The sequence below is a fragment of the Phyllobates terribilis genome, unplaced genomic scaffold, assembly GCF_046119375.1.
Source record: "Phyllobates terribilis strain yellow unplaced genomic scaffold, ASM4611937v1 Scaffold_3__8_contigs__length_932513732, whole genome shotgun sequence".
NCBI classification, from domain to species: Eukaryota; Metazoa; Chordata; class Amphibia; order Anura; family Dendrobatidae; genus Phyllobates; species Phyllobates terribilis.
Window position 1 is genome coordinate 434,516,801 of NW_027362763.1, and position 144,179 is coordinate 434,660,979.

Sequence of the window (144,179 nt, forward strand, 5' to 3'; positions counted from 1 at the left end):
TCCTAATGAGCATGAACCTTGTGAACCATGCAGGACAGACTAATTTACATGGCATAGGAAACCATGATGTAATTATATTAAAAGCAACATGACCTTTTTAGTCAAAAAACGGTGTTCCGGAAAAAGGATTAAGAAAAAAATGCATCTATAAAACTAATATAATTTTTGTAATGTCAAATGAGAACTAAATGTCATCATAACAACTAAATGATTTGATGCTAAGTACTTTATTACAGTAATTTCTAATCCTTCTGTAGTTGTTATGACTTATGAGTAGGGAGTTCACTTTATATGGACGTCTAACAATATGCGCTAATTAATTTTAGAATCAGAGTGAAATATAAAGAAAAGGCTGATGGAGGTTGGTTTCACAAACGTAGGACCTATACAATTCATAAGTTCTGTAATGAGGTATTATGAAAAATTAGGTCCGTTATCTGCCTATGTGGCAGATAGCCTCTTATTGCATTTTATTGCAATATTGCGGAGGCCAAAAAACAAATTCTGGTATTACGATTTTCTTTTTTCATTACGTTGTTTATTTGATATTTTAATAGATCAGACTTTTCTGAAAGCAGCGATACCAACTAAGTTTTTTTTTATTTACCTTATTTAGCAGTCCCCTATCCCAGGAGGATCGTCATGACAGCACAGAGGTCTTCACCAGATCTCCGACTGTAATAGCAACCCATCGGCACCCCAGGATCATGTCACATGCACGCGGAATGACACGTTCCCTGCTGGCCTGTGCTAAATGGCACGGTCAGGGAATGACAGCGGCATTTAACATGTTAGCAGCCGCAGGCGGAACACAATTTTTGACGTACATGTATGTCAAAGGTCGTGAAGAGGTTAATGCTATATAGACTATCTTGTAAATTTGAGTTTCTTCAAGCACATTCTGATCAAATTATGTGATGCCATTTGCTAATGAAGAGGTGAACTTTTCAGAAGAGACTCCACTCTAAAAACATGTCCTCCCCTGGCCTTAGGTCGACAATATATATATATAAAAAAAAAAGTAAGATCCAGCTATACCGTGCTCCAATAACAAAAAAATCTTGGATAGTTGGAGGGTAAGGATGAGTGGACCCGTGGATGTTTGAGTCCAACCGAACTTTAGTCCAAAGTTTGGTTCTGGTACCAGAACTATACTCGAACTCGAACCCCATTAAAGTCAATGGGGACCCAACCGCTCTCTCAACACTAAAACAGACTTCCGTCCGTGTTTGGCGTTCAGCACCGGACACAGAGTTTGCTCATCTCTAATGGAGAGCAGTGTATCACCAAGATGGAGGCAGCCACAGCCAGAAAGTAAAGGGCAAACAAAATAGATCATATCGTAGCAGAATTAAATAAATGTTCAGGTGTTGCTGCTGTAATGTAGTACCATACAAAACATTATTTCTTAGAGCGTCAGGGCGCCATTGATTGCTAAAGGGAGCACAGCATGGGTGACAACGGCACTGAACACGTGCCGGCATGGGGGATCGTCATGTCATGCGCCCATGATGTGATCGCGGGTGGCCGATGGGTTGCTATAACAACCAGGGGTCTATTGAAGACCTGTGTTTGTCATTACGGAGCGCCTCTGAAACCCAGCGTGTGGCCAGGTTTCAAAGGAGACCGCGATTTCTGCTATATACAGCGAACGCCAAAACAGTTTTTTTTTTTTGGTCGCTGCAATTCCACAAAAAAAAACAAAAAACTTATGACAAGCAATCAAAATGTCATATTATCCCAAAATGGTATCAATAAAAACGTTGTCTCGTCCCGAAAAAAATTAAGCCATCGCACAGCTCCATCAAACGAAAACATTACGGGTCTTGGAAAATGGTTTCACAACCCCCCTAAATTTTTTTTCAAACATCTGATTTTTTTTCCCCACCACTAAAATAATAAAAAAAAGACCAGAGATGTTTTGCATCGTCAGAATTGTACTGATGATCAGAATCATATTACAAAGTCATTTTTAGCACAAATTGTACACCGTAAAAATTCCCAAAACAGTCAGAACTGCATTTTTTTTTTCACAATTTCTCCCCACTTAGATTTTTTTTCCCCATTTTCCAGTACAGTATGTGGTAAAATGAATGGAGTCATTCAAAAGAGCAACTAGTGCTGCAAAAAACAAGACCTCGTACTTCTACGTGGACAGAAAAATAAGAGTTATGGCTCTGGGAAGAAGGGGAGGAAAAAAATGAAAATGCAAAAACGGAAATTGGCCCCGTCGTGAAGGGGTTAAAGGGAACCTGTCACCAGGTTTTCCCAAAGTAAGAAAAAGCCTCCACCTTTAACTGTTCCATCACTGCAGTCCATCGCCCTGTATCTAAGACCCATCTCTCCCTGCATATCATACAACGTACCTTTTACTAAAGGGCAGCGCAAAGTCTTGTAATGAGCGTACGTCGACTTCACTTCCAGTCAATAGGCGCTGGCGCATTACGGGGCTTTGCTCTGCCCTTAGTAGCGCTTGCAATTTAACTATGAAGGTGCAAGATTCACAGACATCTGGGACTGAAGTAGGTAGTGTAATCCATATCAACCAAGCCAGGAGTGAGGATGACAGCTCCAGAGATTAAAGAGGCACAGAGAAAAGAAAAGAAAAAAAAAGGATGCCCATTGGACCAAGACCGCATGCCAGAAATATAAAAGGTATTTTTTGGCATATGCAAGGTAAGTTCCTGGCTTAGCTAAAGGTCAATGGACTGAAGTAATAGAGCAGTTAATAGTAGTGGCTTTAGTTTATATTAGGAAAACCTAGTGATCGGTTGGTTCCCTTTAAGAACTGAACTTTTACTTGTTATCTAATATATCCCACCCCTTGTCTTTGTAGAGACCTTATTCACATTATCTGACAATGGTTTTCATTTCATGGATGATTGGGGCATGGTCCTTTAAAATATCCTAAAATTTAGACTCTAACCTTCCTAAGTATTTAAGATGTCCATATTTCTAGTGCCAATACAAATTTGTTCAATATTTTACATTTTAGTTATTTCCCGCTTAAGCAATTGCTTCTTGACCGCTGTATGGTTTTTTTTCACATCTGGAGCATTGGAGGCTTCATTTTCTACTATTGCCTATTTATGGAGACTTGAAGGTCTGATTTTTATGGTGATCTACCAGTTGTTGCTCTCATTTTGTTGTTAGAAATAACATTTTTCTCTTCAAATACTTTCTTTGCCTTCTAGTTTTGGTATGGAGACGTTTGGAGAGACCTGGGTGGGACCCTAGAGTCTCCTGGCCTTGTTCCTCGATGGACTGTCAGCTTCCTAAGCTTGCCGCTACCTTTTCTCTGTGGGGGCCCGCCAAAAGCAGGGGCCACTGGATGAGGTAGTTGGCCCTGGAAGTCCAAAAGTCGCAGCTATTCTATCCCAGGCGGGCCAGTGGAAGGGTGAGACTGTATAATTTTGCACCATCTCGTGTATTTGCTGGGACTGTTCTATAAATTTATTGTCTGTTGGTGGTTCAATAAACTATTGCCACGCTGTTTTACCCGCACCGTGTTGTCCGAGTAGTATTACGTCCACGAAAGACTCCGTGTCTTCACTGTTCTGTTTACCGCTTTCTTTTAACTTTATCCCGCTTATTGGCTGATGCAGTCATGACGTGTAAAGAAAGTCCAGGACTAATGCAGGAGGGAGCGCACCAGATCGCACCCCTTTAAATCTTAGAAAAATATTCCTATTCCATTTTATTCACACATGAAAAGAATTTGTCACTTTGACAAGTAACAATGTCAATCACACTAGTGAAAAGACACAATTGTCATAACTACCTAAGTGAAGGAAACAGAAAAATCTGCATTTAATTTGTTTTCCATACTTTAAGCAAATGATCCTCCAAATACATTACAACTACCACTCTTTCCAAAGGATAAGCGATAAATGCATGATCAATGAGGGCCCGACTGCTGGATCTCCCACGAATTATGCAAAGTGGTGCCACGTTTCCTTGTGTGAAGAGAGCGATGATCATGTATGAGCACTTCCATTCCAAAGGGGGTAGACTCGGGACCCAAAATTCTCGTAATTTGGTTGGGGTTTTGGCAGTAAGACACATTCTGATCATGTCTATAGGGAATATAAATGGCTCTTTTTCCACCCTGTGTCCTGTCCCTGCATTGCTTTCTACAGTCATGGCCAAAAGTATTGAGAATGAGACAAATAGTAATTTTTCCAAAGTTTACTGCTTCATTTTTTGTAATAGCAATTTGCATATACTCCTGAATGTCAGAGTGATCAGCTTAACAGCAATTACTGTACTTGCAAAGTCAATATTTGCCCAGAAAATGAACTTTAACCCCCAAAACACATTTCAACATCATTGCAGTCCTGCCTTAAAAGGAGCAGCTAACATCGTTTTAGTGATTGATCCATTAACACAGGTGTGGGTGTTGATGAGGACAGGGCTGGCGATCAATCAGTCATGATTAAGTAAGAATGACATCACTGGACACTTTAAAAGGAGGCTGGTTCTTGGTATCATTGTTTCTCTTCAGTTAACCATGGTTATCTCTAAAGAAACACGTGCAGCCATCATTGCACTGCACAAAAATGGCCTAACAGGGAAGAGTATCGCAGCTACAAAGACTGCACCTCAGTCAACAATCTATCGCATCATCAAGAACTTCAAGGAGAGAGCTTCCATTGTTGTCAAAAAGGCTCCAGGGCGCCCAAGAAAGACCAGCAAGCGGCAGGACCGTATCTTAAAACTGTTTCAGCTGCGGGATCGGACTACCAGCAGTGCCGAGCTTGCTCAGGAATGGCAGCAGGCTGGTGTGAGTGCTTCTGCACGCACTGTGAGGCGGAGACTCTTTGAGCAAGGGCTGGTTTCAAAGAGGGCAGCAAAGAAGCCACTTCTCTCCAGAAAAAACATCAGGGACCGACTGATATTCTGCAAAAGGTACAGGTAGTGGACTGCTGAGGACTGGGGCAAAGTCATTTTCTCTGATGAATCCCCTTTTCGATTGTTTGGGACATCTGGAAAACAGCTTATTTGGAGAAGAAGAGGTGAGCGCTACCACCAGTCTTGTCTCATGCCAACTGTAAAGCATCCTGAAACCATTCATGTGTGGGGTTGCTTCTCAGCCAAGGGAATCGGCTCACTCACAGTCTTGCCTAAAAACACAGCCATGAATAAAGAATGGTACCAGAATGTCCTCCAAGAGCAACTTCTCCCAACCATCCAAGAGCAGTTTTGCGCCCAACAATGCATTTTCCAGCATGATGGAGCACCTTGCCATAAAGCAAAGGTGATAACTAAATGGCTCATGGAACAAAACAGAGATTTTGGGTCCATGGCCTGGAAACTCCCCAGATCTTAATCCCATTGAGAACTTGTGGTCAATCATCAAGAGACGGGTGGACAAACAAAAACCAACAAATTCTGGCAAAATGCAAGCATTGATTATGCAAGAATGAACTGCTATCAGTCAGGATTTGGTCCAAAAGTTGATTGAGAGCATGCCAGGGAGAATTACAGAGGTCTTGAAGAAGAAGGGGCAACACTGCAAATATTGACTTGCTGCATTAACTCATTCTAACTGTCAATATAACCTATTGGTACTCATAATATGATTGCAATTATATTTCTGTATGCGATATAAACATCAGACAAACACTAATAAAAACCAGAGGCCAGCAGATCATGTGAAAATATAATTTTGGTGTCATTCCCAAAACTTTTGGCCATGACTGTACTAGTCTGAGGTCCCTCTATACTCTGGTGAGTTCAGCATAAAATGATTTTTGGGACTATCTTACCCATTTGTGAGTTATGATTGATTATGTTTTGATATAGCCGTCTCCCGATTTTAACACCAACAGGTGCTTCTGATTGTTGGGGTGAACCCCTATTGTGACCAAACTATATGCAATATGTGGGACCTAATGTCTGCTTGTCTTAATTATGTGCTAATGTTACTATAGTGACGTACTGTCTTTTTAATGATTTGTAATAAAGTTTTCTATGCCATTCTACTCAGCTGTCCTCCTGAATATCATGTATGAATTTGAGTAGGCCATGTGGGAACGGTGATCTGACTCAGAGTAGAGACCCCCTACCCACATGATTTATTATGCGGGCCGCAATCTATTAATATAAATGTTATTTGTGTATAACCCATTTAAACACTAATATGTTAGTTAATTAAGATGTACAAAAATGTTTTTCATGATTACCGCCCAAATGTCTGTGAATAATGGCATTTATTACTAGATGAGTAATCAGCTCACACAGGCCTTTGTTCCAGAAAGGGATGTTGACCTTGAATTTTAATACTTAGTGGGGCCGTGGCCTGTCAGTATTCTTTCTCAGGAGTGGGAGCCAAAACCAGGTGAGGAACAATCAAAGAAAAAGGTATAATAGAAACAAGTCACCAATTCTGCATTTATCACCCACTGCTGGTTTTGGCTCCCACTCCTGAGAAAAAATACTGACTGAATACTGACCAAATACTGATAGTGGGCCGTGGCCTTAAAGAAGTTGACCACTACTTGGACAACCCCTTCTCATATGCCATGCTTGGCCCCGATAAATAAAAAACAGCTTATACTCGCCTCTTCCCCATCCCGTGCCAGCGCTGTTCCAAGTATGTCAACACTCACATTCCTGGGGCCAATCAGAGCTGGAGTCACTGTCCCTGCCTTTGGACAAATCGAACATCAAGAGGAAGTCAGGGATGTGGCTGCTCTCTCATTTCCTCTTGATGTTCGATTTTTCTGAAGACTGAGACAGTGATGCCAGCGCTGATTGGGCACCAGGCTTACATGTCATAACAACCGCACGAGAGCCCCAGGAAATCGAGTGCTGACACCGCTGGAACGACACTGGCATGGGAGGTGAGTATAAGCTTTTTTTATTTTATCGGCGCCAAACATTTAGATTAAGAAGGGGTTGTCCTAGTAGTGGACAGCACCTTTAACTTGTTTTCACTGGACAACCCCTTTACCACCTATACTGTGGATAGGTGATAACTTACCCATCGGTACAGGCCCCCACTGGTAGGATACCGACTGACCAATCAACCAAGCAGTGCTGGCAATTTTTATCCCTAATAGAAAATGGAGCGGCAGGTTGAACGCCCTACTTCTGCTCCATTCATTCTCGATGGGATTGCCGGAAGAAGCCGAGTCTAACGCTCAGCAGCCCCATGGGGGAATGAGTGTAGTAGTGGTGGATCTTGCACACTGTTGCTCCATTCTAATGCGGATAAAAATTTCCTGTTCTATCAATTGGTGCAGGTCCCAGAGGACAGACCCACACCAATCATGATAGTTGGTAGGTGATAACATGTTTTCACTGAAAAACCCCTTTAATTAAAAAAAAAAAAAAAAAAAAGATCTCCTGTGACCCAATAAAAGGGGAAAATTATCTTACAGTGAACTGGTCACCAGATTTTCCCAATATAAACTAAGGCCACAAGATTTAACGCCTCATTTACAGAAGTCTAGCAACCTCTATAAGTCCCCTCTACATATCCCAAAATATCATATCATTCACACTGTGTCCCCAATCTTGCTCCTGTGCAGGAATACTTCGCTCTGCCGTACTGAGGGCCAAGAAGGTTGCTATACGGCAGTAAAACAACCATTAAAGCTGGTGTCCTTGGTTTATATTGGAAAAACCTAGTGACAGGTTCCCTTTAACTGAATGATGTTTCTTTAATGTACTTTTAGCTCAAATTGAAGCGGGAACCCAAAAGTCATTCTTCGACAATTTACTTTTTTTTTTTGTTTTTTTTGTAAACAAACCTTTTATTTCATTGTTCACCACCCCCACATTTCTTTTCTCTGCACACTGATAGTAAAACATAAATTACTGAACTAAAGGAATACAATGAGAATAGAATATGTGAAACATCATGAAAAAGGACAACTGGTGGAACCGGAAGTTGTATTAGCGAGCGGACTAAAATGCATTTTGTTACCAAAAAATAAATTCTTTTGAAAGCAGGATCTTTGACATTCTTTAAGAAGCAAAGGTCAGCATTACATATAACAGAAGATTAATCAAACTATTCATATATAAAGTATTAGGACCTTCCACAGGCATGAAACATGCATACACCAATAGTTCACATCAATCCCTTAAAGGCTGTATTTTATCCAGCAGCTTCACGAGCTGATCCAATGAATAGATCCATTTTCATGCTCAAAGTAACAAAGGAAAGTTTGCAAATTGTCTTTCATTGCAAAGTAGCGAGAGGTCATCTGGTAACGGATCCAAATCATGACGTTCCTTGCCGTTTCTGTTGCTGGCTTCGTATGACATCCAGCTGTTTCTTACATTGCTGATAATATGTTGAAAGGCTTTTGTTTTCATCTAAAAGCTTTTTGTGCTCCTGTACCAGACGAGATGTATTTTGTTGGTCTTTTTCATCCTGGTCGAGTTCTGCTATTAGTTCTTGCCTGCAACGAAATGGTAAAATAAATTAAATTTTGTATAGAAAAACAAAACGAAATGTTTGCACGACCAAGAACCCCAACACTATGTCAGTAAATGGCTTCACATTTATTAATAATTGTGGGTAAATCCTTATTTTACAGAATATCATAACCATAGACTTATTGGAAACCCTTCTCATCCCCAAACCGGACACGAGTACTTACTTTCGTTGCAGTAATAATGCAATCTCTGTTTGCACCTTCATATATTCCTGTGCCATTTTGCAGTGCTGTTCAAACACAGCCATAGATTCTTTGGAGTTTGGACATGGTGCTAGAGGCTAAACGTAACATAGAAACAAAAATAGAATAGGGTTTTCACTATTAATATGGGCACTTCACATGTAATATGAGAACATAAATGTCAGATTATATGTACAGAATCATCTACCATGGTTTTACATCAGAGAAATACAGTAGTTAAAAAAGGTAACTGTGCTTTCAAGTAACTTTTCAGAATCACGAGGATCAATACTATTTCTGGCCATTACATGACTTGTATAATGCTTTTCTAACCAGTTTTCCATTCCACAGCCAGCATCTTTAATTTGCAATCCACTCTGAGCGGATGGGAGGAAACGAACGACTATGATGCAACCCTGCACTTCATTGCTTTATTAGCGTACACAGACAAGCAACAGCATAATGGAGAGAAATATGAAGCAACCCTGAGATGTGTATCCAGCTCTGGGGTGAGGTAAAAGACTTGTTAGAAAACTCAGCACAATCTTTCAATGCACCCTACTGTGCGCTCTGTTGCCAACATCTAGATTTACACAATCTTTCTGTCTCCCTCAGCCTGTTTCCTCTCCCTGCTCCTCATTTCCCCTCTCCCCATAGAGCGTAATAGGTTGTGCAACATGACACCACCCTGAACCGACAGGCCATCTTGTCTGAGCATGATGTATACGAGTTGTTTTTTTTATTTAAGTGCAGGCGGCAGATGAGAGGGTGTCTGATAAGTTGGGAAAGAAGCAGCTTTCTCTAATAATATATATTACAATGTGCCTTATATTTGCTTGTACTATTGATAGATGCAAAGTTTGTTGAAAGTACAGTTCAATTTTAGCAATGTGTTAAAGGTTAATATAAAGAGGATCATTAATAGTGTTGAATGATAAATATAACTTGAGAATCCTTATACTAACCTGTAACTGGTGATCCAGCGTAAGATATGCCATTGGTATTGAGTTATCTGAACCATTGGTATCTGAAATATAAATATGGATAATATGGCTTATATCTATACAATGAAGAAAATACACTTCAATATAAACATCATAGCAACAATGAGCTAAAGGTGAGCTGCCATAGGTGTCTATAGACTCATTGGCTCTGATTCCTGAAGGCGTTTACAGCCAGTTTTCTGGTGTAACTGAGCCCCATTTGTTGCAAAACTTTTGCGACGTTTGGCATTTTCATACCAGTCTCTGTCAGCTTTGCCAAAATGGGAGACCAGATGTGGCTAAGCCCATCAATCAATTTAAATGAAAATTTATGCCACTTTAAAGATGTCAATTTCTCCAGGAATGTACCCCTGGCTTGAGTACACTTCTGGTGGCATGCACCTCTTAATGAATTAGATGCATCGTACTCCACCAGTCGGGTTCATTAAGACTTGTGTGCACAATGACGATCTTAATGAATTGAGCCCAATATATAAATGAGAATATAGCATTTAAGAATGGAGCATGTGATTTTACAATAATCCACAGAAGAGGCAGCCACAGTAACTATTGCTTTCCAGCCAGATTTAGAATATACATATTACAATTAATCTTTCACTAGGATTTTGGTACCACATCTGAGAGCAGTATAATGTAAGGGCAGAGATCTAGATTCCAGTGATGTATCGCTTACTGGACTGTTGCTGCAGTTTTGATAAAATCAGTTTTGTCTGCTACAGATCTAGCAGTTCTCTGAATGCTGAGCCACGTATAACCGAGCCCACATCACTGATTGGCAGCTTTCTGTGTACACTGTGCATAAACAGAAAGCTGCAAATCAGTGGTGGGGGCTTGGTTGAACTACATGGCAGCAGGTGTACTAGTTCACTAATGATTAGCGTTGAGAGAGTATGTTCTGTTAACCCTTTCCCCGAGTATGCTCGGGCCGAGCTCCGAGTATTTACAGCTGCTCGGTGATATGGTTGAATCGCTCCCGTGTGCATGATTTGTAACTGTTTGACAGCTTTATTACATGGGAGGAATGTGTAAGAAATAGACATTCCTCACATGTAATAAAGCTGTCTAACAGTCGCAAATCATGCACACGGGAGCGATTCAACCATATTACCGAGCAGATGTAAATACTTGGAGCTCAGCCCGAGCATACTCGGGGAAAGGGTTAATAGAACATACTCGCTCAACACTACTAATGATACTTATTTCCCCTATACATAGGGGAAATGATTATTTGATCCCTCAGTCTATAATTTTAAGGGTAGGTTAATTTTAACATTGAGAGATAGAATATCCAAAAAACAATCAAGAAAATCACATTGTATAAATTAGATACATTTATTTGCAGTGAGAAATAAGTATTTGATCCCCCTACAAACCATTATTAATAATTTTAATCAATATCTCACTGAACACATGAAAGTAAGGTAATAATATACCTAATAAAATCTTCAGTTTTACTCAAATTAGTTGATGTAAAAATGATTACACCCAACATTAAAAATAACTACATCTAGTATTTTGTTTGACCACCATTATTTTTAAAGGACAGCACCAAGTCTTCTAGGCATGGAATGAACAATTTTACGACATAGTGGAACATCTATCTTTTTCCATTGTTGTTGCAGTATGTCTTGTTCATTCCATGCCTAGAAGACTTGGTGCCGTCCTTAAAAATCATAGCGGTCATACAAAATACTAGATTAGTTGATATGGGGAGTATTCATTCTTGCATCAACTAATTTGGGTAAAACTCATTTCAATTTCTCAAGTTCTGTAATATAATTTTGGCTTCAAACTGGATCTTTAAAGGAATTGTCCAAGTCAAGTGAAACCCACAAAGTACATTTTAATAAATAGATATTGGAATAATAACAAGTTTCACAATTTGATGTGTTAAAAAATGTTCCCGTGCTGAGATAATCTTATTACACAGTACATAGCAGGGGCACATTTATGCCTGTGTCTTACCGTGATGGGTCATGGTCTGATCATATCACAGCTCTTGGGCAAGGAAAGGAAGCAAAAGAATATACAGACAGGACAGTATGGGATCGCAGATGACTCTTTTTGTGAGATAAAGCATTTCACTGCCTGTTTTTAAAAATTGTTTTAACTCTCAGAATGAATGAGCTGCGATCCCATGTTGTCCTGTCTGTATTCTCTTTTTCTTCCTCCCCTGCCAAAGACATATTTTATGTGGTGAGACACAGCCATTACACAGTACATAGCAGGGGCACATTTATAAGATTATCTCAGCACAGGAACATTTTATTTAACACATCCAATTGTGGAACCTCGTTATTCCAAGATCTATTGATTAAAATGAACATTGTTCATGGGAAACCCGCTTTAAATACTTACTCAGCAGCCAATCACTGGTCTCAGGCCATATACTGCTGAGGGCAGTGATTGGCTGCAGACATTACGTGGGGTAAAAGGGCTGTGATGTCTGCAGCCAGTGTAAATAGTTTATTGACAGATAATGGGGCGTAGTACTGGAATGGAGGGCGACTAAGTATTATTTCATTGTTTTAGCAGTAAAGTGCCATCTCTACAGTATTGCTCATAACTTGGACAACCCCGTCTAACTTAGAATATCTGCAGAAACCGTTACAATGGGTGTTTTTAGTTCATTCATTTTTCTTGAGCAAATTTAGTAAAAACTTAATGCTACCTGAATCATCAGGAACCCATGGAATCCCACGTGCCGGCTTGTCAGGGGTTGGTCCTGAGGTAGTAATCATCCTTACACTAGGGCTGGAGGATCTGCTGCTACTTCTACTTTCCTGAACAGTTTAGGAAAGATACAAAGTCAAACACTATTTGGTGAAGAATTAGCGCTTACAAACAGGTTATCAAACTGTTTATTAGAAAGCATTATCAAAATAATTTTGGTGTAAAGTGATGTTCACCATTAAACAATATTTTCTTTTCAGGTCCAAAATGTTCTGTTTTAAGGGTTGTTCCCCCTAACCATTGGATAGGGTACAGCTTACTAATGGCAGGGGTCCGACCACCGAAGAACGCCCTGCTACCCTGTACTGAATGGGAGTCAAAAATCCCCTGCTTCCCTTCCCAAGGATTTAGTGATAAAATTCAGTAAGGCCGCATAAACAATTATTATAGGAGATGTATAAATCTGCAAGCAGTGAGCTCCCCCAGGGGTGGCCGCAGGCGACAGAATTTTATCATGTAATACTTAGGCCGAGCGATACATAGAATATGTTTTATTAAGGAGACTGTTTTTTTTTGGTTAGAATAAACTATGAAAAGAACAAAGTAGAATCATTTTACAAGTGAAATCTTATCTCACCGTAGGCAACCTTTTTAATATGAAGAACGACCATTGATATCTACCCTGTTACACCCTTAGGAAACAGCCAAATTTACTGGGGGACTCTTAAGGTCAGACATTAATGCAGTGGCTGCAGATGATTACATGGTTTGCAGATCATCTCTCCATTTTGTCTCTTAGAAGGAGGTTCTGATAGGGAAACTCCCCTTCATGGCATCCATATGATTTAATAGGGAACATATAGGGATTATAAAGAGGGTTCTAAATGTTATACACAGGACCCATATAACGACGAATGCACATTTTACTACCCAAATTGCCTCTTCAGAGAAAAAGAGGACTTGAACTCTATAGCGCCACCTATTGGAAGCAGCAATCCTACACTTTACTACCGTAATTATTATAATGCCCTGATTAATATTTTAGACACCACTTAGTGGCTTAGTTTTCCTATAAGGTCTAGGAAAGTGAAAAGACAGAACAGGACATAATGTTGCCATGTGATAAAAGTAAAATATTAGCTCTTGGTTAAGCCATCCTAACTACCCACAATCATTTTTGTTTTACAGGATATACAATGATTTTCACAAGTTGACAAAATCAAGCATCATAAAAAGACTTTTTTCCACTACAAGACATAAGCGGAGACCTATTTTAGTGCCAAGTTCTGAGAAAGACACTAATTTTGTTTTTCACAAAGTTTGCGACTTCAGTGTTTTTTAGATCTGTCAGATGTTTCCATGGTTACTGAAGTATAATTACAAGCATCTAATAAGGTCTTTACACTTTTATTGACAAATCATCAAACTCACGTAAGACTCAATATTTACAATGTTGACCCTTAGGCTATGTTCACACATCATGGTTTTTTCATGCAAATTTTCAGCTGCGTTTTGCAGTACCAGCAAAGTCTATGAGATTCCAGAAATCTCATGCACACATGGTTTTTTTTTTGTTCAGGATTTTGCGCTTTGCATGTTTTTTTTTTGCAGAATAGAGCACGTCACTTCTTTCAGCGTTTTTTCACCCATTGAAACTAGTGGGTGGTGAAAAAAACGATGAAATAACACACCAAAAACAAAGGTGTTAAGTTTTTAGTGTTTTTTTTTTTTGTGCCTAAACCAGAATGAGATTTTTTTTTTTTCACTGAACTTTATGTACATGCATAACAAAGACAAAAGGACAGTGAACAAAAACGCTGAAAAAACGGACCAAAAAACAAAAAGAAAACCCCAAGAAAACAGCAACAAAAATCCTGAACAACCTCCTGGCAAGAGATCAGGTTTTACTGCAGAAAAGAAATGTAGAAAATACCATGATGTGTGAACATAGTCTTATTTTTCAGGACTTCTGCAATTCGCCCTGGCATGCTGGATATCAGCTTCTGGACCAAATCCTGACCGATGATAGCCCATTCTTGCCTACTTGGCACTTGAAGTTTAATCCCAATATTTGTGTGTTTATTTCTCCACCCTTTTTTTTTAATGAGGATTGACCAGAGGCTCTCAATAATATTGGGATCTGGGAAGTTGTTCAGAGCCACTTCGTCATGACTTATGCCGTGTGACATGGTGCTCTATCATGCTGGAAAAAGCATTGATCATCACCATAAGAAAAATAACTGCAGGAAGTACCAGGGATTGGACTGCTGTGGACTGATATAAACGTAATTTTTTTCTGATTAAGCACCCTTCAGACTGTTTGGGGCAACTGGAGAGAGGATTATCCTGAGAAGAAAAGGTGTTTACCACCATAAGTCTTGTGTCATGCTAACAGTAAAGCATCCCGAGACCATTCATGTGTGTGTGTGTGTGGGGGGCTTTCGATCCAGTGGAGTGGGCGCTCACAATTTTGCCTAAGAAAACGGCCATGAATAAAGAATGGGATCTAAACATCCTCCAAGAGCAACCAACTTCTCCAATTGATCCAGGGACAATTTGGTGATGAACAATGCTTTTTCCGGCATGATGGAGCACCAGGTCACAAGGCAAAAATGATAACCAATTGGCTCAGTGAGCAAAACATTGAAATTTTGGGTCCATGGCTAGGAAACTCATTGGGAGCCCATGGTCAATCCTCAAAAAGTGCATGGACAAACAAAAACACAGAAAATGTGAAAAACCAAGCACTGATTAGACAAGAATGGGCTGTCATCAGTCAGGATTTGACCCAGAAGCTGATATTCTGCATCACAGGGAGAACAGCAGAATTCTTGAAAAATAAGGGTCAACACTGTAAATATTGAGTCTTTACATAAACTTGATTTGTATATAACATTGTAAAAATGTATAAAAAATGGTTATAAAATTGTAATTCCGTAATCTCTGACTGACTGCAAGATCTAAAATCACTGAAGCAAACTTTGTAAAATAACAAAATTTGTGTCAGTCTAAAAACCTTTGGCCAATACTGTAATTCCCCAGCAATCAGCCATTCAAGCACTCCGGCAGAACGAACACTCCACAACGCACCACACCCACTTATATCGCACGCTCCTTACCTGATTGGATTCTGTCCCGACAATACTGAGGTCCTGCACAGATCTGCGTCTTGTCTGCCCGTTTCCTGCTGGATATCAAACAAGAATGAATTTATCAAACTCCGCTCCCATATGTAACTGAAGGGACACAACTGTGGAAGCTTGGCATTTTTACAAGTCCATAGGCAGAAAAGAAGGAAAGGATCCACAGGGAATGAGAGACAGCTGCAATCTGAACTGGCCAACACAAAGTATATACCAAGACAATGACCACTCCTATCACACAAAGTTCTGTCCTCCACCATGTTTTAATGTTTGCTGTCCAAGGCTGATGACGGCATCTATTTCCAGGGCATGACATGATACTCTTTCTACAAAAGGAATGCTGACCTAATAAGCCATCTGGGCACTTCAGCAACTCTGTTCTAATTTGCAATGCCCACCTTCATGGGTGCATGACAGAAACATGTCTCACTTCTCAAGGTCTCAGAAATAAAAAGCCAAGCATTAATTCAGGTCTTTAACCTGTTCTCTCTGTCGCTCCCATCATAAATTCCACAAATGTAATGTTATATTAGACAGCATTGTCCTAATTCTCTCCTGCTAGTAACATTCACGAGACTTGTAACCATGCCTTGTGCAAAGAATCAGAATGCACACACAGAAATCGTGTCAATTACCAAGGTCACTTACAAGTATTTCTTGACTAAGGAATACGTAATATTTGTATTTTGAATTAACATAAAAGATCAGCTCACCACAAGGAAATCCTGAGATTGCCTGAAGCAACAGCTGAGAAAATACTTGAAATTCTTAAGCCGCCATACTAAATGACATAACGTTTCATAGGGGCCGTTCATTACTGGATGCAAAGGAACAGTTGCTAAAAGAGCCAAGCCATCGTGCCAGCAGTGTGTGTAGTCATGTTTACTCCATATGCTTCATTAAAGAAAATATCTGCAAAACTCAATCTAATTCTCCAAAGTGAAAGGCTACATACAGGCAAGGAATTAGTCCTGACTTTGGGAAAGAGATCTATGGACAGCTTTACTAAACTTGAGCAGGCCATGATCTAGTGTTTTCATGTATTACATGAGAGATGAAATGCAAACACACCCAAATACTAAAATTCACCTCCACCATCACGTCACAAACCCCAGTGTCCACTACCATCACGTCACACAGCTCATCTGTCTCCACTACCACCAACGAATCAAAAACCCCAACTGTGTCCACCACCAAGTCACAAAACTCAAGAGTATCACCACCACCACCACCACCACCGAGTCACAAAATCCAACAGTGCCCACCACCACCACCCATCATGCTTAAGAGCAGGTCAGCATACGGGGCTCCATTCCTCTCATGTATATAGAAATTCGGACCTGTCCGAACATTCTGGTATCTTCCAATATAAACTTAACTAGAAGGTTTAGCTATTGATTATAGCTGCAGATTTTGCTGTCAAAAAGATGTGGACTTTCCGCATGTTTCACCTTTTGCCTTGTAAAGCAAATTTCATTGCGATATCCACAGTATAAAATTGACATGCTGCATATTTTTTGCGAGTGAATGATCTTTTCAGAAGTCTAATTTAGAATTCTGGTTCTGTAATAAAGTTAATTTTCCACACGAAAATCTGCAGGTGAGAAACCACTTTGTATTTGCACCATGGAAATATATCTTCATGGTACCTCAAACTTGATGTATACATAAAAGGCTTATCCAGTGGCTCTAACTTCCGCAACGGGAGAGGCACTGCTGACATGGCAACCGCCGGGCATTTGCCAGATCTCGTGCACCTGTCCCTAGAATTACAATATGACGTGTGCACGATATCTACTGATCGCTGTCATAAGGCCGATGGATGCCACATCATCATTACTCTCACCTGCCGATGTGTGGACATAGGTACAGGATAACCCTTATACAGAAATTCTCTGGTTACATGACTAGCCAATGATGTTACATAAATGTAAAAAGTCTTTAATATGACATCATGCAATCTGATTAATATGAAAAATCAAACACTCTGGATTAATTACAAAGATCACGTATTATGAATGAGATCGTTGTTAAGATTTCTGCTTTTGGGCACTCAAAATTCCAAATGATTGGTTAGAGGTTATTATTATGCCCAGTTCAAATAAAACATGTCCACCCATTTCAAGTGCCCATTTTTCATCATCCTTTATGATTGTGGCAGGCCCCATCTTTAGTCTTATGGTGTGAACTGGGCCTCCCAATTATAGGATTCATGGAATGTCAAGTGCCAGAGTAAATTACCATCATTTTAGGGTAGATTAATTTAACTTCCACCTTTACATTTCATTGGCATCTAAGGATATTGTCATTCTAACAAATCGCAGCAATTAAAACATCATGGCCTCTAGTGATCTAGCAAAAGTGCCTCATTCAGCAACAGCACTGCTCTAAAATTCTCCAGAATTAGACGTGGTGACAGAAATATTTAGCATTCTCCGCTCGATACAGCAGCACTTGTGCACTTGCTGCAATGGTATGAGAAATGAAGTCATAACTGTTCGGGAGGGAGAAGAATAAAAACAAGTGACAACATGAAGTGCGGACCATGGAAGAGAAGGCGAGGACAATTAATTAGCGCGGTTAGTAGAAAAAGGTTATTTTGGAAGAGGCATGCGTGTTATTTTAAACACTCCTAAATTCCACTAATAGTAGAAGCTTAAAGAATCAACATCAAATGCGCCTCACTCCAATTACGCTTCAGTCACAAGTGGCACCATAATAGATACAGAGGCAAGACTAAACATTTCAATGTGGTGTTCGGAGTAGGTAAGGGTTTTTTTTTTTTTTTTATAAACATGGTCTTTTCAAAATGTGAATAGTACCAGAAAAAGTACTAAATATTACATGGAGTCATCTGAATGGAATGAGCCTTGTAGGTCAGAAGCAAGACTGTTGTACTACGACACCAGAATGCGCAAAGATGAATGACCAAACCCAACGCTACCAAGCTTTGAACTCCATAAAAAAATAATACAGAAGCTCATCAAAAATGCCAATGATTATCTCTGTCCTCTAGGCGACCCTGGTATGAGGAGGGGATTGAGGTTTTACACATATGGATTACTGATCAGATGTTTATGGGAGGCAGGAGACATGCTGGTTGTGTATCTTCTGCTTACTAATATGTACTTGTATGTAAAAGTTTAAAAAAACAAAATAAAATGATCCCACATTCTGGTTGTCATTCAGGTCAATATATACAAGGTGAGGGGTGTGTCATCATGTGACCACTAGTCAGTGGCTGCAGGGGACATGAGCTGTAGTACCAAAGAGCCATGATGCCAGTAGGTCATGTGACCACTTAGGTCCTGGTGGCTTGAAAAAAGACATTAAAGGGGTTTTCCCATGAAGAAAGTTATTTTTAATCAACATTTTAATCAATAGATCTTGGAATAATAACAACTTCCACAACTGAATGTATTTAAATAAAATGTCCCTGTGCTGAGACAATCTTATAAATGTGTCGCTGCTGTGTACTGTGTAATGGCTGTGTCTGACCGTGCAGGAACATGGTCTGATCATACCACAGCTCCTGGGCAGGGGGAGGAAGCAAAGAGTATACAGACATTACAGCATGGGATCACAGCTGATGCTTTCTGTGAGGTAAAACATTGCTTAAAAAACAGGCAGCGAAATGTTTTGCCTTACAAAAAAAAAAAAAAAAAAAAAAAAAATCAGCTGTGATCCCATGCTGTGTACTCTTCTTTTGCTTCCTCCCCTGTCCAGGAGCTGTGGTATGATCAGACCATGTTCCTGCACGGTCAGACACAGCCATTACACAGTACACAGCAGGGGCACATGTATAAGATTATCTCAGCACAGGAGCATATTTTTCAGCACATCCAATTTTAGAACTTATTTTCAATTCCAAGATATATTGATTATAATGTACTTAGTGAAATGAGGAGTATGAAATGGCGAGTCCTGGAATAAAGATACATACAGTCATGGCCGAAAGTGTTGGCACCCTTGAAATTGTTCCTGAAAATTAAGTATTTTTCTCTCAAGAAAATTATTGCAATTACATGTTTATTTCCTTTGTGTGTATTGGAACAACACAAAGAGAAAAAAAAAGACAAATTGGACATAATTTCACACTAAACCCCAAAAATGGGCTGGACAAAATTTTTGGCACCCTCAACTTAATATTTGGTTGCACACCCTTTGATATAGATAACTGCAATCAATCGCTTCCTGTCACCATCTACAAGATTCTTGCACCTCTCATCTGGAATTGTTAACCACTCTTTTGCAAACTGCTCCAGGTCTCTCATATTTGAAGGGTGCCTTCTCCCAACAGCAATTTTAAGATCTCTCGATAGGAAGCGATTGATTGTAGATATTTATTCCAATGGGTGTGCAACCAAATATTAAGTTGAGGGTGGCAACAATATTGACCGGCCCACTTTTGTGGTTGTGTGAAGTTATGTCCAATTTGCCTTTTTTCCCCGTTGTTCCAATACACACAAAGGAAATAAACATGTGTATAACAAAACGTGCAATTGCATTAATTTTCTGGGGGAAATACTTCACTTTCTGAAACATTTTAAAGGGTGCCAACACTTTAAAGCAGTGTGTAATATATTATATACATACATATACACACACACAGATATCTATCTATCCATCTATCGTATCATAAAAATTGCAGGACTCGCCACTTCATACTCCTTGTAATCATTGAATACAAGACCTTTGCAACGTGAGCACACCATTTCCAAGTGGATTCCAAATGATATTGGAATGTGTGTAGCTCCGGCATGATAGGTTTTATTTTTTCCCAACTTTTTCCTCACCAGTTCAATCAAGTAGATGGATTTTTTTTTTTTTTTTTAAGTTTGAAAAAAATTAAGGAAATCTGAGATTGTCTATGGTTATTGTGTGCCTAAAACTATACATACTACATTAAATTCTGATGGTAAATAGTTGAAACTACCCAGACAACAAAATTGGAGCGAGAAGCATTTGTCTGATTTTCTGTCATTAATCGTTGGCTTACAAAAAGGACATTATCATCCAGTAGTACCTGTTATGATGATCTCAGGGACATCCAGAATATTGCCAAATGAAGCAGTTTTACGATGGCCTCGTTTAGGCTTGGTACAGGCTGCAAAAACACATATACAATACACATGCAAACGACTACAAGTGGTACAGGGCACAATTCACAAAAGCATGAAAGTGTACGGCACAATGTTACACAATGGAAGTGCATGCGGAAAAACAACCATGCATGTAAAATGAGAAGGGAAGCAAATATGAACATGCAGAAAAAAACAAAACAAGTAGTTGGAGGCGAGAAGACTATTGGAAACCATGTAATGTCTATCTGGAAGGGGTTAAATGGTTACTAACTGCATGCTGCTTACTGAAAAAGTATCTCTGAGGGTTACAGCTGAATTGGCTAGGATTATTAAGAATCTTTTTTTTGGGTGGAACTTTAAAAAAGTTGATATCCATGTATCAGTTTTTAATGACAACACATTAATGGTGGTTTCACAGACAGCATGTTCTGCAGCAAAAAAACGATGGGCAAATGTCTGGTAATCAATAAAGAAATATTAAATGTGCTACAATGTTTGAAAAAAACAAAAACAACAAAAAAAAAAACAACAAAAAAGCCCTCAAACAGCATGGTCTGGGCATATGTTTTTATCGTGCACTTTCCGGTAAGGTTCAATATGGTAAATAAAAATGCACAAAAAACGATGATGTGCATTAAATTATATATATATATATATATATAGGCATATAATACAGTTCAGAAAAATGCCAGAAAAGGTGCCTTACTCTGACCTTATGAAAGAGGAATGGACACAAGAAGGAGAACTGATGGCATTCTTGACCAGACTTGTCTCTGCACAGAACTGTGTGCCATTTCCTCCTGCGCTTCCTCCTGGAAATGTACGAGTCCATTGACAAAAGTATAACTCCAGTCCCCATTGTCAATGGTGCTCTGTATGACATTGTCCAATAAGTGATCATAGAGTTGGAGAATTTAGAGAAAATACATTGTAACGGCTCTGAGTAAAAAGTGAGCCAAACCTGCTGATAACAGTGGCATCGTTCAACAGTGTAATGTGTATGGGGGCCTCCTGATTCTTCCACGATGGAGGATGTCGGGGGAAGAGAAAGATCTGGAACGTTGGATTTCCCTCATCTGATCTTTTTGTTCTCTGGGAGATAAGCTGCCACCATACTGTCATTAAATACCTCTCATAAAAAACAGAGGCTGAGCTAAGCATTTGTGTATGGAGGAGCTGGGGGACTTAGCGGTCGGATCGTGAAAGCCAAGCTCACACAACCGGTGCGAGGGTTGAAAAAAAACAAAAATCCTGACATCACATGGATAGCACTAGGACTTGTGTTTTTTTTAGTATGGATCCAATCTGCACAAGAACAAAAAAAACAAAACAAAAAAACGCAGCATGCGTCTAGTTTCTTATGCATTTCAGATCACATGCGCCTATTCAAGTCTATGAGTGCGCAAAATAACCCCCAAAAAACAGATCACAATATTTATCACCTGTATAGCATTCAATTTTTATGGATACTTTGCAATTCTTAACATAGGAAACGTTTTTTAGGGTCTAATACATGATAAAACACAACTCCAGCATTTTTGTATTTCACTGCCAGAGTGGCATCACTAATGCATGTTCCCTACCCCTAGTAATATACTTACCAGCAGCCGTCTCTTCGGTCCTAATGAGCCATCTTATGTCAGAGCTAAAGTACGCAGGCGTTCAGTGTAAGTCTATGAGATCCTGGTTCTGGCTCTCATAGACTTACATTGAGTAGTGGCCTCTGGCTCGCCCAGCAAGCACTGGAGAGATCCGACAGGTCACAATCTGCAGAAGACGACCGGAGCTGTGCCGAGGACAGAAGATGGCGGCTGGTAAGTTTATTACTAGGCGCAACGCATAGAATATAAATCAATGAAACAACTCCGGCGGAGAAATTAAAAAACATACTGGCGTGGTGCCTTAACTGCTAGTGTAAAAAACAGATTCCAAATGGATTGCAAATAGACCACCATATGGATGAAATATGCTTTTTTTTCTAGAATAAACTAGACTTTTTTTATATGCTTGTGTGAGTTTAACCTAATATGTATGGAGGGGGGCTTTATAAAGAGGAATGCTAACACCCAGTTGACAATTTATTCATACATTTCCATGAGGAGTAACAAAGGAATCGCACAAAGCAGGAGTCTAAGGCAGTGTGCTCCAGGATATTTAATGGAAAATACATGATAAAAACAGGCTAAAATAGACATGACAAGAGAGCCGACAGGTTCTCTCTATGGAAGAACGAAGAGCATCAGACGGATCAGCATAGCAGCCTCATGTCAAAAATCACAAAACTGGATGGATTTCATGGCTGTGAACATGCATAGGAGGTTAAATCGTTAATCCTATCCTTATTGGAAGAAGTGGTGAAAGTAGCGCACCCAAGTCGCAATAGAAGGGTATATTTAGCACTATATTGCAAAATGCTTTAAAAACATCAAAACTAATAAAATGCTTCTAGAATAAAATAATGGGACCTATTTACATCGTGTACATTCTTGCGGGATCTCAGAGTCTGGTTTATGGCATTACACCCTAGAAAACCTTGTCAGCCGCTTCCTATTTTAAGCGGTGCACTCTTGCCATTTTCACCTTTCATTGAACTTTGCAGAATTTATATTATAATATTATGCTGCTATTACGCTCAATGTTTCTCTCTGTGGGTTTATCTTTTATGGCAAATTAATGGCACTTAAGTGATACTCGTTTGCCCTAACAGCTCCTCTGTGTGTCAGATAGGCTTCTTTTTATTCTTCTGTTATGGGATGAGGGTGTTTTTTTTCATTAGATGTGTGTATGTGCTCCGCTGCACCACCCTCCTGCCAGTGCCGATGGGTATATTACACTGCAATGTTGTGGGGAGACGAAGCAAATTGTGAATGATAAAAATTAATAGCTTGGTAAAGTTAACTACAAGTAATAAAATAATAGGCATTAACTCCTTCCTGCTGCAGCCAATTTTCATTCTTGCGCTTTCATCTTTCTTCCCCTTTTTCCAAGAGCCATACCTTTTTCTTTATTTTTCTGTCGCCATATTTTTTTTCATTTACTTTATTTCGGGGGTGAAGGGGAGAAGATCAAGTTATAGTATTGAATAACACCATCCATTTTACCATTCTATGTAATGGAGAAAGGGACAACAATTACAAGTGTGGTTAAATGGTGGAGTCGCATTTGCGCTGTTGCTTTTGAGTTTTCTTTTTAAATCGTTCATGGTGTGGTAAAAATGACCTGGAAACATAATCCTACAGGTTGGTAGGACTATGGCAATACTGGACTTGTGTAGGGTCTTTTATTTAAGTGGCGTTTCCAAATATGCCTTTTTTTTATTTTTAAAGTGGAAAATGCAAATTTACTTTGTCCTTTAGGGCACTTGGACCTGCAATTTGTCCTGCAATATATAGAGATAATGCCCTGGAAGGCCAAGATGGCAGCTCTCGGGGTCGTCGCAAGCTCCGGGCTGCCTTGACAGACTGTCGGTACTCCGAAATCTTATCATTGGGGGGGGTGGACGGCAGCCAATGTGCACATGCAGAAGTAATCGTGTCTTTTAAATGCCACTGTCAGTGATAAATATCGGCATTTAAATGGCTAAACTGCGGAGATCAGAGCAGGCGCTTATTGCTGGTGTTACAGGCAGATGCCAGCTATAGTGCAGACAGAAGCCAGATTACATGTATTGTTGGGATATATATATTTTATGAATATCAGAATCTAAATTTCTCTAATCAATTACTGATCTAGATTAGTTACTATATTACGATGGTTTGCCCTCGACTTCTACCTCATAGCCAGCCAATTATGCTGCCAGCAAAGTTAGATGTAGGTTTAAATGTTCTCTTGGACCATCAATAAAGTTTGGGCTGTCCAGACTTTTTACCTGTACTGGCAGAAATCCTTGCTTCCAATTCAGACATATCTGCGCTCATTCGCTTGTTCTCTGATGTGCCCAGTATTGATGAGGGCTTCCCTCGCGTATCCGACAGGCTTTCTACGCTGCTACCTCGGGAAGGTGGCAAGCTCAAACGGCCTGGTTCGCCCTGCAGAGATAGTGGACAACCGAGGCTTAATAAATATTACGAAATAGGTAAAAGATGGAAACCAGGGACTTTTCAGTTACATTCACTACTGTTTGTAACAGAATAAGTGCACATATAGGATTCCCAATATACTTTGGCCCGATTCATCATCATTTGCATTTTTTTTTTATTTTAAAGTTAAATTTTTCTTTCGGGATCGGCTGACTCTTATTGAGCCAAATTCAAAGGGGTGCATAGTAAAAAAACAAAATCAAAGATATTTCTCTCGTCATTCAACATTTTGAGCAAAAGACGCATCTTTTCCAAAATGTTGCGAAAGATGCAACTTTGAAAAACGTATATAAAACTACACCAGAAAGGTAGGGGGAGAAAGTGGAGTAAAGCTGCGCCAAATTTAGCGATTTTCAAAAAAGTCGCAATTGAGGAATCAGGCGAAAACATCTGGAATCACTAAACTCCACTCAGTGGAAAACAAAACAAAAACAGGTGGGCGCATATAAAAAAAAGACTTAAAAAAAAGAAATACCGTAATAAATTGGGTGCAAACAAACAAAAGGCACAAAACCAAGTGCAAGAGCGAATAGTGGCCTTTGTGTCCCAATTTCCAACCATGTACTGGATCTCTGCTCCCAGGCAGTGAATGGAAAGACAAGCAGGGTCGGAAAACCTATACTGATGATTTTATGATATCACACAGCACGGCTTAGGTGTTTGGACGTAATCTACAAGGGCTCTGACAGCAAGCATACAGCTTGGAAATTGTGAGGAATTGGCAGAGAAAATAGGAAAGTTTCAGAACTTTACATATAAAAAGGTCCCCGTCCCCCCACATAAAACATTTTAGTGTCCAGGTCCAAAAACACGTTACTGTGTCACAATTACTTACTCCCTGCTTGGACTGATTTTTCAAATGTGCCAATTTGGACTCTATTCGTTTAATGGTATCGTCAGCGCTGGCTTGGATATCATCACTCTTATTGCTGGTATTTGTAGAGGTGATATCAATGCAAGATCCTTTAAGAAACAAAATACAATGAAGTCATTTATTCGGCTGTAGCAATTGCTTTTAATCATGGAATAGCAAATCTTTAAGTAATGCGATCTTATTAATACCTCCTATGAACGATTGACAACACTATTGGTAACTAGATACAGGGGAAGAGGTCTCCGCAAAACCCTACATTAGCCGGAACTATGGAAATGTCTACGCTGTGGAGATGTATTGACTTCTACCTCTTGCAGATGTCAATAGTGTACAGTTCATGCTGCTGGCATCCATAGGGCCATGACATGACCTGGCAGATTAACAGTGACAATATATTTTGCATATCAAATTCTGGCCCCTTCAAAACAGGTTAGGCGACTATACAGTGAACGCTTTACCGCTCCAGTAGTGGACGGAAAGAATAAAAATAGTAAGGGGAAGGGAGCTGAACAGCACAGTACGAATAAGTGTCTAGGTGGCCACTGCCGAGAACGGCAGCTCAGCTCTTATTCATTTTAATAGGAACTGAGCCGACTTAGATGCTCCGTGTTGGATAGACACAGATATCATATTGATGATCTAACCTTAGAATAGCTCATCAATATGATAAACCTGCACAACCCACTTAAAGAAGCACACCCATCAAAGTTTTTATCCTCTTAATATATTGCAATCATATTGTGGCACTGTGTACTTACAAATTGCTCATTTTGCCTTTCTATCCAGCTGATTCTTCTCTTTTCTCTGCTCTATTTAGAAACAGGAAGTTTCTTGTCCCTGGATAAATCATTCCCCTCTTTAACTCCTGATCCAGCAACTCCGCTCCTCCCCCCTGCCAGGGACTTTTGCAGTGATTGAGGAGTCATATAGGGAGAATTGACCTCCTGTTTCTACATAGAGCTTAGAAGGATTCATCTAGTCTGTTTTTAATCATGTGATGTCATAGACCTAATGGAAAACAGAAGAATCAGCTCGGAAGAAGGGAAAATGAGCAATTGTTAGTACACAGTGCTATATAAGAGAAGTGCTTCTTTAATTTACATACTGAGTGCCTATATGATGACAAGTTGCACCCAACATTTCCAAAAACAACAAAAAACAAACTATGGAGTGCTTACTAGCTCTTCATAGTGCCTATTAAACAGGTTAGGGACAGTGTCAAGTTGAAGGGAGCCGGTCAACTGCTTCATGCTGCGCCATGCTTTATTTCACTTATTGTGACTCTCATGGTACTTAACATTTGCTGTTGGTCCCCTTAAGTATAGCTAATTGCTTGGGTGGTCTAGGGTCCTAGCTGTGGGACAACATTTTATATGATCTGGGATGCAGCTAATGTTTTTTTTTTTTTTTAGTTTTCATTGGGGCAGTTTCTTCTCCCATCCATTATTGTGAGTCTTAGAATTGGAGTGGGAGGAAGGAGATGCTTGTAAAAAAATAAATAACACACCATAGAACATATAGGCCCCAATTGATCAAAGTGTTTATAGAATGCTTTCAAAAGTCGTAATATGCAATATTTTGCATGACATGGGAACAGAAATCAGCAAGGTAAAAATCGTGCACACTCCTAATAGTAACAATGAAGTTTATTGAAAAATATAACACAGAAGACAAACACTTAAAAACATAATATATCATCTTATGGGGGTTGATATAATCCAAGAAAGTATTACCCCATCATCAGGCTAGTGCTGATGGAGCAGTAAGATCACCCTGGCTAGGCCATTCAAAAGGAAAACTGCACATCAAAGATCTTTGTATTAGGCCCATACAAGGGGTTTGAACCAGTAATGTACATACAGTCATAGCTGAAAGTGTTGGCACCCTTGAAATTGTTCCAGGAAATTTTTTATTTCTCCCAGAAATTTATTGCAATTACATGTTTATCTCCTTTGTGTATTGGAAAACTACAAGAAAATACTAAAAAACCCGCCAAAAAACAGGCCAGACAAAATTATTGGCACCTTTACAAAATTGTGGGTAAACAATTTTGTTTCAAGCATGTGATGCTCATTCAAACTCACCTGTAGCAAGTAACAGGTGTGGGCAATTATAAAATCACACCTGAAACCAGATAAAAAGGGGAGAAGTTGACTCAATCTTTGCATTGTGTCTGTGTGTGCAACACTAAGCATGGAAAACAGAAAGAGAAGATAACTGTTTGGGGACTTGAGAACCAAAATTGTTGAAAAATAACAACAATCGCAAGATTACAAGTCCATCTCTAAAGATCTTGAGGTTCCTTTGTCCACGGTCCACAACATAAGCAATAAGTTTACAATCCATGGAACTGTAGCTAATCACCCTGGACGTGGACGGCAGAGAAAAATTGATGAAAGGTTGCAAAGTAGGATAGTGGTAAGCAGACCCAATCAAATTCCAAAGAAATTAAAGCTGTCCTGCAGGCACAGGGTGCATCAGTGTCACCGCAAACTGTCAACATTTGAGGAGGACCCCACTGCTGATAGACATAAAGCTACACTGCATTTTGCCAAAATGTACGCAAGCCAAAATCCTTCTGGACAAATCCTTGTGGACAGATGAAACCAAGATAGAGTTGTTTGATAAAGCGTATCATTTTAATGTTTACCAAAGAAAAGAACACAGAACCTACAGTCAAATATGGTGGAGGTTCAAAGTTGTTTTGGGGTTGTTTTGCTGCCTCTGGCACTGGGTGCCTTGACTGTGTGCAAGGAATCATGAAAGCTGAATATTACCAAAGGGTCACAATGTAGCGCCCAGTGTCAGACAGATGGGTTTACGTCCTAGGTCATGGGACTTCCAGCAGAACAATGACTCCAAACATACTTCAAGAAGGAACAAGAAATGGATGGAAACAAAGCGTTGGAGAATTCTGAAGTGGCCAGCAATGAGTCTGGATCTAAATCCCATTGAACATCTGTGGAGAGATCTTAAAATTTCTGTTGGGAGAAGGCACCCTTCAAATATGAGAGACCTGGAGAAGTTTGCAAAAGAAGAGTGGTTAACAATTCCAGCTGAGAGGTGTAAGAAGCTTGTTGATGGTTATAGGAAGCAATTCATTGCAGTTATTTATTCCAAAGTGTGTGTAACCAAATATTAAGTTGAGGGTGCCAACAATTTTGTCCGGCCCATTTTGGGGGTTTTGTGAGAAATTACGTCCAATTTGCCTTTTTTTCTCTTGCTTTTTTTGTGTTGTTCCAATACACACAAAGGAAATAAACATGTGTATAACAAAACGTGTAATTGCAATAATTTTCAGGGAGAAGTACTACATTTTCTGGAACAATTTCAAGGATGCCAACACTTTCAGCCATGAACGTATGCAGAAATAAATAGAAAATATGAATAGATATATAAATAAAGATGGGTTAACAAGAGTAGATAAAAGGAAAAAAATAAAAGAAATAAATACCAGGGAGAAAGATAATACCTGAAGCTGAAGATCCCCATGCATATCGCTGCTATCTAGCAGCTTTGTCAGGGATCATATTTTTTCAGGGGCAATATTTTTGTGCAACACCAGTTTTGGGCAGGTCCACTAAAATGTGTGGCGTTAGAGAGGAGTCGGGGTGTGGCAACACACGCCCGTCAAATTCATCAATAGTAAGGGCATTTTTTTATACCAGTTTGCTACATTGTACGCCACAACAACCTTTCATTAAAACTGGTAAGTGCAATGCTAGTCTTAATGAATCGGGCTCAAACTTTTTATTTTTTTATCCATTAGCTTACACCTTGAAATGGAGCAGGATCTGAGAAAATGTGGATAAAATAAAGCGAACATTACTTTGTCTTTTATAACTTATGTTCCTTACAAATGTCTGAAAAGCCTTTGTTGATTCAAAGCTCATACTATAATCCAGCATATACACTACAGTTCAAAAGTTTGGGGCCACCCAGACAATTTTGTGTTTTTCATGAAAACTCATACTTTTATTTATTAAAATGAGTTGCAAAATGAATAGAAAATATAGTCCAGACATTGACAAGGTTAGAAATAATGATTTTTATTAGAAAGAATAATTTTCTCCTTCAAACTTTGCTTTCGTCAAAGAATGCTCCCTTTGCAGCAATTCCAGCATTGCAGACCTTTGGCATTCTAGCTGTTAATTTACTGAGGTAATCTTGAGAAATTTCCCCCCATGCTTCCTGAAGCCCCTACCACAAGTTGGATTGGCATGATGGGCACTTTTTGCGTACCATACGGTCAAGCTGCTCCCACAACAGCTCAATGGGGTTGAGATCTGGTGACTGCACTGGTCACTCCATTACAGATAGAATACCAGCTGCCTGCTTCTTCCCTAAATAGTTCATGCATAATTTGGAGGTGTGCTTTGGGTCATTGTCCTGATGTAGGATATAATTGGCTCCAATCAAGCGCTGTCCACAGGGTATGGCATGGCGTTGCAAAATGGGAGTGATAGCCATCCTTATTCAAAAACCCATTTACCTTGTACAAATCTCCCACTTTACCAGCACCAAAGCAACCCCAGACCATCACATTACCTCCACCATGCTTGACAGATGGCGTCCGGCACTCTTCCAGCATCTTTTCAGTTGTTCTGCGTCTCACAAATGTACTTCAGTGTGATCCAAACACCTCAAACTTTGATTTGTCTGTCCATAAAACTTTTTTCCAATCTTCCTCTGTCCAATGTCAGTGTTCTTTTGCCCATATTAATCTTTTCCTTTTACTAGCCAGTCTCAGATATGGCTTTTTCTTTGCCACTTTGCCCTGAAGGCCAGCATCCAGGAGTCGCCTCTTCACTGTACACATTGACACTGGCATTTTGCGTGTACTATTTAATGAAGATGCCAGTTCAGGAGCTGTGAGGCATCGATTTCTCAAACTAGAGACTCTAATGTACTTGTCTTGTTGCTCAGTTGTGCAGCGGGGCCTCTCTCTTCTCTTTCTACTCTGGTTAGAGCCAGTTTGTGCTCTCCTCTGAAGGGAGTAGTACACACCGTTGTAGGAAACCTTCAGTTTCTTGGCAATTTCTCGCATGGAATAGCCTTCATTTCTAACAATAAGAATAGACTGTCGAGTTTCACATGAAAATTCTCTTTTTCTGGCCATTTTGAGAGTTTCATAGAACAAACAAATGTAATGCTCCAGATTCTCAACTAGCAAAAAGGAAGGTCAATTTTATAGCTTCTTAAAGCAGCCAAACCGTTTTCAGCTGGGCTAACATACTGTGCAAGGGTTTTCTAGGGTTTTCTAAACATCCATTAGCCTTCTTACACAGTTAGCAAACACAATGTACCATTAAAACACTGGAGTGGTGGTTGTTGGAAATGGGCCTCTATACACCTATGTAGATATTGCAATAAACACAAGACGTTTGCAGCTAGAATAGTCATCTACCACATTAACAATGTATAGAGTGTATTTCTGATTCATTTAATGTTTGCTTCATTGAAAAAAAAAAATGCTTTTCTTTCAAAAATAATGACATTTCTAAATGACCCCAAACTTTTGAATGGTAGTGTATCATCCATCAATATCTAAGGAATTGTCTGTTTTGTAACAAATCATCTCGAAATATGCAGTCACTTGCCGCGTGGCCATTTCTTAAGAAAGCAGAGTTACTAACCTGTACTCGTGGCAGAATTGCTTTGTCCCCCATCAGAGTACTGGCATGGATACTGCAAAGATTCATCTGCCCCGGGAAAATACTGCAGAAAAATTTCAAGTGATATAACAGCACTCAAAGCACTGAAGATGGATGAAGAAAAGGGAGTCTGAGCAGGTAATTAATTCATGCTGATGGATAATCTAATTTCCACTAATAATTGTTAGAGGGTATGTGTCCTCAGAAAATGACGTATTGTTGTAAATAGGATTGTGTGTTAAATGTAATAAATATATATTTTTTTAATAATCACAATCTTTCTCAAAAAAAAAAAGTAAACCTTGCAATTTTCACTCGAGCCACTGGGGTGTTTTTCAGACTTCCACTTGCTGTTTCAGGAAACAGCACATGTACATTAGCCACAATGGTCAGATCCTGACCCTATCTTTTGCACTGAAGCATCTAATGAGAGTGTGCAAAGGTCATTGTGAAGGGAGGGGTAGCAGGGTCAGCTGTGATGTTGCCTACTGCGATTGGTGGATTCTTATCAACTGTGTACAGAGGCGTTACTTGCCATTGTAATACTGCCTCTGATCAAGAAGAGTTTTCAGCAGTTTCCTTAACCGACAGGAAGCATGAGTAAAAATTGCCAGATTATTGTTTTTGTTTTAAATTTACTTTATATTTTGGTAGATCGGACATTTGACCGCAGTGATACCAAATGAGTATTTTTTTTTTATTTTCAATGGGGCAAAAGAGGGTGATTGGAACTAGTGTTTTTTATGTTCATATTTAAAAAAAATATTTTTACTTTATTAAATAGACCCTTTGGGAGACCTGAAGCTGCGGTCATCTGATTGCCTATGCTATATATAGCACGACTTCAGCACTGCTGTGTATAGCAGAAATGACGATCTATGAACGGCAGCCACAAGCCGGCATCCACAAGAGTATTGTAATGACAGGCACAGGGTCATCAGCAGACCCCCGGCTGTCATGACAACCCATCGGCGCACCCCAAGATAACATGACAAGGGTGTCGATGGGTGGGATGAATTAGGTGCTTCCGGTGGGCTTGTGTTAAATCCCGCTGTCAGTGATTGACAGTGGGGTTTAAACAGGTTAACAGCCACTGGCGGAGCTCCGATCCACCAGCGGCTGTCAAAGGCACACGATGACTGATTAAATAAGTTATCATGTGCGGGCAAAAAACGCAAGCTCAGCGACACAATATATGACGTAAATATACTTCATATGTCGTTAAGGGGTTAAAATAGATGTTATTCTGTCTGCGCATATGTAAAGAGCAGTTTAAATTTATAATTTCACTGAAATTTACAGATTTTCTCCAGACTTCATTCTTCTAAATACATAGGTGAAATCAGGGGCAAATTGTTGTATATTTTGTGTGGACACACGCTAAAGCCGCTTTCACATGTGCCGTTTTTATAGCCCAAACAAATACCTTCACAGACCACGTAAAAAATGCAATAATACGGCACATGGGAAAGCCCTCAAATATGAAGCTTTGCTCACGTTTACCCTAGATTTGGCCAAATGAACAGTGTATAGGACACCACAAACACATTAGGGAGTATAACAACAATTTACAAGATGAAAAGAAAAAAAACACCTTGCCTGCATAAGATGTGTCATTATCTTGACAATCTCTTCCATTGAAGGTCGTTGAGGTGGATCTTTTGACCAGCAGCGGGTCATTAAGCTTTCAATAGGCTTAGGTAAATTTTTAATTAGAGGAGGCCGAGTACCTGGGAATTCATAAGAGAAGGTAATTAAGTGAATGGATTAAACAACTGGTGAATGCATTGGGTTCACCATTCTAAGAAAACAGAAAATAGTTTTATTTTCAACAAAGGAAATTGTACAAACTTATGTAAAAAAAAAAAACGAACAAGACTATAGGGAGCACCACAAGGAAAGGGACTTCTACTGGCATCAGTTCTTATGTCAAAAATACGCTTAAGGATTATTTCTAAAGTGTTAATTTGTTAGTGACATTGTTAGAGCTTTAGATCTTAATTAGGGTACACAAAAGGAGAATGCAAAGACAGAGATAGAAATCAACCTAATCCATCAAACAGTGATAAGTTTAAAGGGGTTGGCCATTTTATACATAATGTGTACAAAAGAATTTGTATGGGGGAGATATACAACGGACTAAAATTAAAGAGGTATGCTCATGTTATTGAATTTAATTTTGCTTTAGTTAGTTGGTCAGCAAGAAAATAATCAAGATTACAATTAATTTGCTTTTGCCATCTGCTGTAGTTCTACTGACATGATAGCTTTCATCATTCATAATGTACAGCTGGTTTCCATGGAGCTCGGCCACAAGTGCCTACCCAAACCCTGGTGAGGAGTGCGCAGCAGTTACATTCCAGGTAAGAGGTTAACTTAATATCCCAGTCACCTCTCTCCAGCCCACTGATTTCTAAATAGCAGTTATCTGCTCACCTCTCAGCTATTATAAATCTTGCAAAATTACCAGCCCCAGCATTGGCTTCTCCCAGATCCTGCATCCAAATCACGACACTCACTGTCCAATGCGATGTGCTTGTTCCTGTGCACTGTTATCTCTGTATGTAAATACAGTGATAGCATTGTAGAAAAACCAGTGAGAGCTTAATGTGTTACAGAAGAAGTTGGGCTGAGTTTTATAGTTCTACTAATACTACAGTTCTGTTACTCACCAGAACCGTCACTCCAGGGAGGAGAGCCTGCCCTGCCAGAAACCAGGAACTAAAAGAGACTGGAAAGTTCTGTGCTGCTCAAGAGACGAATTGATAATATCCCTTTAAGGGGCAGATTCACTATTGTGTTTGTTTCTTTGTCAAGTTTGTTAGGGTTTTTCCTGCACCATATTTATCTTTCCATTTGCACTTTTTTTTTTTTTTTTATTTCAAAGTCTATGGGCCCAATTCATCAACACTGGAGTTCTTCACGTCGATCATGATGAAGAAATTTGCTGGAGTCAGACACTCCTGATTCAAGAAGGGGTGTACGCCTCTTCACGAATCAGTAGCGTTGGACGAGTGGCGTGCACCTCTCTGTGTAACTTGCCACAAATCCTACTCCAGTAAGATTTGTGGCAGAGCGATTTTCACCTCTCATCATGAATTTAAAGAGTGGCGGTTGTCACGCTCCAGTCCCAGCGCCATCCACTTTGTCGGAGTTGGGCGAAAAATTGCAGCACAGCCTCAAGTTGCGGCAAAACTATGCAATTTTTCAAAGCTTTTTATACCAGGTCACTGGCATAAAAGCTTTGATAAATCGGGCCCAATATGTCCTCGCCTATTTTTTTTTTACATTCGCCATTGTGAGTGGAGTTTAGGGTTTTCACATCTTTTCACCCAATACATCACATGCATTTTTTTTCTTTTTGAAAATGTTATTGGAAATGTACTACAGTACCACTCTAGAGCGATTTTATGTACACCAGATATTTTTGGCACAATTTGAGTTATTTTTTCCAAATGTGAGACTTTTTGAACTAAAAAGGATCAAGGCAAAACGAAAGATTGTTTTATTAATTTTGCGCAAAGTCAAAAACACACGCCATTTTGAAGAATAGAAAACAGGTTTTATGTCATGTAGTTTGTTGTTGAAAAAGAGCTTGGTGCGAGCGTGAAACACGTAAAAAAAAAAAAAAACTACGAAATTGCTATTCCATTCTGGAACGGCTTCCTTCATACAGCAGCGCGGTCTACTCTGAAACGTCAATCTTCTTTCTCTACTAATCGATATGCAAACAAGGTTTTACCTTCATCTGCAGACAGGACTGCAGCAGCTGTAATATTCATGGGCGTTATTGGAGTTTTTGACAATCCAACCCTTTCAGGTGAGCAACTCCATAGCTTCCTTCTCATCTGTACCTTTCAATATCACCGCATGTGCGCTTGTCCCCCAGTCCCTCCCAATTTTTTTTATTTTGAAGAATTTGGCATAAAAATAGCAACTAATACCACAATAAAAAAAATTAAAATGATGAATTGGGGAGGGGGGGGGGTGCAGATTTTTTTTTTTTAGCACTGAAGTGAAGCCTACTTATAATCCAGGTTATACCCAAGTATGGCCCTATAGCGATCATACAGGAAATGTCTGCTGATATGACATCGTCCATAAGTGCCTCCCACTATTGTCCTGGTGTACAACCCCAGCTTGGTATTTTAGGCTCATCTGCAGCATTGTACATAATGAAGCTGGTATGTCTTCATCTATTTGAACAGGACATCCTAATCTTATCTACAATTTGCCTTCAGCATTAGCCCAGGATCAGCAATATAACAGACAGAACAATACACTCAGATGTGTGCCCTCACCATTATGGACAGCCCACATTATACGAAAAGCAGGACCTCCAATTTCATCGAACGGCTTCCGCCTGGTAATTACTTCCCAAAGAATGATTCCCCAGCTAAATACATCACATTTTTCACTGTAGTTGCTACCTGAAAATGCAAAAACATTACACATATCTTGTATCTATAATACATAATGATTTTTTTAGTAAAAAGATGTACCACATTAAAAGGAGGTTTTCCACTACTTTTTCATTGATGACCAATCCTTAGGGTAGGTCATCAGTATCTGGTTGGTGTCCGACACCTGGCACCCACGCCGATCAGCTGTTATCTGTGTCGGCAGCCGGAATAACTCTCTTGCAGAGCTGGTCGTCTCCTATACCGCAGGGTACTACACATCCGTCTCCAATACAAATCAATAGGAGGCGGATACCTAGTACCCTGCCACATCCACTATCAGAAGATGGCCAGCTCCGCAAGTTAGGACCTCCGGTCGGCGGACACTGCCGCCAACGCCGGTGAAAGCTGATTGGCGGGGGTGTCGGGCCCCGGCCGGCCAGACATTGAGGACCTACCTCAAGGATAGGTCATCAATGACAAAAGTAGGGGAACTTGGACAACCTCTTTAAGTCTCCGAATAGAGTAGAGTTCCAGCCTAAAATGTATAGGGATGAAATGACTACTTCTACAAATCTAAAAAAAATAATGATAATAATCTATTAAGCAATGTTAATAGAAACAGGTTTTCCAGAAGTTTTAGGCTAGGTTTCCATGATTAGCATTTGCCAAGTTTTTGAGGTTTGATTTTTCTGCACCTATTAGTTTACTTGCATTTTCAACACTAGTTTTTGCTCTTTTTGGAATGTCATGCTTTGTTTTGGATACTAACATACTAGCATATGGCTTTCACAAAACATTATTCTTAGTTACAATTGAAACCAGAAGTTTACATACACATGTTTTTCTCAATATCTGACATTAAATCAGAATAAACCTTTCCCTTTTAGTTCAATTAGGATTACCATAATTTTTATTACTTACTGCAAAGTCAAACGTTTACATAGATTTCATTAGTATTTGGTACCATTGTCCTTAAACTGAAGGACTTGGGTCAAACGTTTGAGATATCCTTCCACAAGCTTCTCACAATAGTTGGTTGGAATTTGGGCCCATTCCTCCTGATAAAACTGATGTAACTGATCCAGGTTTGTAGGTTGCCTTGCTCGCACCTGCCTTTTCAGCTTTGCCCATAAATTTCCAATAGGATTGAGATCAGGGCTTTGTGATGGCCACTCCAAATCATTGACTTTGTTATCCTTAAGCCACTTTGTTACCATTTTGGCAGAATGCTTTGGGTCATTGTCCATTTGGAAGACCCATTTCCACTTAAGCTTTAACATCCTGGTTGATGTCTTGAGATGTTGCTACAGTATTGCCACATAATCTTCTTTTCTCATGATGCCATTTATTTTGTTTAGTGCACCAGTCCCTCCTGCAGTTAAACAACTCCACAACATGATGCTGTCACCCCCGTGTTTCACAGTTGGTATGGTGTTCTTAGGCTTCCAAGCTTCTCCCTCCAAACGCAACGATGGTCATTATACCCAAAAAGTTCAATTATAGTTTCATCAGACCACAGGACATGTCTCCAAAAATTAAGGTCTTTGTTCCTGTGTGCATTTGCAAACATTAATCTGGCTTTATATTTCTTTTGGAGTAATGGCTTCTTCCTGGCAGAGTGGCCTTTCAGCCCATGTTGATACAGTACTCGTTTCACTGTGGATATTGACACAATCTTACCAGCGTCCATCATCATCTTCACAAGGTCTTTTGCTTTTGTCCTTGGGTTAATATGCACATGTTGGACCAAAGCACGTTCATCTCTGGGACACAGAACCCGTGTCCTTCCTGAGCGGTATGGTGGCTTGAAATTCCCATTTTGTTTGTACTTGCGTATAATTGTTTGTACAGATGAACGAGGCACCTTCAGGTATCTTGAAATTGTACCCAAGGATGAGCCAGACTTGTGAACGTCCACAATTCTCTTCCTGATATATTGGCTGATTTCTTTAGACTTTCCCATGATGCTACACAAAGAACCAGTGTGTTTCAGGTGTGCATTAGACACACACTTGTGAATGTATTTTAACTCAGATGTTGCCAAAAAACCTATCAGAAGCTTCCAAACACATGACATCATATGGGCAGTCCAGAATTGTTTAAAGGCATAGTAATCTTAGTGTATGTAAACTTTTGACTTTTCAGCAAGTAATAAAAATGCATTAAAACATTGTATCTCTCTCATAATTCTGGCATTTGGCAAATATAAACAATTATGGTAATCCTAATTGACCTAAAACAGGAAAGATTTATTCAGATTTTTATGTTAGATATTGAGAAAAACATGCATATGTGTATTTTTATATAGTGTATGTAAACTTCTGGTTTCAACTGTATGTGCGAATTACATGCATCTTTAGAGTGTTTCCACAGCGGAAATGCACTAAAACACACATATGCGATTTTTTACCTGTGGATTTTCCATATCTGATGCAATTCTATGGGAAAATCTGCACAACACTCAACGTTCCCGCAAGAGAAATTGACATATTGTGCATTTCAAACACGCACACCGCAGCTCAGTTTACACAGCGTTAAAAAAAAAAAAAAAAGGCATGAGATTTCTATATGTCTACTTTGCTGAAACTGTGAAACACCGCATTTTTTGCCCAGCAAAAATATTTAGCATTAAGAAAATAGGTAAAAAAAAAAAAAAAAAAAAAAAGAAGTAAATCAATTCCGATTGCTGGGTGGTCCATCTCAATTTTTATCTACGTTACAAAATGGCACGGCAGGCCAGACTCCAGACTGCCGCTCCATTCGTCTCCATGAAGCTACTGGAAAAGCAGAGCATAGCGCTAGGCAGCCCCATGGGGAATGAATGGAGTGGTGGTCGAGCATGCACACTGCCGCTCCATACTAATGGGAGAAAAGCTCCCCATTCTGCCGATAGGTGCGGGTCTCAGTGGTCAGACCTTCACAGATCAATAGGTTGTCACCTGTACTACAGAAAGGTGCCAATTTGATTTAGCCCCTTGAATACTAAGGTTAGGACAATGTATGAAAGGTGGGGGGGGGGGGTCTATGCCATGGGGCCTCCCACTATCAGCAGAATAAGGGGGCTGCAGTAGTTGCTGTTCTTTCTGCACTGAAGGTGTCAATGTTCACATGTTAAAATAATTTGTTCCTTAAGCTTATCCTACCTTCAAAAACTTCAGGAGCCATCCAGGCAGCGCTCCCTTTGTTGTTCGTCATATGAGTCTGAATATCACAGGCGGTACCAAAGTCGCATATCTTCAGAACAGTGCCCCCCGCTACCAGGAGCAGGCTGCAAGGCAAAGGAATTGCACAACCTGTGAGATATACTATACTTCTTCTCTAAAATGAGATAAGCATTGCATAGTTATCACCCATAAGAACAAAAAACTTTGGATACCACACGATGTCAAACTACTTAGCTTGCAAGAAAGGCTTTTTAATGATTCTTGTTGCACCTTTTCTATGGACTGTTGACCCATCACAGGAGTCTTTAGGGGGTCTTTTTTACTTAAATGGATATTTGGGGCTAAAGAAAATCACTTTCAATTTGGTGTTATTAAACATTTTGCATCGCTTGGCTTTTACAGGCTGGGTGTGTATTCAATTTTCACATAGTGTGGGCTCATAAGAGTATGTTCACAAGTGGAGCTTTTCCATGTGTTTTTTGAGTGGGGAAAAAAGTAGCATTTTACAGTAGCAGCAAAATAAATGAGATTTCTAAAAACATTAAAAATGCGTCAAAAACACAGGTAATGAACACTGCATTTTTCCTGCAGACACCTGCTTTTTGGTGCAGAATAATTTGCTGCAAATACTCAACATGTGAACATACGCTAAATTAGCTCAGAAGAGCTCAGAAAAACAGTTACAAACTTTCCTGCCAGACCAAGCTCACTGATGGATTCTCATGTAACTCATTCTGAGGAGAGCAAAGAGGCTATAGAAGGCAAAAAGGTGACATTTTTAATTAAACCTTATAGCAAAAATGATTTTTAACTCTAAATACATGCATTTAAGTAAAAAGAAAAAAATGTCCCCAAGAGTGGACAACCCCTTTATATCTGGTTTATTTCCACAAAAATATTTAGCCAAAAAGCCAGAAATACAGAAAGAATATTCACTTACTTTGGCGGTTTAAGGTCCCTGTGAATAAGAGCCTTTGGTTTCATGCTGTGCAAATACGCTACCCCTTGGGCACATTGTAAACACCAACTCATGGCATGAGCAGCTGTGTAGTAAGGCAAGGGCTCGGCACCGTGCAGCACTGCAAAACACAAGCGACATCTACAGGGTGGGCCATATATATGGATACCACTAAATTAAATGGGAATGGTTGGTGATATCAACTTCCTGTTTGTGCCACATTAGTATATGGGAGGGGAAAAACTTTTCCAGATGGGTGGTGACCATGGCGGCCATTTTGAAGTCGGCCATTTTGTATCCAACTTTATTTTTTTCAATGGGAAGAGGGTCATGTGACATATCAAACTTATTGAGAATTTCATAAGTAAAACAATGGTGTGCTTGGCTTTAACGTAACTTTATTCTTTCATGAGTATTTTACAAGTTTATGACCACTTATAAAATGTGTTTAAAGTGCTTCCCATTGTGTTGGATTGTAAATGCAACCCTCTTCTCCCACACCCTGATAGCAACACCGCAGAAGACATGCTAGCACAGGCTTCCAGTATCCGTTGTTTCAGATGCTGCACATCTCGTATCTTGATGGTATGGTGTGGTATATGGGGTACAAAGATAGTCGGGCCATTCTTCATCAATGGAAACCTCAATGCCACTGGATATCTGAAATTGCTACATGATGATGTGTTGCCCTCTTTATGCACTGAGGATGGCACGTTCCCCGAGTTTTTCCAACAAGATGGTGGATCTGACCCCCTTAGACTTTTATCTTTGGGGTCATCCAAAGGCAATTGTCTATGCTGTGAAGATACGAGATATGCAGCATCTGAAACAACGGATACTAGAAGCCTGTGCTAGCATTTCTTCTGCGGTGTTGCCATCAGTGTGTATGATATATAGAAAAATAAAAATAAAAGTTCATGCAATTACCATTATACAAGGAGCCTCCTTCCGCATATTCCATAACTAGACATACCTAAAAATAAAAAGTACGAATAAGGTGTATAAATACAGAGACAGGAAAATAAGGGTTAATAAGACAGCTTTTTATTGCATGGAGGGGTTAGCATATGGGTAAGATCAGGAAGCTTGTCTGACTCGCTGTAGATTAGTCTATTGTGGGCGCTGTACAGTATATAAAGCGATGAGAAGTTCTAAGTACTGAAATTAGGTAAACGGTGTTATAAAATCTTATCTTCCCATGAAGCTCCATTTATAGGGAAAGAAAGCAAGTAAAAATAAAAACAGTGATCAAACGACAAGTCTTATTTCCCTTTCTTTCTTTAGTATACGTATATGGGAAGCAAACTTACCGGATTTAGGCAAGCTCCGTACAGCTTTACAATATTTGGGTGATTCACACGTGATAACTGGCGGAGCTGAAAGGGAAAAAAAAAAGAAGCCAATTACAGTGGGCTGAAAGAAAATCCCTTACCAGTGCTCACTGGTAGGAGTGTAGCCTTGTATATACAGGAAAAAAGACAAGATTAACATTATAGAACTCATTTAGTATAAAAAGTTTAAATCACTTTAAAAAAGAAAAAAAGAAATGTTAGAAGCCAGGGAAACTAGAAAATATTCTCAGAAGATCGGGGTTGACACCATGTAATACCACATGCATATTAGCCTATTCTGGGTAGTAGTTTCCAGTGGAGATCTCACAATCATGGCTCAGTGGTTAGCACTGTTGGAGCTCTGGAGTCCTGGGTTTGTATGTTCGCCCTGTGTTGTGTGGGTTTCCTCCGGGTTCTCCGGTTTCCTTCCACACCCCAAAGACATACTGATAGGGAATTTATAGTGTGAGCCCCAATGGGGACAGTTCTGATGCTTTCTGTAAAGTGCTGTGGAATATAATGTCACTATATAAGTAAATATGTTACGTGTTGGGCTACTTTACACATTGCGGTGTTCTGCTGTAATGCATTCAATATTAATAAATATGAATGGGCAGCCTGCTCCCCAATAGTGCAGTGCTCTATACCAGGGTTCCCCAACTCCAGTCCTCAAGGCCCACCAACAGGTCATGTTTTCAGGATTTCCTTAGTATTGCACAGGTGATGGAATTATTGCCTGTGCAGGTGATGGAATTATCACCTGTGTAATACTAAGGAAATCCTGAAAACATGGCCTGTTGGTGGGCCTTGAGGACTGGAGTTGGGGAACCCTGCTCTATACTACCGGCGTAGCGTGTGACTGTCATCAAGATGACATCTGTATTTGGAAGCCAAAACCAGGAGTGAAACTTACAGAGAAAAAACAATAAGGCCGGGTACACACGAGCATACCTCATGGTCCATACACCAACCGCAAGGGCACGTCTGGCAGACAGTTTCTCAACCTGAACTTACAGCCTGTTATGGGTCTATGGCGCTGTAAGTTTGGGTCAGGAGCCCGTAGTCAGTCTGTGCATTGCAGTCCATATGTGGACCATGAAATATATGTTCGTGTGTGTACCCCGCCTTGTGGAGAGATTCACACCTCTTCTGGTTTTGGCATACAAATACTGGTGAAAGAGGCCGAAGGTAAATTGCAGGAAACCCCGATCCTGCTGTGGTCCTCCTGCTGCACTGATCTGTTAGGAAAGCTCTGGGTGGTCCCACGGCACAGGACATGGACACCTGCAGATAAATAACAGTGCTGAAGGAGGCTACTGCCCACATGTCCACTTGTCTATGAAGTTATTATTCTCGTTTCTGCAGAGGTTCTTATTCATTGGGCCACAATTAGCATTAGCAAAAGCATTAGTGGGGTTTGATCTGATGTAAAATAAGGCCTGGGTAACACAACGTGAATGAAGGGGTTGAGGTCATGGTGTTATGCAGATCACCAAACACAGGAAAGCAGTGATTGCACTTCCCATTATGATCTAAACCGGCCAATATCACGCCATGTCACAGGTGGCACAATGAAAGATGGCTGGTCACAAGTAATAAGATTTGTCTTTAGTATTTCATATACCCTTTAGTAATGGCATTATGACTGGTACCTCTACTATAAAGGCTTTCCTCTCAGATTCACTTTCAATTTGCTTGATAGCCACATCTTTTCCACGCCATTTTGCTTTGCAGACAACACCAAATGTGCCTCTTCCTACAACCTGTTAATAAAGGAGACACATTAATGTCATTTATACGGTAACAGCGCGATCAATAAATGATTACCTGGAAAGCCAACCCCCAGAGTAAGAAAAAAGGCCATGTTCAAAAACACATAGACCGTAACAGTAGGATGGAGGTGTACTAGGGAACACTTCCGCCAAGTTCAGGCGTCGCTGATGGGTCACCCGGATTCCACAACACCAAGCCGCAGTAATCCACGGAAATGGGGGATCTGAAAATCTCCATCACATGATACGGAAAAAAAAAAAAAATCTGCACAAAATTAAAACCAGGTGCAGGTTTCAAACCTGCAGCATGCTCTTTGTGTGAATTTCATCCTATTCAAGGCTTTGTGATGAAATCCGCAATAAAATTTGCAAGTAACACATGCGGAGTCTGCCTGCAATGGCTGAACGTAGCTTTATAATTCTGGAAATTTGCAATAAAATGACGGATGTTGTTATATCCCTATGACCACTGCATTTCACACACCCTATATAATAGGGCTCTAAATCTGGGATATGTCCCTAAAGGAAATCAGGGGTTCACATAAATCATCATGCAACAAAAAATGATGATTGCGTGATTCCCCAACATGACACTGCTGAATTACACGTAAGCTGAAGCTTCCCGGTGCCCCAGAGCATGGTTTGGCATTTCCTATTGATTAGTATGGTACACCATGGTGATTGTATGTTGTATGCAAGATTACAGGACACCGTAAGCTTGGAAATATGTAGTAGGCCACCATCTTCCATACATACCAGACAGACAGCAGAGAATAGAAAGCTCTAAAGGCCCCTATCTTGTTATAGGCCCTAGTATAGACACACAAATCTGTCTTGTGAAGGGGCCTTAAAAAAAAAAAAAAAAGAAAGCAAACAAAAAAACCCCCACAGAGTGGTAAACAGGACCTTCATAAATATAGTATGTTTAAGGACTGCTGAGAACTGGCAAAATTGAACTGACCCACTGGTATGATACGGATTGGTACGGGAACCGATGAAATTGAACTGAACCACCAGTATAACTTCCAAACAGTTAAGACAAGATGCAGCAGCTCTATTCTGTGAATTCATGGCAAAAATCTGATATACATATTTTTTTTCACATGCAAACTCAAAGACTGTGGCTACCCAAGCTGTAAATTGTGACATGGTCAAATGTCATCCTCTAGAACATTGATGGCGAACCTTTTAGAGACAGAGTGCCCAAACTGCAATCCAAAACCCACTTATATATCGGCAAGTGCCAACACGGCAATTTAACCTGAATATTGAAGTTTTACTGATACAAACAACTGATACAAAGAGCAGGCAAGGGCAGTATAGAGCAGCCATAGGAAGGAGCAGGGGTAAGACTGCAGAAAGAAAGAATGTGCTCACCCCCATCTTGGTATATGCCCCCATCCTTTTATATATGCTGCCCTCCCCCTCATCCTTGTATATATGCTCCCCCCCTGTCCATGTATACAGTTATATGAAAAAGTTTGGGCACCCCTATTAATCTTAAGCTTATTGTTTTATAAAAATTGGTGTTTTTGCAACAGCTATTTCAGTTTGATATATGTAATAACTGTTGGACACAGTAATGTTTCTGCCTTGAAATGAGGTTTATTGTACTAACAGAAAATGTGCAATCTGCATTCAAACAAAATTTGACAGGTGCATAAGTATGGGCACCTCACCAGAAAAGTGACATTAATATTTAGTAGATTCTCCTTTTGCAAAAATAACAGCCTCTAGTCGCTTCCTGTAGCTTTTAATGAGTTCCTGGATCCTGGATGAAGGTATTTTTGACCATTCCTCTTTACAAAACAATTCCAGTTCAGTTAAGTTTGACGGTCGCCTCGCATTGACAGCCCTCTTCGAATGATCCCACAGATGTTCAACGATATTCAGGTCTGGGGACTGGGATGGCCATTCCAGAACATTGTAATTGTTCCTCTGCATGAATGCCTGAGTAGATTTGGAGCGGGGTTTTGGATCATTGTCTTGCTGAAAAATCCATCCCCTGTGTAACTTCAACTTTGTCACTGATTCTTGAACATTATTGTCAAGAATCTGCTGATACTGAGTGGAATCCATGCGTCCCTCAACTTTAACAAGATTCCCGGTGCCGGCATTGGCCACACAGCCCCAAAGCATGATGGGAACCTCCACCAAATTTTACTGTGGGTAGCAAGTGTTTTTCTTGGAATGCTGTGTTTTTTTGCCGCCATGCATAACGCCTTTTTGTATGACCAAACAACTCAATCTTGGTTTCATCAGTCCACAGGACCTTCTTCCAAAAAGAAATTGGCTTCTCCAAATGTGCTTTTGCATACCTCAGCCGACTCTGTTTGTGGCATGCTTGCAGAAACGGCTTCTTTCGCATCACTCTCCCATACAGCTTCTCCTTGTGCAAAGTGCGTTGTATAGTTGACCAATGCACAGTGACACCATCTGCAGCAAGTTGATGCTGCAGCTCTCTGGAGGTGGTCTGAGGATTGTCCTTGACTGATCTCACCATTCTTCTTCTCTGCCTTTCTGATGTTTTTCTTGGCCTGCCACTTCTGGCCTTAACAAGAACTGTCCCTGTGTTCTTCCATTTCCTTACTATGTTCCTCACAGTGGAAATTGACTGGTTAAATCTCTGAGACAGCTTTTTGTATCCTTCCCCTGAACAACTATGTTGAATAATCTTTGTTTTCAGATCATTTGACAGTTGTTTTGAGGAGCCCATGATGCCACTGTTCAGAGGAGATTCAAACAGGAGAACAACTTGCAAGTGGCCACTTTAAGTAGCTTTTCTCATGATTGCATACACCTGGCTATGAAGTTCAAAGCTCAATGAGGTTACAAAACAAAAAAAAGTGCTTTAGTTAAGTCAGTAAAAAGTAGGTAGGAGTATTTAAAACAAGAAAATGATAAGTGTGCCCATACTTATGCACCTGTCAAATTTTGTTTGAATGCAGATTGCACATTTTCTGTTAGTACAATAAACCTCATTTCAAGGCAGAAACATTACTGTGTCCAACAGTTATTACATATATCAATCTGAAATAGCTGTTGCAAAAACACCAATTTTTATAAAATATTAAGCTTAAGATTAATAGGGGTGCCTAAACTTTTTCATATAACTGTATATTGCTCCCTCTCCCCCTGTCCATGTATATATGCTCCCTCTCCCCCTGTCCATGTATATATGCTCCCCCCCCCCCCACCCTGCTGGCGCCACTGTGCATCGCATATTAAAAAAAAAAAAAAACACAAACATAATAAACACTCCTACTCACCTTCCTTCTTCTCCCGCGCAGCATCTTCTCCTGTAGCCGGCAGCTGACTCCAGCGTCCTAGCGAAGGGGGCGCATGACGTCACTGCCATGCGCCCAGTCGCTTGTACGCTGACGTCAGCTGCTAACCTCTGATTGGCCAGCAGCGTGTATTGCAGCGCACGGGCCTGGCAAGTTCGTGCGCTGCAATACACTTCTGCTAGATGGGCGTCCGAGAACGCACATCTAGTTGAAGTAGCGGGGCTGGCGTTGGCACTCGGCGGGCTCAGAGTTCTCACCCGCCGGGCCCGATCCAGTAGCGCTAGTGCTGCGGCGATGGCGCGCGTGCCCATCGGGAGGGCTCTGCGTGCCCCCTCTGGCACGCGTGCCATAGGTTTGCCAGCACTGCTCTAGAACAAAACAATAAAGGCTCCAACCAATATAAATCTTGAAAATAATGAGTAATTAAAACAAAGTTTATTACAAAGCAGCACACCAAGTGACGTAAACCGATGCCATAGTCATGTCGTTACTAAATCTAATGTACATAAAAAGGAATGACATAATGAAGTGTGCCACATTAGTGTGTAAAGTGAACCGGTCATCAGGCTGAGGCAGCAGTAATCCGGAGCCCGGCTGAGGCAGCAGTAATCCGGAGCCCGGCTGAGGCAGCAGTAATCCGGAGCCCGGCTGAGGCAGCAGTAATCCGGAGCCCGGCTGCACCATTTACTCTGAAAAGACAACTTATCGCTCAGTATCGGATTCACGCTAGTCCTAGGCTACCAAACAGCAAGCATCCTGAGATGGTTTTTGCTCTAATTTCCTTGCTTCTCCTTGCAATATTTATTATCAGGGTAAAAAGTAGTCTCACATCTCACCACTACAGAAATAATTTTTTTATTTTTTACACAATTATGGTAGATTAAATAATTACTGTACTGTCGGACAATTAGATACATCATGGAACAAACTGAATCTACAATCAGTTTATTTAAATATGTTTTATCCCTGGAAAAAAACAAAGGCACGTCGCTCTGACTAACTTGCCGTCTACTGCCTGTGGTCAAGTGTAATCAGTCTCCAGCAGGAGTGACACAGAGATGGCTTACAGAAAGTGGTGGCGTAGGTGTTTGACTCTCTGCTCCTGCTCTCCTGTCTGTCAAGATGCATACAGGCATAAAAGTAAGACAGGCAAACCATTGGAAAAGAAGGAACAACACCCATAGTGCTGGTAGAATACTTCTGAAGAGAAACCTCTCACTGAAAACAAGTGGCTGTCAAGTTACAGAATATGAGAATTCCTGAACATATTGGACTGGTATGTGCACCAAAGGAAGTTTTTAAAGGGAATCTGTGTAATCCGAGAGCAGCATGATGTAGGGGCTAAGACCCAGATTCCATCAATGTATCACTTACTGGTCTACATGCTGTCACTTTGATACAATCCCCATTTTCTGTGCTGCAGATCTAGAAGATCTCTGAATGCTGAGCCTTGTATAACCCAGCCCACACCACTGATTAGCAGCTTTAGGCCACGGCCCCACTATCAGTATTCGGTCAGTATTTTTCCTCAGGAGTGGGAGCCAAAACCAGGTGAGGAACAATCAGAGAAAAGGTATAATAGAAACAAGTCACCAATTCTGTATTTATCACCCACTCCTGGTTTTGGCTCCCACTCCTGAGAAAAACTGACCATACATAGAGTGGGGCCGTGGCCTTATATCAATGTACACAAAATGTTGCCAATCAGTGCTGGAGGGGGTGTTACACAGAGCAGTTGACAAGGAGGCAGGAGACACATAGTATCCTGCTGATAAAACATAGATTTTATTGAAAAGGCAACACATAACCTAGAAAGTGATACATTGCTGGAATCAGGCTCTCTGCCCCTATATCATGCTGCTCTCAGATTACACACACAAATCTGCTGAATGATTCCCTTTAATGTACTCAAGGGGATGATGGTAGCAAGGTTAACAATTTAAAGCATACCCATAGTTTCAGGTGACTGTTTAGAGAAAGCTATCACATTTCTGCATATGTTGCATAACACTGTGTCTGGGCATTATATGAGGTGTATGCTGCATTGTTCACCAGTTTTCCCCATGACAGGCAAGTGGATGGAGAACAGATGCTGTGATGTTTTCCATACACGGTCCAAAGAAAGATGAGGGAATCCTGCTCCCCTGTATATATGTAGCACGCTCAGAAGCAGTAGCATGGAGGACCTTCTACAACAGTACTGTAGAGTGTAACTATAAAACCAACAATGGGATGAAATATAGACATAATATAGTTTGTGCCTTTCTTTCACTATCCTTCTCCTACAAAGACTTCAATAGGCAGCTGTAATCCGATACCTCAGTTATCTGGCAGTACATCTTATTTTCATCAAGATAGATTTTCCAAGTGATTGAGGCGTTGAGGAGGTGGGGGTGGTGGTGAGAGGAAGAAGTGGCTCATAAGAGGAGTAAGAAGTATAGTTTATGGATTAAAAAAAAAAAATAAATAAAAAAAAAAAAAAATGTAAAAAGCTTCTTATATTTGATTGTACTATTGATTTATACAAATCAAGCTGCCACAAACCATGGGCCTGACTTGTGCTGCACTGATAGAAGCATAGTATGACTGGAATTTTGACAGCACGGTGGCTCAGTTGTTCGCACTACAGCCTTGTAGCGCTGAGGTCCTGGGTTCAAATCCCACCAAGGACAACATCTGCAAGGAGTTTGTATGTTCTCCCGTGTTTGTGTGGGTTTCCTCCGGGTTCTCCGGTTTCCTCCCACACTCCAAAGACATCCTGATAGGGAATTAGATTGTGAGCCCCAATGGGGACAGTGCCGATAATGTCTGTAAAGAGATGTGGAATTAATACCACTATATAAGTGAGTAAAATAAATAAATACATTTAATCAGCAAATCTGTTAATAGCTGAAAGTAGCTACAAAAGGTAAACTAAACTTAATTTAAGAAAGCACAGGAAAAAAAAACCCTCTAAGAACTCAACTAGAGTGAATAAGTGATTAAATAATCAAGAGGATATGGGACACCCCAAAAATAACTCATGGAGAATGAGGCATAATAAAAAAAATCATCATCTGTCAGTGTAGTTTTAAGGGTCAGAGTCGGACATCATGTATTTTTGCACACAAGGAGGTAAAGCAGAGGATACGCTCTTACACCCCCAATGGTGATTTGCCCAAAGTTCCCCATTTGTCATCCCCCAGATTGTTGTAGGATGCAGTCCCTAGGTGCATAGTCTGTCGCTGCTGTTCTGAAAAGGAAATCTAGCAGATTTATCGCACCTCCCCAGTGAACTGTTCTGGTAACCCTGTCACAGAAGTCTGACATTTGTCTGACGTGATCACTCCGCAGGGATACACTGTTGTCTTGTTTTATGTAGATTACGGGTTACGAGATAATAAATGATTCCCTCCCTGTGCTGCATTTCCATTAGTCCATTACTAACACAGTGGTTGTAGCCGAACACAGAAGACATCAGTCATTTATCAGCTCACAGGACAGGAATATTCTATTCTACACATCTTCTATATCCAGACAGATACAGGTAGAGACAGCCTCAGCTCCGTCACAGGCCATGCAGGAGATTCTTAGGTCCCATACTGAACACTTGCTGAAAAATCTCTTCTTACGCCATGCTCCCATGTAGCAGAATTGCTGAGGTTTTTCAGCTGCATTTTAGTATGTGCAGTAAATCTGCTACGTTTCCCTGTCCAAACAAAGTGCATTTTTGGTTCATGCTTTCTTCTAAAACAATAAAAACTTCTATAATCATCAAAGATTGTTATTGTACAATATGATGTGGACAACTGCAGAAAACATGCGGATAACAAGCAGCAGGAAAAAAATGCAGTATTTATGGTACGAAGGGCAAGGGAGGACTGGGACTGAAAATGGAGGCAGATCCTATATACTGTAATGTCTACACTTGCAGATTCCTCCTTCTGAAGTAGAGCTCATTTGCATACAAAAGCATTACGCATTGGAATATATATTAAATATATATATATATATATATATATATATATATATATATAATGACAGCTGGATTAGTATAAAAGAGAAATAGTACTTTCTAAAAGCTTCAGCCTTTATCACCAGTCTGTGGTCATACTTTTTGTTTAGAGAAACAGTGGGCAGACTGACTGATGATTTTACTAAATATAACTTTGCAAAAATGTCCAGAACACTCCTTTTCTAGCAAAAGTTGGGTCTGACATTCCTGGTAGTGAGATCCTGGCGTGCTGAACGCAATCACACGACCCTCCGTATTGTCAAATTATGAGAACTCACACTTACTAATACACCAGCCACATCCTTTACTAAGCAGTTACCGATTAACAATATCATTAGAGTGATTACTGATCGGTAACTGCTGAGGAAATGATGACTGGTTTAGTACCAAGTGCGAGTTCTCGGGATCCTGCAATATGTTCTAGAATTCCTCAACCTAAATGTCGAGTCCCTAAATGCTGGGTCCTTTACCCTGGCATTAGAGACATTTCTGGCCATATTTACTAATAAATTATATTTAGTAAAACCATCTGCCGCTGGCTGCCGACTGGTTTCCTAACTAAAAAAGGCAGCTACTGGACAGGTGATAAGTCCTCTTTAAGGACACCTGTAAACAGTCTCTGCTCCCTTCTTCAGGACCTCTGAAGAAGCTTTCTTAGAGGCGAAACAATATGCAATTATCCTAGAAGCAGCACAAACAGCGGGGCTCATATCTTCCTGCTGGGACTAGGAGAGTTTTCATGACTGATCGTCCCTACAAGAGAATATACCCTGCAGGACAATGTATTAAAACCACTGGCACTGAAGTAGGTTTGCTATGAGTAAATTAGAACGGATGGAAATGTCACCAAGTCACATTCAGAGCAATCACAGATTTACTGCTGTGGGCTCCCTTGAATAATCATTCACGTTCATATATACTTGAATAGATTATCTAAGCTCCAAGAATATTAGTAGTCCTGTCCCATACCCAAGTGCCAACACTTTCTAAGTAACGAGATCCATTCGGCATTAGGTAGAAAAAGCACCTGTTCAGTAGGCACACTGATGGTAGACCGCACACACAGCTACGACATGGTGGGCTTACAGGGATACTTAGGCTAAGTTCACACACACTAGTATTAAAAAAAGAAAGTCTAATTTTCATCAAGTAAAAAAACAAACGATTGTTATCAGTATGACATCTGTTTCTATATATTAGCACCCAAAGGAGAGTTTCATCCAAAGTAGAGAAGACTAGTGCATGCTGCAATTTTTTTCATGTGGACACCAAGTCCGTGTGAAAAAAAAAACCAAACAACAATCTGAACAGCCTTAGGCCACGTACATGTTCAGTATTTGGTCAGTTTTTTTTTTACATCAGTATTTGTAAGCCAAAACCAGGAGAGGAACAATTAGAGGAAAAGTATAAAGGCTCATACTCATCTGCGAGAAAAACGGACGAGTGCAATCTGATAAAAAAATCGGATTGCACTCGGACCAATGTTAATCAAGGATGTACATCTCATATGCGATTGTTTTCTCACCTGAAATCGGACTGAGAAAAAAAATCGTAGCATGAACACAAGTATCCAAATCCCACTAAATTGATCAGGACAACCCAGGAAGCTCATTAATTCACACAAGTGATGACATATATAGGAAGTCTTCACACAGTCTTGCCTCCACGGAAGCCGAGACAAAAAATGAATGTTAGCAGCCTTATTTCCTTAGTGCAGCAGCGGCCCTAGTTATGGGACACTAGACATGTTGGCTACCAGGATATGGGCCAGCAAAATGCAGCCTGGTGCGACATAAGTGGGATTCTGTACCCCAACTTCCATAAGATGTCTAAAAAAGATCAGGAAGGCATAAGTAAGTGTGGAATTTTTTTGCTTTTACTTTGTAACGTACTTGTCTGAATCATAAAAGTCCTAAAGAGGTTATGTTTTTCCAGTGCAAAAATGGTGGAGAAGCTGCCGGGATCAATTTAGGTGGGAGAGAGATGCACTCTCAGAGGGATCCAACCATTTTCAAGAAGCAGGAGTATCTTTATTTTGAAAAGCTGCAATTTTTGTCACCCGTGATTGATCTGAGACCGTAAGTTTGGAACATTATGCTATTTGTAATGTAAGTAAATAGTCATGTTATATAGCCTTCATTGTTATTTGTTTGCTTTTACACACAGATCCAAAAAGGGAAAACCTTCAGCTTCAGAGTTTGGTGTCGCAGGTGGCCCTTCCAACCAGATTGTGTCAAGTGGACTGGAGGCTGAGGAGCAGTCCCTTGGAACAAGCAGCACCAGTGTCTCTCAGGACAGCCCCACCCCAGCCACCCATGAGCTGACCTGATGTCAACAGACGAAGGAGGGGCCACAAGATCCCAAAAACCACCAGCCGCGAGGAAGTTGTGATTGAAGAAGGTGAGGAGGGGTTCTGAAGGAGTCTGGCCCAATATTTGGAGAAGGTTCCTTTCCAGTTGAAATTGAGGACCGTGACTGCTATACAAATTTTAATTTCTGCTGCCATCCCCCAAACACGCCAATTGTTCTATTTGATTTGCTGGAAAGGTGGCAGCTTTCTAATGCAAATCAAATGTATCAACACAACGCCAGCCAGCCATGCAAACCGCCCTACCTCAGCCTCTTGCTCCTGGGTGGCAGACCCTACAGGCCCAGCCTCGTTACATCCACCTTCCTCATTCGGCTACGCAACACCCTCCTCCAAGGCTCCACACGTTTCTTTCCCCTACAGCCTCCTCCAAGACCGGCAACATTTTTTTGGTTCCCCTTCATCCTCCTCCAACTGCTGGTTCCTGCTCTCCTCCGCCACCATCTCCTCCAACTGCTGGTTCCTGCTCTCCTCCGCCACCACCTCCTCAAACTGCTGGTCCCTGCTCTCCTCTGCCACAACCTCCTCCAACTGCTGGTTCCTGCTCTCCTCCGCCACAGCCTCATACAAGTTATGGTCAATTATTTTTTCAAAACCCCAAATCCAATGCCATATCAACATCTCCTTTTCCAAATGATCCATCTTATGATTCTCCTGTGGCAAATGTAACCCAGCAATGTTGTGTAAATCCCGGAACACTTGACCCGTCTACTCCGGACCCATTGTTGCTCCCACCCTTTACTCCCCCACCGTCTGGACCCCCCTATGTGTCAACTGCCATATGTGCCCCCCCCCCACGTTTCCCAACCCCAGGTACCAATTTTTATATAGCTCTCAAATATCATAATTTATAGGTTTGAGTTTGTCCTGTTAGTTTTTATTGATTTTATCACCTGCCGCATTTGTAAAATATGTTTATTGAAAAACAATGGCAAGTGTATTATGAACTATAAAATTTTATTTTTGTTTAAAAATGTTATTTTATTTATTAAAGGCGACTTTTTTTTGGGGGGGGGGGGGGTTTGAGGCCTACAAATAAAGGCTTTTTAAAAAAAAAATTGGCGTGGGGTCCCCCGTAACTTCATATTCTAGCAGAGGTTAAGCAGACAGCTGGGGCAGATGTTTGAAGCCTGAGAAGGGTATAATAACCACGGAGCTTCCCAGGCTACTGAAAATGGAACCCAGAAGTATATAAAAAAAAAAAGTGACGTGGGCTCCCCCTATTTTAACAGCTAGCAAAGGCTAGGCAGACAGCTGGGATTGATATTAATAGCTTAGGAATACCATGAATATTGGCCCCCTCCGAGGCTAAAAACAGGAGCCCTCAGCCACCCCAGAAATGGCGCATCCATAGGATGCGCCAATTCTGGCACTTAGCCTCGCTCTGCCCACTCCCCTGTGGTGGTGGCAAGTGGGGTTATAGGCAGGGCTGTGGAGTCGGAGTCCATTTTGGTGGAGTCGGTGTCCATTTTGGTGGAATCGGTGTCCATTTTGGTGGAGTCGGTATAAGATGGACCGACTCCTAAAAATAGAATCAGACTTACCCGTAATTCGGTTTCTAAGACCCTCCACGACAGCACACCTGGAGGTAGCCTCCCCATCCTAATTAGGGACAGGAAAACAAGAGGTTAAATAGCCCCTTCCTGCTACCATCCCCAGTGTTTTCAAAGGACCACACAGTATGAATGCTCTAAATATTTTATTAACACTAAGGATTTTTCCATCAATAAGGAAAGGGTGGGAATTACCCGTGCTGTCGTGGAGGGTCTTAGAAACCGAATTACCGGTAAGTCTAATTCTATTTTCTCCAATCCCCTCCAAGACAGCACACCTGGAGTAATACCAAAGAATGAATCTTAGGGAGGGACAACAGCCTGAAGGACTTTCCTTCCAAATGCTAAATCTCTATGTGACATTACATCTAGTCTATAATGTTTAGCAAAGGTATGGATAGACGACCATGTAGCTGCCCTGCAAATCTGCTCGATGGCTGTACTAGCCTTTTCAGCCCAAGAGACCGACATAGCTCTAGTAGAATGAGCTTTCAAGGATTCTGGAGGAGGCAAATCTTGAACTATGTATGTTTCACAAATTGCTTTCTTAACCCTCCGCCACATACAATATCGGTTCTAACGAGTTCACATACAATGTGACTGTCAGGCGCAGGCTAGAAAAATACCTATAATATCTAATGTTTGCAATTTCAGTGCTCTAAAAGTGATCAGTGACCTTCATAGGGATGTAATAAAAGAGACTACACATAATCAGGTGCAAAAAAACCCATTTACTTAACATAAAACTAATAACTCTGAAATACAAACATTTCAAAACTCCCGCCAAATAGTCCCCAGTTCGACTCTGTCAAAAAAACTCTACAAAGAAAATTTATGGAAACAAACTTAATTTTAAGGTACCTTAAGTACTATTAAACACATATTCAATCTTAATTAGATCCTGAAGTTTCTCCGGAAAAATTACACATCATTTTTGCATGTGTCAGGCAGATTGCATTATGACATTTGTGACATTCATAATTAGAAAGCCTTCTGATTCCGCTTTCCGTGGTGCAGGTGGTGCCTCTCCTTCTTTTGGGAGGTGGTGCAGGTGGTGAATTTTCACTATCATCTTCTGGGCGGAATCTTTTGAGCTGAACTTGAAGGCGAGAGGGGATACCAATTGTTTTCATACTTCTCCTGCATAGCTCTCCAAGCACTAGTTCATGGGCCAATTTTTTCAGATAGAATTGTCTACGGAGTGGTTCAAGCTTGTTTTCAAAGTAAATGACTTGTGAATTTATACCACCCAAATTCAACATAGCAAAAAATATGACCATTGGCCAGCGTTTGGTGTTTCTGCTGACGTTGAAAGTTGAGCACATCTGATCAGCTGTATCAACACCCCCTTTGGTTGCATTATAAAATGTAATTATCTCCGGGTTTTTTTGTGCCTCAGTCCCAGGATTGATGGCATCATCATCATGAAGTGTTGATAGAAGAAGTACAATTTTTTTTGCTTGTGGTACATAGGAAACCAAAACCTTTCCATTATGGAATGCAAACATACTGCTGTACTGTTGTCTCCCTTTCACACTTACAAACTGTGTAGGCAATTCTTTTTTATTTTTTCTTACAGTTCCGACATATGAAAGTTTCTGCATTTTCAGATAATCAATCAGATCACAATTTGAAAACCAATTGTCAGCTGTTATATTGCGACCCGATCCAAATAAGGGCTCAGCCAGTCTTTTTACATCACTGGGTTTGTTGCGGACACAGTAAGGACCTTCTGGTTGTTTTCCTGCATAAACTTCCAGGTTGTAAGTGTAGGTCTTACTGGCATCAACAAGGGCATACATTTTTTATTCCACATTTGTTAGGCTTTTATGGAATATATTGACGAAAGGCACATTTACCACGAAAACCAGGAAGCATTTCGTCAATAGTGAGATTCTCCCCAGGGCAATAGCTTTTTTTTTTTTACAGTTTTCAACTAATTTTTGGAATATATCACGAATTGGAGCAAGTCAGTCATGTGTTTTACGTTCGGTTCGGGTAGTTCTGTCGTTAAACCGAAGGCAACGAATTAGAAGCTTGAATCTGTTTATGGACATAAGGCCAAATTTTTCAACTCCATCCCCATCTTTACTCCAAAGTTCCTCCAAACTTTGTCTATTTGCCCTATAAGCTCCTGCAAGGTAAAATAATCCAAAAAAAGCACGCAGTTCTATTTCATCTGTGGCCTTGATGGTTCTGTTGCAGATGAACTTGTCCTTTTTAATGTCTATATATTGGTTGGTATATGTGACAATAAAGTCCAGAATGTCATCTGTGAATAAACTATTCCAGCATTCAACTGCAGTTTTTGCATTACTTGCAGTTCCTATAACTGCAGGAAGGTGAGTAATAATGTTTTGAGGTTGCCTACGTTTTTTCTGGAGTGGCTTCTTGTTCCATTGGTTTTTTTTTTCTTTTCCCATATAATAAGAATCTACATCTTCATCCTCATCCTCATCATTGTCACCATCTTGCTCTGTTTCAGAATTCACTTCACATACTTCCGCCTCATCATGAGAATCAATCTCACTTTCCTCTCCTAAATCCTAATTCAGTGTGGGGTCTGCATCATCTAACAGCATGTTTGTTACTTCCTCAACAAAGGTTTTTTGATAAATTGTACATTTTCCTCTCCATTTCAGCAGATAATCCGAAGCAAGAGAAGGAATGCGTTAGGGAACTAATGTATATGCCTGAGCAGCACACTTTCTTTTTTAATCTGCCTTATTTCTATGAAATATCCTCACACTTTGTGCTATACATTCATAAAACAAGCTAAATAAACAATTGTGATGAATAAAAACATAAAATACCAACCTTATTGAGTGTGACGTGTTCACATACAATGAGCCTGAGAGATTAGCGCAGTTATATCTGTCCTCCTGAAGCTCTGCAATCCAACTGTGGTATGAGGTTTCACAGAACTGCTAGAGACAGGAGACTACCTGGAAGGAGGGGATTTCCTCACAATCTGGTGAGGAAGGAGAAATGAAAGTAAAAGAGATGCGCCTGTCAGGCCTATTGTATGTGACGGAGGGTTAATCCAAATTTGCTAGCGTATTTTTAGCAATTTTCTTCCCTTTATTGGGGCCTCCATATTGAACAAATAAGTTCTGATCCTTCCTCCAAGTTTCAGTCTCACTCAAGTAGAGGATTATAGTCCTTCTTACGTCCAATGCATGGAATTCTTCTTCCTTGCTATTTGATGGATTTTGACAGAATGACGGAAGAATTATGGGCTGAGACATATGAAAATCAGACGACACCTTGCGAAGAAAAGAAGGTTCCAACTGGAGGATGATCCTGTCCTCCAAAATATGACAATAAGGTTCTCTGATAGACAGGGCTTGGATTTCACCCACTTTCCTGGCTGTAGTCAGAGATATAAGAAATGCCGCTTTCCAAGACAATGTCTTTATGTGCCTCAGCTATTGGCTCGAAAGGATGCATAGTTAGGCCTCTAAGAACTATGTTGAGATCCCAAGGTGGAACTATTTTAGCTCTTGTTGGATTTATCCGAGAAGCAGCTATCATGAACCTCTTAATCCATCTGTTCTGGGCCAAATCAGTATCAAAATAAGAGCTTAAAGCCAAGACTTGGACCTTCAGTGTGCTTGGTCTCAATCCTTTAGACAGACCGTTCTGTAGAAAATCCAAGATTCTGGCCACGTCAGGCCAAAAGGGATCTAATGGACGAGGTTCATACCACCGTTTGAAAGCTTTCCAGATTTTTTTCATAGATGGAATTCGTGACCTGTTTTCTGCTTTTCTGCAGTGTATGGATCACATCTACTGAGAAGCCTCTGGCTCTTAAGAGGGCGGTCTCAGAAGCCAAGCCGATAGAGACACATTTTGAGGGGCCGGATGGTAGATCGGGCCCTGATGCAGCAGATTGTGGATTTGAGGAAGCATCAACGGATCCTCCATTTTTAGACTGCTCAATGTTCCGAACCATGCTCTTTTTGGCCACATTGGAGGTATTAGGATCGTCTTGACTCCTTCCGACCTGACTTTTTGTAAGGTCCTTGGTATTAACGGAATGGGGGGGAAAAGCATAAGCGAGCCCGACTTCCCAAGGGTGAAAAAATGCATCTATTGCTGAATCTTCGGGGTTCAAGGAGAAAAAGGCTCTTACTTTTGCGTTTTTTTGGTTCGCAAACAGATCCACATCTGTGTATCCCCACTTTTGTACAATCATTTGAAATATCTTCGAGTGCAGACTCCACTCCCCTGGATGAATGTTTTTCCTGCTCAACAAGTCTCCCTGATAGCTGTCGGAGCCCCTCAGGTGCAGAGCCGACAAGGATAGTAGATGATGCTCTGCCCAGTAGAAGATCCTTTCTGAGATCATTGGCAATCTCCTGTTTCTTGTACTTCCCTGATGTCTCAAGTGGGCTACAGTTATCATATTGTCCGAGTAGACGCTGACATGTGACCCCTGAAGCAGAGAATTGGCTGCCCATAGGGTTTCCTCCACCGCTTTCAGTTGTCTTAGGTTCGAGGATTGCTCTGCTATTTCTTGTGACCAGACTCCTTGAAAGGCCACGTAGGAGACTACTGCTCCCCATCCGCTTTTGCTTGCGTCTGTCTTGACCGATAACAAGGGAAGTTGAATCCATGCTGAACCTTTCTCCAGATTTTCTGGACAGAGCCACCACCTTAAAGATGCTTTCACCTTCTCTGGCAGATGAATCCTGCTGGTGAGGGAACTTGGAGATCTGTCCCAACAGGAAAGGATGTAGCTTTGAAGGACCCTTGAATGCGCTTGAGCCCAAGGTACCGCTTGAATAGATGAGGTCATGGACCCGAGGACTGACATGGCGAATCTTATTGACACTCTGCTCCGGTTCTTCAGTGCATAAACTTTCGACCTTAACTGAATCCGTTTCTCTTTTGGCAGAAAAGAGGCTTGCTGCTGAGAATCCAGGAGAATTCCCAAGAAAATCTTCCTGGTGGAGGGAATCAGATCTGACTTCTTTTAGTTTTAGTTTATCAACCATCCTAATGATTCCAGAATCTGGAGGGTCATCTGAATGTCTCTTTCCAAACTTGAAACTGAGGGAGCCATCACTAAAAAATTATCTAAATAGGGGACGATGCTGATATTCCGTTTTCTTAGACAAGCTACCACCTCTGCCATGATCTTTGTAAACAGACGGAGTGGCGACGAAATTCCGAAGGGTACCTCTCGGTTCTGATTTACGGCAAATCTGAGAAATTTCCTGTAGGCCGGGTGAATTGGCACATGGCAGTATGCCTCTTGCAGGTCTATTGTTGCCATGACAAATCCTTTCCCAATCAACGGAGTCGATAAGGTCCACAATTCCATCTTGAACCTTCTGTATTTCACATATTGGTTGAGATGTTTTAGATTGAGGATTATGCTGTAAGAACCTGAAACCTTTTTTTAACAGAAACACCTGAGAATAATGACCTTCTCCTTGTTCCACGCGAGGCACTGGTGAAATAACTCCCGAGGTTTGAAGATTCTGAAGACCTGTCATTAGGAACTTGTGTAATCTTGTCGATGGTAAAGACTTTACTTCTACCCTTCTTGGAGGGTAGGTAGCAAAGTCTATTTCGGCTCCTACCGCCAGCATGTCCCGGGATCTTCCTGTCTGAAGATATTAGCTGCCATTGAGGAAGGAAGCTTGCAATCCTGCCTCCTACCTTCTTGGCGTCAATGTCTATCTTGCCTAGAACCTTGAAAGATATTCCTTCCTCTTCCCCCTTTTGGGTAACTCCAGAGACCGGTTTTACCCTTGCCTCTATACTGAAATGCTTGCTGCTGTTGCTGCTGAAGGGGAAGAAATTCTCTCTTTCTGAAGTTTCTTGGATTCTTCGGCGAGACTTCTTCTTGTCGGATGCTTTCTCCAACAACTCGTCCAAGACTGCTCCTTTAAACGGGATGGAACAAAGCTTAGATTTTGATGCGTTGTCCCCACTCCACATCTTCAACCATAGAGCTCTTCTTGTAGAATTAGATAAGGCTGCCGATCTTGCCGCAATCTTGACAGACTCCGCTGAGGCATCAGCTAGGAATCCAGTGGCCTTTTGCAGCAAAGGAAGAGATGCCAGGAGGTCCTCCCGAGGAGTACCTTTCCTGAGATGTTCCTCTAGTTGTTGGGAGCCAGAGAAACATGGAACGAGCTACACAAGTAGAAGCGATATTCGTCTTCAGTGAAGCCGCCGATGTTTCCCATGTCTTCCTTAGCAGACTGTTCATTTTCCTATCCATAGGAACCTTCAGCTGGGACGAGTCTTCAAAGGGAAGGGTTGTTTTCTTCGCTACCTTGCCACTTGCACATCCACTTTTGGAACTCCCGTCCATAGCTTAGCCGTATTTTCATCCAGAGGGAATCTATCCTTCACTTCTCCTGCAACACTAAGCCTTTTTTCAGGTGACTCCCATTCATCCAAAATTAGACTCCGAATGTTGTCATGCACCGGGAACACTAACTTCTTCTTGGATTTCAGACCCCCAAACATCTCGTCCTGAACTGTACGGGTTTTCTTCTCCTCTTCCACCTGCATAGTGTCTCTCCTGAATCAGAGGCATACCTAACCGTATACTTTCTCCTTTTTGGTGGAGATGGACCCTCAGCTCTGGCTTGCGAGAATGACTGTGAAAAGGAGGCTAGGGAGGATTGTATTTCCTGCCGAACCATTCCCCTGACTTCTTCCATAAGGGAAGACTGTTCTTCCTTCACAATGCTGTTAGTGCATTTCTGGCATAGGGGTTTCTTATGCCCTGAAGCAAGCTTTTTCCTACAAATGGCACATTTGCGAACTGTAGTATTTTCTACAACTCTCGGTGCAGGATCTTTGTCTCCCTAAAATTAAAAAGGGGAGATTTAAAATACATTTTTGGATCCAGCTCAAAAGAGAGTCGGGAACAACCTTGCCCCTAAGTACTTACTGGGGCCGGGTTAGCGCTGGGCTCTGCAAATGCAGGCTTTGAAACAACACCCTCCATAGTAGCAGAATATTCTGTCCTACCTTAATGGTGTCTTGTTATCTGGGTCCTTTATAGAGGAGACTGAGATCCAGCACCAAATTTCCCCCTATCCGGTGAAAGATCCTCCATTTCTGGGCAAAACCGCGGCTTTTCAGTTTGAATTTCCCGCCACGGTCCCATGCATTCCACGGTGGAACGCAACCGGAAGTGACGTCCCGCAGGCCGAATACCTGACTTCCGGCGCATCCTGCATGCGCGCCGGAACGCTGCCATGGAGACTATGGCCGGGGAGCTACAGGAGGCCCCCTGCCCCCAAACCCCACTCAGCTTTACCCTTAGGCGCAGGCAAGTGAGGGGGTCCCGCTCCAGAGGGAAACGTGAGCTGCCAGTGAAGGAAGGCCGGAGGCGATCGCTCCCTGCAGCCCAGCACATGTAAGTTTAATAGGGCCCTGCTTGCCGGCCGCAGCCACTCTAGGCAACCTCTTCATCCCATAGGGACAGGAAAACACTGGGGATGGTAGCGGGGAGGGGCTATTTAACCTCTTGTTTTCCTGTCCCTAATTAGGATGGGGAGGCTACCTCCAGGTGTGCTGTCGTGGAGGGGATTGGAGAAATATATAATAAATTGGGTACAGTAGTTCAATGCAGTTTGTGGGGAATATTTTTTTTAAAAGAATTTGGGAAAGTTATGAAATGTCTTTCCTATTCCTGATCTAAGGGTGTAGACTTTTAGCTGAGATTAATCTGTGCTACAGTAAATTTATCACTTAAATTGAGGAATTGGAGGTTTGGCTTACCGACTCCACAGCCCTGTTTATAGGGCAAGGGGTTGATGTCAGCTTATAATGCCAGCTGACATCAAGCCCAAGTTAGTAATGGAGAGGCATCTATAAGATGCCCCCATTACTAACCCCATAGTGGAAGTCAAATGTAATATAAAGATAACCACACCGTGAATAAAATATTTTTTTTGAAATAAAGACAGACATCTTTTAATGTTCTAAATTAAACTCTACTTACCATCACGCCCATTCCACAGGCAATAAAAGTAAAATAGTAAAGCAACCTTATCATCACCTTTTCGACGTGAGGAAAATCCATGTGTCCCGCGACGGTTCCAGCTCTGCTACATCCAGCTGGACGCAACAATGCAGCCTGCCATCATGTAGAGACACTGAGGAGTGCATGTGTGCGCTCCTCAGTGACTCGCTGTGACGAATCCAGATGAGCTGAGCTCATTTAACATGAACTCAGTTCACCTCAGTGACGTCACTTGCGAGCATGGGATAATAATATTTAGCTGGGGACAGATATATTAGTAGCCTGGGAAGCTCCATGGGTATTACCCCCTTCCCAGGCTTCAAAAATCTGCCCTAGCTGTCTGCTTAACCTCTGCTAGACTATAAAATTACGGGGGACCTCATGGCAATTTTTTTTTTTTTTTTTTTATAAAATTCTTTAATTTAACAATAAATTGCATGCAAAGAATATATATCTTTTTATTTATATAGTGCCAACATATTAAGCAGTGCTTTACAATTCAGAGAATTTACATACATTATCATCACTGTCTCCATCGGGGCTCACAATCTAGATTCCCTATCAGTGTGTCTTTGGAGTGTGGGAGGAAACCAGAGAACCCAGAGGAAACCCAGGCAAACACGGGGAGAACATACAAACTCCTTGCAGATGTTGTCCTTGGTGGTATTTGAATCCAGGACCCCAGCGCTGCAGTGCTAATCACTAAGCCACCATGCTATATAGATAGATATATAAAAATATGCATACACATTTATATGTGTAGTGAAGAATATTGCCATAGAAAACTGTGTAAAAGCCCTAGACAATTCCCCTATGTAAAAGCCCATGTTAAAATCGCATTGCATACAGATGTCATGCGGATGCTAGGTGAGAAAATCGCATAGCAATCGCATGGCACTTGTCCGTTTTTTCGGTCCAGAATACGTTTTTTTTTTTTCACACATATGGGTATGAGCCCTAATAAAAACATGTCACCACTCCTGGTTTTGGCTTACAAATACTGATATAAAATACTGACCACATACTGAACGTGTGCACATGGCCTTATTAAATAACATTGGTCCTAGTGCTATCAGTTATTTTCACAGATAGCACTCAGACCGAAAATACAGTCATGTGAATGTAGTCTCATAGAAACACTGACATACATATACAGCACAGTTTATAAGCCGCTTTGGCTACAAAAGCAAAAGCCTGGAGGCTGTGTGGGAAAAGTCAGGCAATGTTAGATCTCATCTATATAATCGTCTAATTCTGTTTGTCTGTAACGGAAATCCCGCGTCGCTGATTAATTGGTCGCGCCTGCCGCGCGTGACCAATCAGCGAAGCGTGGTTCAAATCCCGCGCCAATTCGCGGCCGGACTGCGCCTGTCGCTAAATGGTCGCACCTGCCGCCCGCGACCAGCGACAGGCGCAGTCCGGCCGCAAATTGGCGCGGGATTTGAAACACGCTGCGCTGATTGGTCGCACCCGACTGGGCGCAACCAAACAGATATTGGCGCGGCTACTTTAAAATGACCCCCCAAAGTATCCCCCCCGGGGCCCCTAATGAATTTCGTATATACCTCATGTTGCCAATAGAGCCTGTGCGCGGGGCTATCGCTGACCGCGCACAGGCAGCACGTGACCCCCGGCTGCAGCCGGCTCTTGCTTCCGCTTACGTCACGACTATTTGCGGATGCAGCCAGAGATCTCCTGTTCCGCGGTGAGTGACGGGTTGTGGGCGGGGTTATCCCCCATCGCATCACACACGGCATCCACCGCGCGCTCTCTCAATGAATGGGAGCGCGGTGGATGCCGGGTGTGACGCGATGGGGAATAATCCCGCCCACAACACGACGTAGTTCAGTCACGTTTACTGAACGCGTTCTGTCAGTCACAGTGCCACGTAGTTCAGTCACGTTTACTGAACGCCTTCTGTCACAGTGCCACGTAGTTCAGTCACGTTTACTGAACGCCTTCTGTCACAGTGCCACGTACTTCAGTCACGTTTACTGAACGCCTTCTGTCACAGTGCCACGTACTTCAGTCACGTTTACTGAACGCGTTCTGTCACAGTGCCACGTACTTCAGTCACGTTTACTGAACGCGTTGTCACAGTGCCACGTAGTTCAGTCACGTTTACTGAATGCGTTCTGTCAGTCACAGTGCGACATAGTTCAGTCACGTTTACTGAACGCGTTCTGTCACAGTGCCACGTAGTTCAGTCACGTTTACTGAACGCGTTCTGTCACAGTGCCACGTAGTTCAGTCACGTTTACTGAACGCGTTCTGTCACAGTGCCACGTAGTTCAGTCACGTTTACTGAACGCGTTCTGTCACAGTGCCACGTAGTTCAGTCACGTTTACTGAATGCGTTCTGTCACAGTGCCACGTAGTTCAGTTACGTTTACTGAATGCGTTCTGTCACAGTGCCACGTAGTTCAGTCACGTTTACTGAACGCGTTCTGTCAGTCACAGTGCCACGTAGTTCAGTCACGTTTACTGAACGCGTTCTGTCAGTCACAGTGCCACGTAGTTCAGTCACGTTTACTGAACGCGTTCTGTCAGTCACAGTGCCACGTAGTTCAGTCACGTTTACTGAACGCGTTCTGCTAGTCACAGTGCCACGTAGTTCAGTCACGTTTACTGAACAAGTTCTGCTAGTCACAGTGCCACGTAGTTCAGTCACGTTTACTGAACAAGTTCTGCTAGTCACAGTGCCACATAGTGATGGGCAGTCCAGCTCTTTTTGGTGATCTGGCTCTTCTGGCTCCACTCACCAAAAAGAGCCGGCTCTTTTTGGATCCTTATTAAATATGTGTTCACCATAGGTGAAAACATTTTAGATTACACGGATGCGCCGGAACTCCGCCCACCCACTCACGATTAGCCAATTAACTTGAAGAAAGGGAGGAGTTTGGTCTGGGGGGCGGAGTTATGGACGCCAAACACCGCAATTTTACACCCAGTGAGAGTCATTTAGAGAAGTTAGTGGCTCTCACTGGGGTGCCGGCTCCCATCAGTCACAGCAGGGAGCCGGTTCTTTGTGTCGGATCGCTCGCGACCGACACATCACTAGTGTCACATAGTTCACTCACGTTTACTGAACACGTTCTGTCAGTCACAGTATGATCTTGTTCAGTAAACGTGACTGAACTACTTCTGTCAGTCACAGTGTGATGTAGTTCACTCACGTTTACTGCAGGGCTGTGGAGTCGGTAAGCCACAGTTGCGACTCCGACTCCTGGATTTTATCAGGTTCCGACTCCGACTCCTTCATAAATGGCCAATTCGTAACAATAAATTTACTGTTGTAAAATATTAACATCGTGCTTATTCAGTTTCTCACCATCATATAAGTAATCAGACCACTTAGAGCAAAAACTATATTTATTAGAATACAATTAGAATATAGCAAATAACTTTTATAAACTTTTCTAAACTCTTGTAAGTAAATATGCAATAAACACTGTTATGCAGTTAATAAGAAGAAATCTATAAATTTGTCCTCAGAAAAAGTATTGTCTCTGTCAGATCCTCCTTCATGGGTGCCCTCAAATCTGATCTAATTATTTTGAGAGCAGAGAACAACCTCTCTACACTAACTTGGGTTGGTGGCAAAGCAGTAACCACTCAGGCAACATCTCTGACAATGTCAGGATACAGAGGAATCGCTTGTTGCACTGTTATTTTTGATGAACGGTCAAATTTCTCAATTTCTTTTAGTGCACATGAAAAATTCTGCTGAAATGTACTGGCTGTGTTCTTTGATGGGGATGACTCTTCTTCTATGCAGGAACGCTTTGCATGGTCCTTGTGATCCAAATATTTTTCGAAATTAAATTCTTCATCAGTTGTTGATGAGGGTGAAGATGTGGCAGGACGACCAAATTCTTCTTGTTCCTCCTGCAACCCTTTCATCCTTACTGCTATTTCAAACAGAGCTTCTTTTCCTTTAGTTAGCTGTTGATCATCTAGAAGAATCCGATGCATTGGGTCTACATAAACAGCTGCCAAAAGAATGTTATTTTGTAATAGTAGCTCCTCTCTCCGTTTCATTGATGTAGCAATGCCACTTGCAATTAACCCTCCTCTTTGGGATAGGCGAAGCATCCGGTTCTTCCACTCCTTTAAGAAAATACCTGGAGTTAAGTCCTCTGCGTGTAATTTTTTAGTCACTGTAAATGGGTGCTCTAGCAATTTTTCCAGCTCAGTCACCTGATTCCACTGACTTTCATTTAGCATCAGTTGAGGGTTAGCCATGTCTACAAGAAAGGTTTTCAGTTCAACCAAGCGCTGAATCATTAAGTACTGCCCCATCGTGTGGCTTGATCAATAATTGCCCCTTTTCCAGCACGTCTCTTCAAAATTGAGTCAACTTTAGGGGTTCTGGCAACAGTAGCCAATTTTCTCACCTTGCCAATCAGTGCAGCAGCATGTCCTTCTTGCAGACTGTCTCTTATAGCCAGCTGTAGCGTATGCACAACACAGCGCATGTGATGAATGAAAGAACGTATTGACACAGTTTCAACAAGATCATCTAAACTATCATGTTGCTGTTCATCTGAAGCAACTTCAGTTTGCTCCTCAGTTACAATACTGTGTTCCTCTATTTCAAACATTTCTGTGTCTGTGGACCCAGAATGTTCTTCTAGCTGCTGGTCACCATCATTACTCTCATTCATTAGCTTAATTGTACTTATCATATTTGAAGCATTGTCGGTTACGACAGAAAGAACTTGCTCTTTTTTAAGTTCATAGTCTTGCAGAACCTTTTCCACCAAGACCTGGAGAAACTCACTGGTGTGATGAGCTTTGGTGTCTTTTACTGCCAATGTCTTGGTAACTATTTCATTTTTGTCACAAACAAATCGGACATTGATGGCAAAATAGTTCACTCTGTGACGTGTGCAGGCATCCATTTTAAGAAACAGAAAGCGTCCCTTGAGAGTTTTTTTAAGTTCTTCCTTTTGTTTAAAAGCTTCTTCGATTACTAATTTTCTAATACTCTCTCTCTCCAGAGAAACACCAAGCTTGCGGGCCATTTCCCCATTCAGACACATAAAAGCTGGTCGTGAAAATAATGAAATAGGCACACTATCCTTTACAACAAGCTCTATGATCTGTTTTTTAAATGTATCTACTGTCATTGTCACAGTAACTTTGTCACTGACAAAATATCTTGCAACTGATGGCTGCAAAGTTCTCTGCTCCTTTGTTTGGCTGGAAGAGCTGGGCACTGGTTCATTGGTTTGGATGCAGTCTTTCTCATCCACTGCTTTCAGAACTTCTGGATGAAAGCGCTGTAAATGTCTCTTTAGATTAGAAGCTCTGGCAGGAGCATTTTTATCTTTGCCTGAATATGCACTGATCTTGGCTTCACAGCATTTGTTTTCGTCTGGATCATTTGTCATACACTGACAGACATAATGTTTTCTATCTTGAGTGATGGTGAAATGTTCAAATACAGCTGATTTAATGTGACGCTTCTTTGACATTCTCAGGTTTTTAATTCTGCATTCACAATCCAAATGACAATTGTTTTTCCTAAAAACAATTGTACAAAATTATTGCCAGTTCGTACAACTGATATAGTGGTCAGTAATACTGTTATTCCTCATGTACTCACAGTTAACTGTTGCAAAGTTTGTTGAAAGGATAATACTTCTTACAGTCTTCCTCTTCTGAGTAGCAGCTGTGAGATGCTTGGAAGACGCACACCTAGTAAACATCTAGTCTAGAGGAGGAGCTTTACTACTAAGAATTTGCAACACATTTTCAGTTTCATACATTGTAAGTAGGGGGGTTGGGGCAGCATGAGGTTAACCAAGTATAAGATTAGATAAGGGCAGCGGAGAACAGGGACACACAAGAAGTAAGAAATGTCTCTTATCTCCAGCAGAACTGCTTATCACTGTTGTTCATAGTTTGATACTCAAATATATATGTTCTAACATTTATAAAATTCATATGAAAGTTCAATTATGAAATATTAATACATTTTTTTTTTTTAAAGCTGGAGTCGGAGTCGGTACATTTCTACCGACTCAGACTCCAACCAAAACTAACTCCAACTCCGACTCTACAGCCCTGGTTTACTGAACACGTTTTGTCAGTCACAGTGTGATGTAGCTCGCTCACGTTTACTGAACACGTTCTGTCAGTCACAGCGAACTGAACAGATACTTCTTTACTGTACGCTATCACGATTTACGCTTCCTGTCTTCCAATGGGTCAATGGGTTGTAAGCAAAAATAAGCCAATGAGGATGACAGAATAAACTACATACATAATCTAGAATACCCGATGCGTCAGAATCGGGCCACCATCAAGTCTATAATATAATCGTACAAGCTTCCCTCTGTCTGAAGCCTCTATAGACTGCGCAAGCGCGACACGCCTGCGCGGTCTGGCTCCAGACAGAAGCATGCATGGAGCCGTTACAGGTAAGAGGAGTGTATGGCGCTGAAGATCACGGTATGCGTAGACACTGAATGCATACGGCGATCTCTGGTGCCATACTTACCTGACTGGGAGGAGCGTTGCCGCGGCGCCTCTCTTCTCGCCGGAGAAGGAGTGAAAGCGTCGGAATCAGCTCCATTGGCACGCGTGTACTCCAGCGCCACACTCCTCCCCCACCTCCAGCAGAACAGGACACCGCAGCGCTGGAGCACAGGAAAGAAAGGTGAGTATAAGTGTTTATTTTTTTTGGAAGTGTGCAACGTGAAAGGGATGAGGCGTGCCACGCGTACCAGGATTGGGGGGGGGGGGTGAGGCGTGCCACACGTACCAGGATTGGGGGGGGGGGGGTGAGGCGTGCCACACGTACCAGGATTGGGGGGGGGGGGGTGAGGCGTGCCACACGTACCAGGATTGGGGGGGGGGGGGTGAGGCGTGCCACACTTACCAGGATTGGGGGGGGGGGGGGTGAGGCGTGCCACACTTACCAGGATTGGGGGGGGGGGGGTGAGGCGTGCCACACTTACCAGGATTGGGGGGGGGGGGGTGAGGCGTGCCACACGTACCAGGATTGGGGGGGGGGGGGTGAGGCGTGCCACACGTACCAGGATTGGGGGGGGGGGGGTGAGGCGTGCCACACGTACCAGGATTGGGGGGGGGGGGGGGTGAGGCGTGCCACGCATACCAGGATCAGGGGGGGGGGTAAGGCGTGCCACGCGTACCAGGAATGGGGGGGGGGTGCTACACGTACCTGGAATGGGGGGGGGGGGGGGGGGAGGCGTGCCACACGTACCAGGATTGGGGGGGGCGTGCCACACGTACCAGGATTGGGGGGGGGGGGGGGGGGGTGAGGCGTACCAGGATCAGGGGGGGGGGGGGAGAGGCGTGCCACGCGTACCAGGATCAGGGGGGGGTGAGGCGTGCCACGCGTACCAGGATCAGGGGGGGGGGTGAGGCGTGCCACGCGTACCAGGATTGGGGGGGGGTGTGGAGTGCCATCCACACCAGGATTGGGGGGGGTGAGGAGTGCCATCCACACCAGGATTGGGGGGGGGGGTGAGGTGTGCCATGCGTACCAGGATTGGAGGGGGAAGGGTGAGGCGTGCCATGCGTACCAGGATTGGAGGGGGGGGGGTGAGGCGTGCCATGCATACCAGGATTGGGATAAGGGCAGCACATAACAGGATGGAGAAACAGGACGGGGGCAGCACAAATACCAGGACGGGGGCAGCACAAATACCAGCATGGGAGACCATATACCAATAAAAATGCTCGCCATCCAGGCGTAGAACGGGCTCAATAGTTTTTCTATGAAGCTGGATTCCCTCATGAACTGGTATCACACATATGATTTAATAAACAAGGCAACAAAACAGATGAGCAGCCATGCTTTACCAACTTAGAAGTTTGCTCCTTGACTCTCAATTTGAGGTGTCGTTGGGGTACCATTGTGGACAAGCTCCCAATATTCATGAGTAACGATTTTACTTTGTAACACCAGTAACAACTAAAAACCATGTGTATGCAAGGTAGATTTCCCCTCAAGAGCCCCCATGATCAACTAAAGAAGTTGGCCACAACTTTTTATTATGCCCCTAATGTATTCCCCCGGGCCCATAAGTGTCTTTGTAATTGCCTTCTGTTGCAGTTTCTGCCTGTGAGCGGCGCTATCGCGGGCCGCTCACAGGCATCATGCGACCAGCCACTGATGTCACGACAAGTGAGGCATGACATCAGTGACGCAATGCCCGCGGTGGATGCTGGGTTGTGGGCGGAGTTTCCCCACGGTTCACACCCAGCATCCATCGTGCGCTTTCACCATTTGGAAAACCTTTTCTTAAATGCCCGAGTCCCCTGAGTAAAATAAAAAAAAGCGTGTTCTCGTCCTATGGTGCTCACGAGGCATAGTTATGGCGCACGTAAGCACTGCGGCACCTGAATGATTGCAGGGATCACGTTGACATAATGTCATGCGAGCGCCAGGAGATCCGATGGCAGTGGGGGAGGAGAATATACGATTATTTTAGTCAGGCATTTAAAAAGGTGTTCAATTAGTGAATAACCCCTTAAATAATAATGTATATGTTTCGGATGTATTGAAACAATGTTTAACCAAGGGACTACAAAATCCCTAAACTTCAGGAATAATAAATTTCATCAGGTAAGAGATGAACTTAAAGAGAACTTGTCACTTGCTTAAAAAAAAAATAAAAATAAAATATTGTTAAAACATTGTAAAAATCTCTTGGCTCCCCTGATTTTGCAGTGTTTCAAATATTGCGCTGTCTCACTCTATTGCAGAGATTAACATTTGATGCTTTTTAAGAGCAATATGTGAAATCTCTGCTTGTAGTGCAACTGGAAGTTTCTTCAGAATCTTCTCTGGGGGCGTGTGCTTACACCTCTCCCTGCCATTCACAGCTCAGCAGCTGATCTAGCAGTCTCAGATCCTGGCAACTTGTGACTGGAAACGTCTGGGAGGGAGGAGTGAAAGTGAACGCCCCCAAAGACTACTCTGGAGAAACACTCAGCTGCATTACATGCAAAGATTTCACATTTGTTGCTTTTGAAGCACACTGTCTCTGTAACGGAGTGACGCAGCACAAAACGATAGAGAATCAGGTGAGCTCATGGATTTTTGCAAGGTATTTACGGTATTTTTCAGATTATAAGACGCACTTCTCCCCTCAAATTTGGGAGGAAAATGTGGGTGCGTTTTATAATCCAAATGTAGCTTACCAGCTGCAGTGGAGCAGGGTCCCAGCTACAGGAAGCTCCTGGTGGCGGCAGCAGTGGGGCGATGCTGCGGGTCCCAGGTTGTTAGGAGGGGGGTGTTCGGCGGTGCGGGGGCTCCGCCGACATTTTGTGAAAAACCGGAGCCCCTGCACTTTCCATGCTTTTGAATGAGGTGGACTCCGGATTTTCACAAAATGTCCGAGGGGGCCCCGCAGCATCGCCCCACTCCAAATTGGGAAAATGTCTTAAAAAAATAAAAGTACATAAAGGAAATGGGACACTTTTATAAGTATCCTGAAATAGGACCTGTATGGGAATAAACAAGATAGAAATAGGAGGAAACCACTATGGCTAAATAGAGCTGTAAGGGGTGCAATAAATAACAGAGAAAGCGTTTCGAGAATTAAAGCAAGAGGGTAGCGACGAGGCATTAAATAATCATAGAATAAAATAAGTTGTGTAAAAAACAAATCAAGGTGGCAAGATTGAGACAGACTCATTGCCATAGAAAGTAAAAATAATCCAAATATTCAACTACATACGGTAAATAGTAAGAAACTGAAACAGTATAGTGTTGGCCCCCTCAAAAATAGTCTGGGTGAAATGGTGGAAAAGGATGAGAGAAAGGCCAATTTGCTATATGTCACCTGCTTAGCCCAGCATGAAGTACAGAGCTACTTCAATAACGCTTATAATGACAGATCACCCGGATGGCGCCCACCCCACAATACTGCAGGGAATAAGTACAGTGATAGACTGTCACTTTTAATATTCACAAATTCCATAATAACAGGGTCTGTTCCACAGGACTGACACATAGCAAATGTGGTGCCAATATTCAAAAAGGGGACAATATCTGAGCTTGGACATTATAGGCCGGAAAGTTTAACCTCTTCTGTGGGTGATATCCTTGAGGGTTTCCTAAGAAATGCTATCCTGGAGTATCTCAAAAAGAATAACCTCATGACTCAGCATCAACATGGGTTTATGAGGGATCGGTCCTGTCAAACAAATCGGATCAGGCAGAAAAAAAAAAATGTGCTTTTGTTATATGTTTTTTTTCCCCCAGTTATTAGAATGGGAGGAAAACGCTGAAAGAGTTGACATGTTGCAGATGTGAAACTGCTTCATATCAGCAAGGAAAAAATAGATAGGCAGTGTGTGCATGAGATGTCAGATATGTCATTCACTTTGGTAGTACTGTAATAAGCTACATTTTTTCCAAGAGAAAAAACAAGCGTGAAAAAGAGCAGAAAAATGTAACGTGTGCACATAGCCTTAATAGTTTTGGAAAAAAAAAATTCCAAGTAGGATAAAGTGGGGGAAAAAAAAATTCCAACATGGCTTTTTGGGATTTGTTTTTACTGTGTTCGTTGTGCAGTAAAAATGGCAATATCATACTTCAGGGCAATACAAATATGAAGATGCTAAAATTATTATTTTTGCTGCCATTTGGAAGACGCCCAAAGAATAGACATGTCACTTAACTGCTTTAGGCTACGTTCCCATGATGAGCGTTTGGTGAGGTTTTTACGCTGTGTATTTTCAAAAAAACACAAGTAACCAATTTTACTTAATGGATACAGAAATGGTTCAGAAAATCTGCAACATCAAAAACTCACCAAAAGCTCATTGTGGGAAAGTAGCCTAAGGTTTCCGAATCCTGAAGCGATTGAAAGTAGTAACTAAAGACTGAACAAGTGCAAGGAATGGTGTCTTGACATTGCTGGAATTATGTTGATTTTTTTCTGCAGTTTGTCAGTGCTTTTGTCAGGCGGAATCAGCTTGAAGACGACGTTGGTGTACGGATCCTGATCTTGATGCTAAAAATACATTTATTGCACATAATATGGTTAATTGCAAGAAAGTTTACTCAGGTTAGTAAATCTACTGACTAGGATTATGGGTGGAGTGGAATATATTATAAAAAAAAAAAAAAAAAAAAATGAAAAGGCCCGACCTAAAAAGCCAAGTGTAGAGTATACGTCTTCATTGTGCTAAACAATGATTATACCCAAAAAGTCCAGCACAGGAGGCTTAACAAAAATAAAAGGCAATATAGTCATCAGGCTTCACCCGTGGAGCAGCGTCCCTTAACTAATACTTTAGGTCTAAGCCTGTTATAAATCTGGGTAATCCCCGAAATGCAGCACACACCAATCCTCTTAAGAATAGATACATTACATTCAAATTTGCCAAGAATAGGGCGATCACAGCAGAATGAGTTCAGTATGGGTTATTCTCACCCCCACATCTAACCTTCATCCCAACAGCAACCTACTGGATGCCTATACTGTTATTTCTGCCAGGTCTTCTGCCTACATCTACGTGCACCCAACACATTGAGCCACGCACAGCAGGTCAGGATAGTGTTGGTCTCGTGCCCGGGGGGGGGGGGGGTGTCCTTTGTCTATATTAAAGGAGTAGTCCACTACTCTGACAACTCCTTCTGAATCCTGTTTCCCCCTAGTAATATAATAACACTTATACTCATCTCCGATGAGGACGCCGTACCAGGCGTGTCGGCACTCACACTCCCAGGGATCGTGTGACTTTGTTATCCCTGCAGCCAATCAGCGCTGGCTTCACTCTTCCTGCCTTTGAACGAATCAGACATCAAGAAGACATGAGAGCTGCAGCTGGCCGCTCACTTCCTCTTGATGTCTGATTTGTCCAAAGGCAGGAAGAATGAAGCCAGTGCTGATTGGCTGCAGGGATGGCGCGACATAACGTCACGTGATCCCTGGGAGAGCAAGTGCTGGAACGACGTCTGCATCGGAGGTGACTATAAATGTTATACTTTTACTGGGGGGGAAACATGCTGATTGAGATGGGGTTGTCAGAGTAGTGGACAATCCCTTTAAATAACTCAGGTGTGAACATGCGCTAAAAGTACTCGGCACCTGTACTGGGGCTCCTGCCCAAGTGTAGCATCTGCTACAGGTATGAATTTTTGAACCCTTCATAAAACAGATTATTTTCAATTTTAATTTGATTCTCCCCCTCTTTCAAGAGCCAAAACCTTTTTGCGTCAAAATAGTTGTATGAGGCCTTGTTTTATATGGGACCTTTCATTTAACTGTATAATGTACTGAAAATTGGGAAACAATTTCCAAGTTGGGTAAAATGGTGAAAAAAACTCAGCAATTACATCATTGTTTTTTTGGGTATTGTTTTTACACCATCCATTGTATAGTAAAAATGACCTAACAGTGTGATTGTTCAAGTCAGTACAATCTGATTTTTATTTTATTGGTTATGAGACATTCAAAACCTTAGAAAAAAAAAAAGAAAGAAATTGGTCTCTGTCACCATTTTCCGAGACCCAAAACTTTATAACTTTTCTATTGATGGAGCTCTGGGGAAAGTGCATGGACCAAAAAAATGGAAGTCATGGAATTTCAATTTTTATTTCCCATGTTTACAGTATGCTTTACATAATTTTATTCTTTGATAGATTGGACTTTCACGGACAAGAAAATACTAAATAGGTTTATTTTTTAATTTCTTTACTTTTGAACTGGGAAAAGATGGGCCATTTAAACTTTTTTTTTTTCCGCTAGAATGGTTGCCCATGAAGCTCTGATCTAGTCCATGTTCGCGCCTCCGGCATTTGTGAAGAGCAGTAAAGTGACCGCTTTTCACAGGTGCCGGGTAGTGACTACAACGCTCATCAGAGCCACCGGGTCTCACTGATCTTAGCGAGACTCAGCGACGATGATGAACGTTGATGTCAGTACCCGTGGGCCTGTATACAGCGGTAACTTCACTGCTATTTACAAAAGCCGGATGCGGGAACATGGACTAGATCGGAGTTTCGTGGGAACATTTTTGGTAATAAATTGGTGAACAAGGGATTATCTATAGTGTTTATTTCTCTCTTTTGATGTTTTATAGGTATCCATTTCTGGACTACATCAGATTCGATAGATTACTGCAGACCTGCATGGGATTTTCTATTTTTTTCAATAAATTGGTGAACAATGGATAGTGTAGGGGAGTTTTTATTCAAATAAAGTATTTTTATTTTTTATTACTGGGTTAGTAACGGGGGTGTCTGATAGGATGTTATCAACCCCAACTACCATTACCCCGGTTGCCGCTGCACCAGTGCAATTGGGAAGAGCCTGGCAAAGCGCTAATGTGATGCGCCACTTCTGGGGGTGGCTGCGAGATGGTATTTTTAGGCTGGGAAGGGCCCAATAACCATGGACCTTCCCAGCCTAATAATTTAAGCCAGCAGCTGTCTGCTTTATCTTGTCTGGTTATTGAAAATAGGCGGGGACCACACATCATTTTTTTCATGTAGTTAATTAGATAAATACATGTACAGTAAACTACACACGCAGAGCACTAATTATATATCTCACAGATATCTATTTATCTATCACTATCTGTATCTTTGCACATCTAATCCAACATACCATAGAGACAAAAATGCATGAGGCAAAAATGCAAGTAAGCTGAGGTGCGGGATTCATGTGGAAATTCAGCTGAGTAAAAGCCTGAACAATCACTGATTGTGGGAACGTAACCTTTAGTCTCCGTATGGAACTTGAACCTGTAATTGTTAGATTATTGTAGTGTACAATAAAAGCAATCCATATATCTATCCTCTATATAAATAAAAATGTAAATGTTCGTATGTTCAAAATGTTAAATCTCCAAAAGTTCTTCACTGATTGCTTTGAAATTTTGACACGACGTTTGCATTCGAATACACGCATGTTTTTATATACCAGCTGTTGGATGTAAAAGAAACAGCGAGGGGGGGCACCAGGCATTCTCCCCACTTAGTGACATCTCATTCATAAACCCTTCTCCCTCTGCTTCATTCGCCCCAACCGTGCTGCCGATAACGTTAGTGCAGCGTCAGAGCCATTCGTTGGTCAGGTGACTGGCAGGCTTACCAGTACAGTGGGCTTTTGCGTGTCACTTTGGGGGCACTGTCATTTCTCTGGATCTTGAGCTTAACCTCGATGTCTGTAGAATGCTGCTGCCCATCACATAATAAGTTACATAGGGAGGCAGAAATGTAAGAGAACGGTCCAGTGCGACCCCTACTCTCCCTGCGGAGACAACCAGCTGGCGGAAAGAAACCCACTGCTCCCTAATCCTGGTGTGAACGAGCCCAGCTCCATACAGGTAAGAACTGGAGGGATAAGTGCCCAATAGGGAGCACCACAGGGAGATTACAGCCACTGGGCAGCTGCATGCAGTGATCAGCCCATACAGCAGCAGTGTGGGACAGGTAGTGACACCACTGCACTCCATCTGTGACTGCCAGCAGCGGTCACCTGACAGCTCATCCCCTGCACATGCACTCCGCCCCACTGCTCACCTCTTCCACCTCGATCTCCTTGAAGTCGATCTCCTCAAAGTTGAGCACTGGAGGGGTTTCAATCATGTCAGCGGAAGAGGCAGACATGCTAAATCCTAGTACGCTGAAGGACCTCCGCTGACGTCATGCCCATGTGACCAGACTCCTGTGTGGGAGGAGCTCTTACACAGTTTGCAGGAGGGCCCGTGTTCTCCCCGCCAGGCACCGGGAACATGCAGGAGAAGACGGGTAGATGCTGGAGTGCATGGGCTCCGTGGGTATGACGTCACTCGGTAAAGCGTCTCTGCGATCACGTGATCTCGTTCGGACGTCTTCCGGTTTCTTCAGAGCGCACAGGAGGCGGTCTGTGCTGTGAACTCCAGCGTAAAGCGCAAGCTGGACGACGTGCGCGCTCACTGGTGACAGCGAGGAGCTGCACATGCGCCGTCTGCGCTACACGTACGTAGATAGGACTATGTAGTGGAATGGTCGGGGTCTGTGGGGGTGGATAGCACTGATTATAGTATGGGCGGGGGAGTGAGTGGTCTAGTCACTGTAGTGTGGGTCTGCAGAGTGTGTGAAGTGGGTAGTGTCTGTCTGGCAATATGTGGAGGGATTGTAGTGGGGGTCTGCTGAGTGTATTAAAGGACGTGTGCAGGGCTGGTGCTGAAGCTTGTCTGCATTGATAGGGCTCTGCAGTGAGGAAGAGTTCTGTTCTGGGGTCTGTACCCTGATATATGATTAGTATTGAGGATGCGGGGGTCTCTAGTGAGTAGGATGTGTGCCTCTGTTCTGAGAAGGGCCGACATTAGGACCTCTGCTGAGAGGGGCCGATGTTAAAGTAGTCCAAACTTTTGGCTAAAAGTCTGGTGACTACAGTCAGCTAAATCATGGCAGTGTGCAATGTGTACACTATCACGATCGCCCATATTACCGGTGCCAGTACTCCTGTGACTATATGTATGCAGTTTCCATACTTGCTGTCCTTTGCTGACTAGACTTGTCCGAATTCACTTCTATTGAAAGGACCTAATGAGTGTAATCGGCAAGTGATCGCAGGTATGCAAATCGCACGTGTGCAGTCACATGACCGCCCGCTGGTACAGAGAGTTGTGACAGTGTTATTATTACACGCTGTGTCGCATACGTTTTCTGCAGACTTCTGTCCTAAACCTGGACTGCTTGAACTTGTCAGGTCCGATAACGCTATTATCCTGCAAATGTGCAGCTAATCTGCAGTTTAAAAGGGTTATTGAGGGGATCGCCTGCAGTACTGAAATTGCGACACCTTGGAGAAAATGGACTTTATTTCTCCCGGGACCTGAAGGCTTTCGGTCATGCGGGCTTGTCTGGAGCAATTCCAGTAACCACTCACATCACTGTAAGCACACCCCAGCAATGTCTGACAACTGTGTTTTTAATAGAGGTGTTACATATGATGCACAAAGTTAGTATGTGGGATAGAGGGTGTACACATGGGTTTGAAGACTGATAGAAGGGGGACACATGGCGGAGCAAGCTGTATGTTATTGAAGCGGGAGCAGGCTATATGTTGTAGAAGGGGGAGCAGGCTGTATGTTATAGTTGAGGGAGCAGGCTGTATGTTATAGAAGGGGGAACAGGCTGTATGGTATAGAAGCGGGAGCAGGCTGTATGTTCTACAGTAGAAGGGGGGAGCAGGCTGTATGGTATAGAAGGGGGGAGCAGGCTGTATGGTATAGAAGGGGGGGAGCAGGCTGTATGGTATAGAAGGGGGGGAGCAGGCTGTATGGTATAGAAGGGGGGGAGCAGGCTGTATGGTATAGAAGGGGGGGAGCAGGCTGTATGGTATAGAAGGGGGGGAGCAGGCTGTATGGTATAGAAGGGGGGGAGCAGGCTGTATGGTATAGAAGGGGGGGAGCAGGCTGTATGGTATAGAAGGGGGGGAGCAGGCTGTATGGTATAGAAGGGGGGGAGCAGGCTGTATGGTATAGAAGGGGGGGAGCAGGCTGTATGGTATAGAAGGGGGGGAGCAGGCTGTATGGTATAGAAGGGGGGAGCAGGCTGTATGGTATAGAAGCAAGAACACATGGGGAGCAGCCTCCCCTAAAACATTGGCAAGCATATGCAGCAACTAAAATTATCCCTGGACAACAGGAAAAAGAAAAAATAGTGCACAAAATGAAAGATTAATTAAAGAAGTTCACTACTTTCACATTGATGCCCTATCCATAGGATAGGGCATTAATGTATGATTGTCCAGGGTCCTGCACGCGGCACCCCCACCTATCAGCTGCTATCGGTGCCGGCAGCCGGAAGTCCTTAACTGCGGTGCTTGGCCGTACATCTGTAGTGGCCACTGCAGGGTACTGCTCATCCTCCTCCCATTCAATTGAATAGGAGGTGGCTGTGCAGTAACTAGCGCCGGCCACTACAACTTGGCGGCCAAGCACCGCAGGTAAGGACTTCCGGCTGTCGGCACCGATGACATCTGATCTACGGGGGGGGGGGGGGGGGGGGCGTTTGCGGGACCCTGGCCGATCAAACATTGATGCCCTATTCTATGGATAGGCTATCAATGTGAAAGTAGTAGATAACCCCTTTAATAACTCAAAAACAGATTTCACAAAGATGAATGATATCCTGTAAGAAAAATGTCTGCATATTGTGACAGAGTCACTGGTATGGTATATGAGGGGAGGTATGTGTCACGCTGGTTGCCAGCCTGTGTGAAGTAGAACCAGTAAACTTTCAGCCAGTATGTTATATGCTGGGGAGTCAACTCTTTAAAAGGGCATGGTTTTATGGGAATGACATACAGATGGGAGGGACGTCATTCCCCATGCCTCCACCTCAGGGTGTGGCTGAGCAACATTTAAATGTTCAGTCCTGTTTTTTTTTTCTGTTGTTGAGTTTGGAGTGGCAAAGACTCCAGACTGGAAGGCCACAGCTCAGAGAGGAGCTGAAAGCTGGGACTACAACCTGTGTGGCTAATCCCACACTGCAATAGACTGTGCTATCGTTCTTCTTTTGTTTTGTTGTTTTGCCAGTAAGGCTGTGTTTATTTTTGCTGGAACTGCAGGGCTTTATGCCACTAAATAAAGCTTGCAGAGAAAATACGGTTCCAGAGTCTACTTCCGGAAGCGGCCGAGTGAGGCGTCTTACCAAGGTTGGTGTGAGAGTGCAAGCAAGATTCCATGAACAAGTGTACCTGCTACAGAGACCGGTGGATGTCTTGGGTGAAGGCTGCCAGCCAGCAGGAGACTTCCGGCGGCATGGAAGAGCTAATTAAGCACCTGGTGCAGAGCCAGCAGGGCATGCAGTAACAGCACTTGCAGAGCATGCAGCAGCAGCACCGTGAGCAGCTACAGCAGCAACAAGAGACCACTAAGCTGCTGATACAACAGGTTCAGCTCCAGAAACAGCAGCAACAGGATCAGTATCGCCAACAGCAACATCAGATCGAGTTACAGAGGCGATCTGTGGCAAGGCGACGGCTCTGACAAGTCCAGGTGATGACGCATACGTCAGGAAGACGGTAAGGAGATCGTTACAGAAGATGACCCCGGGGGATGATGTTGAGGTGTTCCTGACTGAGAGGGTGGCAGAACCGGAGAAATTGCCGCTGGAGCAGTGGGAGGAGGTTCTGGCCCCATATTTGATTGGGGAGCCGCAGAAGGCTTATTACGATCTGACTTTACAGGACACAAAGGAATACGCCAAATTAAAAAACAAAATATTGGCACGCTCAGGAGTGACTATGTCTGTCAGCACAAAGGGTCTACCACTGCGTATGCTGGCGACAGACCTCCACGCTCACAGATGTTTGACTTGTTACATCTTGTACAGAAATGGCTGCAGCCAGAGTCTTCCTCTCCTGCCCAGATGGTTGAGCGTGTGGTGATGGACAGCTTCATCCATTCCCTACCCAGGCCAGTGCAGACCTGCGTTGCCCAGGGCGACCTCTCGGAAAGCAGACAACCTCATAGGTCTGGTAGAGAGATACCAAGTGGTTGAAAAATCCCTGCGGAAACCTGACATAGCCACCTGCCCTTACTGGAGTGCCTAAAAGGGGGTGGGTTCACCACAGAAGGGGTTCAGAGCCACAACTGGGGGGCGTTCCACTTCCACTGAAGGAGCTGCAAGGTCTGTTGTGAAGGATTTGATCTGTTGGCGATGTCGCAATCCGGGACACGTAGCCGCCCAGTGTCATATGTCTGCTGAGCCAATGGACTGCAGTCTAGGCAGACGATGTTCATACTATGCTTACCCAGCCTGCAGTGTGGACTGTCAACCCGGCGAGGGGCTGCCGGTGTGCGCCGTGTCCGTTAATGGAGTGATGGTCCTGGGCTGTTGGACTCCAAGAGTCTGGTGACCTTGATCAGTGCCACCTTTTCCCACCAGCTGATCCCCGCCAAACTTGTGGGTGTCTGCTGCATATATGGGGACACCAAGAACTACCCGGTGGCCAGAGTGACAGTCGGAACAGATTGTGGCGCCCAATCCCACGAAGTCGGGGTGGTCAAGGACCTGATACAACCCGTCATATTGGGGCGCAATTTTCCCTTGTTCTGGGATTTGTGGGGGAAGGGATCCAGACTCAGTCATGGGGACAAAAGCCAGGACCCTAGAGCAATATCCAGGTCGACATGGGAAGTGGATGGGTTTCCACTGTGTGTCATTGTCAGTGACGAGGACGAGACTGTGACCTCCCTGAGTTAGAGGTGCCCGGAGAGAACTTTGGGGCAGCTCAAGTTCGGGACTTGACCTTGAAAGGGGCATGGGACAATGTTACGGTTTGTAATGGTGTTGCCCAAGAGCCAGGGGTGGACACCAGGTATCCACACTTTGCTGTTCAGGGGGAGCTGTTTTACCGGGTAACCAAACTGAAAGGTGAAGAGTTAGTGGAACAGCTGTTAGTTCCAGGCCGTACCATCGGAGGATATTAGACATGGCCCACTCACATATTCTGGGGGGACACCTAGGGGTTGAAAAAACTCAGGAGCGAATAGTGAGGAGGTTTTATTGGCCAGGATGTTACCGGGAAATCTTAAACTATTGTAGGTCCTGCCCCACCTGTCAGATAACCGTGCCCACCTCCCACTTCTGTAGTCCCTTAGTTCCACTACCTGTGATAGAAGTTCCCTTTGAGAGGATTGCCATTGACCTCATGGATCCCTTAGTTAAATCGGCCAGGGGCCATCAATACATCTTGGTTGTCATGGACTATGCGACCCGGTACCCCGAAGCGGTACCCTTAAGGAACTCGTCCAGTAGGAGCATAGCTCGGGAACTTGTCCACATCTTTGCCAGGACTGGCCTGCTGAAGGAAATCCTGATGGACCAAGGAACCCCATTCATAAGCAAGGTGAGGAAGGACCTGTGTAAAGTGCTTCAGATTACCCAGCTGCGTACCTCCGTTTACCATCCGCAGACCGATGGCCTGGTGGAGCGCTTCAATAAGACCCTGAAAGCGATGCTCAAAAAGGTCGTCGAGAAGGATGGTCGAGACTGGGACTATCTGCTTCTGTTTCTACTTCTCTCCGTCCGAGAAGTTCCCCAAGACTCCACTGGCTTCTCTCCGTCCGAGCTTCTATATGGCCGGCATCCAAGGGGTCTCCTGTAGTCTTACTGTAGGGACAGCTTTCCCCTATCTTTCCTTAGTACATGTTGCAGATCATAATAGCAAGGCCTGTATGAGGTGGTGGAGAAACTCAGTGAAGTGAACTACCGAGTCCACCAGCCTGGCCGAAGAAAGCCGCACCAAGTATACCATGTGAACTTGCTCAAGCCGTGGCGGGACCGGAAGCCTGTGGAAACTCCTTGCCTGGGAGCCGCTTCCGAAGGTAAGGTGGAAGAGGTCACTATAGCAGAGACTCTATCACCAGCCCAGAAGCAACAGTGTCGAAAAATACTACAGCGGAATCGGGAGCGGTTCTCAGAGTTGCCGGGGCATACTCAGGTGGTACAGCATGACATGCTAACAGAACCACATGTAAGAGTGAATCTATAACCGTATCGGATTCCGGAAGCACGCCAGGAGGTGATCTCGGCCGAGGTGAATAGGATGCTAGACCTCGGTGTGATAGAGGAGTCAAAGAGTGGGTGGTCGAGCTCAATCGTCCTCGTGCCAAAACCCAATGGTGAGTGGAGGTTTTGTAATGACTACCGCCGGCTGAAGGAGGTGTCCAAGTGTAATGCATATCCGATGCTCTGCGTCGACGAACTCATCGAGAGGCTTGGACTGGTGAGATACATCACCACTCTCGACATGATGAATGGCTATTGGCAGATCCCCATGTCCCAGACGGCCAAGAAGAAGACAGCTTTCTCGACACCGGATGGGTGCTTTAAATACACTCGGATGCCGTTCAGGCTACAGGGGGCCCCAGTCACTTTCCAGAGGGCTATAGCCCCACATAAGAAGTATGCCGCAGCCTACCTTGATGACATTGTAGTTTTTAGCTCAGACTGGGCTAGTCATCTACCTAAACTACAAGCCGTTCTGGATGCTCTAAGGAAGGCAGGATTTACAATAAATCTGAAAAAATGCACCATTGGAAAAGAGGAGGCCAAGAACTTGGGCTATGTCGTCGGGAGAGGCGAAATAAAGCCGCAAGTTAATAAAGTGGGAACAATCCAGACCTGGCCGCAACCGTTCTCCAAGAAGCAAGGGAGAGCATTCCTGGGAATGATGGGATATTACCGGCGGTTTATCTCAAATTTTGCCATGATGGCCGCGCCACTGACGCATCTCCTAAAAGGCACTAGGTCAACCATGGTGAAGTGGACGGAGGAAACTGAGACCACGTTTCAACTGTTGAAGTCAGCACTGTGTAAACAGCCGGTCCTGGTCGCACCAGACTTTAAGAAATAGTTTGTGGTGCAGACCGATGCTTCAGAGGTCGGTCTAGGAGCCGTACTCTCTTAAGAGATAAATGGGGATGAACATCCCATTCTCTGTCTGAGCCGGAAGCTGTCCTCCTGCGAGAAAAACTACGCAATAGTAGAAAAGGAGTGTTTAACCATAAAGTGGGCCTTAGATACACTAAGATACTACCTACTAAACTGGAAGTTTAAGTTGGTGTCAGACCATGCTCCGTTGAGATGGTTGAGGGAAAAGAGAGGTAAAAATGCCAGGGTAAGTAGATGGTTCCTAGCTCTTCAGGACTTCAAATTTTACGTAGAGCATAGGCCCGGTAAGTTACACTGGAACGCTGATGCCCTGTCTAGTATCGGAAGGTCCTAAACCCCCAGCTTTGGGCAGAGGGGGGGGGATATGTGACTGGTATGGTATATGAGGGGAGGTATGTGTCACACAGGTTGCTAGCCTGTGTGAGCCAGAACCAATAAACTTTCTGCCAGCATGTTATACGCTGGGGGGTTAACTCTTTTACAGGGCGTGGTTTTATGGGAATGACATAGAAATGGGAGGAACGTCATTCCCCATACCTCCACCTCAGGGTGTGGCTGAGCAACGTTTAAATGTTCAGTCCTGTTTTTTTTTTCTGTTGTTAAGTTTGGAGTGGCAAAGACTCCAGACAGGAAGGCCACAGCTCAGAGAGGAGCTGAAAGCTGGGACTACAAGCTGTGTTGCTAATCCCACACTGCTATGGACTGTGCTATCATTTATCTTTTGTTTTGTTGTTTTGCCAGTAAGGCTGTGTTTATTTTTGCTGGAGCTGCAGGGTTTTATGCCACTAAATAAAGCCTGCAGAGAAAACACGGTTCCTGAGTCTACTTCCGGAAGCAGCTGAGTGAGGCGTCTTACCACAATATATATGTAACACAAATAGCTCAAAAACTACTCACTCTCAAAAAATATACCGTATATTCCGGCGTATAAGACGACCTGGTGTATAAGACGACCCCCCTACTTTCCTGTTAAAATATCGAGTTTAGGATATATTCACCGTATAAGACTACCCCTTTTCCAACGCATACCAAACACCGGTAAAAATTAAAAAAAAACAGATTTGAATTTAACATTGTCCTTTTTTTAATTTAAATTCTTATGACATGCAGGTATATAGCAGGAAAACTGTCACTCATAAACATATTAAAATAGGGGGGGTCCCCCATTCTAATAGCTAGTAAAGGCTAGGTATTCAGCTGGGGGCTGATATTAGTAGCCTGGGAAGCTCCGTGGGTATTACCCTCTTCCCAGACTTCAAACATCTGCCCCAGCCGTCTGCTTAACCTCCGCTAGAGACTATAATGATGGTGGATCCCACGCCAATTTTCTTTTTAAAAAATCCTTTATTTTAACACTAAATGACAATTGAGGGGTTAATAAAGATGCAGTCCCTAAATTATTAATTTTGTAATTAATTTTTCCCAAAAATGTTGACGTGGGGCTTCGCCATATTTTTGTGTCCAGCCAGGTACAGCAGGCAGGAACGGGCTGCACCCAACCACCAGCTGCCTATTTGTACCTGGCCGGACACAACAATATAGGGAAGCCCTTTTTTTTTTAAATTATTTCATGAAATAATTTAAAAAAAAAAGACGTGGGGCTTCGCCCTATTTTTGTGTCCAGCCAGGTACAACTAGGCAGCTGGGGGCTGGAATCCGTAGCGCAGGGAGGCCCAAGCTTTCTGGGCCCCCCCCCGCTGCAAATTGCAGTCCGCAGCCACCCCGGAAAATGGCGCGTTCATAGAAGCGCCATCTTCTGGCGCTGTACCCAACTCATCCAGGGCCCTGGTGCGGTGGCTCACTGGGTAATAAAGGGGTTAGGGCCATCTTGGCATTATCAGCTGGCCCTAAGCCCGAAATTCATGGGGTCACGCCAATGTTAGACATGACCACCATGAATTTCTAGTAAAGTAATTAAAAAAAACACAACACCCAGAATAAAGTCCTTTAATTGAAATAAAGACACAATTTTTTAATGTTCTAAATTAAACCATACTTACCATCACGCCCATTCCAGCTGAAGCCAACGATCTCCTGCAATAAAAGTAAAATAATAAAGCAACCTCATCCTTACTTCTCCATGGTTCCCAGGACCGGTCCAGCTCTGCTACATTCACATGACAGGCTGCACCGCAGCAGAACGCTGCCGTTCAGCTTGCCATGCGGCAGACACTGAGAAGCGCAGGCATGCTTGTGCTCCTCAGTGTCTGACTGTGACGGCATCCAGATGAGCCGAGATCATGTCCAATGAACTCGGCTCACCTCATGCACGTCACTGACAGCGTGGGAAAATTCTCCTGCTCCCCGCATGCGCAGTAGAAGTTTCCCACGCTGTCAGTGACGGACGTCCAGGAGGTGAGCTGAGTTCATTGTCGGCTCATCTGGATGCCGTCACAGAGAGACACTGAGGAGCGGAAGCATGCCTGCGCTTCTCAGTGTCTGCGGGATGACAGGCTGGATGGCGGCGTTCTGCTGCGGTCCAGCCTGTCATCTCGATGTAGCAGAGCTGGACCCGTCCTGGGAACCATGGAAAGGTAAGGATGAGGTTGCTTTATTATTTTATTTTTATTACAGGAGATCGTTGGCTTCAGCTGGAATGGGCGTGACGGTAAGTATGGTTTAATTTAGAACAATAAAGATTTGTGTCTTTATTTCAATTAAAGGACTTTATTCTGGGTGTTTGTGTTTTTTTTAACTTTGACTATGGGGTTAGTAATGGGGGTGTCTTATAGACGCCTCTCCATTACTAACCTGGGCTTGATGTCAGCTGGCATTATAAGCTGACATCAACCCCAGCCCTATTACCCCACTGCCACCGCTACAGGGCAGTGGGAAGAGCGAGGCTAAGTGCCAGAATTGGCGCATCCTATGAATGCGCCATTTCTGGGGCGGCTGACGGCTGGTGTTTCTAGCCTGGGAGGGGGCCAATATTCATGGCTCCCTTCCTGGGCTATTAATATCAGCCTCCAGCTGTCTGCCTAGCCTTTGCTAGCTATTAAAATAGGGGGGACCCCACGTCATTTTTTTGGGATCCCCCATTTTAATAGCTAGTAAAGGCTAGGTATTCAGCTGGGGGCTGATATTAGTAGCCTGGGAAGCTCCGTGGGTATTACCCCCTTCCCAGGCTTCAAACATCTGCCCCAGCCGTCTGCTTAACCTCTGCTAGAGACTAAAATTAAGGGGAACCCCACGCCAATTTTTTTTTAAATAAATCCGTTATTTTAACACTAGATGACAAGTACAGTAACCAGCACTGTCCCTGTACTTCATATATATGTGACTGACATGTTTCTATCTATCTAATCTATGTGTGAAGCTCTATTCTGTCTGTTATAAATTGTCGGGTACAGATGCTGAATTGCCGGCCGGCTTTTTTAAAGAGACGGTGCATGAAAACACTATTATTTGTTTTAATAAATCCTTTACACTAAATGACAAGTACAGTAACCAACACTGTCACTGTACTTCTTATATATGTGACTGACATGTTTCTATCTATCTAATCTATGTGTGAAGCTCTATTCTTTCTATTCTCAATTGTCGGGTGCCGGCTTATGCCGCTGCTGAATTGCCGGCTTTTCATATATTGTCACAGAAGCGATGCGAACTTCCCTGCTCCGGACACAGCGCAGCGCTTCTGTGACAAGTGAAAGCTGTCGGCACAGAAGCCCTGCGCTGTGTCCGGAGCTGGGAATACGCAGCGATGTGTCAGTTTCAGCAAAGAAGCGCTGACTGTCTGGACCTACCGCCGCCGTATTTTAACTCCCTCCACCTTATATTAACTCCGACATGGCAGGGATACGGCCACGGCAGCTTATTAACACCCCCAGAGTATCCCCGCATGTCAATTTCTGAAAGTTCAAAAGCATTACCGGCGTATAAGACGACCCCAGACTAGACAGAAGATTTTTCAGTCTTCAAAAGTCGTCTTATACGCCGGAATATACGGTATATCATATGAGAAAAGGATTGCTTTGCTTTCAAGATGCTATAACAGTAGATTCACTTATATATCTTTATACCTGCATTCCTCTTTTCTCTCATATGTATAAAGCTGCATCAAAGCCATTTTAAAAGACAAAAAAACCCACACACATTGTATTTTCAATTCTCCTCTATGGATAAACCTGTTCCAAGTTTCTCAAAGTAGCAAAAGTCAATGTATATTTTTTTATAATAATAAAACATTTCAATAAAGGTACATTAAATCATTTTATAATTTAACCCACTGGGGAATCTGGTGGCTAGGTGAAAAATCCAAAAGGCTTCTCATTTGAAGAGGAGCCGCAACCAATCCCCACTATGACGGTTAACTGTCTCTATGCCTGTGATTAACAGAGTGGAACAATTTCCTTGGTGAATGTCATGGAAATGTTTAGATAAACCAGACATAGATTTTTTTACTTTTAAAGGGTCTGGTATCGCATCGTTAATGTGCTCAGCAATTCTAGCTTTTAACTTGCGAGAAGTGCAGCCAATGTATTGCATGTCACACAAGGAACAAGTGGCTGAATATATTTCATGCGTTGTATTGCAGATTATGAAGGTGGCAATGTCATATGTGCGTTTGTGATCTGAAGATGAGAACACAGATGTCTTGTTCATATATTTACACAAACCGCATCTATTCTGTCCACATTTATAGTTCCCTTTACACGACAGCCATGTGCTGGTATTTTTGTTTTGATGACTGACAAACATACTAGGTGATAAGAGGCTGCCAAGGGTAATGGCTCTGCGAGCTGAGAAATTAACAAGATAGAATTTTAGACAGGACTTCATCCTGGTATGGTAATGGGAGATTTTTTTGAATAATATTTAGGATATCATAGTAATTAGAGCTATATGAGGTGGTGAATCTAATACCATTAGGAGAATATCTCTTTGCCACTTTTTTTATTTCCCACTTTTTTGCCATGCAGGAGATTGTGTCTGACTCTAGAGCTGGCGATAGCCTGAGCTCTGGTTAGCAGTGGTTTATATACCCACGGGAGAGAAGTCTGTCCTCCAGCACTGCACATTCTCTTACGTAACTAGTGTCCTCCGATCACGCACGCCCGCTCTTATAAATTCCCCAACTGGTAAGTTCTTTATTACATGTGGGGGATGGCAACTAGTTGCGTGCAAGATGGAATTACCACTCACTGGTTTTCTGTAAAGTTTTGTATCAATTCTGCCAGTGTGCACATTACCTGTCAGAGTAACATCCAAGAAAGGTGTTATATTGGTATGGCAGTTTATTGTAAATTTAAGATTGATGTTGTTCTCATTCAAATATTTGGAAAATGAAGAAACATCTTAAGAATAATAATTAGAAGAAAGATGAAAATCAGATCATCGATATATATCTTGCATAGTATGTAATGTTATTGTTCAGGGGATTGGACAATGAATATAATATTGTCTCCTCTCATCATGCCATGTAGAGATTCGCAAGGGAGGGGGGAGATTTTACCCCAATGGACAGCCCAAAACTGTAAATAATACCTATTATCAAAAGAAAAATAATTATTGGTTAATAGAAATTAGGTTATAGGCAGAATATACATAATTAGATAATATGAAAATGAACTATACTTATGCAGGTGGTATGACAGTGCAGTGAGTGCTGCATCATGTGGAATACATGAGTAGAATGATATCACATCACATGTGACCCAGTTATAATGCTCATGCCATGTGATTTTGTCCATGATTTGAAATAGATGTTTGATGTTTTTTATATGGCTGCTTGTTTGTATCACAAAGGGCTGTAGAATGTTGTCAAGCCATGATGATAAGTTCTCCGTCAGTAAATTCATACCAGCCACAATGGGTCAAAGAGGAGGAGAAAACAGTCTGTGCATTTTTGGAAGAGCGTGAAAAATAGGGCATGTTGGTGTTTCATTAGTAATAAATTCTTATTCCTTTTTGGAAATAAATCCCAAAATGACTACTTCTTCCAACCATTTAGACATCTTTGCAGATATCAGTAGGATCAAAGGAAAGTTCCTGATAGGTGGATGAATCTGAAAGAAGATCCATAACTGATTTATGGTGCAACATATTATCCATAATGACAATTGATCCTCCTTTGTCAGCTGCTCATATTGTGATATTTGGGTTTTCCCTTAATTGTTTAAGCGCCATTCTTTGTAAATCATGTTAGATTCTGTCTTTTTTTGTGTGGAAAAATATTCTTTCAAGTCCCTTTCTGTAATCTGTAATATGTTTGAAATTGTTCATAGCTGGTACTTTGGTATTAATAGGGTAAAATTTAGGACTAGGGACATCATCTACATCATCATTGTGTCAGTTGCTCAAATCTGTTAGTGTTCTTGAAAGGATAAAATTTCATAGGACCGGTTATCTAGTTGTGAATGCTGTATGTCATTATTAGTTGAATCCTCATTGAAAAAATTACGTTAACCGTCAAGAGCCTCATAAATTTATTTATGTCCATAATAGTATCGGATATACAGTTATATGAAAAAGTTTGGGCACCCCTATTAATCTTAAGCTTAATGTTTTATAAAAATTGGTGTTTTTGCAACAGCTATTTCAGTTTGATATATGTAATAACTGTTGGACACAGTAATGTTTCTGCCTTGAAATGAGGTTTATTGTACTAACAGAAAATGAGAAAATGTGCAATCTGCATTCAAACAAAATTTGACAGGTGCATAAGTATGGGCACCTCACCAGAAAAGTGACATTAATATTTAGTAGATCCTCCTTTTGCAAAAATAACAGCCTCTAGTCGCTTCCTGTAGCTTTTAATGAGTTCCTGGATCCTGGATGAAGGTATTTTTCACCATTCCTCTTTACAAAACGATTCCAGTTCAGTTAAGTTTGATGGTCGCCGAGCATGGACAGCCCTCTTCAAATGATCCCACAGATGTTCAATGATATTCAGGTCTGGGGACTGCGATAGCCATTCCAGAACATTGTAATTGTTCCTCTGCATGAATGCCTGAGTAGATTTGGAGCGGGGTTTTGGATCATTGTCTTGCTGAAAGATCCATCCCCTGCGCAACTTCAACTTTATCACTGATTCTTGAACATTATTGTCAAGAATCTGCTGATACTGAGTGGAATCCATGCGTCCCTCAACTTTAACAAGATTCCCGATGCCGGCATTGGCCACATAGCCCCAAAGCATGATGGAACCTCCACCAAATTTTACTGTGGGTAGCAAGTGTTTTTCTTGAAATGCTGTGTTTTTTTGCCGCCATGCATAACGCCTTTTTGTATGACCAAACAACTCAATCTTGGTTTCATCAGTCCACAGGACCTTCTTCCAAAAAGAAATTGGCTTCTCCAAATGTGCTTTTGCATACCTCAGCCGACTCTGTTTGTGGCATGCTTGCAGAAACGGCTTCTTTCGCATCACTCTCCCATACAGCTTCTCCTTGTGCAAAGTGCGTTGTATAGTTGACCCATGCACAGTGACACCATCTGCAGCAAGTTGATGCTGCAGCTCTCTGGAGGTGGTCTGAGGATTGTCCTTGACTGATCTCACCATTCTTCTTCTCTGCCTTTCTGATGTTTTTCTTGGCCTGCCACTTCTGGCCTTAACAAGAACTGTCCCTGTGTTCTTCCATTTCCTTACTATGTTCCTCACAGTGAAAACTGACAGGTTAAATCTCTGAGACAGCTTTTTGTATCCTTCCCCTGAACAACTATGTTGAATAATCTTTGTTTTCAGATCATTTGACAGTTGTTTTGAGGAGCCCATGATACCACTCTTCAGAGGAGATTCAAACAGGAGAACAACTTGCAAGTGGCCACTTTAAGTAGCTTTTCTCATGATTGCATACACCTGGCTATGAAGTTCAAAGCTCAATGAGGTTACAAAACCAAAAAAAGTGCTTTAGTAAGTCAGTAAAAAGTAGGTAGGAGTATTTAAAACAAGAAAATGATAAGGGTGCCCATACTTATGCACCTGTCAAATTTTGTTTGAATGCAGATTGCACATTTTCTGTTAGTACGATAAACCTCATTTCAAGGCAGAAACATTACTGTGTCCAACAGTTATTACATATATCAAACTGAAATAGCTGTTGCAAAAACACCAATTTTTATAAAACATTAAGCTTAAGATTAATAGGGGTGCCCAAACTTTTTCATATAACTGTATTGGTGTTATTAGAAGGTACAAAATTTAGACCTTTAGAAAGAATGTCTATTTGGTTTGATGTGAGGATATTAGCTGATAAATTCAGAACTGTAAGGCTGTGTGCCCACAATCCGATTTTTAAGCGCTTCCACAGAGGCAAAAACGCTGCAGAAACGCGTAAACGCATGGTAGAAGGCCTGCCATGTTCCCCAATGATAATCCGCATGTGCTGTGCACATGCTGCGGAAATTTCTGCTGCGAATTGTCTTTGCGGAAAAAAACGCAGCACTACCAATTATTTTGCGGAAGCACTGCGTTTTTGCTGCCATTGACTTGCATTGGAATGCATGGATTCCGCATCACTGTATATGTAGATGCGCATTCCATGCGTTTCAATGTGCGGATGTTACCCAGGTCTAGAGGAGAGGAGACTCTCCTCCAGACCCGGGTACCATAGAAACTGTGAAAAAAAGAATAAAATAAAAAATAAATATTATACTTACCTTCTGATGGCCCCCGGTTCGCTCATCCTCTCATGCTGGCAGCTAGCGATGGACTGAAGGACCTGCGCTGACCGGTCACGTGATGCTGACGTCGGTAGGTCCTTCAGTGTACCGCGATCTGCCGACAAGGGAGAACGGAGGGAAGCAAGACATCGGGGGCCATCGGAAGGTAAGTATAGATTTATTTTTTTATTTTTAAACATTCTTTACGTTCACACTATATAAATCCATGCCGTTTGCATGGATTTATATAGTGTGACCAAGTTGTCAAGCACTTTCCAAGTGATGCTAAAATCGCTTGGAAAGCGCTTGTCAACCCGCATGCGGAAATGCATGTGAAGAACGCTTCACATCCGCATGTCCCTGGCAGGAAAAATGCATATACAATCCGCATGTACAATCCGCATGTACAATCCGCATGTACAATCCGCATGCGTTTTTTCTGCCAGGGAAGATGCAGAAACGCTCAGGGAAAATCCGGAGCATTTCTGCATCGTGGGCACATAGCATAAAACTCTCAGCTGTAAGGGATGGGTCAGAACCACATGCCCTTATCTCTTGTTTAGAGTTGAGTAGGGGTTGTTTTGTATAAACACCATTTAAAAGGCAAATAAAAAACATTTTTTTTCTTCTAAGAATTCTGTCATGTAGGGGAGCAGGCTGAATGTTATAGAAGGGGGGACACATAGGGAGCAAGTTGTAAGTTATAGAAGGGGCAACACATGGGGGAGGAGGCTGTATGTTATCATAGGAGAACATATGGGGGAGCAGGATGTATGTTATCATAGGAGAACATATGGGGGAGCAGGATGTATGTTATCATAGGAGAACATATGGGGGAGCAGGATGTATGTTTTCATAGGGAAACATGGATGAGCAGGCTGTGTGTTATAGGGAAACATATGGAGGAGCAGGTTGTATGTTATTGTAGCGGTGTCCAAAGAACACCGCAAGGACGGTCTCAAATACGGTACAGTAGATGAGGAGACAGAAACAAAACACCGACTTTATTGAGTGACAGAGGATTATATGCCGGAAAATAAGACTAACAGTTGTAATGAGAAATACAATAGTGGTTACAAGAAGAGATAGCTGGAGCGCGTCACACAAGCCATGTTCCAACTATGGCAATGCAAATTACAATACAAACAGTAAAAACAATTTCTATCAACTACTCTCTGATAATTTCCTATCTGGCTCCCGATAATTGGGCCGCGCTGCTACAGCGCCCTAACTAGAGCAACCTGCTCTAAACTCTAAAACAGTTTGACACCGGTGTTACTCACAGCTTTGTAGTGTTAGAAGAAGGTCTTATAACTGCTACTTGGTCCTGATGCGATGAAGCAGAGTTTGTTGTGTTGAGTGCTTCCTTCAGATTAATAGATCCGTCCTCTTCCAGATCCGGGCAAGTCTCGTTCCCACTTTCAATGTTGAAGGATTACTGGTACCACAGAGTTGTTTTCCTCCATCAGATTACAGGCACTCGGGGAGAATTACCCTGGATATGCAATGTGCCTTTCTCCTTCTGACACGGTCCTGGAGATCGATCCTGTGGTTAATGGGCACTCTCTTTTCTCTCATTAAGACAGACTTATTGTCTTGCCTGTCTCTTTCTCAGGGCAGCAGTTGGCTTACCATGGCAAAAGTCTTTCACAGCATCCACCAGTCCCCCCTCGTCCTTTGCTCAACCGACACCAACTGCCCCACGTCCCAACCAACACACCGCAGGCTGCAGGGGGGGGAGGACTAGTCCACGTACACACAAATCAGAGGGAAGTATTGTCTCTTAAAGTAACAGTGTAATTCAGTTGGTAGGCTGACTAGGGGCCAACCCCCTACATTATCATAGGGGAACATATGAGGGAACAGGTTGCATGTTATCATAGGGTAACTTGTGGGGGAGCAGGTTGCATGTTATCATAGGGGAACATGTGGGGGAGCAGGTTGTATGTTATCATAGGGGAACATGTGGGGGAGCAGGTTGCGTGTTATCATAGGGGAACATGTGGGGGAGCAGGTTGTATGTTATCATAGGGGAACCTGTGGGGGAGCAGGTTGTATGTTATAGAAAGGAAATACATGGGAAGCAGGCTATGCATATGGTGGCGTAGGCTGTGTGTTTTAGAGGTGTGCATATGGGCTGGAAGCTTTGTGTGTGGTAGAGGGGAACATATAGAGCAGTCTGTGTAACACAGAGGATACTATTAGGTTGCAAGTTGTTTGTGAAAGACAGACACTGGACATGGAGGGGCAGTTGGCCAGTTTCGATACAATGGTACAATTTGAGGGATATGAGCTGCGTAATAGAAAATGTAATGTGATGATGGTGTATGGTAATTTAATTTTAATTTTTTGAAAGTCATGAAAAAATCAGTGTATATTACATTACATTATGGTATGTATTTCTTTGATTGTAGGTTCATGTGGATATAAAAAATGAGACTCCATGATAAAACACCATTTCAATATAACTATACACTGGTGCCAAGTATCGTTTTACCATATACAGCATGCTGCTACAACAACATAAAGTGAGGAAAATAAGTATTTGATACACTGCTGACTTTGCAAGTTTTCCCACCTACAAAGAATGGAGAGGTCTGTAATTTTTATCGTAGGTACACGTTACCTGTGAGAGACAGAATCTAAAAATAAAAAACAGAAAATCACATTGTATGATTTTTAAATAAATTTCAGTTTATTGCATTAAAAAGTATTTGATCACTGTTATGGTAAATATTCATACTTTGCTTTATTATTTAGACAATTCATATATCTTTGATAATTTTGTATTTTAGTATTAGCTTTATAAGTGTTATTCATAAAGCAATAACCCAGGGCATTGTATCTGATATAGAGGTGTCTTTGTATTAAAGCTTTCCTTTGTTTCTGAAAGTATAGTAAACTAGATATAGCCAGTTTCTAAGGAATTCACCAGAATCCATAATTTAAGACTTTGTTATTTCCAACTTGGATATCTTCTTTTTTAGATAGTGTAATGTATTAAGCCATTCCCCCTTATCTTTGTGTTGTAATAAAAACTTTGGACTGGGCATCTGAGAGCAGACTAGCCTTGCATACAGATAGAAATGGTTGTGTTCTGTTGTCTCCAATGGATCGACTCCCTGATTTGATCAAAACTGGCAAATGTGTGAAACCTTTTAAATTTCCCCTGAAATTTTTCATACAGGTTTCCCGATCAATCACCTATCAACCAGCAGGAATTCTGTCTCTCACAGACCTATTAGTTTTTCTTTAAGAAGCCCTCCTACTCTGGATTCATTACCTGTATAAATTGCATTTGTTTGAACTCATTACCTGTATAAAAGACACCTATGCACACAATCAATCTCACTCCAACCTCTCCACGTTGGCAAGACCAAAGAGTTGTCTAAGGACACCAGGGACAAAATTGTAGACCTGCACAGGCTGGGATGGGCTGGAGGACAATAGGCAAGCAGCTTGGTAGACAGTGGAAGAAACACTGGATGACAATCAATCTTCCTTGGTCTGGGGCTCCATGCAACATTTTGCCTTGTAAGGTAAGGATGAATCTGAGAGAGGTCAAGAATCAGCCCAGAACTACACGGGAAGACCTGATCAATGACATGTAGAGAGCTGGGACCACAGTCTCAAACATTACCATTAGTAACACACTATACCTTCATTGATTAAAATCCTGCAGGACATGCAAGGTTCCCCTGCTCATGCCAGCATATGTCCAGGCCTGTTTGCCAATGACCATCTGGATGATCCAGAGGAGGCATGGGAGAAGGTCATGTGCTCAGATGAGACCAAAATAGAACTTTTTGGCATCAATTCCATTCGCCATATTTGGAGGAAAAAGGATGAGTACAACCCCAAGAACACCGTCCCAACCTTGAAGCATGGTGGGGTAAACATCATACTTTGGGGGTGCTTTTTAGCAAAGGGGACAGGAAGACTGCACCATATTGGAGAGAGGATGGATGGGTTCATGTATCTCGAGATTTGGCCAACAAGCTCCTTCCCTCAGTAAGAGCATTGAAGATGGGTCATGTGTGGGTCTTCCAGCATGATAATGACCCTGAACACACAGCCAGGGCAACTAAGGAGTGGCTCTGTAAGAAGCATTTCAAGGTCCTGGAGTGGCCTAGCCAGTCTCCAGACCTGAACCCAATAGAAAACATTTGGAGGGAGCTGAAACTCAATGTTGCCCAGCGACAGCCCCGAAACCTGAAAGATCTGGAGAAGATCTGTATGGAGGAGTGGGCCAAAATCCCTGCTGCGGTGTGTGCAAACTTGGTCAAGAACTACATGAAACGAAAATTGCAAAGAAAGGATTCTGTACCAAATCCGAAGTTCTATTTTTCTATTGTATCAAATACTTATTTCATGCAATAAAATGCAAATTAATTATGTAAAAATCATACAATGTGATTTTCTGGATTTTTTTAAGATTTTGTCTTTCTCAGTTGAAGTGTACCTACAATAAAAATTACAGACCTCTCCATTCTTTGTAGGTGGGAAAACTTGCAAAATCGGCAGTGTATCAAATACTTATTTTTCCCACTGTACATACATGTGCTCTTCCTGGCTTATTTTTGTGCCATTAAAAAGATTAGTCTGAGACCGTCACCTGATCCTCCGAAGTCACATATGCCTAAAGGCAGGAACACGCTAGAAAAAAACCTTTAGGCTGTGTGCCCACTATGCGTTTTTTAAGCATTTCCGCAGCGGCAATTCCACTGCAGAAACGCTTAAAAAATGCTTGGTAGAAGGTCTGCTATGTTCCCCAATGATAATGCGCATGTGCTGTGCACATGCTGCGGAAATTTCCGCTGTGGATTATCATTGCGGAAAAATCAGCAGCACTACCAATTATTTTGCGTAATCGCGGCATTTTCGCCGCCATTAACTTGCATTGAATCGCGTAATATCCGCATGACTACATGTGCACATGCGGATATTAAGCGATTCAATGTGCGTATGGTACCCGGGTTTGGAGACTCTCATCCAGACCCGGGTAGCATGGTACCTGTAAAAAAAAAAAGAATTAAAATAAAAAAATATACATTATACTTACCTTCTGATGGCCCCCAGTCTCCATAGCGATGCTTCCTGGCTTCCCGGCAGCTCGCGATGGTCTAAAAGGACCTGCCATGACGTCATTTAGTCATGTGATGGGTCACGCGACCTCTGACGTCGGCAGTCGCGTGGCCTATCACATGACTAAATGACGTCATGGCAGGTCCTTTTACACAACCGCGAGACACCGGGAAGACTGGACGCATCGGATAAGGAGACCGAGGGCAATCAGAAGGTAAATATAATGTTTCTTTTTATTTTTTACCATTTTTATTCTTTTTTTTTTTACTACCTTGGTCACACTATATAAAATCCATGCCGGTTGCATGGATTTATATAGTGTGACCAAGTTGTCAAGCACTTTCCAAGTGATGCTAAAATCGCTTGGAAAGCGCTTGACAACCCGCATGCAAAATCGCATGATCAAAACTCTTCAATTACGCTTGTCCCTGGCAGGAAAAGCGCATGTAAAATCCGCATGCATTTTTTCTGCCAGGGAGATGCAGAAACGCTCAGGAAAAATCCGGAGCATTTCTGCATCGTGGGCACTTAGTCTTACCTGGGCATTATATTGCTGATGCAATTGGGGCAAAAAGCACATTGTAGATATCGGTTGTTGTTTTTTTTTTTTAAACTCCTCAACTTTGAAAGTGCAGCACCCAGATGTAGATGTTTAGAATTTATGGATATCACAGGATCGAAAGACATGTTTATGAGATGAAAAAATGAAAACAGTGTTCAAAACATTTCTATTTATTGAGTATCGGGTATGAGCAAATATACTTGCAAATTTTGTCATGATTAATATTGTCCTCAATGCTAAGAAATCCAGGCAGATGTTATCCATCATTCAGTACCATTATGGAGGCATCTAATTGGCTCCAAATTTATTCTGCAACAAAACAATGACCCAAAATATACAGCCAATGTCATTAAGAACTATCATCAGCGGAAAGGAGAAGTAAAGAATCGTGAGCAATGATATTACCCCCATAATGACATAATTATATGCTCGTTCTTCTGGGCGGCCTTTGGGGAGGGGCTGTAACTTGTGCTCTGCTCTGCTTATGTATTCATACTTCTGGCCTCTGACAGGTCACTGTGCTTTCAGTGACCTGCCTACTATTTTAAATACTGCCTGTGTAATTTGTGTGCCACACATGAAATTTACATGCACCAAAATGGCATCGCTAGCGGCGCTTGCTCAGTAGCATCTATCGGCAAGCGATAGATGCTACTGCGCATGCACGGGTGCAATTTTTCTGAAGGAAAAAGAAATTTGCCTGCAGCAATATGGCCCCCACCGCCCGCGCTTGTGCAGTAGCATTTCTCGGTTGCCGAGAGATGCTACTGCACATGCACGGCATGCGGCGCCATATTGCTGCAGGCAAATTATTTTTCCTCCAGCAAAACAGCACCCGCAGTAGCATCTCTCGGCAACCGAGAAATGCTACTGCGCAAGCGGGGGCCATATTGCTGCAGGCAAATTTCTTTTTCCTTCAGAAAAATGGTACCCACGCGTGCGCAGTAGCATCTATTGCTTGACGATAGATGCTACTGCACAAGCGCCGTTAGCGATGCCATTTTTCTGCATGTAAATTTCATGTGTGGCACCCAAATTTCACGGGCAGTACTTAAAATAGTAGGCAGGTCACTGAAAGCACAGTAACCTGTCAGAAACCAGCAATATGAATACATAAGCAGAGCATCAGTTAAAGCCCCTCCCCAAAGGCCGCCCTGAAGCACAGGCATATCATGTCAGAAATTAAAATAAAGATTAGAAAAGAACCACCGGACAGATTTCATCAAAAAATGTATAATTTTACTCAGTGTAACGGCGCCCTCCTGACAGTGTATGTGGTTTACTGCACACAATCCTGCTGACAGGTGTGCTTTAAAGGAGACTGTTACTACCATTATTTCTCTGCAGTATACATGCAGAATAAATATTACTCATGAGCAGGGCGAGCTAGAGAAGACAAGGTGCCAAAGTTTCACTCCTGAGGCTGATGGACAGCCCAGAGCTCTTTTACAGAATTACTAACTGCTTGGTGCAGGGATGTAAAAAATGGCAACCTCGTTTGTGTGAGGAGGAGCCAGTGTGTTACTAGATCACAAAGAGAGAAAAAACATTACTTCTGTTCTCCAGACCCACCGACCGCCCGAACAATAATTATATGGTGGTGTCAAGCAGATAGTGTCAAATAATATTATTACTCTCAACAATAACCCTACTAAGCAGATGACGACTCAAATTAGTAATAGTGCCAAGTTGAAATAATTATGTTTAGGAGGTATTTCCCTAAATCAGTAATAGTGCCAACAAAAAAAATGGATCAAGAGTCATTGCCCACATTATGGTTTTCCCCCAAAGTTGTGTCTGAGTGCCCTCAACAGTGTTAGCAGTGTTCTCCAAAGCAGAATGCTCCCATAGCTCTGCAACATAAGTGTTCCACAAAATAATTATGTTCTAAACAGTAATAGCGCACCCTTTTATTCCCCAAAGTGCTCTGGAAGTAATATTGCCCCCAAGCAGAGAGTTAACATGTTAAAATAGTACAATACATGCCACCCCCAACGACTTAGATCATAGGGACAGGGATTTGGTCAAATACCATGCCGTAATTTTTATTCACTGAAATAGTTCTTTTTACAACACTTGTAACTTGATTACAATATACATGTATATAGTGGTTTTGCTGCCAATTGAACACAGTTACAGTGGCATACATCCGGGACCAGTCACATAATAGTACCAGTAGGATTAGCATTGATAAAAAATATAATCTAGTAATGTGATACCCCAGCTAAAAGTCACTGCCACCCTGTGTATATTATAATCAAGTTACAAGTGTTGTAAAAAGAGTTATTCCATCGAATTATGATTAGATTGCAATAGTCTGCATTATACCATAAATCATGTACTCCATAATTCTGTGAATTGGTTTACATCCCGATGCGCTTCTTTAACGCACACTTGCCTTTTTATGTTTGTATTGTATGTCGTTTTTGTTTTTAGAAAAAGTCTAAATAAAATGTGATTTCAAGTATTAAATGGCATGGTATTTGCACCAAATCCCTGTCTCTACGATCTAGGTCATTGTGGGTGGCATGTATTGTAATTTAATGGGGTGCATTCTTTACTATATACACATAGGTTGATTTAAGGGATGTTTATAATATGTTAAAATAGTAGAAATCAGCAACCAGTTTAATGACACAAAGTAAACTCTCCTTATCATATGTAAGGGGTAACATATTAAAAAGGACCTTTCTCCAAATTTTTAATGTTGAACTGGACAAAGGATGTAATAGTGGCTGAAGAACGGAATAAAACATTTTTTTTAACTTTCGCCTCTCTGTTGTGGAGATATTAGCAATAAAAATATTTGGCACCTAATGAGTTAACTTTTTTTAAGTCCAAATGGGTGTTATTATACAGTTCTCAGTGAGGGGCGTGTACTTCTACACCCTGTATGATGCTGACCAATTATAAGCAGGCAGCACAGACTGAGAATCCTGTTCTAAGCTTGGTGGGGGCGTGTTCTTCTTTCCTTTGAGTGTTGCTGCCTGCTTATGATTGGTCAGTATCATACAGGGAGAAGAAGTACACACTCCCAGTGAAAACTCTGATAACTTCCACTTGGACTTAAAAAAAAAAAAAAAGTCAATTCATATGGTGCCAAATAAAAAAATGTTTTATTCTACAATGAGGCCACCTTTACATTTTGTGTTCACTTTAACCTGAAAATTTTTGTGAATAATCCGTTTTAATACTGTATTTAAAAATTCGGAATAAAAGTCAGTTTACATTATCCTTCAAAGTCATTAGCTATTCTATCATAATTAGCCAAATCTAATTATAATGTTGTTTGGAATTATTTAACAAAAAAAAAATATTAATCACCCAAACTCTGACTCACCAACCTTCCATTTATAATACTTATTGTATGGTAGCCATTCATTACTATTAAGGAGCGGGCAGAAGTGGGTAAGGTTTGTAAAACGAGCTTGTTAATTATTTGTAATAAGGATGCCAGCCTCTACATCTTATTTTCAGCCATGGTTAATTATAATACCTCTTCATTCTTACTCAAGTGTGGGATGAGCAGGAGAGGTGAGATTGGGCACATTTATAAATCAGAGTTATTCTTACATATTGATTTATACAATAACAACACACTCAAAGAATATTGTAATGCTGCATCTCAACTAATGAAGGTCAGCCGAGAACAGAGTGAAATATTGTACTGTCATTTGGGAAACAACACATTTAAGAAGCCAATTCATCATCTACAATTTCTACACTAAAAGAAAATGTGCTATTCCCTCTCATGCTAAATTAGGAGAAAATGTACTTTGTAGACACTAAAAGAAACCATAATGGATATTTGATAAAAGTCATTATTATGAATTGGTGTCTCCATGACAACTAGAGAAATAAATGCCAACAGCATGCCTACACTCAATAATGAATAAGCATTCTGGGATTTTTTTTTTGGCACTTGAAGACCCATTATGTACATTGCTATTTTTTTTAAAGAAATTTTATCTGCCACTTAGCATTGTACACTATATTAGAAGACACAATAAATATAACATAGAAACGCCATTCTTAAAATCACAATGCTTAGAGTATAACTGCGCACACAATGTTCATAGGCACATGATGAAGCCTGAAAATAAAACAAGAAAAATGTAGCACTTAGATAATTTACTGCATTTATTGGAAAACACTACATGATTCCAGTGAATTAACCCCAGATTACAATCAATACATTGACAATGTCATAACATATCATTTCATATAATTGTACGATTCATCAAAGTTTACATTCATCATTCACAGCCATTATAACTGCGGAAACTTGACATTTTAGTAGTAAATTTTTTATGATATTCAGGGGAATTTTGATACCCGTACGCTTGAAGCTAGCTGTTATTGGCTTTTTGGACATTTTCCAATTTCCTTATGCTGAAGCTCAAGAAATTTGCTTCAGTGAGGAGATTGCATGGTAATAAATTGTTAACCATTCTAAGTCATTGTTCTTTGCAATTTCTTTAAATCTCCCCCTTATCCTTAGAAAAAGCCTGGTCTATTAATTTCTTTCTTCAATACACAGGACACAAGTAACTTTATTCACAGCAAAACCCACTCATATATATATACATTTCATAAGATTTAAGGCACTCTTCCACTTCCTGTATGTTTCACATGTTCTTCTTTTCTAATCATGCAAATTGCGCCTTCAGAAAGGAAGAAGACACAAACTAGTGCCACCGATATGAAGTAGCAATCCTAAAAATTAACATCGACCCTTTACTAGCCTTGACACATGACTTCGGGTAAAAGTCAAACTAAAATCTCAATTTTCAGATACCTGTTTCGGGGTGTTGCCCCTCCTCAGTGCAAAGCAAGATATATGATTTGGCTGTATGAGAAGCCTCTGACTGTAATCTAAGGGTTAATATTTCTCGCTAAAGGGTCGATTTTGACTTTTAGGATTGATACTTCCAATTGGTGGCACCAGAGTTCAAGTCCACTCCCTGTCTCAAGAGCCAATTTAATTTTCCATAGGAGCATTGCATGGCTTATAAGCCTCCTTACCCTGGCTTGTCAGACATGTCACTCCCCACAAGCAGAAACCAAACCAAAAACTCATTCAGACATCCATTTATTTCACATACAAGAAAAAAGGATGAGCTTCATCAGTGTTTTGGGGTTTTATTCGAGTTTCAGAAAAGTGTCACCACAGTGTCAAAAGAGTTTGGTTCGAGTTTTATCAGTTTTTCTCTCATGAGAAAAGAAAATATTTCTTCAGCTTCTCCTATCAACCAGTCCATGGATGGCAATCGTGTGCTGTCTGATTTTTTCACGGACAAATAGACTTGCAGTGCCGATTTTAAACTGACACGGAGCTCAATATCGGATATGACTCATAGGCACGAGTTCTATCTGTGAAAAACATGAATAGTACTTGTTACATGAGAAATGGACATTTGAATGAGTCCCTAGACTCATCTATTATGCATAGAACTTCAGTGGAGCTTTGTGACCACTGTGGGTTTGGCACAGACTGAAGAGAATATAAAGATTAGATGGGGAGGTGTCCCCTGGGGTACAACCTAAATACTCAATAAGTGCTTAAAGGGGTTTTCCAGGTCAATGTTTTTTGTTGATTTAACCTACTGAATGATAGAACCTACAGTTTGATAATTACCGTATATTCCGGCGTATAAGACGACTTTTGAAGACTGAAAAATCTTCTGTCTAGTCTGGGGTCGTCTTATACGCCGGTAATGCTTTTGAACTTTCAGAAATTGACATGCGGGGATACTCTGGGGGTGTTAATAAGCTGCCGTGGCCGTATCCCTGCCATGTCGGAGTTAATATAAGGTGGAGGGAGTTAAAATACGGCGGCGGTAGGTCCAGACAGTCAGCGCTTCTGTGCTGAAACTGACACATCGCTGCGTATTCCCAGCTCCGGACACAGCACAGGGCTTCTGTGCCGACAGCTTTCACTTGTCACAGAAGCGCTGCGCTGTGTCCGGAGCAGGGAAGTTCGCATCGCTTCTGTGACAATATATGAAAAGCCGGCAATTCAGCAGCGGCATAAGCCGGCACCCGACAATTTAGAATAGAAAGAATAGAGCATCACACATAGATTAGATAGATAGAAACATGTCAGTCACATATATATGAAGTACAGTGACAGTGTTGGTTACTGTACTTGTCATTTAGTCTAAAGGATTTATTAAAACAAATATTAGTGTTTTCATGCACCGTCTCTTTAAAAAAGCCGGCCGGCAATTCAGCATCTGTACCCGACAATTTATAACAGAAAGAATAGAGAATCACACATAGATTTGATAGATAGAAACATGTCAGTCACATATATATGAAGTACAGTGACAGTGCTGGTTACTGTACTTGTCATCTAGTGTTAAAATAACGGATTTATTTAAAAAAAAATTGGCGTGGGGTTCCCCTTAATTTTAGTCTCTAGCGGAGGTTAAGCAGACGGCTGGGGCAGATGTTTGAAGCCTGGGAAGGGGGTAATACCCACGGAGCTTCCCAGACTACTAATATCAGCCCCCAGCTGAATACCTAGCCTTTACTAGCTATTAAAATGGGGGATCCCAAAAAAATGACGTGCCCCCTATTTTAATAGCTAGCAAAGGCTAGGCAGACAGCTGGAGGCTGATATTAATAGCCCAGGAAGGGTGCCATGAATATTGGCCCCCTCCCAGGCTAGAAACACCAGCCGTCAGCCGCCCCAGAAATGGCGCATCCATAGGATGCGCCAATTCTGGCACTTAGCCTCGCTCTTCCCACTGCCCTGTAGCGGTGGCAGTGGGGTAATAGGGCTGGGGTTGATGTCAGCTTATAATGCCAGCTGACATCAAGCCCAGGTTAGTAATGGAGAGGCTTCTATAAGACACCCCCATTACTAACCCCATAGTAAAAGTTAAAAAAAACACAAACACCCAGAATAAAGTCCTTTAATTGAAATAAACACACACTTCTTTATTGTTCTAAATTAAACCATACTTACCATCACGCCCATTCCAGCTGAAGCCAACGATCTCCTGCAATAAAAGTAAAATAATAAAGCAACCTCATCCTTACCTTTCCATGGTTCCCAGGACAGCTTCAGCTCTGCTACATCGAGATGACAGGCTGGACCGCAGCAGAACGCTGCCATCCAACCTGTCATCCCGCAGACACTGAGAAGCGCAGGCATGCTTGCGCTCCTCAGTGTCTCGCTGTGACGGCATCCAGATGAGCCGACAATGAACTCAGCTCACCTCCTGGACGTCCGTCACTGACAGCGTGGGAAACTTCTACTGCGCATGCGGGGAGCAGGAGAATTTTCCCACGCTGTCAGTGACGTGCATGAGGTGAGCCAAGTTCATTGGACATGATCTCGGCTCATCTGGATGCCGTCACAGTCAGACACTGTGGAGCACAAGCATGCCTGCGCTTCTCAGTGTCTGCCGCATGGCAAGCTGAACGGCAGCGTATTGCTGCGGTGCAGCCTGTCATGTGAATGTAGCAGAGCTGGACCGGTCCTGGGAACCATGGAAAGGTAAGGATGATGTTGGTTTATTATTTTACTTTTATTGCAGGAGATCGTTGGCTTCAGCTGGAATGGGCGTGACTGTAAGTATGGTTTAATTTAGAACATTAAAAAATTGTGTCTTTATTTCAATTAAAGGACTTTATTCTGGGTGTTGTGTTTTTTTTAATTACTTTACTAGAAATTCATGGCGGTCATGTCTAATATTGGCGTGACCCCATGAATTTCGGGCTTAGGGCCAGCTGATAATGCCAAGCTGGCCCTAACCCCTTTATTACCCAGTGAGCCACCGCACCAGGGCCCTGGATGAGTTGGGTACAGCGCCAGAAGATGGCGCTTCTATGAACGCGCCATTTTCCGGGGTGGCTGCGGACTGCAATTTGCAGCGGGGGGGGGGGGGGCAGAAAGCTTGGGCCTCCCTGCGCTGCAGATTCCAGCCCCGCAGATTCCAGCCCCCAGCTGCCTAGTTGTACCTGGCTGGACACAAAAATAGGGCGAAGCCCCACGTCTTTTTTTTTTTAATTATTTCATGAAATAATTTAAAAAAAAAAAGGGCTTCCCTATATTGTTGTGTCCGGCCAGGTACAAATAGGCAGCTGGTGGTTGGGGGCAGCCCGTTCCTGCCTGCTGTACCTGGCTGGACACAAAAATATGGCGAAGCCCACGTCAACATTTTTGGGAAAAATTAGTTACAAAATTAATAATAATTTAGGGACTGCATCTTTATTAACCCCTCAATTGTCATTTAGTGTTAAAATAAAGGATTTTTTAAAAAGAAAATTGGCGTGGGATCCACCATCATTATAGTCTCTAGCGGAGGTTAAGCAGACGGCTGGGGCAGATGTTTGAAGTCTGGGAAGGGGGTAAAACCCACGGAGCTTCCCAGGCTACTAATATCAGCCCCCAGCTGAATACCTAGCCTTTACTAGCTATTAGAATGGGGGACCCCCCCAAAAAATGACGTGGGGTCCCCCCTATTTTAATATGTTTATGAGTGACAGTTTTCCTGCTATATACCTGCATGTCATAAGAATTTAAATTAAAAAAGGACCATGTTAAATTCAAATCTGTTTTTTTTTAATTTTTACCGGTGTTTGGTATGCGTTGGAAAAGGGGTAGTCTTATACGGTGAATATATCCTAAACTCTATATTTTAACAGGAAAGTAGGGGGGTCGTCTTATACACCAGGTCGTCTTATACGCCGGAATATACGGTACTCATTATTAGAGCAGCGTTTAAAAAAATTGTTCAGTTTCATCCAGAAAAGTGGGGCAGTTTTTTTTCTCACTTGTCATCCATGTGCTATCTGTATGCAATCTGTTTTTTTACAGCAACTATTAATAATTTACAAGACGATTTACATTTTCCTATGTTGCTGAATTGCAATGTATCTGTAAAAAAACTGATGCTATACTGTGGCTCCTTATGGCACACGATTTTTTTTTTGCACACCCATAGACTTGAATGGACAAGTCACATCCAATTTACGGAACAAACTAGTCCACTCTGCAATTTTTTTCACACATAGATCCAGTCAGTGAAAAAATTCGTTCATCTGCACTGTCCCATTGAGTAACATTGGTCCGAGTGCGATCTGTTTTTTCACTGACTGCACTCGGACCGAAAATACGATCTTGTGAACGAGCTCTTGGAATTCCGCTCATACAGCGCATCACGAGACAATCTTCCTTCTAGTTTGTTTTCCGTGCTGTCGCGCGCTGACTTTTCTGCACAGTCTTCTCTTCCTGTTCTCTCAATAGTTGACAAGTGACGTCACAACTGTTGGGGTGTGGATTTATTCATCTGCAAGCATTTTATTTCAGCTCCATGCCAACTAAGGGCAGCAGGTTTCATGGTATGATAGGGTAAGAGTGTGCAAAAGAAGAAGCAGTCCCCCTGAAAATATTATTATTACTGTGATATACTGAATTCATGTTTTCCCTATGTGTTGATGCTTGATATAACTGTAAATGCATTATTCCTGCTTCCGTCCGGTCCTCGCTGCACCTTCTGATCCCCCAATGATCGCAGTGTAATCTTTCGACCTCTTACACTGTGCCGGACTTCCCAGTCTCATGACGCCAGGGATAGTTTTGCTCAAGTGCACATAGGTCATGGCACACATTGTGATGCCATGTCAATGTTGATCTCCTGCTCACCTGCACCATGACACCTGGAAGTCCAGCACAGTGTGAGAAGACCAAAGATTTCAACGTGAGCATCAGGAGATCAGAAGATGCGGTGAAGACCAGATGGTTGGTGGTGAGTAGCGGAAGGGCCAGAGAGGAGAGCAGAGGGTTAGCATAATAATTTTTTTTTATTTTTTAAGTATTACATTTATTATGGTCTGGGGTTTGGATGGACACCAAAGCATAATAAGGGACTGTGCCAAGTCCTTAGTATCTGCTCTTATTCTGTATAAGTAAGTTACACCGAAACAGTGGTGGTGCAGACACATATACACACACGTTTACACTACCTCGCATAGGGAAGATGTGTGCATGCTGAAGTAGTAGTACCCCCAGCACAACGCAGGTTAGCAGGAAGATAATCTGACAGTCATGATAGATAGGCCCTTGCACAGTTCTGGGAATGACTTGAGCCTGTACTTGCTGTCTCTGCCTGTTTCTGTGATTTTACCCTTTAGAATATCACAGGCATAGCCAGAGAAAGGCAGTCTTCGACCTTAACATTTCCTATTAACCCATTCATTAAAAAGCAGTGGTCTACAGCCATAATGAAACTACAACTCTCAGTATGGCACATTTTTAGAGTTGTAGTTTCCAAACAGCTATAACCTGTGCAGAATGCACACCTACACAGCTCATTTCTGGTCATGATGGCTCGATTTTCCATACATCACGTTACAAGTCATCCAGCAGCAATGCAATCAGTTTTGCTTATCTGTGCATAACCGTCAGTGAACATAACGCAGATCTTTCTTCATCAATCTGAAAGCTATTTGCAAACTGTAACATGTCGAGATGTAAGTAAGTCCATCAAACGCCTAATTAACATATATACCATGTCAGCTCTGGGTCCAGTCTACTGTGACATGTGGCAAGATATAGATAACAGGGCTGCAAGTGCTCCCATTGTCAGATGGTCACTTCGTTTTGGATACAAGACAAGACCGCATACACACTCACCCTGATTCTGTATCTGTCATAGGTTAAAGCTTGGAGTGGAGGATGAACTGGGGAAGGCGGTTAGTGTGGGAAAGATACCCATGCGCAGCAGTGATTGTTGGAAAATGGAGCACCTCGTCCCAAGATTTCCATTGCATTTCAGTTCCCTTTTGTTTTGCGCAAGTCAGGATTTTTAGTGCAGGCAAAGAACAAACTACGGAAATGATTTAACAAAGCACTCCAATCAAAGTTTTTATCTTCTTAATATATTGCATTCATCATATTATATACCACTGTGTACTTACAGTTACTCATTTTGTCTTTCTACCCAGTTAATTCTTCTGTTTTCTCTTCTTTATGTAGAAACAGGAAGTCTCTTGTCCCTGCATAAATCATTCACCTCTCCAACTCCTGACCCAGCTGCCTCGCTCCTACCCATTGCTAGGGACTTTTGCAGTGATTTATGTCTCATACAGGGAAAATTGACCTCCTATTTCTACATTGAGCTTAGAAGGATTCAGCTAGCCAGTTTATAATCACACTAGCTATTGAACCCGTTCTACGCCCGGGTGGCGAGCATTTTTATTGGTATATGGTCTCCCATGCTGATATGTACTGCCCCCCACCTGGTATTTGTGCTGCCGCCATCCTGTCCGCACCATCCTATACTGGTATGCGTGGTACCCCTCACCCCAATCCTGGTATGTGTGGTACCCCTCACCCCAATCCTGGTATGTGTGGTACCCCTCACCCCAATCCTGGTATGTGTGGTACCCCTCACCCCAATCCTGGTATGTGTGGTACCCCTCACCTCAATCCTGGTATGTGTGGTACCCCTCACCCCAATCCTGGTATGTGTGGTACCCCTCACCCCAATCCTGGTATGTGTGGTACCCCTCACCCCAATCCTGGTATGCGTGGTACCCCTCACCCCAATCCTGGTATGCCTGGTACCCCATACCTCATCCCTATCCTGGTATGCATGGTACCCCATCCCTATCCTGGTATGTATGGTATTCCTCATCCTGGTATGCATGGCCCCCCTCATCCGAATCCCGGTGTGCGTGGCCCCCCTCATCTGAATCCCGGTATGCGTGGCACCCCTCATCCCCCCAATCCCGGTATGCGTGGCACCCCTCATCACCCCAATCCCGGTATGCGTGGCACCTCTCATCACCCCAATCCCGGCATGCGTGGCACCCCTCATCCCCCCAATCCCGGTATGTGTGGTACCCCTCACCCCAATCCTGGTTTGTGTGGTACCCCTCACCCTAATCCTAGTATGTGTAGCCCCCGCATCCCTTTCACACTGTACACACACCCAAAAAAAAAAATAAAATAATAATCTTTATTTTTATATAGCGCTAACATATTCCGCAGCGCTTTACATACATTATTGTCGCTGTCCCCTTAGGGAATCTAGATTGTGAGCCCCGATCAGTATGTCTTTGGAGTGTGGGAGGAAACCGGAGAACCTGGAGGAAACATACAAACTCCTTGCAGATGTTGTCCTTGGTGGGATTTGAACCCAGGACCCCAGTGCTGCAAGGCTGCAGTGCTAACCACTGTGCCACCGTGCCGCCCCCCAAAAAATAAACACTTATACTCACCTGTCTTCTTTGTGCTCCAGCGCTGCCGCGTCCTGTTCTGCCAGAGGCCGGGGAGGAGCGCTGCGCCAGAGCACCGCGCTGTCCGGCGCCACTTTGCTGAAGACACTGCAAATGTGTCTTCAGTAATATGGCGCCGGATAGCACTATGCGCATGCGCCGATCCGATGCCTCACTCCTTCCCCGGTCTCCGGCAAAGAGAGAGGCGCTGCGCAACGCTCCTCCCGGTCAGGTAAGTATGTAAGTATGGCGCCGGAGATCGCAGTATGCGTTCAGTGTCTACACATACCGCGATCTCCGGCGCCATACACCTCCTCTTACCTGTAACGGCTCCAAGCGTTCTTCTGTCTGGAGCCAGACTGCGTGTCACGCATGCGCAGTCTATAAAGGCTTCAGACAGAGGGACGCTTGCTGCGTTATATTATAGATGATGAGAAAGAGAAGAATTAGTTGGGTAGAAAGGCAAAATGAGCAATTGTAAGTACACAGTGGGATATAATATGATGATTGCAATATATTAAGAGGATACACATTTTGATGGGAGTACTTCTTTAAGAAACATTTTAAGAAAATCATGGTCAATGGTCTTTTTTTGTCTGGCACTACGAATGGCAGAAAAAAACACGTTTTTGGTAGGTAGTTGGCAACTGTATTTATGTACGTATACAATTACATCCCTTGTGTGAGGACGGCATGTAGGCATGTAGTGGGTGGGTTAAGAAAGGCACAGACAGGCAAGGCACAGTTTGATATGTTTGGCTTAGCAGATATGTGGAAAATGAAAGTGGGGGAGATAAACGGACTGGCAGTGATGATATTGAAAATGTCAGAAAGGACAGATAAAATGAAATTTTATGATCTGGAGGTCATTTTTCAGTCACTTGAGCATTGCTGGCTGTGTTTTTATAAAATGATTATAATGTAAGAAAACCCCTTTAAATTAATGAAGCTACAAATAGACTTATAGTCTCCTGTAAAATTCTCAATAACATTATAGTGAAGTCCTTCCCGTTTTTGTGTTCAGTTTATGAATTAGTTCAAATCGATAAGATGACTAGATCCTCAGACACTATTATTCCTGGACTTCTAGCTATCCTTGAATCAAACCGACAGCTTAATTCAATAGTAATCTATACATTGACTTGATGATGCTGGAATAGGGAAACCAGTAGTGACTAGACAGCATTGTTTTTTATGTGGTGATTCTCACTTAAGGTGTTGTATGCCCTTATTGTTTTGGGGCTTTTTATCTTATAATATAACATGTGCTGAAGTTTATATGCAGTAGGTACTAAGCAGTGTTGGCTTCTGCCTCTTTATAGTAGATACATATTCCTGTGGGTGTAAGCTATTGGACTGGGGATAACCAGAAGAGCTCCTGGAAATGAACACTTAATGACTTCCCTATCATCCCAGTAAGGAGGATTCATCTGAATAGTACTGCGAAAAATAGCGTTTTAGGATCTACTCCATCAATTGAGTTGGATTGATACAAAAAAGGAATGATATATTAATCTGGAATAATATTACCGCCCCTAGGATGATCACCAGTTTCTAGAATCAGGATTCCAAGGCCAAATTCTGCAATTTGCAAATTCTGTTCTACTATTAGTAAAATTTGGCACCATGCTAGAAAGGGCAGCTTATTGTTATGACATTATGTCTACTTGGCCAATAAGCAAAATAGAAAAAAAAAATAAAATGTGTAATTATGGAAATCACAGAATTGATATGTGGCGCCCGTGTCTATAGAGCCACAAAATGCCTGCATGTGTAATATAATTTATCTGTATTGCCAGCTATGGTGAAAGATGGTTTCTCTGCTATTATAATTGCATCCACACATTGTTACCTAATCCCTTACTGGAGGATTGTGCACTTTTGGTTAAATCAGGAAGTTTGCAGGATCCCTCAGAGGGGAGGAGGTGCTTCTGAAGTGTAGTGTGGTCAGTGGATCAGTGAAGTGTGAGGGATAAGGAGCATCATGGAGGTCTGTGTGTAGAGAAAAGCAGTGTGCTCTCTGCAGAGGACAAGCTGCACAAGGCAGGGTATCAGTCCCTAGAGCCACAGAGACTTCCAGAGTCTGTGCTAAACTGAGAGACTGCTCGATCTTTATAACTAGCAGTAAAGTGCTTTTGCCAAAGGGCTCAGCAGCCGCATAGAATCAAGACACTGTTATAAGAGAAAGTAAGTGTTTTCCCAGAGCATTCAAGTTACCTGCTCGCTGGAAGGGATCACAGATCCAGTAACTGTTCACCTTGGACCCCTGGGGTCCAAGAATTTTTTTTATCAGAGACATAATTAGCAGCAGGAAGGCTACACAACCTCACAGCAGAGAAACTGAGCTCTCACCATGCAGGTCTGACCAAAACCCTTTGTGTGAGTTGTATGGAATCTTCTGGAACTGTTTGCATAACTTTAGTATGGGTATAAACTGGTTATTACCCCGTCTAACGCTGATTATTCTCTGCTGCACCATTCCTGCTCTAACTCTGCCAGCCCTGGTTGGGAAGGGTTAATCATCTGGCACTGCTCATCACCACCTAACTCCCAGGGGCCTTCATCAGTGCACGGCCATTCCAAGCTGAACATCCCAACTGCCGTCACAAAGCTTTTTATTATTAACCTAACAATTGACAAAGACTGTCGCGCGCTCCTGGTCGGGCCTGGCCAGCACTCGGACTGACGTGCACCAGTACCGTGACCGTAGCGGCTTGCCAGGGCAGCACAGATAGACATGTTAATGTTATGCAAATAATGAAGAAAGGGAAGCAAAATGTCCCAGATGTGCTTGATGGGATACTTTGGAGAAATGGGTGTACCACTTGTTTCACTACCCAATCAATGTAACACAGAGCTGCTAGTGTACCTGGAATGAAGATTAGAGGGATCTGACTACTGCCCATTATCCCCTACTTCCATAATCTTAGGAGTGGGGCCACTGTGACACTCCCTTGTCAATGCCTTTTCATGGCATTGCCCATATGGTTTCCAGATTGAGACCGGAGGGTGGAATGGTTCTATCATCTTTTGCGATAAGTCCTGCTTTTACCTTGAATGGTATGATAGCCAGAGATTGGTCTGTTAATGCAGATAATTTGCAATTTATTAGACTACGTTTCTATGGAACATGCCCCCTCTTGTAAGCACCCATACTGAACAAAAACTCATTGAATTCAACAATCCAATTACTCTGGTTACTTAGGTTCTTAAAGGGAACCTGTCACGTCCTAGCTACCCTCTGAGCTGCAGCTAGGACGTGACAGGTTCCCTTTAAATCCATGTTTGATGCTGTAACATTTGTCACCTATAGACTACATTAGGTTGCAATGTTGAGGTGTACTGGGCTGTGGAGCACTAGCCCTAAGGCTGCTCTACAGCCTTTTAACATTGATGGCCCATCCTTAGGATAAACCATGAATATACAACTGATGTGGCCATACTACCAGCACCCTTTCATATCATATGGTTGAAGAGGCTTTACATAGGTACTTACCTGTGCTCTGTATTCTTTAGCAGCTGATCAACCTATTTCAGCATTGTTCCCTTCTATTCACCAGAACAACCGTGCAAAATATCTTGATTGGCCTCTAAAACAATATGGTGTTGACTAGTACGAAATAACTGCACACTTCTGTAAACGGCTAATCGGAGTGGGTGCCAATGGTTGGATGACCTCCATTAAAATAATCTTAGCATTTCTTAAGAAGTCATCAGTTTTGAAAGGTTAGATATCCCCTTTAAGAATGACAGGACTCACGCCATATGCGATAATCTCTCTGCACATGAATGACAAATTAAACATCCTCCTGCATCTATTCTGTTGGATCGTAATGTCTTAATGATTAATTAAGAAAGGTACTAAGAAACCATCAAATTGAGTTTTCATTCATGGAAGCATTGCTATGTTTAAATCATTTCCTGAAGAATGTGCACTGGTTTGCATTTATTGAACTGTGCTCAATCTGCACATTGTTTCCTGGTGAATTTCAGAAAGGGTACATGCTTGGATGCTTCTGTTCAGCGATACTTAAGCTGCTAAGTAGTGTCAGAAGGATAACATTATCATACTTATGCGTAACAAAGAATATGTACCATACGTAAGGAAAATTAAATGGGATTTTAAGAGTTTGCAGAATAACAGGATCAACTGCAGATACAGTTCAGTGCCTTAATCTGAGCGTCTGTGCCTTAATCTGAGCATTGTGAAAGGGCCATATATTAGGGTAATGGGATAAGTAGAAGAAAATTCACAAGGTTTTATATCAAAAGGTTATTCTATAAAATAAGGAAGCGTGAAGACCTTTTGAGCCATTGGTTCTCTTAATTTATATATCAGCCTAGAATATGTGCATATATATTCTGGAGAGTACTGTGCAAAAGTTTTAGGCAGGTGGGGAAAAAATGCTACAAAGTAAGAATGGTTTCAAAAACTGAAAGCAGTGCCAAGGCCTATCGTGCTAACTAGCTAATATGAGGGGACATTGCTATCTCTGATTAAGAGCTCTGAGTTGTACTTCGAAACACGTAAGAAGGGTATGCTGTCAATTTCTTTTGTATGTCACGCTTTTAAATAAAAATAAAGCCAAATGTTAAAGGATATCTTGAACGCTGGACCTTTTTCTTTGTTTAACATTGCTGTATACCTTGACTCCTTTAGCGTTAGAAATCTGTAAAATATATAACTCATTTATTGTTCTTTGTCTATACAGCTGCGAATGACTGACTTCATAAAACTATAAATGAATACATCTACGCCTGGAAATCAGAGCTCTAGTCCTATAGATAGGCAGTATATAGCGATTCTGTCAACTTTAAATGTCTACCATGGACACAAATGGTGCAAGCAAATCCACTTTGTCACAAAGTAGAAGAATCCAACTCAATGAACCATGGATATACTTTATTCACATCAAGTGCTCAAGAGAGGATATACAAAGTCAGCAGTACAGGTTACATGACACACGGCATCAACGCGTTTCAGGTGACTGCGCTCCCTTAATCATGAGTATATCCACGGTTCATTGAGCTGGATTCTTCTACTTTGTGACTACTTCACGCCTTGAGGCTGCGTTTCCGATCTCCTAACACCTCAAAGATGTCTCTTACGGTGAGCTGGATATAACTTCTTCTATGAATCCACTTAGTAGTGAACTCTGCTATTCATCCATTCACTCCTGTACAGGTATTTAACATTCACTGCAGGGACCCCCAGGGTTGCTTCCATGGAATAGCTTCTGTAATTTAGTCAGGGGAATAGCTGTGTTCAAGTCCCAGGAGTGAAGCAGGGGTGGAAAATCAATCAGACAATTATAAGGTCCAGAAAGGCATCCAAGGGTTTAATCAGCAAAGTAATCAAAATATAGAGACTGGGTCAAAGCATAAACATAAAGGGTCACTCCTATAATAAGCTTAGCATTGCAGTATACCTATAAAAAAAACTTTCAAGGAACAGGTGGAAAATGGAGATCTAAAAAGATCACAGTGCTACCCTTTGGCGGTCCGCAGGCTGCCATCTGCAATTAGTGGGTAAGGCCTCATTCAGACATCTTATTTTCGTGCACGAGTGCTATCCATGTTTTTCACGGATAGCATTTGTACCTGTGATAGTCTATGGGGCTGAGCACATGTTCGATTTTTTAGCTGGACAGAGAAGTCCACGGAAAATAGCGGAGACAAGCCCGATTTTGATCCAAGGGTTGGATCAAAATCAGAATTTCAAGTCAATGGGTCAGTGAAGAAATTGGACTGCACTCGGAAAACATCTGAGTGCGGTCCGATATTCACAGACTCTTAGAATGGAGAAGGTGGAGAATTATTGTTTTCTTTTCAATTTCTCTGTATACAAGAAAATCGGATGACACTCATACCACACTATGATCAAACTCTGATCAGAATAGTAGGTCCGATTTTCTTGTACGCAAAAATATCGGATGTCTGGATGAGGCCTATGCAAGACCTTGACTTTACTTATTCAGGGCTGGAGTGTACATTAATTTGTACTGGGCGGTGAACAAGCCATGGCACTTCTCCCGCTATCAGTGTTGCTCACAGAACAGAAACAGTGTTACTCGACAGCAGAGGCCATGGGAGTTTGTAACACAACCATGTTCTTCTTTTGCAGCACAGTTGGCAAAGTGCAGTGGGCCAACTAATCAATTTTGTCAGTATGACTTCTGATATTGGTGACATGACGAAATCTCCACCGAACTATATGGCTGAAAAACATTTGGACTGAACAAAATAGCCTGCATAACTGTAGGATTCATCGGCGAGTTTGGTGCACTCGTTAGCACACTGAACTGTTCAGGAAAGTGGAGCAGTTCAACTACATTAACTATAGTCTCTATTGGCTTTTGAAATAGTTTTTTCCTTGTCATTGTGGATATGATATCTTAATCTTCTGTGGTGGGACCAGATGCTGATAGTCCCTGGAAGGATGAACATTATTTAAAATGCAGTGCAATCTCATTTCTGGCTACACTTTCAAACAGAAATGTGCGTCTTTGATAGATTCCCGAGGCAAGTGAATTCAAACAGTGCGAGTGGCTGGCTAAAACACTGAAAACCTAATTGGTAGTTACTCATGGCTTATTGATGAATGGTTGCTGCTCAGCACAAGATGTTACATGAATTATAGAGCTGGCACTGGGGAATACCGTATACCCATGTTTCCAAAACAGGCAGGCACTGACTGCTATGCAGACTTCTTAAAGTATACAGATGATGCTGAGTAATCTGATGAGCACGATAGCAGGGCTCTGACAAGGGCATTCTGCTCATAATAGATTCAGAAATGTGAATGTTAAATTAGCAAAAACAATAATGGATACATAAATATGAATTTAAATTCAGGAAAAGCAATCTGTTGTGACAAGGCTGTAGCTGTATAATCACAATAATACTCTAATGTAAGTTTGGTCAGTAAGATAATATTTACTTAAAGTGTAATATTATATTTCATTTTAATTAAAGAAACACTCTCATTAACATTTTTATGAATTACACCTGCGTGAATGTATATGTTGTGTAGTGTAGTGTTGGTGTATACTCACCGATTGCCGTCTTCCCCTGTATCCAGTGCCGTTCCGATCCTCTTCTGAATTATGTGACTGAAGTTTTGACTTTCCAGATCACACTGGGGTTTATGTGTGATCTGGAAGTTAATTTTACAATGTAAGCCTATGGAGCGTCAGAACCGGGCTATAGCAGACACCATCACTACATAGATAAAATGAACAGTCAGGGAGGAGTAACGTCATGAACAGAGAATAGTCCCTGCCAGTGGCATCAGCTGAGAATATTCACTTATCCCCCTTCTTTTGGATCCATTCAAGCAGCATGTTCTGATAATCAGCTAAAGCAGTATTTCCCAAACTCCAGCCGGTATGTCACTCTCCACAAGGAGAAATGGTACCCCATAGACCTCAGTCCAGCGCTTCTCACCTAGCCAAACCAGATCTCATACTTTGCACTGACGAAGACCAACAGCCCGAAACACCGTGTCTACAAATTGAGATTCTGATTTGGCTTTTATCCTAAGTCATATTGCACAACTCGTTAAAGGGTTGATTGGGACTTGTAGGATTGCTGCTACCAATAGGTGGCGCTATAGAGTTCAAGTCCTCTCCGTCTCTGAAGAGGCAATTTGCATATTACATTTCACAGAGGAGCATTGCACGGCGAATAAGCCTGCTTGCATTGGCATGCCAGAGCCAAACTAATATAATAGAAGTATTTTAAAAGGAACCTGATAGCTGACACATGCTGCCTGATCCCCAGACAGTATGTATCAGATGCTGGCTGGAGGTTTTCAGCTATATATGTTCAACTTTTAAACTCTATGGCATTTTAAAAAAGAACAGTTCAATAGTCGCTGGGGGCCAAGCCTCATGGAAGACTAGTTAGACATGAGGGTCTTCTCTCCGCCCTTTGCCCTGGAGTGACATGTCTCGCTTTGCATGTGTGTATAGGGAGAGACTTATCATTCAAAGGAAGCGAGCAGGGAGGAGCTGCTGTGACTAACCGGGCAGCATGTATGAGATGTGAAGTTCCCTCTAATCAATTGCCATATATGTGAGACCCTAATATTGCATGTAAATTCATTAGAAAACCCAGGAATTTGGTACTAGAAACCCATTCTCCTAGTTCATAATTTCTGTCTGCCAAAGTGTTTATAGGAAAGCAGATTAAAAAGTTTCTCAAAGTACTTGGCTTTCGTTTGCTAAGTTATAAACTTTACCTGTTAGTATATATTCTGTGTGTATATAATCTTTCCACACTTTTCTTGATTAAATCACTTCAAAACAACATAGAAAATCAAATAAAAGAAGCTCAGAGCAAGTATTGGAAATTGTTTAAAAGACTGATGAATAATGTGGGTGTGCTTTCTGGCTGTCTTTTACATTGTGATTGCTAACTTATTAAATGGAATATCTATTTCAACATAAAAGCTGAACAGAATTCAACAGAACTTGCAAAGTGTTCCACTAATTGCTTATTTGAGGCCAAACAGCATCTGTGGCTTGGCAAACTCCTTCACCACTGAAAACATATGGATTTATTGCTACTCCAAGCTGCAAACGTCATTATAATTAAGTTGTATAATTTGTTAAATACTCACAATGTCTTGTCCTATCTATATGATGCACTTGACATGTGAGTCTGCACACTCTCTCTACAATTCTGTACTTCGCCTTTTTTTTGAGTGACATTTCATCAATTTGTGCTTAAAGGGGAATTTCACTTAAGGGGGATCTGCTGACATAACTGTGGCATCTCTCCAATTAAAGGGTATTCGTTAAAAATATGTATACGACGCAGTACACATATGGTAGTTGTATGCAGTGGTCTACAATTTCTGAAGTCTATACATCTAAAGAAAGTGGAATAAGTGCTAATGTGAAAGATTTCTTATAAAAATTCGTTTCAGCCTCCGCCATACCAGAGGCTTCTACTGTATAATTGTGCCCTATTATCTCTATCCCCGCTGAACTGGACTGACCTGTGACAGCATTAAAGAATACTCTGCATTCAATCAACAGCACTGAAAACATTGCCCTGGGCAAATATATTCCTGATAACTTTTAGAAAAGATGGAGGGCAAGTACATGCCAAAAGAAAAATACACAGAAACAAAATTTTTCTTATTTTCTGTAGCAGTAAAGTATGTTTTTTCATATATATTTTTGTAAAATGGCTTTTTTTTTTGCTCTCTGAACAAAAATGAAATATGTTAAAAATGAAATATCTTTCTCAATTCCATTTCAAGATACATTTCTGAAAATACAGCAACCAGACACATAATGATTAGCTGTGTTTTTGTAGCCGTCTTAGCGAGGTAATACTTGTATGAAAGCATTCCTCCAGCCAAGAATGCAATCTTGCCTGTATTTCAGAATCCCTGTGTGAAGACTTTATTTAGAAGCTGTTGTTTTGTCTCCTGACTCGAAGACTGGAAGTGATCATCTGACAGCATCTTCATCCATGTTGGCCGTAAGGCTGCAATCATCCGTGCAAGTTTTTGTGGTCGTTTTGAGCCAAACACAGAATAGGATCTATACAGGAAAAAATATGAAAAAAAGGCTGAGACTTTTCCTCTCTGTCCATTTTCTATGTCTGGCTCAAAAAGTGTCTGTGTGGTTGCAGCCGAAAGGCTATTTGAGGCATATAGTATGAAACACCTGCCCCTGCGTCCATGTGTCCTTCGACTGAGAACCCTAACAGGAGTGGCAGAAAGACTAATTCCTCCAACTGTATCAGGATCCAAGAAAGTGGTTATAAAGTTCTCATTAGATCACATTTTACCATAAAGCAAGCTCCGCAAATATAACTCTGCGTATGACCCTAATCACTGCGGAGGTGGGCACGAACTTGAATCATATTTCTATATTTGGTAGTCATGCCTCATGATAAGAAACTACTTGTCTGATATTGTCTGGAATACTCATTTTATTAAATGCACTGCAGATCCACCTTCATACAACTACATTAAACAATGTACATGATCAAATACAGTTTCCTAAGTTTATAATAGAAATGTATCCATAAAAAGTGGTTGGTCATTGTGGGATTTTTTTTTTACATACCCATAGGCTTAAATGCGTGAGTCTCATCCGAGAGTGAGAAGAAAGTAGTGCATGCTGTGATTTTTTTTCTTTCGGACAGTCGGACATCACACATCCAACTTATACACTCGTCTGAATGAGCCTTTAAGTTGTGAAATCTGCTTAGCAACATATGATAATAGGTTTATGGATTATTATTGTGAAGCAAACATGTTACCAGCGTCATATGACTGGATGAGAAGCTGAGAAATCTTATTGAGCATATGCGTTTGGAAAAGAATTGGATTTATTTCCCAAAAAGTTAAAGAGGTGGTCCACTACAATGTGTATTTCGCCCTTCGATTTAAACCTTCTACATAAGTATTTTAGTAAATACCTTATGTTGTCATTTTTAGGTGCTCGCTCAGTCCGCATCATGTGACCCCGGCTGCAGCCATCTCTGACATCCACTGATGTCACGTCAACTTCTGGAGTCCCTTGCATCACCCGGGCATGACGCAGTCAGGCACTCCCCCTGATTGATTGGGCTCTGGGCGGTGTTTTACTGCACCTCACATCCCAGTATCAAGTGCGCACTGTATAATCTTTCCCTCTCCTCTGCTTTCATTGGCAGAGCCCCATAAGAGCACACTGGATACTGGGCTGTGATGTGCAGTGAAACACCACCCACAGCCCAGTTAATTAGGGAGAATGCGTGAGATAGGGTCACGCCTGGGTGATGTAAGGGACTCCGGAAGTTGAAGTGACACCAGCGGATGTCAGAGGCGGCTGCAGCCGTGATGCAGACAGACTGAGCGAGCAGCGATAGCGCCACTCACAGGCAAGAATGGCAACATAAGGTATTTACAAAAATACTTATTTAAAAGATTTAAATCGATGGGCGGAATATACAGTGGTGTGAAAAAGTGTTGGCCCCTTCCTGATTTCTTATTCTTTTGCATGTTTGTCACACATAAATGTTTCAGATCACAAAACAAATTTAAATATTAGACAAAGATAACACAAGTAAACACAAAATTCAGTTTTTAAATTAAGGTCTTTATTATTAAGGGAAAAAGAAACCCAAACCTACAGGGCCCAGTGTGACAAAGTGATTACCCCCCCAAAAAACATAAATTAACTGTAGTTTATCACATCTTTGGGAAGCTGAGTTCAATTTCCATAGCCACACACAGGCCTGATTACTGTCGCACTTGTTCTCAATCAAGAAAGCACTTAAATAGGACTGGTCTGACAAAGTGAAGTAGACCAAAAGATCCTCAAAAGCTAGACATCATGCTGCAATCCAAAGAAATTCAAGAACAAATGAGAAGCAAAGTAATTGAGATCTATCAGTCTGGAAAGGGTTATAAAGCCATTTCTAAATCTTTGGAACTTCAGCAAAACACAGTGAGAGCCATTATCCACAAATAGCAAAAACATGGAACAGTGGTGAACCTTCCCAGGAGTGGCCGGCTGACCAAAATTACCCCAAGAGTGCAGAAACAACTGATCCAAGAGGTCACAAAAAAAAACACAACAACATCCAAAGAACTGCAGGCTTCACTTGCTTCAGTCAATGTAAGTGTTCATGACTCCAATATAAGAAAGAGACTGGGCAAAAATGGCATGCATGGCAGAGTTCCAAGATAAAAACCACTGCTGAGCAAAAAGAACATAAAGGCTCATATTAGTTTTGCCAGAAAACATCTTGATGATTGCCAAGACTTTTTTTGAGAGTACTTTGCGGACTGACGAGACAAAAGTTGAACTTTTTGGAAGGTGTATGTTCCATTACATCTGGTGTAGAAGTAACACAGCATTTCAGAAAAGGAACACCATACCAACAGTAAAATATGGAGGTGGTATTGTGATCGTCTGGGGCTGTTTTGCTGCTTCAGGACCTGGAAGACTTGGTGTGGTAAATGGAACCATGAATTCTGCTGACTGAGAATGTCCGGTCATCTGTTCGTGATCTCAAGCTGAAGCGCACTTGGGTTATGCAGCAGGACAATGATCAAAAACACCAGAAAGTCCACCTCTGAATGGCTTAAGAAAAACAAAATTAAGACTTTGGAGTGGCCTAGTCAAAGTCCTGACCTTAATCCAATTGAGATGCTGTGGCATTGCCTTAAAAAGGCGGTTCATGCTGGGAAACCCTCCAATGTGGCTTAATTACAACAATTTTGCAAAGATGAGTGGCCCAAAATTCCTCCAGAGTGTTGTAAAAGACTCATTGCCAGTTATCGCAAATGCTTGATTGCAGTTGTTACTGCTAAGGGTGGCCCAACCAGTTATTAGGTTTGGGGGGGCAATCACTTTTTCACACAGGGCCCTGTAGGTTTGGATTTCTTTTTCCCTTAATAATAAAGACCTTCATTTAAAAACTGCATTTTGTGTTTACCTGTGTTATCTTTATCTAATATTTAAATTTGTTTTGTGATCTGAAACATTTAAGTGTGAATTCAGATAGGGGGAAAACACTTTTTCACACCACTGTGCATTGCAGTGGACCACCTCTTTAAATTGCACAGAAAAGTTAATTCTAAAACTAAAAAAGTATCCAGAAATTATTTTTATAATAAACTAAGATAAAAAATGTAAGCCTGACATAATTTGCAACCTTACATGATAATCTATGCTAGAAATACTCGTATCTGCAAAATAAATATTTTATATCACAATTATTCTGAGTTTTTTGAGTCTTTTGCCTGTTATTTATTTCACCGTCAACTTTTTCTTATCATCTGAATGTATAGTAAGATCTGTGCTTCTGAAACCTTCCATTTCACAAAATAGTTTTGCACTGTAGCATGCCTTCTGGATGTGTGCTGATATTTGTCTAGCTGTTTATTAAATTCTAACACTCTCTGTGTTTAGACTAATAACATTTAGTCTGCTTCTACCTTTCCCATTTATTTTCTTCCCTCTTACATTTATCTTGCTGACTTTAAATCCAATGGTGCTTCTTTATAGTCATGCAATATGTATATTCCGATTATTTCTTTTATATTGTTGTAAAACTTTTTTGCTGCTTGTCTGCTTGTGAAACTTTAGCCAGAACTTACAAATTGATATTCCCCAGAGAAAATGTAACATTTATTTAAGATAAAACTGAAGATTTTATATAGATAAAATATTTTTTGTTCATGACTTTCTTCACATCTTTTAAACAAAATAAGTTTGTTCATGCCAGATTTTCCATTGGGAATCCAGATAATTACAGATTTACAGGATATAGAAAATAACTTTTACTAAATTATTGGCTAGAAAGAAAGTGAAGAATTGTAGCTATTGCTCAACTCAAAGCTGGCATTTATGACCAGGCTTGGCACTGGCCATTCTATTTAGCAGAGTCTTAGGGGTTCCCTGGGTTTTACCCTTTAACCTCCATATAGGGATTTAGTCACACAAGAACTGCAGCGGTCCCCAAGTTGCATCTGCAAAGTAGCTGGAGTAAGTTGAGGAAAAAAGTATCCTAGCTAAAGTCAGAGCCAGAAAATCAATAACATGGACAGGATTAGTTCCAAAGACACAGCCAAATAGCAAAGTCAGAATCTAGAAAATCATTCAGAATAAATGAACAAGGAGGAAGAAGTCAGAAATGTACAGGTCAAATCAGAATGGGCATGTTAGGGTTAATCTAGAAGAATGGCCAAGGAAAAAGCTGGGTCATTAGGCTAATATATTAATAAAATAAGCCCAAAGGGGAAATACTGTATAAGGACATAATAATTAGCAAAGTGTCCCTTGTCCCCTAAACTGAAAAAATTCCCCTAATAAAAAGAATTTTGAAAACTGACAAATGATAAATAGCGCACCATGAATCCTGATTGGCAGCTGAACCAATTCTAGTGGCCCACTGACTGTCCAGTTAGACACACCCTCCGACTGGCCACAAATACTGTTAGTGATACCAGTTGGCACATGCACCACCTAGACTCACTATTAATGACGATGCCTCATGGCCCGCTAGGACAGACAATCTGCACTGGAGTCGGGTTCAGTAAGTTTATAAATGGAATAATGTTGAAAGACATGTATTATTAGAATTGCCTCCTAATTTGATCATGCCCGCTAGATCTGCTCATCTTTTTACGAAGCCTGAATCTATCAGCTATTCATTTACTAGATTAAAGCAGTTGTCCGCTGATGTTGTACCCAGTATGGTACACAGTTGCTTCAGGTGATCAGTTGTATATGGTCACTAATTATAATGGAAAGGCTATGCAGAGTTAGGAGGAAGCCAGGTAGAGTTCACCTAAGGCCACGGCCCCACTATCAGTATTCGGTCAGTATTTTTTCTCAGGAGTGGGAGACAAAACCAGGAGTGGGTGATAAATGCAGAATTGGTGACTTGTTTCTATTATACCTTTTCTCTGATTGTTCTTCACCGGGTTTTGGCTCCTACTCCTGAGAAATAATACTGACTGAATACTGACCAAATACTGATAGTGGGGCCATGGCCTTAGAAGAACGATCATGCTGCTTTAGTAATGCTACTGCTATTTTGTTCTGACGTGAGACCCTTACTATTTGGGCATTAATGACATATTCAAGATCTGTACTAAGACAAACTCTTTAAATGCTCATTTTATCAGCAAGTTGAGACAAAAGCTATTTGCTACTTTTACATAATTCTTGCTCTTAATCTGTATTTTTTTTGGTTTCCACATTCTACCCTTTATATACCATACATACAAAAAACAAAAAACTCTACTCAGCATGATGATGATGAAATAGTAATTTTATTTATTATACTTAACTAATAGAATTAGAAAACCTACAAATAAGAGAAGAGGGCCACTCGTAGTGAATGGTGAAGTCCCCAAACTATGTCACATTATGCACCAAAAAAGCAGATAATGTATAAAAAATACATCAAGATAAAATAGTGTTTTAAAAATTAACTGCGCTTCTTTCCCCCTCCACAAATCCAGCACTGAGTCTCCGCTGCTGCTCGCGGTGTCTTTTTATTGTCTACAGAGTTGACATCACATTGATAGTGCTGCAGCCAATAGCTGAGTTCACTGATTGGTTGCAGTGCTGTTGATGTGACATCAGCACTGCAGACAATAAAAGACACTGGGAGCAGCAGCAGAGACTCAGCGCTGAATGTGGGATGGGTGAGTAAAGAACAGTTTGTATTTTTTAATACAAACTACAGCAGAGGTATTTCATAACCGGAAACACCTTTATTATTTATTTCATAGGTGTTTTGGACTGCAAACTAATCATAGAGAGACGCAAAACTTTTTTTTTATTTAAACAAAACCTGTTACGTCTCCAAACGCTATTCACATGCAGATATAGTATATTAATCTATATAATAGTATATAATCTGCAGGTTAATAGTGTTCCTTACTGAAAGCATGGCTACCAGGAGATAATTAAGTTTATTAATCCCAAGAGCTGCCAGCTTTCAGTCAAAGAGGCATGCCCATGTGGCTGTTATATTATTAGATGATTTTATTTTAATATGACAAATGATGTGTTGTTTTTCCCTTGCTTCAATTTGCTAAGAAATATCAAATTGAAAACATATAAGAGTAATGATAGTACATTATTATTTTTAGACATAGAATAATAAAAAACAAAATATCCTCTTCTATTAATGACCAGAACAATGTTATTGAAGTTTAAGCCTTTCTCAAAAAAAGCAATAAAACTAAGACTCTGTTGCTCCTCTGGGAGCCATTAAAGTGTTAATGAGAACATAAATTAACCGTACTTTATAAATCAATTGTTTAATACCTTTAGAGCCACAAATAACAAAAACATTAGTAGTTTGTTTTGTGAAATGCCTATTTATAAAACCGAGAAGTCAGTTGTGCTGTCACAGGCTGTTTTTCTGGCCGTACTTACTAATATTCTCGTCCCCTATAATTAAAAACGCCAATAATTGAGAATTTGCAATCATGGCCTTCACTCTGCTAATTTCCTGTGCAAAGACTAAAATCTAGATGTATTTCCAAACTAGTTATATAAAGAATAAGATGAGTATATAGACATTGAGATTGATTTATTATAATGATAATAATTTTTATTTATATAGCGCCAACATATTCCGCAGCACTTTACAATTAAGCGGGGACATGTACAAACAATAAATTCAATACAAGGTGAGACAGTTTAACAGTTACATCAGGAGTGAGGTCCCTGCTCGCAAGCTTACATTCTACAAGGAAATGGGGGACACAATAGGTGGAAAGTGCTTGTTATTTCAGGTCAGACAATTATAATAAGTCGGGATTATCATATAAAGCTGTATGATCCGGTCATCAGCCTGTATGTTCAAGTGCAATACTCAGTTACCGAGTGCAGTTATCGTGAGCATGGAGGGTGTAGAGACAGATGAACAGTAGGGGGCAGATTCTGAATAGTATTTAGGAGGGAACAGGGGAAAGTTAGTTTACTGGGTATTTGAGATGGTAGGCTTGTTTAAAGAGATGGGTTTTTAAAGCGCGCTTGAAGACATCGGGGCTAGGCATCAATCGGATCATCTGGAGTAGAGCATTCCAGAGAACTGGCGCAGCACGAGAGAAGTCTTGGAGACGGAGGTGCGAGGTTCGGATTATGGGGGATGTTTGTCTTAGGTCATTTGTGGAACGGAGGGCACGAGTAGGACGATAGACTGAGATGAGAGAGGAGATATAAGGTGGTGCAGAACGGTGGAGAGCTTTGTGGGTGAGAGCAATGAGTTTATATTGGACCCTATAGCGAATGGGTAACCAGTGTAATGACTGGCACAAGGTGGAGGCATCGGTGAAGCGGCTGGACAGAAATACGACCCTGGCTGCCGCATTCAGGACAGATTGAAGAGGGGAAATTTTGGTAAGAGGGAGACCGATCAGAAGAGACTTGCAGTAGTCCAGTCGAGAGTGAATAAGAGCGACATTAAGAGTTTTAGCAGTTTCAAAAGTGAGAAAAGATCGGATTCTGGAGATGTTTTTAAGATGCAGGTGACAAGAGCGAGTGAGTGATCGGATATAGGGAGTAAAGGAAAGGTTAGTGTCGAATATGACCCCAAGGCAGCAAGCGTGCTGCTTGGGAGTTATGGTTGAACCCTCCAAGGTAATTTCGATGTTAGGTAGAGTTAGGTTAGTAGAGGGGGGAAACACAAGAAGTTCAGTTTTGGAGAGATTCAGTTTAAGATAGAGGGAGGACATGATGCTAGACACAGCAGACAAACAATCCTTGGTATTTTGTATTAGGGTAGGGGTGATGTCAGGGGAAGAAATGTATAATTGGGTGTCGTCAGCATAGAGATGATACTGGAACCCAAATCTGCTGATTGTCCAATAAGGGCAGTGTATAGAGAGAAGAGGAGGGGGCCTAGGACTGAGCCCTGCTGAACCCCAATAGTAAGGGGATGAGGAGGGGAAGAGGAGCCGGCAAAAGATACAGTGAAGGAGCGGTCAGAGAGGTAGGAGGAGAACCAAGAGAGAACTGTTTCCTTGAGGCCTATAGAGTGGAGCATAGTGAGGAGGAGCTGGTGATCCACAGTGTCAAATGCTGCAGAGAGATCCAGGAGAATCAGCAGGGAGCAGTGACCTTTGGATTTGGCTCATTAGAGACTTTAGTGAGGGCAGTTTCAGTGGAGTGTAAGGAGCGGAAACCAGATTGTAGAGGGTCGAGGAGAGAGTTATCTGAGAGATAGCGGATTAGACGGGAGTGGACCAAGCGTTCCAGGAGTTTAGAGATGAAAGGAAGATTAGAGACAGGTCTGTAGTTAGCAGCACAGTTCTGGTCCAGGGATGGCTTTTTAAGTAAAGGGGTTATGATGCCATGTTTAAATGAGGAGGGAAAGATACCTGAAGAAAGATATAAATATTTTAGTCAGGTGAGTGGTGACCACCGGTGAGAGGGACTGCAGGAGATGTGAAGGAATGGGGTCACTGTTGCACTTTGTAGGCCGAGAAGAAGCAAGGAGCTGGGTAACTTCTTCTTCTGTGACAGGCTCAAAGATGGCAAGTAAGTTTGAAGTGCTGCAGGGAAGGGGATCCAGGCACTGAGGAGATTGGACTGAGATGTCCTGATGGATGTGGTTGATTTTTTTAAAGAAATAAGTGGCCAGATCCTCCCCGCTGAGGTTGGTGGTGGGGACCTGTGCTTTAGGTTTCAGGAGGGAGTTTAAGGTTTCGAAAAGTCGTTTTGGATTGTTGGACATTGAAGTGATGAGGGTGGTGAAGTAGGATTGTTTGGCCAGATGAAGGGCAGAGTTATAGGTTTTGAGCATGAATTTATAGTGGATGAAGTCCTCTGCTAAAAGAGATTTTCTCCACTGACGCTCAGCACACCTTGAGCAACGTTGAAGAAAACGTGTTTGCATCGTGTGCCAGGGCTGCCGTTGTCTGTGTCGGATCTTTCTGCGAGTAGAAGGAGCTGCTTCATCTAGGGCGCTCTTCAGTGTATTATTGTAGTGTGACAATGCTAAGTCTGGACAGGAGAAGGAGGAGATGGGGGCTAAAGATGTGTGGAGATTGTCCATAAGCTGCTGGGTATTAATGGTACGTGTATTCCTATAAGTGTGGTAAGTGGGGGTGTCCCAGGTGAGGAGACAATTCTTAACATTTATTTATTATTTTTAACAATTATATTACATAGGGGTCTTTCAATGGGATCAATTGACCACCTAACTGGCATAAAAGTGCACAAGTAATGGTATCGGCACAGTTTGACAATATTGCTACAGATAAAGCCTTTTTTTTTTACTTCATTGTACAATGATTTTTTATGAACAAGTATGGATGCCCATTCCCCTTGCTTTATTATATATTAACCCCTTAAGCCCCGAGGGTTGTTTGCACGTTAATGACCAGGCCAATTTTTACAATTCTGACCACTGTCACTTTATGAGGTAATTACTCTGGAACGCTTCAACGGATCCCCCTGATTCTGAGATTGTTTTTTCGTGACATATTGTACTTCATGATTGTGGTAAAATTTCTTCGATATCACTTGCGTTTATTTGTGAAAAAAACAGAAATTTGGCGAAAATTTTGAAAATTTAGCAATTTTCAAAATTTGAATTTTTATGCCCTTAAATCAGAGAGATATGTCACACAAAAGAGTTAATAAATAACATTTCCCACATGTCTACTTTACATCAGCACAATTTTGGAATCAAAATTTTTTGTCACTTTGAGAGGTCTTTATGACAGAAAATACCCAAAAGTGACACCATTCTAAAAACTGCACCCCTCAAGGTGCTCAAAACCACATTCAAGAACTTTATTAACCCTTCAGGTGCTTCACAGGAATTTTTTGAATGTGGAAGAAAAAAATGAACATTTAACTTTTTTCACAAAAATGTTACTTTAGACCCAATTTTTTTATTTTCACAGAGGTAACAAGAAAAAATGGACCCCAAAATTTGTTGTGCAATTTCCCCTGGGCACGCAGATACCCAATATGTGGGGAAAAAACACTGTTTGGGCGCACGGCAGGGCTCGGAAGGGAAGGAGCGCCATTTGACTTTTTGATTGTAAAATTTGCTTGAATAATTAGCGGACGCCATGTTGTGTTTGGAGAGTCCCTGTGTGCCCAAACATTGGAGCTCCCCACAAGTGACCCCATTTTGGAAACTAGACCCCCCAAGGCACCTATCTAGATGCATAGTGAGCACTTGGAACCCCCAGGTGCTTCACAAATTGATTCGTAAAAACGAAAAAGTGAAAAAAAAAAACACTTTTTCATTTTTATGAATCAATTTGTGAAGCACCTGGGGGTTCCAAGTGCTCACTATGCATCTAGATAGGTGCCTTGGGGGGTCTAGTTTCCAAAATGTGGTCACTTGTGGGAGAGCTCCAATGTTTGGGCACACAGGGACTCTCCAAATGCAACATGGTATCCGTTAACAAATTGAATGGAAATACGGCTCAAATTGTTAGCGGACACCAAGTTGCGTTTGGAGAGCCCCTGTGTGCCCAAACTTTGGAGCTCCCCCACAAGTGACTCCATTTTGGAAACTAAACCCCCAAAGGCACCTATCTAGATGCATAGTGAGCACTTGGAACCCCCAGGTGCTTCACAAATTGATTCGTAAAAATGAAAAAGTGAAAAAAAAAACACTCTTTCATATTTATGAATCAATTTGTGAAACATCTGGGGGTTCCAAGTGCTCACTATGCATCTAGATAGGTGCCTTGGGGGGTCTAGTTTCCAAAATGGGGTCACTTGTGGGGGAGCTTCAATGTTTGGGCACACAGGGGCTCTCCAAACGCAACATGATGTCCGCTAACAATTTGAGCCGACAATTTGTTAGCGGATACCATGTTGCATTTGGAGAGTCCCTGTGTGCCCAAACATTGGAGCTCCCCCACAAGTGACCCCATTTTGGAAACTAGACCCCCCAAGGCACCTATCTAGATGCATAGTGAGCACTTGGAACCCCCAGGTGTTTCACAAATTGATTCATAAATATGAAAAAGTGTTTTTTTTTTCACTTTTTCATTTTTACGAATCAATTTGTGAAGCACCTGGGGGTTCCAAGTGCTCACTATGCATCTAGATAGGTGCCTTGGGGTGTCTAGTTTCCAAAATGGGGTCACTTGTGGGGGAGCTCCAATGTTTGTGCACGCAGTAGCTCTCCAAACGCAACATGGCGTCCGCTAACAATTTGAGCCGATTTTCCATTCAATTTGTTAGCGGACACCATGTCGCGTTTGGAGAGCCCGTGATGTGCCTAAACAGTGGAGCTCCCCCACAAGTGACCCCATTTTGGAAACTATACCCCTCAAGGATTTTATTAAGGTGTATAGTTAACATTTTGAACCCAGAGGTACGACACAGAATTTGTTTACATTAGGTCATCATATTAAATAAGTTATCATTAGTCTTGAGCGCAAGTGCTCGCTACTTGAGTTTGCATCGGGTACTCAGGTATGCACCATGTACAGCTTGTGCTCGAGTGACATGCTCGAGTCCCTGCTCCGCATATTTCACAGTTATTAGACACCCAAAAAAAAACATGCGGGGATCGCTCGTGCATGGCAGGCAATCCCCGTAAAGTTTTTTTGGCCGCGAAGCATATGGGGCAGAGACTCGAGCATGTCACTCAAATACCCACGATACTCAATGCATACCAGAGCACCCGATGCAAACTCAAGTAGCGAGCACTTGCGCTCAACACTAGTCGCCATATCGTCATCTTTTTTCTTACTTTTGAAAAAAATCCCAACCCCATCACAACCCTAACCCCAACCCTAACCCCAACCCCAGCCCTAACCGTAGCACAACCCTAACCGTAGCACAACCCTAACCCTAGCACAACCCTAACCCTAGCACAACCCTAACCCTAGCACAACCCTAACCCTAGCACAACCCTAACCCCAAACCCAGCCCTAACCCTAGCCCAATCCTAACCCAAGAGTTTATTTTTGACGCCGTTCCTCGTGCGGTATAAGTGATTAGACGACTTTTTTCTTCGGGTCGGTGTGATTACAGCAATACCAGAATCATATGGGGTTTTTATGACTGACAGCTGTCACACACAAAAAGACGCATTTTTTGTAAAATCTAGTTTTTGCATCGCCATATTTTGAGAGCTATAATTTTTCCAGATTTTGGCAGACAGTCATGTGATGGCTCGTTTTTTGCGGTATGAGTTGACGTTGTTATTGGTGCCATTTTCAGGCACGTGACATTTTTTGATCGCTTTCTATTCCGATTTTTGGGAGGCAGAATAAACAAAAACCAACAATTCAGGAATTGTTTTTTTTTTTTTTTATTCTGTTCCGCGTGTGGTAAAATTGATAAGGTAGCTTTATTCTTCGGGTCAGTACGTTTACAGCGGTACCACATTTATATCGTTTTTCTATGTTTTGCACTTTTACATAATAAAAGCAATTTTATAGAAAAAAATATTTTTTAGCATAGCTTTATTCTGAGAGCTATAACTTTTTTATTTTTCGGCTGATGGAGCTGTATGTCAGCTTGTTTTTTGCGGGACGAGATGACATTTTCAGCGGTACCATTTTTATTTATATTCGTCTTTTTGATCACGTGTTATTCCATTTTTTATTTGGCAGTATGGTGATAAAGCATTGTTTTTTGCTTCGTTTTCTTTTTTTTTTTTTTACCGTGTTCACTGAAGGGGTTAACTAGTGGGACAGTTTTATAGGTCAGGTTGTTCCGGACGCGGCGATACCAAATATGTGTACTTTTATTTTTTTTTTTGTTTTTTTTTATAATAATATTTATTGATGGGTACATTATATTTTTATTTTTGGTGGATTATTTTATTTTATTTTTTTTATATTTTTGCAATTTTATTTTTTATTTTTTTTTCACTTTCTGGGTGTTTTTATACTTTATTACTTTGTCCCACTATGGGACTTTCACTTTTTTTTCTCTGATCGCCTGCATGGCACAGGAATGCAGCCCCATCCCTGTGTCATACAGGCTATCAGCGCTGCACAGTGAGAAGATTGTTTGGAGATGCACTGCGCATGTCCAAACAATCTTCCTGCTGTCTGGTGACCCGGATGTTGTCATGACGACATCGGGTCGTCATGGCAACACCCAGGAAGCCTTTGCAGACAGCGCTGGAAGCCGGAAGAGGAGGTGAGTATCTGCAATCACCTCCCCTTGCCCCCGCAATGCTGCGATCAGCTGCGATCGACTTCGATCGCAGCATCGCAGGGGTTAATGTCCTGGGAGCGGTGCAGGACCGCTCCCTGCACATAGTACCGGGTGTCAGCTGTGACAATCAGCTGACACCCGGCGGCGATCGCGCCCGCACAGCCTGTGTGCGCGCGTGATGACGTACTAATACGGGTCTGGCTCTTAAGTCACAGGGCACAGACGCGTATTAGTACGTTAGATGTTATTAAGGGGTTAATTATTACCTGATAAATGTGATATCACTGGTGATTTGTTTTCTTGCTGTAACCATGCACTATATTGGTGGTGCATGGTGAAATTTCAGTAGGCAACAAAATAGCTACCTGAAATTTTGAGGAAACGGGAAGTGAATTTCAAACCCAGATGTTTGAAATTCAGTTACTGATATAGCGCTGTCCTAATGAAGCAACGAGCAAATTTACACTCAGTGTTAATAAATTGATGACTGTAAGGGTATGTGTGCACTGAGTTTTTTTGACGAGTCTCTTAGAGAGGGATCGCTCAAAAAGACAGCTGAAAAATTGCTAAAAACTCTTGAAAGAATCTCTATTCATTTCTATGGTAAAATGACTTGCTCGTCATATGTTCACAAGAGATGAGCAAATCTTTTGAAATTCTGATTTATTGACTTTTGCCGAATTTTCACCAAAAAACTGATTTGCAGCGAATAATTTCAAGTGAATCTCAATACAGGAAAGTTTGTAATTGCTCGTAAAATACATGTGGGCGAGAGGAGAGAGAAAACTCCGCTAACCATAGGAACTTACAGTTTACAGACGAGAGAGAGGGGACCCCACCGACTATAAGAGCTTACACTCTAAAAGAACGAAAGACAGGACCCTGCTGACCACAAGAGCTTACACTGTACAGAAGAGAGAGGCTTATCCAGTGACTCTGAAGATGGAGAACAACTCTGCTGTTCAATCTATGCTGGAAACTGCTGATCTGTAATGGCCCAAGTACTGACCACCACTGTACAAGATATAATAATCCATAAGATGTCATAGTTGCAGGGAATTATGGCATTATGGGGAGGTCGTAGCAGCTTATGTAAGCTTGAATTCTGATGCTTCAGCAACGTGAGAAATGGTGCGTGGCAAGTTTTTTTTTGTGAACCACAAATTGAATCTCAAAATGTTCAAATTTGCGTTATACCACAAATTTCTGGAAATTTGACCCTCCGCAAATCGATCCGCTCATCTCTTAATGTTCAGTCTTTTCAGTGTTTTTCTTCCGCTTCAGATTTTGAAAGACACCAGGTTGAAGAAAAAGAAGTGCATGTCACATCTTTGAAGCATCACCTAATGGAAAACTAGGCACTATCTATTCAATCTTAAAATTGTTAAACTCTTCAAAACCATTTCTGGAAATGCACGGTGGTCAAAAATGATTAGTTCTTTAGTGGAAACTGCTTAAGAAAATTAGTTTTTGGTGGAGTTTTTCTTGTACTGAGGTGTTTCCTTAAGCATCTTTGAAGAATTTTTGAAGAGTTTCGTATAGCGTTTTTCCGCAAGGCATTGCAACTCTCAAGTCTCATAAATTCAACTGGTTCTGGCTTTTTGCGTCTAACTTCTGGCCATCACAGTATCTTGTTGGTCACAATGCAGCATCCTTCACTTGCATTATATTGTGACATTGTAGCTGCATAGAACAATCTTTGACTGTGCCACCTATGGTGTGGCCAAAATTGCATTGTATCCCTAGCCTTAAAACACCATTCCAGAGTAGTTTTTTTTAATTGCAGCAATGGTGTGGTGCCACTAATCTAAATTCCCTGCACTTACTTTCATGCTTACCAACCACCTTTTTCTTCTATTATCGGTACTGCTCAGGTCGGTCTCCAGCAGTTTGTGACCTCCAGTGTTTTCTGGAGGGATCCAGAAGTCACAACTTAATGTAAGTCTATGAGAACCAGAACGAGCTTTTCATAATTTTACATTGAGAGCTTGTGACCGTTACCTCTGACTTCCGGTCAGTTAGAAATTGCAGTCACAAGATGGTGGCGCAGGGCTGGAGCAGCATTTGGAAGAGTTGAAGACGGCGGCTGGTAAGTATATTACTAGGGTCAGGGACCTTACGTTAGTGGCATCACTCCAGCGCTGAAATTAAAAAATGCAAGAGTGGTGCTTTAAGGTTGCATCCTGTTTTGGCCTCTAGAATGCAATGATTGTTTCATAATCATGTTTCTTATCTACACTTTTCAAGAGCCATTGCATTTTTTCTATTGATGGAATTGTATGAGAGCTTGCTCTTTCTCAGGACTGTATCTTAAATAGTACCATTAAAAAGTTTGTGTAATGTGTCAAAAGAACAGGCAATGCCATCCGATGGGATACATGATTATTACTGGCATGTGTGTTGCTTTGAGGTGCTAGGTAGTCGGTCTTCATCATGATAACTAGCTTTGCTGTGTATTTAGAGGCTAGACACCAGGGATATGTGTTTGTTTTATTATTTGTATTCCAATTGCTGTGTAAAGTAATTGCTATATAAAGCTCTTTATGGCCAGTTTAAATGAAAATCTTTTGCTGTGACTAAATGCCTTGGCGTGCCTGCTGCCATGAGCAATCCTCTTACCTGACCTGAACATGCAATTGGAGGACATGTTACTGCTGTGTAATGTTAGAGTGTTGAATAGTGTTTTATATATATATATATATATATATATATATATATATATATATATATATATATATATATATATATACACACATATATATATACTGTACAGTACATATACAGTGCATTGTGAAAGTATTTGGCCCCCTTGAACTTTTCTACCTTTTGCCACATTTCTGGCTTCAAACATAAAGATATAAAATTCTAATTTTTGGGGAAGAATCAACAACAAGTGGCACACAATCGTGAAGTGTAACGAAATTTATTGGATATTTTAAACTTTTTTAAAAAAAAATAAAAATGAATTTCCCTCGTGAATTTTTTCACATTTTTACATCCACAAACTTAAATGTGTTTTATTGGGATTTTATGTAATATATCAACACAATCATGCAAGAAACTTCCACCATGTTTCACTGTTGCCTTCAGTCACTCGTTATGTACCGATCTCAAGACCCACAGTGAACACACTGCCACCTTTTACTGACAAATATTTCTTCAAATTTTGACATATCAGTCCACAGCACCTGCTGACATTTTTCTGCATCTCAGTTCCTTCGTTTTTGTGCAGAGTTGAGTTGCTCGGCCATGTATCCTTGTCAATAGTATGGCTTTTTGGCAATGAAGAATGCTTCTGACCAGACTTCTCAGAACAGTAGATGGGTATTACTGGGTCTAACTTGTTGCTTCTATTATTGAGCTGATGGCACTGCTGAACATCTTCCAATTTGGAAGGGAAGTAAACGTAATGTGTCTTTTCTCTGCTACACTAATATTCTTTGGCAACTGAGTTTACGTTCCTCCACATTGTCCATTTCCTGGCACTTATTCGAGGAGTTTGAACAGCACATTTTGAAACCCCATTTTGCTTTAAAAAAAATTTCTGGGAGAGACTTTGCTAATGTAGTATATTGTACCTTGTGTATTGCTGCTGTGCTCAATTTTGCTATGGTGTATGACCTGTGACATGAAATAAGAGTGAGTCCTACAGAACCCTGACCTCAACATAAAGATTGTCTGGGATTATATGAAGAGGCATAATGATTTGTGCAAGCCTATGTCCACAGAAGATCTGTGATGAGTTCTTCAAGATGTTTAGAAAAACCTTCCTGTCAAGCTCCTTCAAAAACTGTGTGCAAATGTACCTAGAAGATTTGATGCTGTTTTTGAAGGCAAAGGATTGTAACACCAAATGGTGATTAGGTTTAGATTTCTCTTTTGTTCATTCCCTCTGCATTTTGTTTATTGATAAAAATAAAAGAACACCATTACACTTCTATTTTTAAAAGCATTCTTACTTTGCCGCATTTTTTCCACACCTGCCTGTTATGATAGTGTAGCGACTCAATCGTGCAAATAGGTAACACACTAAAAACTGCAACTGACCTTGCTGGCTCCTGTACAGACTAGAGATCCTGACCCCACAGTCGCTAATCATTCCTGCATGAGCTGACATAGCTCTAACCACAGACTAGACTATGGCAACTCGGACCTATGTTGTCTGAAAGGCCGTCTGTTATGATCTGCTACAAGAACTAAGGAAAGAAAGGAAAACTGTACCTACAATAGGACTAAGCTGATTCCCTACGATGCAGCTGGCAACCTGTTCCTTGTGAACAGACCCGTCTTCGTCCTCAGCTAGTCTGAACGCAGACCTATAGATATAAGGGAGGGGTCCCTAAAAGTACTAAGGACTGGGACAAAATTGGACACCTCCTAGCAGAAGTTGTAGTGGAGCAAAAAGACAAACAGACAAAAAGTTCTTAGAGGTCCAAGGACCAAGCAAACTATAGAGATAGGTACAAAGCACCTGGCTAGATAAAGAGTCAAAGTAACACTGAAGTCCAGCAAAGCCAGGAGGGCAGAGCTGGAATAAATAGGCAGCAGGTCACGTGACGACAAAATAGAAAAAACTAACAGGAGGGTTCTAACAGTACCCCCTCTTCTATGAGGATCCTCCGGATCCTCCAGGCCCAGGCCTATCAGCAAACCTCCTGTGAAACGCTCTGATAAGTCTAGGAGCAGAGACATCATCCGCCCTTAGCCAGGAGTTATCCTCAGGACCGAAACCTTTCCAAGCGACGAGATACTGCAATCTCCCTCTATGCCTTCTGGAATTCAGGATACGAGAAATTTCATATTCACCGTCTTCCACCACCGGAGGAACTGTGACAGTGGCATCCCTATCCGATACATCAGCATTTTTCAACAAGGAAACATGAAACACCGGATTAATCTTCCAGGAGGTGGGAACCTCCAACCTAACAGCAGACTGGTTCACCACCTGAAGCACCTTAAATGGTCCAACAAACTTCGGACCCAATTTCTTAGAAGGAATCCTCAACCGCAGATTCTTTGAGGACAACCAAACCATGTCACCAACCGTAAACAAAACCTCTTGACGTTTCCTGTTAAAATACTTCTTGGACTTTTTGTTAGCCTCTTGAAGGTTACAACGTACAGTACAGACCAAAAGTTTGGACACACCTTTTCATTTAAAGATTTTTCTGTATTTTCATGACTTTGAAAATTGTACATTCACACTGAAGGCATCAAAACTATGAATTAACACATGTGGAATTATATACTTAACAAATAAGTGTGAAACAACTGAAAATATGTCTTATATTCTAGGTTCTTCAAAGTAGCCACCTTTTGCTTTGATGACTGCTTTGCACACTCTTAGCATTCTCTTGATGAGCTTCAAGAGGTAGTCACTGGAAATGGTCTTCCAACAATCTTGAAGGAGTTCCCAGAGATGCTGAGCACTTGTTGGCCCTTTTGCTTTCACTCTGCAGTCCAGCTCAACCCAAACCATCTCGATTGGGTTCGGGTCTGGTGACTGTGGAGGCCAGGTCATCTGGCGTAGCACCCCATCACTCTCCTTCTTGGTCAAATAGCCCTTACACAGCCTGGAGGTGTGTTTGGGGTCATTGTCCTGTTGAAAAATAAATGATGGTCCAACTAAACGCAAACCGGATAGAATAGCATGCCGCTGGAAGATGGTGTGGTAGCCATGCTGGTTCAGTATGCCTTCAATTTTGAATAAATCCAGGAAAATACAGGAAAATCTTTAAATGAGCAGGCGTGTCCAAACTTTTGGTCTGTACTGTACATTAGTCCAAACTCTCTCCAAATCACCGGAAAAATTCTCCTCCTCCGGCACGGCCGACACCAATTTGGAGAACGAACCAAACGACGGATGTCTCCCAGTACAACAAAAAAACGGAGAACACCCAGCAGAAGAGGATGGATGGTTGTTAAGAGCAAATTCAGCAAGTGGCAGAAACTCAGACTACCCCTCTTGATTGTCTGCCACAAAACAACGCAAAAACTGTTCAACATCCTGGTTTTTTCTTTTTCTTTCTGTCTGTCCATTAGACTCAGGATGATAACCAGATGAAAATGACAAATGGACTCCCAACCTGTCACAAAAGGCACGCCAAAAACGAGCCACAAACTGGGGTCCCCTATCAGAAACAATGTCGGTGGGAACGCCATGGAGCCTGACAATTTCCTTAACAAAAGCCTTAGCGAGTGTCTTAGCGCAGGGTAGTTTAATGAAAGGAACCAAGTGACACATCTTGCTAAAACGGTCCACGACCACCCAGATGACAGTGAAACCCTCGGACACAGGAAGGTCAGTAATAAAATCCATTGCAAGATGCGTCCAAGGTGCACAAGGAACCTCCAGAGGGCAAAGCAACCCCGCAGCAGGAGCATGTGAAGCCTTTGATCTAGCACACACAGTACATTGACACACCCACTTAATGACTTCCTTCTGCTACCCAGGCCACCAAAAACTGCAACCTACATGTCTCTTAGTCTCAGAAATTCCTGGATGACCTGCCAACTGAGACTCATGATACTCAACAAACAAATCTCTCCTAAAGGTTCTAGGCACAAACAACCTCCCATGGGGAGTGTTAGATGGGGCATCCTCCTGGGCTTTCAGAATCCCATCTTCCAAAAGGGAGTCCAATGCTGCTATCACAACTCCTTCCTGTAAAATGCTATCCTCCTTCTCGGTACCAACCATGGGAGAAAAGCTGCGAGATAAAGCATCAGCTTTAACATTCTTAGTACCCGGGATGTAAGTAACAGAAAAATTAAACCGCGAAAAAAAAAGTGCCCACCTAGCCTGACGGGCATTCAAGCGCTTGGCAGCATCTAGATAGATCAGATTCTTATGATCAGTGAAAACCTGAATGGGAAATTTAGCACCTTCCAAGAAATGACGCCAATGTTCAAATGCGAGTTTAATAGCCAGCAATTCCCGATTACCAACATCGTAATTAAGTTCGGTATCACAAATTTTTTTCGAAAAAAAGGCACAGGGATGAACTCCATCCTTGTTCTCTTGAGACAAAACCGCACTGACCCCCACCAAAGAAGCATCAACCTCGACCAAAAAATGCTTGTTCTCATCAGGCTGCATAAGTATGGGGGCAGAACTGAACCTCTCCTTGAGATACACAAAAGCTTCAATGGCATCAGTAGTCCACTGGACCGTATTCGCACCTTTCCTGATGAGATCGGTCAGTGGCTTGACAATTATAGAAAAATTCTTGATGAATTTTCTGTAATAATTGGCAAAACCCAAAAATCTCTGTATCGATTTCAAACCAATAGGCCTAGGCCATTCCTGCACAGCCTGAACCTTCACCGGGTCCATCTCAAAGCCCTCGCTGGAGATCATGTAGCCCAAAAAACGAATCCTCTGCATAGCGAACTCGCATTTCTCCAGCTTAGCAGAAAGTGAATTGTCACTTAATAACTGCAATACCTCACGTACACTCTGCCAATGAGACTCCAGATCCGGCAAATAAATCAAAATGTCATCCAAATACACAACCACATTCTTACCAATCAAAGGTCTCAGGATGTCATTAATAAGGTTCTGGAAAAAAGCTGGTGCATTGGTAAGACCAAAAGGCATAACCAGATTCTCAAAATGACCCACCGGAGTGTTAAAAGCAGTTTTCCATTCATCACCCTCCTTCATTCGCAACAAATTGTATGCCCCCCGGAGATCAATTTTAGAGAACCACTTGGCCCCCACTAACTGGTTAAACAATTCAGGAATTAACGGCAGTGGGTAGGAATTGCGTACGGTAATTTTATTAATTTCGCGAAAGTCCAGACATAGACGTAAACCGCCGTCCTTTTTTTTTACAAAGAAAAATCCAACAGCCACAGGTGACTTAGAAGGTCTAATGTGACCAGCAGCCAAGCTCGACTGTATGTATTCCTCCAAGGCCTTTCTTTCAGGGATAGTCAGATTAAATAAACGACTCTTGGGAAGAGTAGCTCCCGGAATAAACTCAATGGTGCAATCATAATCCCTATGAGGAGGTAAAATTTGCGACTCCTCCTCCGAAAAAACCTTCCAAAAATCCTGAATGGGTACAGGTTATTCCCCTTTTTCCACAGCAGCAATGTGACCGTTACAACATTTATCATAACACTTAGGACTCCAAGACTTAATCTCATTAGTAGACCAGTCTAGTAAAGGATTGTGCAGTTTTAACCTAGGCAAACCTAAAACTACTGGAGAAGGTAAATTATCCAGTACCACCAAATCCAAATTCTCTTGGTGAATACCATTAATAGTGAGGGGAAATTCCGCAACCTTGTGAGTAATACATTTCAAAGGAGTGTTATTAACAGCAACCACAGAAATAGGAGATGACAAAGGTTTGGATTCTAATTTAAGTTTTTCCAAAATCCCTTATCAATCACATTCAGTGTTGAACCACAATCTACAAATACCAGAAATTCAATCAACTCCTCCTGCAATGAGGTACTCCCTGAAAGAAATACTCCCTTAGAGTTTAAACAAGCAATACGGGCGTAACTGACCTTTTTTTTTTCTTTGTTTAACCGAAGCTCACAGTTCTTAACAAAATGGTCAGATTTACCACAATAAAAACACAATCCCTTGGAAAACCTGCGGTCTTTTTCCTGAGAGCAGAGTGACATCGCCCCAATCTCCATCGGTTCCCCGTCGTCCGAGCAGACCCTCTGATGACTAGGAGCTGCCATAGCAGGAGTTTTCTCCTCATTAACCCTGGCACGCAGTCTCCTGTCCACACGTATAGATAATTGCATGGCTTCTTGTAAGGTTCCAGGTGCAGGGAAAGCAATCAGCAGATCCTTAACCCTTTCACTTAGACCAGCAAGAAACAAACATTTTAACGCCGAATCATTCCATTCCACTTCAGAAGACCACCTTCTGAAGTGTGTACAATAATTTTCAACATCACCTGACCCCTGCTTCAAACGTCTCAGTTCTGTCTCAGCAGATGAGACTCGATCAGGATCGTCATACAACAACCCCATAGCAGAAAAAAAAATCTTCCACTGATCTAAAACATGGATAATTAGGTTGGAGAGAAAAGGCCCATCCCTGTGGTTCCTTGTGCAAAAGTGACATGATAAACCCAATGCGCTGTGATTCATTCCCAGAGGACCTGGGTCTCAAACGAAAATATAATAAACAAGCATTTTTAAAGGAAAAAAAATCTTGTTGTTTACCATATCAGGCAGTCCTACCTTCGGTTCCATAAAATGCGCTCCAGGACAGCTACTCACGTGTTGCCGGAGCTCGGACACCTCAAGAGACAATCCCTGCAGGCGTGAAGCCAATTCCTGAATAGACACCATGCTGATCTCCGGATTTCTTTCCTAAGAGTTTTTTTTTTTTGGGCTGGACTTACTGTTATGATCTGCTACCAGAACTAAGGAAAGAAAGGAAAACTATCCCTACAATAGGACTAAGCTGATTCCCTACGATGCAGCGGGCAACCTGTTCCTTGTGAACAGACCCGCCTTCGTCCTCAGCTAGTCTGAACGCAGACCTATAGATATAAGGTAGGGGTCCCTAAAAGTACTAAGGACTGGGACAAAATTGAACACCTCCTAGCAGAAGTTGTAGCCGAGCAAAAAGACAAACAGACAAAAAGTTCTTAGAGGTCCAAGGACCAAGCAAACTATAGAGATAGGTACAAAGCACCTGGCTAGATAAAGAGTCAAAGTTACACTGAAGTCCAGCAAAGCCAGGAGGGCGGAGCTGGAATAAATAGACAGCAGGTCACATGACCACAAAATAGAAAAAACTAACAGGAGGGTTCTAACACCATCGAGCGCTTCACGTTCTTCCTAAAGACCCGGAGGGCAGAGCAGAATGTAAATTATCTACAGAATGAAAAGTCTGCTGAAATAGAAAAAGATCCTAGAGTGAGTAAAACAAACCACGAAATACAAAATAAAGGATTAAGTATGTACTGTGAGAAAATATGCCGCCTACTTCCTAAAACAAAACAGAAAAAAAGTGCAGAGTAAAGAACATAAACAGCAAAAAGATAAACCCTAACTGGTCGTTCACTGGCTGGCTTAAACTACAGCAGTATGGCTGGACATCCAAATGAGACTATCAACAACAGGAAATACCAGCAGGGGAATGTATATAAAGCCACACCCGAAAGGTGATATGGCAAACAAATGTGTAAGTTAGAACACCTGTTATCCTAAAAATACTGCAGCAAGGATGACAAACTAAACAATTGGAGAAAAGGTGTAACTGCTGTAACTTGGCAGACAGAGAAGCCGACCCCAAAACACAGGCTCAAGGGTTCGAACCCAGGCGCATTACACTGCTTCAATAATTTGCACAGAACTATGTGTGTGTGCAATATATATATATATATATATACAGTACAGACCAAAAGTTTGGACACACCTTCTCATTTAAAGATTTTTCTGCATTTTCATGACTTTGTAAATTGTACATTCACACTGAAGGCATCAAAACTATGAATTAACACATGTAGAATTATATACTTAACAAAAAAGTGTGAAACAACTGAAAATATGTCTTATATTCTAGGTTCTTCAAAGTAGCCACCTTTTGCTTTGATGACTGCTTTGCACACTCTTGGCATTCTCTTGATGAGCTTCAAGAGGTAGTCACCGGAAATGGTTTTCACTTCACGGGTGTGCCCTGTCAGGTTTAATAAGTGGGATTTCTTGCCTTATAAATGGGGTTGGGACCATCAATTGTGTTGTGCAGAAGTCAGGTGGATACACAGGTGATAGTCCTACTGAATAGACTGTTAGAATTTGTATTATGGCAAGAAAAAAGCATCTCAGTAAAAAAAAACGAGTGGCCATCATTACTTTAAGAAATGAAGGTCAGTCAGTCTGAAAAATTGGGCAAACTTTGAATGTGTCCCCAAGTGCAGTTGCAAAAACCATCAAGCGCTACAAAGAAACTGGTTCACATGAGGACCGCCCCGGGAAAGGAAGACCAAGAGTCACCTCTGCTTCTGAGGATAAGTTTATCCGAATCACCAGCATCAGAAATCGCAGGTTAACAGCAGCTCAGATTAGAGACCAGGTCAATGCCACACAGAGTTCTAGCAGCAGACACATCTCTACAACAACTGTTAAGAGGAGACTTTGTGCAGCAGGCCTTCATGGTAAAATAGTTGCTTGGAAACCACTGCTAAGGACAGGCAACAAGCAGAAGAGACTTGTTTGGGCTAAAGAGCACAAGGAATGGACATTAGGCCAGTGGAAATCTGTGCTTTGGTCTGATGAGTCCAAATTTGAGATCTTTGGTTCCAACCACCGTGTCTTTGTGCTACGCAGAAAAGGTGAACGGATGGACTCTACATTCCTGGTTCCCACCATGAAACATGGAGGAGGAGGTGAGATGGTGTGGGGGTGCTTTGCCGGTGACACTGTTGGGGATTTATTCAAAATTGAAGGCATACTGAACCAGCATGACTACCACAGCATCTTGCAGCAGCATGATATTCCATCCGGTTTGCGTTTAGTTGAACCATCATTTATTTTTCAACAGGACAATGACCCCAAACACACCTCCAGGCTGTGTAAGGGCTATTTGACCAAGAGGGAGAGTGATGGGGTGCTACGCCAGATGACCTGGTCTCCACAGTCACCAGACCTGAACCCAATCGAGATGGTTTGGGGTGAGCTGGACCGCAGAGTGAAGGCAAAAGGGCCAACAAGTG

General features: G+C 42.0%; 1 protein-coding gene across 4 annotated transcripts; it reads right to left on the minus strand.

The window, feature by feature from the left end:
* Positions 1-7,959: 7,959 nt before the first annotated feature.
* Positions 7,960-76,897, minus strand: MAP3K7 (mitogen-activated protein kinase kinase kinase 7). Of its 4 annotated transcripts, none has more exons than XM_073675713.1 (17): positions 76,492-76,897; positions 42,653-42,763; positions 40,980-41,045; positions 40,597-40,642; positions 39,652-39,790; positions 38,691-38,815; positions 35,446-35,574; positions 32,744-32,874; positions 31,127-31,208; positions 25,452-25,579; positions 24,406-24,565; positions 20,480-20,560; positions 15,430-15,494; positions 12,309-12,420; positions 9,599-9,660; positions 8,616-8,731; positions 7,960-8,414 (listed from the first exon to the last, which is right to left on the minus strand). In XM_073675713.1, the coding sequence occupies exons 1-17, from the start codon at positions 76,576-76,578 to the stop codon at positions 8,234-8,236; spliced, it is 1,821 nt and encodes a 606-aa protein (XP_073531814.1). In that variant the 5' UTR covers positions 76,579-76,897; the 3' UTR covers positions 7,960-8,233. The 4 variants fall into 4 exon arrangements, with proteins under 4 accessions (XP_073531814.1, XP_073531813.1, XP_073531816.1 ...); XM_073675712.1 differs by having other exon boundaries at positions 15,430-15,497; positions 76,492-76,896; XM_073675715.1 differs by lacking the exon at positions 20,480-20,560.
* Positions 76,898-144,179: the final 67,282 nt, after the last annotated feature.

What these genes read in the sequence shown, in the direction of transcription:
- MAP3K7 (XM_073675712.1), bottom strand. Translation starts at nt 76,578, where the DNA reads ATGTCTGCCTCTTCCGCTGACATGATTGAAACCCCTCCAGTGCTCAAC. An exon ending in GGAAAGCCTTTATAGTAGAG is followed by an intron (nt 41,046 to 42,652) that starts GTACCAGTCATA and finishes TTTCCCTTTCAG; the next exon opens with CTCCGCCAGTTATCACGTGT. An exon ending in TCGGGACAGAATCCAATCAG is followed by an intron (nt 12,421 to 15,429) that starts GTAAGGAGCGTG and finishes TAAACTGTTCAG; the next exon opens with GAAAGTAGAAGTAGCAGCAG.